This window comes from Pungitius pungitius, chromosome 20, assembly GCF_949316345.1.
Source record: "Pungitius pungitius chromosome 20, fPunPun2.1, whole genome shotgun sequence".
In the NCBI taxonomy this organism is placed as follows: Eukaryota; Metazoa; Chordata; class Actinopteri; order Perciformes; family Gasterosteidae; genus Pungitius; species Pungitius pungitius.
This window is the reverse complement of record NC_084919.1, coordinates 3,392,895-3,530,916: the sequence shown is the minus strand read 5'-3', so window position 1 is coordinate 3,530,916 and position 138,022 is coordinate 3,392,895. Positions and strand designations below refer to the sequence as shown.

Genomic DNA, 138,022 nt, shown 5'->3' with positions numbered 1-138,022 from the left:
GCCACCAGCCCTGGACCAGTAGACCCAGTGTGACGCCTGGCTTGAGTTACCGGAACGATTGGCTTCTGCCCCAACGAATGATTTTGGACCGTCCCGTTCGCCCTAATTGCGGTCGTTGATCCTATTTCCGTCCCTCACCTCGGTTGATGCTCTTGGCTTCCACTGTAACGATTTGTTCTTTTTACATAGATGTGACACTTAGATGGATAGATGTGTTCTTATCTGATTGGAGTCGTTCTGATCCTCACAACCTCACATATCAAAGTTTCAAACCATGTAATCTGTCCCGTTTGTGGATTATTTGACTATTTGTACTAGGCCTTGATTCTGTGGAAATACTCACCTTTCGAGGAAGCGGGGATGTGTCTGAACACACCCCAAATGGGATTCGCAGGAGACGCGGCGCTTGTAATTTAATCGTCCGCCTCGTTGCCCGCTGCCCACTCGCCTAATCCTGCATCAAATCCCAGATTTCTTACCGTCGCGTCAAACCGGCCCCAAATATTCATGTGAAGCCTGCTTTGTTTTGTTGCGACTCCCTCGGGCGTGGGAAGGCAATTTGAATCCAGCAGGGGAACAATGAAAACTGTTGTCTAAAAGAGGTCAAGAATACCAAAATACAGAGAATGGCTTTTGCATGAAAAAGAATAAATAAAACATGAATGAATGATTAGGAGAAAAAAAGTGAGGTTTGATTTCATGGGGTTTTGTGACTTCACGAACCCGTCTCAGGCCGGTTCTCTGGAGAACCGTTTTTTTTTAATAACCCCTAACGCCCATTCATTCCCATGCCACACTGCACTTCCCGGCCCTCTGTGTGTTTGGCTGTAATTGTCCAAACAAAAGGGCCTCGGTCTGGAGTCACATGCTCCATCAGCAGCGGTGATTTCAGCTGCCTGGCGCTCTGCCCCTCTGGCCAACGCAGTGCACCAACAGAAAAAAGAGGGAGGGAGGGAGGGAGGGAGAGTGGGGTGACTTCCCTCCCTGAATACCCCACACAGAAGAGAACACACACAAGGGCGGCCCCTCTGCAGCCCATCCACTCACTCGCACAGACAAACACACTCTCGAGCTTGTGGCTCGGGGGATGTCACCCCATTAGAGCTGGCAGCAGCGGAGGTTGGACGTTTTTGGGAGTTTGGGGAGGCCACCGAGTGACTCACACAGACACACAACCCCCCCCCCCCCCCCCGTTTCCCAATCGGACGGGGAGGGAGGTGTAAGACTCGGCAGCGAGGCGTCCTGTTTCTGTCCCCGGTCCCCGCTGCTCTGGGAAACTCGCCTCCCAGGCGACCGGCGTTGCCACGGCGCTAATCCTGACGGACAAAAGGTGGGAGTGCACGGCGGAGCACGGTGCTGCCAGAGGCTCCCATTGGCTGGCACCGGCCCACGCGATGCCCCCCATTGGCCAGCGCTATGTTTATATACAAATTGGGGCAGTCAAGAGGTCACATCCATCGATCTTGGTGGTGACATGAAGGAAGCCTGACCTCGAAACCTCCGAACTCCAAAATGGGGTTTATTCCTATTTAATACGCACACACACACACGCACACGCACACACATGCATACACGCATGGGGCTGTTCCTTGAGTTCAGTGGCCTGGGAGTGCAGAATCAAGTGAATGCTGAGAGAGAGAGAGAGAGAGAGAGAGAGTGAAGTGACTTAATAATGGTGTCTGTGGTTGCACAAAAGAACACACGACAACAATACCAAGAATGCACCGAGGCCACTGAGTTCAGGGAGCCGCACACCTACATACAAGCGCCGAGCTTTTAGATTAACTCTGGATAAATATTTTGATCCAGAGAAGGGCGTGTTGTGTAAACTCGTAATACGTAACACAGGGCAAAATACTGCTGAGAAACCCGATAAACCAGCAGCAGGTTTTTAGGTGGTGTGGACGGTAACTTACTTAAAAAAAACCAGTATGTCATTGAGATTCGTTTTGTGCTCACATGTTTGGTCCCAGTTCTGTAAAGGGGAGAGTCAGAGATCATCTGCTGAGGACCTCTTTCTTCCGTTCTCGTGTCTGCACCAAATACGAAGCTGTACTGACAATCAGCTCAGCACAAACACAAGCAGCAGGCGCCATCCAAACAATCTATTTAAGGCTGGAGCTTGATATTTAGCCAGCTCTCATCGCCCAGTAATATTTTAACACGTATTCTCTAAATATCCTGTAATTTTTTTTTCTTTTTCCAACAAGCACGCACCAAAACAAACAGTGAAATTTGTTAACATTTATATCCAAACTTGCGGCCAAGTTGAGCTGTTTCTCATTAGAGGGTTTGTGTGTCTAATGGATTCAGCATCGGCGTCTGTGAGAACATCTGGATGAGCCCGTTGCAGGATGCTACAAACCGCTGACAGTTTGCATGTTGTTGGATCAAACTCTTTCACTTCCACACACACACACACACACACACACAAAAGCCCCCCCGCCCAAAAAAACCCACGTGGGCCCGAAAACTGAGCCTGATCATTTGTGCTTCCCAGGCTCCTGCAGCCTTAACCTGCACATTTCTTGCGTCTCTCTGTAGCATCGAGGGCATCGAAGCACACGCGGAGCCCCGTAGACGCCGTATCGGGTGTCCAGCATCATGCGTCTCTTCCCCCCCCAGCTCATCCTTGGAGCCACTTGACGATATCTGTAAGTTGTTAGTGCCCCCCCCCCCCCCCCCCCCAGCTTTCCCATCTGACCGTTATATCCGTTCGGATCTCTCTCCAAGTCTCACGCGGAGCGCGTTTATTGTGGTTATTCGATTTTCATCCCAAAAAAGAAAAAAAAATACAGGAAAAATTGTGGGTTTCGTTATTGCTTTTGACACGCTGGGAATCATTCAGCACTGGGGGCAATGTTTTTTTTTGTTGCTTAATCGCAGACACACACCAACATGAAATAGTTAAGACTTTCTCTTTTGCAATGCTTCATCTTTGTCCGACATTAGGGGTAAAGCACGGTCAATAAACTTCATACAGATGTTATAAAAATCTGAACCAATATTGAAAGGTTTAAGTAAGAGACTTTGTGCCCAGTGACTAAACACAAGAGGGCACATTGGGACTTTGATGTAGAATAACAAAAACTAAAGAGAAAAATGTGTCAGATAGTTGTGGTTAAACAATATAAAGGACTGTTTTGACAGCTAATGTTCCTGATCTTTATTTTTATTTTCGAGAAAGATCCTCATCCAACAGTTTAAACCCGTCTCCGAAACCACGGCTAATAACCGCCATAGGTTAGCTTAGCACTTCATTACCCTTTAAGAAGTAGTCACTACAGGATCCTAAAAGGCCGTACGAGTCGAATAGAGGTTCTTATCAGCTGAGGCGGTTGCCGTGGTGAGAAAGGGGAAAGCAAAGAGGAAGCGAAAGACAAGCGAGACAATGGTGAAAGATCAGGTGAGGAGGCGGCGCCACTGGAATTGTGGCCCAGTAAACTGGCCCATTCCGATGTTAGAATGAGTTAGAAAATCCTCAATGAAACACTGCGTGCATTTGTCCTTTTTTTCCCCCCCTCCCACTTCTGTGGTTTTACAACCTAACTGCAGCTCAACAGCGCCTCCAGCTGGCAAAACACGCTCATGACCGCCAAGTTGTTTCTTTTGAATTTGAAAACTGCACCAATGTTTAAAGTTGACATTTTAGTTGCTGAGGGTTCATCTTAACACATCATATCCGATGACATCGTCCAGCACCGTACAGTTACGAGTTGGTGTTTAGTTCCTAAATGCACAATGCACATTTAAAGAAAGTCTCCAAAAACATAACTTCAGAGGACATTAAATAGAAATAAACAATGAACTGAAACATTGTCTCACCTTAAACAGTATTATAAAATTACAAATCAGGTTAGCAAACACTAAACAGGCATCTCTTGATATAGAAAGTGCATTATGAACATAAGGCAATGTTGATTATTTCCATGGCAGGTTTTGACCTCAAAAAGCATCACAAACATGGCACTGTGAAGAAATCTAGACTAGAACAAAGTGACAGAAAACTCTGCATGTTGGCCTCTTTGGCGTCAGTGTTGCTGGCTTGATTGTTCTGGTAAAACTTGCATAATAAGCTTCAGCATGTGCAAATAATAGATTAGATTACAGTGTTGGAATCCAACATTTTGGCTTGTTTGAAATGGCGAGTTTCATGCAAAAAATAACCCTTGGAGAATTGGCTAGAGACATGTACAGAAAATGACAGACGCATTTCAGATAGAACACATGTGTGTGTGGTGTGCGTAACAAGTGCAAAAAGTGATTAATAAATTAAATAAATTCCTGTCATTCCTGTAAGAGGCGATATTTAACACACTGTCCCCCTGCGGTACTTTTCACTCGTATCTATCCAAAAGCATCAGGCAAGAAAGTCCTGCTTTTTGCTTTTTGAAATGTTATTCTTGATATTGTCGTGTTAAACAATGAGATCAATAGAAAATTTAAAATATGGGTGATATCGTTAGAGCGAATTTATGCATCTACAATCCTATTCAAACAGCATTATGTCCAGTGTCCAGAGCTTTCCAAGCTCATAATTGCTTCGAAATGAATGAAACGACCAACGATTAGTCGCTAGATGTCGGCGGACTAAATGCACGACACCGACGGAAGTCTTCAAACGTGTGTGTTCGCGCCCCCCAAGAGGAAAAGTTCTCCCAACTCACTCGTACCAGCCCCCCGTGGGAGCAGACCGGTGTTTGTGTCGAGCGGCTCTTGCACCGGGCCCTTTGTGAACCGAGCAGACTTGCGGGTCAGGAGTCGTGGGCGCCGCGGCTCCAAAACTCGGCGCTCGACTCAGCCGTCCGTCGCCGTCTCGGGGGGGGCGGCGGCGGCGGCGGCGCGGGTCGGGCTTCCCTCCGTCGAGCCGTAGGCCTGCTGGTGTTTAGGAGCCTGTTCTGTGCTGGCAGGTGATTTGGGATTGAGCACTCTGGGAAGGTAGACCTGTAATTACACCGCACAAAAGGGATGAGTGAACCATTTTGTAGTGAACGATTTTTTTTTTTTTTTGTCCCCTGATGTAACCCCCGACACGTGATGCTTTACTGCGTGGAATGCACAAAGTATGATTCACAAACGAAATAGTGAAGGAACGGCACTCGAGTGCGTTTCGGTGTGAACGATCAGGCCTTCGGCGACGAAACATTGACCTCAAAAGCTCTGCTGTTTTACTTTGTTAATGAATTACAAACCACAAGGGCGACAAATCGGTTTATGGAATTTACAGCAAAAGCTCAGGTGAGTTAACTAAATACTTCCGATCCTCGTGTTCGCACTGTGGACTTTGCATTGGAACAAGTACAGTACCAAGGCGTTCTCTTCCACGGCCTCCACGGCGTCCTCTTCCTCCTCTTTCACCTGCGGAGAGAGAACACAATCCACATGAAGGCCTGAGGGGGGGGGGGGGGGGGGGAAGTGATTGAGGGGGGAGGGAGACTGAAACGAGTAAACCCTGAAACGCTCACCGCGTAGTTGTGCGGACTGAGGTACTTGAAATGGCCGAAGCAGGTGTAGCTGACGCAGATGGCGACGGTGACGCACAGGACCACCAGCGTGAACAGAGACGTGGCGGTCCAGAACCCTGAAACGCGGCGCCCCCAGAGCAGAGCGGAACGGCGGTTAGCGTCATTTACGCGCGAGTCTCGGGACACGTTTGCCCAAACACCTGTTTCCCACCTGCTCTGAGGACGGAGAAGAAGTAGAGCCATATTAGGCAGATGATGGGCGCGGCCACGGCCTGATTGACAGCTCCCAGGTGCACCTGGCGGTCTATGCGCGCAGGCAGGTAGGCAAAGTACAGGTTGTGTTTGTCCACCAGGTGCTTCAGCATCATGTACAGGAGACCTGATGAGAGTCACACACACACGCACACACGCACACACACACACACACACACACACACACAGACCTTCTAAAACCTCCGTGTAGAAGGGACAGGAGGAGACGTGGTGTTTGTATAGAACTGCGTGATAGACACAGAGGCCCCTGCAAAGAGCGACAGATGGATCTACCAACGACGGACGGATTTATTGGTTAAAGAAGACATCTTTTAGATGGAATAAAGTACATTTGATACTCAATATACAAGAAGCAATAAAAGTGTAAAAAAAACACTAAAACAAAGTGGTTGCAATTGATTGTGTGCAGCCTCAAAATGACTCACCGAAAGGCACGATGACGGGACAGATGATGCTGTAAGCCATGATGACAGAGAACACGCAGAGGGACCAGCCATACATGGCTCCGTATTCAAACTCGTACGCCTGATTCTGGAAACACAAGTCAGACGATTAGTTGAGGCTGTAAATTAAAAAAAAAAAAAAAACTCACACACACGCAAAAATGACTACGTTGTTATTTTAAATAGCGTCTCAGAGTGATGCTGCTACTGGTCTCATGGTACCAAGACATTAGGCTTTACACACCTGTTTCACATATTTCCTTTCAGCGGCAGAGCGGGCAAACGCCATCCGAATGATGTAAAGCAGTAACCCTGGCAACCGCAGCAACTCCATCCCAGAGCCCACCAGCGCCGCCGTGATCACATAGTTGACAAAAAATGCTCCTTGGTCAGGTAAGAACACACACCTGGGTGGAAAGGGGGGAAACAAAAAGTCAAATCAATCGAGAAAAAGATTAAAATGATTAAAGCAGGAAAGTTTAATCAGAGGTTTCTCACATATTTTTATGACCGTGTCGGTTTCAACAGATGAGGAAAACTCATATAAGCAATGCAAAGAAACGATTGCATTGCATTATGATTTAGTTTAATCTTGCGTAAATGCAACAATAGCACATGGCGGCTAAATAAATTATGGGGTGAATAAATTAGACGAAAACTGCATGAAACAAGTGGAGAGTAAAACAGATTTTTCTTCTCTTTATTATTAATTAATCAACGTGACAGATTTTTGTATTTATTTATTAAAAAAAGAACGGCAAGAAAGGGATTACTTACTCAAACTTCAGTTTCCCATCGGCGAGAAACTCTTTATCAAACAGCCAGCGGAAAAACACCGCAAGACTGATGAGGGCAACAACAACAAGAGAAATAGAGAAAGTCAAGCTGGGTGCTTCCCCAATCTGAAAGAAGGACTGTTGCTCGTCGAGGGTTACCTGGTGAGTCCCAGCGAGGGGAGGATCAGCACCATGAACAGCAGGAAGAAGTAGAGTTTACGCAGCATGCTCAGCTGCTCACTGGACCTGACACACACACACACACACACACACAGATGGGACCATTATTTCACAGCATTCCTCCCACCGAACGGGAATCAATCGCTTGCATCGCGTGTCTGTCTGTGGGCGCCACCTGCTCCAGTGTGCCTCTCCAATCGTAGAATAGTAAACTATGGTGGGCAGCAACGCAGAAAAGGACCACAGCAGGAGGGTGGGGAAGAACTGGCTGATGATGGGGCTCTGGGGGGGGGAAACAACACATTTTTATTTATTTATTTATTTATTTACAATAATAGCCGCGACGAGTCGGCGTCCGCGAGTCTCACGTTGAGATAGTTGATGGGCATCGTCACGTTGAACTTGTCCATGGTGCTGATGATGATGGAGGGAGTGGTGAGGAAGGTCAGCAGGAAGAAGAGGAAGAAGTTGAGCATCAGGTAGCGCATGAACCAGGTGAAACCTCCCACTGACAGATTGGCCCTGCGCGGAGGGGAGAAAAATTGTTAAATTAAGCTACAAATGACAATTCATCATCTGCATGCGGCACAACGTGTGTTAAGTGTTTCAGGCCTTACCAATACACATTTTTGGGGTGGGGTGCAAAGCTGACGCTCCACTTGTTCACTTTCAGACGGCCACTCTCCTGTGAAGGTTGCGGGAGCCTCCCGCAGCAGCAGCAGCAGCTTGAGCCGCCGCACTCGAGTGCGTTGAAGTCTTTCAGAATGCTGAGGTGAGCAAACGACAGCTGTTGGGGCGACGCACGTTAACCGGCGGGCCTGCTTCCAGCGGAAAGTAAATGTGCCCACGTTATTAAAAAAAAACAAACAAAAAAACAGCGCAGTCAGCCGCCATAACGCTGCTGCTGCCGCTGCTCGGGGGCGAGAGCCGCCCAGCTGCAGGACAAACGCCGGCGCGTCACGCCACGTCCCTGTTACCAAACAAAACACGGCTCCGGAGAGAAGGCGGAAACCGCGGCAAACAAATGGCAAAACAAACAACTGGAACTGAACTCGTCACGGGTCAAATGCCTCCCGTTGCGGCCTGTCAAATTTCTGGTCACGAGCTCTGTTAAATCAATCAATTAACCAGAAGGACACCCCCGAGGGGGGGGGAATAACATCCCGAGGCACGAGAAGTGAAAGTACCGGGTACTTCCTGCTGTTGACTTCTACTACGGCACAGTGACATACGGGACCCAGGGACAGAGCGAAAAAAAGAGCACCCTTGAACTGGAACTCACTACTTGGCCATGGCTTCGGTCTGCAGGGTGACGAAGGCCATCCCCAGGGGGCGCTGGGGCACCAGCTCCGTCTGTTCCCTCACCTGCTCCAGCAGCTCCTTTTCTTTAGCGCTGTAGTACTCGATGGCGTCAACCTGAGGAGACACACACACACACACACACACACACACACACACACACACACACACTCACTCATCAGGTGCGTTACCTGGCGGTACTGTTTGCTCGGACTTCTTGGGGGGGGTTCATCTCACCTCCTGGGATTTGGCGCCGCAGCAGAGTTGACCACACAGGCGGGGGTTGAACTCTTCCCGTTTCCCGGTTTTCCTGAGGGCGCGCTCGTAGTAGCACAGGTTCTTTCCCGCGCGCATCCTGTGGGGGAGGGGGGGGGGGGTGGAGGGTGTAGTTAACCCACAAGCAAACACGTTCGGGTCGGTTTAACTTGGTAAACATGAAGCACGGCTTAATATCCGTCATCGCTTTGAACACACACCCCTGGGCCTGCCTTCTCATGCTGGTGATTGCTGCTTACAAAGTGCACCTTATTTGTGTAAAACTAAAAGACTAAGGCTACAGGATGCTAAAAATAAAAGCTCAGCGGAGCTGCTGAGTTTCGGTGAAATTCTTTATTTTGGTTCGTCACTGCACGCTGAACCTCGACACAAAAAAATATTTAAAAAAGCGAGCATTCATTTGGTTGTTTATCGCTCTGACGTCTTACCTTTCCTTATCAAGGTGCATGAGCTTAGCCACGTTGTAACCCAAGGTCACAGCACACACTCGACAGGAAGGGTACGCCTCTCTGCACAAAAAAAAAAAAGAAAGAGTGGGGGCATCGACGAGGGGATCCAAGGACGCGGCGGTGAGAGGAAAACGCCACTTTATTTCAACGTTACTCACGTGAAATGAGTTTTCACAGCTTCCTCTGTCGCCGATTTAGGGACCGAACACACAAACAGCGTGTTTCTGGTCTGCAAGCAGAGAGAACACACAGAATAGAATCAGACTTACACACTCAGCTCCTCAGATTGGTGTAGTATAAAAAGAGAGAGAGGACGAAACAAATATCCGGAAAGGCCGAGACTCACCGTCTCTCTGCGGATGCCTTTCATTTGTGAGGTGTGGCGTCGCAGCAGAACGAGGGTCAGGATCAGGTACAGAGCCGCAAACACCGTGTGCAGCCACAGCAGGTTGTTGCTAGGGAGAAAAAAAAACAAGAAGCATTTTGTCTCCAGCGACCCCCAACATTATTGTTGTATTTTTAACATCCAGTTTTTACCCGTTTTGAAGATTCCCAATAGTTGTCCTCCCGAAACTCAGCGGATTATTATCTGGAAGAACATACCGTAAGTGTAAATGTTAATAAGAAGAGAGAAGAAAATGAAGTGGAAAAAGGTCAGAATAAAAACAACCTCCCCTCTGGATTTTACAAAAACAAGTGGTCACCATGATAAAAACAAGCCGCTGATGGGGAGGAGGTCAGCGCAGCTTTTGATCGGTTGACTCACATTTAGAACCATTAATACAAGCACAGCTGAGCCGTGAAATAGACATGAAATAGCCCTAGAAGTAAGTAACGGACATCGACGCACCCAGCAGGTCTCCAGACAAGTTGACGGGCAGTATGATGGCGAGGGAGGTGACGCTTATGACCAACAGCAGGGCGATCAGATGCCGCTGGAAAGACAGGTAGTGAACAGCGTCCATGCCACATCTGGCCTTAATCTTTCCTTCACTGAAACACACACACACAAACACACACAAAGACACACTGTTAAAAAGGGGGATGGCGTAAGCGGCAGGTGCACAAACAATGACGAGCGAAGCTCACTCACTCCATTCGGACGATGTACGGCAGCCAAGAGCAGAATCCCTGAACAGAAAGGCAGACGCTTTGATTATTTGGATGTTGAGTGGAGATTTACTGCCTCATGCTGAAACCGATGACAGAGATTTTATCTACACACCAATTCAGTCTCAACGTCGTCCACGCTGGACGACATGCGTCCATAGCGACGACGTGTCGACTCTGTGAACCTGACACACAAAGAACGAATCAGCCCGACGGATAAAGAACCGTCATCCGAGAACGTCACATCGGAAGTCTGCCCGGCGACAACTTGAGATCAAGGAACTGACCCGACGTTGTCCGCAACTAATGCCAGGCGCCCGTAGTCCCAAAACGTCCTCCTGATGAAGGAGAAGACCACCAGCAACACCTGCGGGTGGCATCGGGAGAAGAACCAACAAGCTTTCAGCTCAGGCCACGAAACCACACAAAATAAAGCGGGTGAAATAAATAGTTATTGGTCTATAATGACGCGACACGTACCATAAAGACACAGAAATCGAGCAGCAGCACCACGGGGATTCCTCCGAAGGCGATTCCCTTGAGGACGGTGCTCTGGGTGGAGGTGAAGCAGCCGGAGACGTTGGACCTGTTTGAGGCGAGTAAGGGCCACTCCTCCAACCACGGGGACGACATCACGCAGAGGAACCGGCCGTTGGTCTGCAGAGAGATGGTTGCATTTATTGAAGGAAAAAAAAAAAAGAGCAGTGATTTTACTTTAATTAAAGTCTCTCAAGTGAGAAAAAGCAGGTTCCTAGAAAGCGATGTCTTAGGTGAAGAACGTTTCATCCCTAAACAGCTAAAGGTGAAACCAGACGATGTCAGTGACGTCACTGGTCGCAGTCACATCCGTATCACAGTTAAGTCTGTGGGGTTTTTTGGGGGGGGGGAGGAGGAGGATTTCGTCACGCTGAACCATGACGACGCAGTAAAAGACAAAACAGCTGACACGGGGGGGGGGGGGGGGGAGACTGAGGTTTTCAGCTCTGGACCCCACATCGAGTCCCAGTCGTCACAGAGGTATCAACGACGCTGTGGCCGCTGAGATTTGTTTCCGTCAAAGCACCCCGCCATTAAAACGGAAGCGTCGCCAGGATCCCAACAGAGGAGAGAACCCGGTTTGACGGAGGCCGTTAGTCGGCGGTTCGCTTCCTTATTCTGGATACCCGTGTGGCCCCGAATGCGTTCAATAGTTTACACGGTTTATTCCGTGTTTTTTTTGCTTGTTTTTTTTTAAAGCAGCCCTTACGTGGAAGCACAAGATGGACGTAAGGTTTTCTAACGCTAATGAAGTTAACTTGTTTGCCATCGCCGCACTAACACAACATTCTCCAAACACAACTTTTTATTTAGTCTAGTTTGTTCTTCTCTACGTAGCGTAATCTCTCCTACCTGTAGGCTCGATCGCTGTTGTGTGTGTGTGTTTTTTTGTTGCTGTTGTTTGTTGTTGTATTCCTGCCAGAAGGGAAACTTCTTTCTGCAGTAAATAGTAAAGAAGGAGTAAGCTGCTCCTCTTCCTCTTTGCGTTCCGCGCATGCGCAGACGCTGCGGCGGGCAGGACGCACCTCGCGTCTCCTCGGCTCTTCTCGCGTCTCCTCGGCTCTTCTCGCGTCTCCTCGGCTCTTCTCGCGTCTCCTCGTTTCTGACGTTGCGGTGGGAACAGAGGAGCGAGTAAACAGTGACATTAAAAAATAAAAATAAAACAAATTTTAAGGAAACCCCTCAAGTTCCAGTCATACGTTTTATTCCAAACTCAAAACAAGAAGGGTTTCAATCCTCAAACAATGCATGCTGGGAAGTTTATTTTTAGAACTTAATTTAGAGAGTTGAGTGAAATCTCAGCAGTACATTCATTCAATCTAAGTTCTAAAGTAGTTTGATTTAAATGAGTGAAACACGTGTAGTGACACACAGTAAATGAGCAAAAAATGCAAAGAATTAATGTATGATTCAAATGTTTATAGTCCCTTAAATTGGCGACTTATTTAATGCCATTGTGACTTGTGTGTGGTTGTAATTTTCAGTTTTGCTCTTTTTCTCCTTACAGGACTCCTTCCTCATAATAAACAGGACCCGCATCACAGGTGGCTACTTAAAAGATTTCCTTTATTATGTCCAACCATCGGCCGAATCATCGCCAAGAAGAAAGCCAACCTTTTACTTCACACATCCACTAACTGACGCCTCACTTTAGCTTTTTCCCTGTTTGTAGCCTTTATGCCACGCTAAGCAAAGTTATTGCTATAACATGAACACGGTAAACACAACCCACTCCTCCTGCAGCTCTGCAGACATTCCTCTCACACCAAGAAGTCAGCGAAGCTCTTCTCTTTGCTCTCAATAACATTCCCTTTTCGACTTCTCCCATCTCACCTGATCACTGAGGTGAGATTTGCTTTTGCCGCGGTTTAAACAGGAATTCGGCGTAACTGGGGACACAGCGGAGAATCTGAATTGTTCCACATTCGAGGCATCACAGAAGAAGGTGCTGTTGTGGTTTGTAGGACACAGCGTGGCTAACCAATGTCACAGGCCCACATCAGATGTGCCAGTGGTCAAATTAACAAATCCAATGCAATTAGTCATTCAATTTACTGGGAGATTCTGGGGTTGCTGCGAGTGTTTCTCTCTCTCTCTCTCTCTCTCTCCTCTGGTTTTCCATTATGGGGATTTTTTTCTTCTTCTTCTGTTTATCTGTTGTGGTCTCGACTGTTCATTTCTGCTTCCCATGTCTCTCTGTGTGTATTCGACTCTGTGTGTGTGTGTGAATGTGTGCACACTGCGATGCCCCGCGTTGTCAATGTGTGTTTTTGTGTGTGTGTGTGTGTGTGTGTTTATACGCCAACATCAATCTACGTGTGTGTGTGTGTGTGGTGACTGTTCATGCCTCACTGTGGGACGCGTTGATTAGCGCTCACTGCGGCTCAGCTCCCAGCTGTCCTTGCGGGGCCGGGCTGCTGATTGAAACCAATCAGGCTTGCGATGGCCCCATCGCGGTGACCCCTCACCCCTCCCACCCCCGGCCTAATCACCCGCTGATTGGCCCACGCGGGGCCCACCCCCCCCCTCCTCCCCTCCCCTCCCCTCCCCTCCCCTCCCGTTGGCACGGAAGGTTAATTTGACCGGTGGATGAAGGCTCCAGGAGGGAATAGGAACGTGCGCTGGGTGATATTGCATGGATATAGCCCGCCTGTCAATCACCGCCACTTAAAGATGGAGCGGACGAGGGGAAACACTGACAAGCAGAGAGGGGACCATGTGGAGGGGAAGAAATGGTGATGTCGCCGTTAAAACCCCTTTTCAGCAGAGGTTTGTCTTTGGAAGCAGCTCTGACTCGAGGTCCACCCCACTAGCTGTTTTTTTTCTTGTTGTCTTCCCCATTTAATGGTGTTTGCACGGTAAACTGTGTGAGCAGTTGGAAGTGGTCCTGATGTAATAACCAACTGAAGAACACAGCAGGATGTGGTTAAACGCTCGGGGAAAAGCATGTGGATTATTGGCTTCCAATGTCAAGAATGAACTTTCATGCTCATGGTTTATATTTATTTTGTGTTATTTCCTTTCACTTACCTCCCCCCCCCCCCCCCTGCTGTCCCAATACGTTACTTAAATCATAATTTTGGAAGCAGGTCTGTGTAAACTAAGTATTGTAATTCATTCAATTGAAATATCACAATATTCAGTGAGTATGATCACAAGAAACGTACAAGTTAGCAAAAAAAAAGAAAATACTTACAATGATGTTTTCTTCATGAGTTGCATTGTTATTTTTGCAGGAAGTAAACTTTTTTTAATAGACACCTTATAGACAGATATAAGGATTAAAAACAAAGGATCTCTGGATTCCCTTTTACTGCCTTGCAGCTCTCTGTGTCAGGGTTCATCCAGACGGGGGCAGTGGTGTATTCAATGAGGAAAGCAAAGGGCTATTAATAGTCCACCGCTTTATGGTCAACTTGAATACTTGATGCTGTAGGTCGTTTTTTTTTAGTTTTTTCTTTCTTTTTATTTTTATAGGCTATGTATCTTTAAGCATACAAGTTCGTTTTCGACCTTGACAAAATAGCCGTGCAATGTATGTTAATGAGGTCCATGTCAGCTGACTAGTTAATGCAATGCTCCCACTCTCTTCCTTTTGTGTAAAGTATGTGGAATCATTCTTCTCAGTGCAAAGCACACAGACAATTTAGGCCCAGTGCTAAAAACAAACTAAAGAAACTTTCTCTCGCCGTCAACACCCTCCTCCCCCACATTGGTCTCACCCTCCTCACCCATGTCGGCCAATAGATTTCATCTGATCCCTGCGTGGTGGTGTGTACACTTGTGCGTGAGTGTGTGTGTGTGTTTGCGGCAGGTTGTACGCCCTCCTATGTCTCTGGTGGGCAGAATAATGTTGCCAGATTACCATATTATTACCATATCATTTCCATGTCATTACCACACTTCTGCCTGCGAGGTGTGTGTGTGTGTGTGTGTGTGTGTGTGTGTGTGTGTGTGTGTGTGTGTGTGTGTGTGTGTCCGTGCGCATGTGACTGAACTTTGCATCAGATCTTCAACTGTTTCCCTTTTGTGTTGCCCTCAAACACACATGTTCACACACCCACACACGCGCACACAATCTCCCCCCCCCCCCACCCCCGCGGGAATACACACATCCCTCTGACACGCTCCCTCTGTTTTTCACTGTCACAGACTCCCCATCGCCGCCCTGCACCCGTGTAAGCGCCTCATCGTTCTCAATAATCGGCCTTATTTGTTTTCTGTTAATCTAAATGCCAATTACAGTTAACCTGTTAGGGGAATAGCAACAATTGCTAACGCTTATTTTCATTGAAAGAATATCATTTTGACAGTGCGTATGTTTCTAAAACGTATACTTCCTATTTAATTGTTGATTAGAACTCTCATTAGATTGTTAAAATTCCAGCATTTCAAATTATGATATTGTCAAGACCTAAAATTAAGATGTCAACAGATGTCAGTAGAAGCTTAAAACTTGGCTTTGAGAATTCTCTTCTCAAAAATGTTGTCATGTTATCCAAATGGTCAAAATCATGAAAACGAAGTAAATTGCGGCCCTCGGTCTTATATGGAAAGCACCATCTGGGTTGCGATTACATAGAAATCTGAGATTATAATCCACATTTTCACCACGTTAAATGTCATTTTGTCTTTTGAAGTCCCAACTCGGTAAAACAGGTGTCGGATTGGAAACAAATGTCCAATTCAATTGAACCAGACCCCGCTTTTCCTCAGTCATCCATCCTCACTGTGCTGGAACACTGAACTCACTACTAACACATTTTGGATAAATGACAACCCAAAGTATTTCGTGCACATCCAGAAATGCTGCAGTAATGAAGAACAGGAGCCCTCCCCTGTAATTCAGCCAGTCAGCCATTCTGGCTCCCATCCTCACCCCACAAGGTCAGCCATTTTGGGGGTCTGCAGCTGCCAGAAAGAGCCCATTTAGTGAGGGGAGCATGTTCGGGGTCGCGCCCTTGTTTACATGGGGAGCCAGAACTGATGGTTTTAAAATGGCGTCCAGATGGTGACAGAGGCTTGATTGCGGCAGAGGGGGGGGGGGGCAGGGGGGCTTCTGTGTCCCGCCCCACTCCTGCTGTCCAGCTACTTCAGCTGAAGCCGCGTGCCTCTATCTGCTGCCTCTGTATCATCAAGCCGTTATTGTGCGTTTCCTCTGAGGATGTGACTCCTAGCCTTCGCATTATACTCTGTGCTATCACTGCCATCGCCAACCCCCCCCCCTCCCTCTGCTTCCTTTCTTTGCCCCGTATGCTTCCTCCAGGTTCACTCGTTGTCTCTCTCTCTCTCTCTCTCTCTCTCTCTCTCTCTCTCTCTCTCTCTCTCTCACTCCTCGAAGGAGCGCCACGCACCCGCCTGCAGGTGATGCTCGGCAGCGGTGTGTGTGTGTGTGTGTGTGTGTGTGTGTGCATTGTCCGTGTGATGGATTGGACAAACCGCTGCTGAATTATAGTGCCGCCGCCGCTGCTGCAAGCCCCCCCAGCCCCCTAGCCCACGCCTACAAAAGTACACGCTTAAATAAGAGTGTGCTGTATTAAGATGGAAAGCAGAGAGAGAGAAAAAGAGGAGAGGGGAGATACGCATTTTGATGGAGGGAGATGGAGGGAGAGATGAAGCAAAGGGGGTGTCAGCCTCAAGCTTTCTATCTCCATGTATTACATGTCGGTTTTATCCCTTTCAGAAAGGAAGAAAAAAGGGGGCCCGAGATGAGGAAGAGGGAACACGTATAGAGCATGATGGAAGGAGAGGCAGGAGATTTAGGTGAAAGATGCATGAGGGGGGGTGGGGGGGGGGGGGGGTCTTTTGTGCTTTGGAAGAAAGTGGGGGGGGAGAATGAGTGGGCGGGCTGCATTAGATACAGATGTTGTGATTGTGTTTGTGTCAGTGGGAGATATGATTACTGTTCCTTCTCATTAGGGAGCTGATCACCCTCTCGCCTCACACACACACACACAGACGCACACACCTACACACATACACATACACACACACACAGTGGGAAAGCAAAGGCGCTAAACGGTGAAGCGCGAGCATGTCTGGATGTCTCCACTGTGACCCGCCTGCGTGTTTGCAAGTCGGCATTTTGCACATTTCTGACTTGCGATCCGTGCGTGCACACGTTTGAACAGTCTGTGTGTGCGTGTGATTTATCCCATTCGTGCGTGTCTGTGTGTGTGTGTGTCTGTGCGTCCTCTCCCCCGTCGTGCTTACTGGTAAGTGATTCCACAGGCTGTTGGCGGAGCTCCAGCTTCAGAGAAGAGCAAGGAAAGAGAGGGAGAGAGAAAGAGAGGAGACAAGGATACAAGGATATGAGCAGACAGAAAGAGAGGAGACAAGGATACAAGGATATGAGCAGACAGAAAGAGAGGAGACAAGGATACAAGGATATGAGCAGAGAGAGAGAGAGGGGACAAGGGGACAAGGATACGAGCAGAGAGAGAGAGAGTGGACAAGGGGACAAGGATGCAAGCAGAGAGAGGGAACAAGGGGACAAGGATACGAGCAGAGAGAAAGAAAGAGGGAGAGTGGACAAGGATACAAGCAAAGAGAAAGAGAGGGGACAAGGGGACAAGGATACGAGAGAAGCAGCGACTGTGTAATTAGAAGCAGGTTTCCTCGGCCCTCTACTTGTGTTTAATTAAAAACTCAAAGAGGAAGCAAGGACGGAGAGGGAAAAGTGAAAGCGGGTTTTGCATAGTTATTTATTTAGTTGCCGGGGGGCAGGTGTGCGACTGGCGCTGGGAAAGATGCCCAGCAGCCCCGAGGCGGCTCCCACTAGGCTTTGGGAAGAATAGTTAGAGGGAAGAACCGCACCAACAGTTTGATTCATTCAGAAAGTGAATTCAAAGTGTGTTTTTTTTTTTTCTTCCTCCCTGATCTTCCGTGGTCACGACAACGAGGCCAACCAGCAACAAATGGCGACGATGACGTTATTCGGGCTTCTCCATTTTTTTTTTTTTTACATTTCCTTTTCATCCTGCAGCTGTGTGTCCCCGCCGATGGTGACTCAGCAATATCGGTGGGCGCCGGAGGTGCTGATGGAGAGTTCTCTCACCTGAGGGCACGCGGATCCATATTGCTGAGCACGCGCTTCTGCTCCCAGACACAAACTCCTTTTGTCTCTTGACTCAATCTTATAGGCAACTTTGTTGCTGTCGTTAGTCTCGGGCTTGTTTGGGGGGGGGGAGGGCGGGGATGAACCTATTGTTGACGCAACGGGCCGCAAACCAGCATTTGCACGTTATGAGAGTGTTTTACTTATAGCTGAATGAATTCAGCTGAACAGCGGGGCAGGCTCAGCAGGTTCCACACATGGAGGAGTCAGGTGATACTGTGCATCAGACCCTTCTCTCTCTCTCTCTCTCTCTCTCTCTGTGTGTGTTTACTGTACAGTAAGGGAGCCCATGTGTCTGTGGATGCTGCAGAGGGCTTATTCCACTGACAGAGCCTAAAACCCCCAAAAAGACTTCAGGTTCCCTCTGCTAATCTCCTGTTTCTGCCCCCTGTGCTATACGCTCACTTTCCATCAATACATTTCACTGTCAAACCGGGGGTTTCCTCTTTGTTCCGTACGGCGAGGTCTTCTAATAAAACGTCTCCATGACGAACTCCGCCTCTCCTCTCTCTCTCTCTCTCTCTCTCCTCGCCGTCTCTCTTTCATCTTCAGTCTTTCCATCCCGGGGAGAAAATGAGAGAGATGAACTAAGCTTTTTCGCGGTCAGGATGGAAAGACGGGAGGAAAATATTGATGTGGGAGAGGAAGAGAGGGTAATAAGGAGGGGGGGGGAGTGAGGAGCTGCTGCCAAAGCCAGTCAGGTGGAGGAGAGTGAGGAGTAGTGAGATAAGGAGACAGCCAGAGAGCGGGGAGCTAGCAGGCAACCGAAAGAAAGACACTGATACCCCCTCTCTCCCTCTCCCCCTCTCTCTCCCCCTCTCTCTCCCCCTCTCTCCCTGCACCCAACCTCCTCCTCCTCCTCCTTTCCTCCCTCTACTCCCAGCCTCCTGTCCTCCTTTGTGCAGTGTCTCAGCGGAGCTGCGTTTGAGTGGCAGGCCGTCACAGATCAGCTAGCAGCTAAAGCAGAGGGCTCTCTGCATGTGTGTGTGTGTGTGTGTGTGTGTGTGTTGTGTGTGTGTGTGTGTGTGTGTGTGTCAGCCAAGACAGGGGGCTGCCAGCCCAGAGCGAAGAGATCAGGGTAGAGTCTAAGTGGGTTTATCAGTGCCGCCGAGAGCCAACACACACACACACACACACACACACACACACACTGTAATAAACACAAACGCACAACTGTCGCACACAACAGAAGTAAAGAAACAAAGAAGTCGTGAGTAAGACACACATACGGTCTGATTTTGTCACGCGCACGCATGCAAGTACCCACACACACACACACAGACACACACACACAGAGGGAGAAAGGGGTATTAGACCCAACCAAAGCAAACCTGTGAGCGTGAAAGCGCCTTACTGCCTGCCTGCTAGCAGGAGATGTGACTGGATTCTTAAGCAGCCAGCTAGAGAGTGAGGTCTGTTAAGTACACACACACGCGCACACACACACACACACACACACACACACACACACACACACACACACACACACACACACACACACACACACACACACACACACACACACACACACACACACACACACACACACACACACACACACGAGCCGCTCATATCTCAAGGTTCAGGCGAAGGCTCGTGCCTCGTTCCTCTTGGAGGCCCCAGCTTGATTCCTTCCGTGATTTCCCCCCCAGCTAGCACGTGTTTGTTTTGACCACATTTTATGACTTTTAGGATTTTTAAGGGGCGTAACATTTTTAGTTAACATTTCAGTTCAGACAGACAGACGGATGTTCTTAAGCACTCAAAATCCCATATTTGGAGGTTGAGGAAAACAAAATTAACACATGTAGTTAAATCTGCTACTTTGAACAACAAATACACACATGTTATACCAAAAAAACACCACCAATACAAGCCCAAATGCTGCAACTCCGGGACAACAAAACAGAAGCGATTCTCAACAGACGCGGAGTACGAACGTGATGACAAACAAGCTCCCAAAGGGTTTGTCCATTATCTCCTAATATCTGATGAGTGACTGACACGGAACACCTTGTGTTGTGGGTCCTAATTTGCCTGCGTCTTATTCATTTGCAGCGCACCTCTCTCACGTGACGTTTACGTCGCGATGAAGTTGATTCGTTCGTTTGCGTGCATTTATTTTAAGTTGCGTTCTCCATTGTGAAAACGCAACCCCGCAAAAGCACGTAAAGCCAATAACGACCCATTATGTTTGTTTCCCCATCGGCTTCCATATATGTTAAGTGTGCACAATTAATATGTTAATTAAAACACGCGTGTGTGCGTGTTTTCTTGCCAGTGTGTGAACCTTCTCCCTCCTGGTGCACTGTGTGATATCGCTTTGTGTAGCGATGGAACAGGCAGGCCTAATTACGTCTTTAAGTGTGTAATTAGCAGCGAGCGTAATTGGCGGTTTGCACACACTCCTGGTTGGAAAACACAAATCACGTCTGACACAACGCCTAAACATGGATGTTTTGCTGCGGCGGTGACAGGTGGGCAAACGCATGTTCTGTCTACACCTCCTCACGCGTTCACATACAGGCGCACACGCGCAAATTAAGTGTTGATTGTGCTGTTTGGGGGGGGGTGGGGGGACAGGACATGTTTTAATTTGTCTGAAAGCCTGACTGTCAACACAAACACAACATGTGTGGGGAAAGGCGCACGACAAAAAGCGCTGTGGTTACCAGGATTGTTCAATTTCAGTTATTTTTGTTTTTTATTTTCCGGACATGGTGATACGACCCTGTGACATCATCAGCTTGTTTGGGGCCAAATAAAAAATTCTAACTTACGGATTATATAACACAAACACACACATTAAATGTGTGTTTGTTTCGCTTCACAAACGGCTCAATGGGTGTAGTTTGATCATCCTTTGATCATTGATGACCACATGGTTACCTTCTTTGTGTTACAAAGTAATTCACCCAAAACGTGGGACCTGTGTTAAAACTCGTCGTTTTCAGTCAATTTCGTGGAAAAACCCGTAATGCAACTCTGGCGTGATTCATGAGGGGGAAACGCCGCTGTGTTCTTGATCCCACAATAACAGCATATCTATTTCACAGGAAAAAACACAAAACATTATTCAACTATTCTAATGGGCTGCTGAGTAAACTGATCATTATTCAAAGTTGTTTTTTTAGTCCATCAACCAATCAATTACTTCCACATTAATTTCAGAGCAAATGAACAATGTTTGTGGGCCCGCGACTGACATGGCATATACAATCCACTACACACACACACACACACACTCACACACCTGGAGGAGGTGCAGGAGGAGGAGGACAGAGGGGGGGGGCAGCGCTGGTCTCCTGTCCAATGAAGTGGTGTTTGTTTAGTGGAAATGACACGTGCTGCAGAGGAGGAAATGATCTGCTTGGCCCCATGTAAGATCCTCCCTGGCACCAACACCACTGCGCTCAGCTCTTTATTTTTTTTTTTCTCCTCCAACACTCCCTCACGCACGCACACACACACACACACACACACCCTCCGACCCTTTCTTCCCTTCATCTTCTCAGTTCTCCATCCATCGCTCGTCTGTCACGGCAGGAGTGCAGCCAATCCATCAGGGGTCGGAGGCGAGCCGTTCGGGCGTGTGTGTGAGTTTGTGCGTGTGTGTGTGTGCTGTGTGTTTTGTTTTATGTATCTTGGAACCACTGTAGCCGCCACTGAACACCCTCTGTGCGTGATTCCGCATTATGTTCGTATGCACGCTTTTCACACTCTTTCCACACACACACACATACTCACACCTTTCCACACTCCTTCACCTTTAATAAACAGTGTGACTGGTGTGTGTGTGTGTGTGTGTGTGTTTGGAAGGAAGTGGATTGGCCCTGCTTTCCCTTTGCTCTGCTGACAGATCGTTGGACCGTGGCAGGCTGCAAAGAGCCACCCCATGCTGGGATGGAGACTTATGATGGAATATCAAATTATGTAGCAGAGGATTGTCTGCGTGGGGGCCTGCGCGCACGCACACACACACACACACACACGCACACGGGGCAATTCCTCCTAATCGAACTGTTGCTGTATTCCCCTATAAGTCTCCCACTGAGTCATTATGATCGGGTGGCAGCATTACTGATGGCCTGTTGTTTTATTTACATAATACATCTTCTTTAGGCCCCTGATTTGGTCTCTGTAAAACCACTTTGGATTTATGAGGCCATTTTCACGCTTGTTACCACAGGAAATATGAGTGTCTATCAGCATGTGTTAGAGAGGGAAAGAGTGAGAGAACCGGCTGCAAACAGCAATGACAGCTTCACACACACACACACACACACACACACACACACACACACACACACACACACACACACACACACACAGTTTTCTTGGGACAGTGAATTGTAGCTGTGTGGTAAAAGCAAAATTCAAGCTCATAAAACATACCAGATTTGAAGCATTGTAGGACCCTGTGGGACGTGTGTGTGTGTGTGTGTGTGTGTCTGTGTGTGTGTGCACATGTTGCTGGTTATGTAAAATCACTGTTTTATTGGGTTATGTTATGTCTACCTGAGCTTCTGGGTGCTTTCGCGGGTTAGCCGGGCCTGCTGGAGAGCATCCATCGACACATCACAGCTGTCATGTCGATCACATGTCGCATGCTTCCAATGCAAATGGTGCAAAAAGTGTTTAGAAAATCGAGCAAATCAAACATCCAGCCGGAGTAAAATGAATTTCGAGGTATCAGGTTTGGGTGTGCTGTTGAATTGCATATTACATACTGTATGTAATTAATCCAATGAAATAAATATTCAAAGATCTACAACTGCTAATAGACCTCAAGGGGAAAACTACAATGAACTTTGAAATTAGTTTTGATATTTAATTTGAATAGACACAGATGCTTCATATATATTAAAAATAATAATAATCACTTGTCATTTCCTTTACTAAAGTCAAACGAAATGTGTTTTTTTCCACTCAGCGCCAACAGCGTCATCACAGGAACCTTTTTAATAACTGATTTTAATTATGAAAATGTTTTCTGCGGCTATTTATGAGGCGCAGGATTTATTTGCAAAACCCAAACGATGACGTGAAGACGACTGAAATGACAATCGAATCGGGTTGGTGCCGTTCACCGGGGAAACAAACACACGTAATCAAAAGCAATTTCATTATCGATGGCTCATGTTTCAATAAAAATCAATGGTGCTTGCTGTGTGTCAGAGTGGGTCAAGACTCCAATTCAATTTTCCTCGTGAGGAAGAGCTGCACGGAAAGGGGGTTAGACCGAGGAGGGTGTGTGTGTGTGTGTGTGTGTGTGTGTGTGTGTGAGACTACGTGGGACCTGAGATCACACACAACGTGGACTAATAGCCTCAATAAAACTCCTCCAATCGGCAGAAGGCAACAGTGAGGAACGTGTTTTTTTTTTTTTTGCCATTTTTATTGTCCATAAAAAGACCCGATTTTAAACCACTTCTTCTGACATGAATTGAAGCTCCGAGGTTATTTGGGGTTTTACCAACTTTCAGTAGATCAGTGTTCCTTAGCTTAGTTATTTTACAGTATTAAACCGTTAGTATTTACTTATTTAAGAGGTTTCATCCAAAATTAAGTAAGCCATCAAAGCAGCATCTGACTTCATTTTGTGTGCCATCATGTGTGTTGCAGATAAAGCACCAGTATCAACAATATTTCTCCTCCCAGCGTCTTCACCGATGTCCTGAAAAAGGAGGGTTACCTTTACATCAAGAATTCATTAAGTCTTTTTCTGCTGTTAAAATTGGCACCATTGTGTAGTATTTCTCTGCTTGTCAGTGCTTGAACGCATGAAGGACCTTAGAGGAAGGAAGGAAGCTAGAGTTGAATTTGTGGCGCATTGCCGCTCTTCGTTGAAAATAAAGGTCTCAACGTGGCCAGTGTACAACCTAAGTGTTTGATACAAATGAAGGTGCACTCTCCTTCATACTCAATCATACACTGGCTACGTGCTGATTGGACCCGGCCAGGGGTTTGCGGACAGGACAGGACGGTGACGGGAACTACTCCGAGCGAGAGCTGAGGATTTGGGCCGCGGGCCCTCAGTGCTCTTCGGGTACGAAAACAAGACGAAACGAGACCGGGGGAGGGGGGGAAACACAGACATCCGATGTCTCCATGCCCACACGGAGGAGTGCTGTTGACGGGGGGGGGGGGGGGCGAGTGTCCCCCTTGTGAATCAGAACCCCTCTGGTCACGTTGGGCCTCGAGGTTTACGGATGGGCAGGTGCTTACGAGAAAGAAAAGAGAGCATGGATCACCGACCCCTAACCATCCCATTCCATGCAGATTGTGTTGCTATTTCCCGACTGATCAATGCCATCTGGCTGCGGATCTGAATTTTGGCACCCCACCCCCCCCTCCCCCCCCACACCCCCCTCCCCCCCCACACCCCCACCCATGTGGAATGCCCCGACGCACGGCTCGCCTCGCAGGGAAATGAAGGGAAAATGAAAATGAAATGAGCTGAGCTCCTCTCCTGATCCTGGTCTCAGCTCTGTCCTCTGCTCAATCTCATCCACCCCCCTCCCCCCCCCCCCTCCCTCCCTCCCTCCCTTCCTTCCTTCCCTCCTTCCCCTCGGTATCATCAACCTCCTCCTCCATCCTCTCATCCCCCCCCCCCCCTCCTCCACCCTCCCTCCCGCCACCCCTGGGTAATCAGTGTGCTCTCTCATTCCGTGGCACACGGAGACACATTGATCTGGCAGTGTGCACTGACACACACACACACACACACACATTGATCTGGCCCGCAGGTCAAGTTCAATAGGAACAGCCAAGCGGACCTTTTTTTTTTTTTTTACAGACTGGCTCTGCGGTATACTGCAAGGAGCTCTCTCTCTCTCTTTCTCAATCTCACCCACATTCACACCAGCGCAACACACTCCCCCTCTGGTTCTTTAGCTTTTACACGCAGTACCTGAGGATGACAATGAAAAGATGCACGAATCGAATGAGCTCACATGGAGCTGCGCGCCTCAAGGACGTCCCCCGGCGTCCGTCACCTCCCATTTTAACATTTTCCGTATCAAACAAGTCGGAGAGAAATGACATTTCCTCGTTTCCACCCGTTAGAACTCATTGTGAGGGAGTCTGGGTTGGGTTTTGGGTCCGGGTTTCATTTAGAATCAAAGGAAAAATTAAAAAGACTAATCTGTCTTTGCTCAAATCGTGACGAGAAGCCGCCAAATGTTGTAAATGCACGCATCGTACGAGCGAAGAGACACTCACAGAAAGACAGACAGAATCAGATAAAGACTGACGACACGCTGGAGACAACGTCTCAGTAAGCAAGGGCATGCCGGGATTGTTTGGGGAGGGGGGAGAGGGTCCCACTTGACAAAAATATCTCTTTTCCTCTCCCTCTGTAATTCTTCTCACTCTTTTATGATTCTGGAGTAATTTATCCCTCAGAGAGAGAGAGACAGACGGACACAGAGAGAGATTCTCATTCAGCACTACACTTTGATTTAGCCAAGTAAATTTAATTTTGTTTGCTTTATGCAAAAAAAAAAAAGAAAAAAAGCGGACCCGGCCTCGACTTCTGTTGATTTCCACTGAAGGCAGAGGCGTCGCTAATGGGAGCTAGCGCCGCGCTCGCCACAGCCACAGGGCTACGACACTAACCGAATTAGCCTCGCGCATATATTTAATACAGAGTTCTGCTACACAAATTAGCCGAGCAGTATGTAGCCTAGCACCTCTCCAGCGAGGCTTTGAGATCTGAGCTGCAAATTAATTGGCTAGGTTGCCTCCAAGAGTAGCTCCGCTGTTTTTCCTCCACCCCGAAAATTATGCCCTGCGATTGCCGAAACACATTTGATATGCACGTGGGGGGTAGGAGGGTAGGGGGGAGGGTGGATGGGAGGGGGTTGTAAAGCAACGTTCTTACACGAAAAGCAACGTTTGCTTTTGTGCATCTGCCACTCAGAGCCGTGGTTATATTTGTACGTGTAATTTCCTGAACATAAAGGGGGAAAAAAACAACGAAGAAACACAGCCCCCCGAAAATATGAAATAATCACGCAGAGACACTGCTCTGTCCGTAATTTGTTTCCTCGTACACTCAGTAGCAGTCGCACACATTCCACACGCCGAGAGACACTGTAATTAATTTGAGTAAATGCGCCTGCTGGTTACTGGAGGACGGCAAATACAGAGGCATCTGACAAATGTCATTCCGTGAACACTGTCTGTGCAAAGTACACGGAGGGGTTAAATAAAGGGGGAGAAAGACAGATGTGTCATTTGTGTTTGTGTGAAAACCAGTGAGAGAAGAAGACAGGGATTAGTTTGATTACCCCTCTGAGAACAACCATTATTGCTCCCGAGGTCTCTCCCCCATCCATCTCAGTTCGATCCTTACATCTTGGCTTCGTTTCAAGACGAGACTTTTAAACGTATTTGTGGTAAAAGTAAAGCCTCTCGCCGTTAGAATCTGGTGTGACTCAGCGCGCTTATAATTTTGACCTTGAGCATGACCTTGGAACGTCGTCCTTTTGGGGCGAGGTGGTGGGGTCTTGTGATGATTGGGAGCGTGTTTAAAAGGCTTACACAAAAGTAAGAGGTTTATATAATAAAGGCCTGCCTCTGTCCACATCGTAATATGCATATACATTATTTGAATTTGAGTGAATGTCATTACACATTTAAGTGTATTAAATGAAGCGCATTTTTAAATTAGCCCACGATTCTACTGACAGGAATATGAATACTTGGCTTTACAAATGCCACAATACACATACAATATGTTAAAACAACAGTGTCAGTGAGGTGACCAGCATCAAAGGTTTGACCCCTCCATTAAAGGTGCAACTCTCTCTTCCTCTTTGTGTTTCCCCTCCTACTCCTCTTCTTCATCTTACCCTCTCCCTCCACATCTGTTTTCCCTCGTTGCTATCCGTTCATCTCCAAAACAGGAGAGCTCACCTTAGCTCCCCTTGCTCTCATTTTATAATTGACCAATTTAGTAACTAGCGTTTGCACCTGCGAGTCTTCGCTGTGGCCAATTGATCGCTCCGCTTGGGCAATTCACGATGTACAATGCCTTTCGCACCAACGCGGGAGAGATTCGTTATGAGGATTGTGTTGAATGCTGTAGATTGCGTCGGGGCATTTAACAAAAAAAAAAAAAAGCGGGATTTTGAATCGACATCTGAGTGAAAAGCGGAAAATGTGCCTGTGTCTCTGGAGAACTGTTTGAAACGATGTGTTTTATCACTGTGTTTCAGGTTCAGTGGTTACTGTGCAAACAGCACAGACAAATCATGTATTACGACAATAGTTAATTTATCACTGATCATGCCTATAAAATGAATGTTAGCTTTTTGTCTGAGTTAGATAAGAAAATTGAAAGTTAGCTTAGATTAGCATAGCTTAGCATAGCTAGGCAACAGCTAGCCTGGCTCTATCCAAAAGCAACAAAAATCCGGCTAGCAGCAATACTAAAGCTCAAGTTAAAGCATTGATTAAGCGTTAAAATGATTGCTGTTGTCCCCAGGTACTACTTTTTGTGCTAAGCTAGGCTAACCCACTGCTAGCTGTAGCTCCACATTCAGCGCTACACACGTGAGTGGTTTCGAATCTTCTCGTCCCACCTCTTGGCAAGAAAAGCCAATTAGCTACATCGATTGGTTCCCGGTTATTGATAAGCGGACCTGTGCTTGTATGATCAATCGTAGCTGTGAAGCAGCCGATCGTGCATCTCAGCTCTCTCTCGTCTGTAAGTCGTTTTTCCCCTCGGTTGCTGCCGGGGCCGTTTGTTTCACGTCCTGCTCGTCGACGAGTCCAAATGTTTCTGCCTCGGCCCCCCCCCCCCCCCCCCCCCCCAGCCAGACGCACACTGTACGTTCGCGTGGACACAACTAGATGTGTCGCTGCTGAAAGGCCCGCGCTGCACTCGTTCATATCGACCCGCACTTGCACGGTAACCCATTGTGTGTCCATTTGCATGGATGGCTTCAGATTTATCTGCGCTGTGGGCCGCGGCGCCGACTCGCGCGTGGACATGTATGGAGATTTACTCCCGTTTTTAACCCCGGGGGTTAGCCATCAGTATTGATCGGGAACAGACTTAGGCTGATTCTAATCCCCGCTTGGTCCGAGCCTATCGATCAGGGCGCCGAGCTTTCAAGAGGGTTTAACGACCTACCTGCCCCTCCTCCCGCCCCTCGCTCCCCTGTTTCTAATGTGCTTTTTTTTTCTCTAATTGGGTAGAAAAAAAGGGGAAGAGGTTTGTCATTACACCCCAAAAGAGAAGTGACCAGAGGTGTTAAGCCACGCCGCCCCACCCAACTCCTCCTCCCACGTACCCCCCCTCCACCACCGAGCCATTAACAGTAGGCATGGGGACATCAAGCTGCAGCTAAAATACGACGGCGCCCATGCTTTTCCTGTCTGGGGTTGGATGTTAAAAAAAAACAGGAGATGGGGATGAATCTATGGGGGTCTCTGAAGGCAGTTATATGGGACAACATGGGAAGTCTTCTAGGAGTCCCCGGTACCTTGGGAGTTGGGGAGTGGTTGCGAATTTATAGTTCCCCTTAATGGTCACCACTCTGATTGTTCCAGGGCTGCGGCACTAGAAATAGGGAACCTAAGCTTTTAAAGAGTCTACGTGTGTGCCAGGATTTGGTTGACTCTAATGCAGAGATACAGATTTGAGTACATTTCTGCTTCTGGAAAAATATTCCACTGTGTTTAGTGTGTGTGTGTGTGAGAGAGATTGTGAGGGATGGTTACTGTGCGTGGCGTTTCTCCTCCATTTGTCCTCCCACAGGCAGATCTGGCGAAGGGGAAATAAATTGGAGAAAGAGAATAAATCAATGCTAAACTGAGCACCAGTGAGACCTCATAACCCTGAAACTGTCACACACACACACACACAGAAACGCACACATACGCGTATACAGGGGGGGGGGAAAAGGTAGGTGTGTGTGTCCACGTAACCGTACAAAGCTTAACTCCCACCTACAAGCTGAAAGAGGAGCGATAACAAGGTTGGTTGGGTGTTGCTTCTGTGTGCGTTGCACTTACTTACAATAACACTATTTACAGCGCACACCTTTCAACGATCCCCTCCGCTCAACAGCTCCACAGATGATAAATGAGCTCAGACTCGACACACCGACTGTCACTTTTTACTCTTCAATTGACATGTCGGCTGCTTTTACTGCTAGTATATTTGGACTCACTTGGGGTTTCTTCGGGCTGTGAGTTCTGCTTTCAGAGTTTACCGACAACTCTATCGCATGTACGGCCAGGGCCGGGTCTAGGCAGGGGCAAGAGGGGGCCTGGCCCCCTCAAACTAGGTGCTGGAGCTGGGTGCTGGAGCACAATGCCCCCTCAAGATTTGTGGCTGCCCCCTCATACATGCCTGTCTAGACCCGGCCCTGTGTACGGCTTAGATTTTTTAAATTTTAAAAGTAACTTTCAGCTTCCCAACATCAACTGACACTTCATTCGCAGTCTTCAAATTGCATTGAACGCCTTATTCGCGCTTGTTCTATTTCAATATGAATTCAACATGCTTCATTGGCAGAAGTTTAAGAGCTCTTTTTACTTACATACTTGCTAATAGATCACATTTTACTCAAGCTATCTCTGGCACGCCAAATTCTGAATTTCTGAATTTTTTTTAAAATATCTTTCAAAAAGCTTTTCTCGTTCACACTTAAACTGCTTAATTAAAATTTCAAATGCTTTTTGAAACTTAAATTTCAAATGCAACTACAACTCCTTTAAGTACTGCAACTTAAATTGCAACATCTCACTCAACTTCAAACCCAACAGTGTGTGTGCACCACCTCCTTCTATTCCACTTCTGGCTTTTTCCAGTGTGTTTTTAGGAATGTTTCACACAACTCTCTCTCTCTCTCTCTCTCTCTCTCTCTCTCTCTCTCTCTCTCAAACACACACAGCAACAAACGCCGCAGTGCGCAGAATGTTTGTGAGAAATCAATGTATCGGCGAGGGCACGAGTTGGACGTGTCTCCTGACTGCCACGCGGGGAGACGGAGCACCGCAAGAGGACATCGGGACACACCGCTCTGCGGTGCACTGACTGCACCCGAGCCGAGGCTTCAAAAGTTCCGGCTGCGGATGGAAGCGGCGGTTTTGGTTGCAGAGGGAGCGCATGGATTGGGATTACGGAGGGGGTGGGGGGGGGATGGGGGGCGCATTGGGGAAAAGGCTCTTCACTGGGTTTTCTATTCAACCTCTAAGTCCTCTAAGGCCTCCTCATCTCTTCTGAGAGCAGCAAGCTGAGATCTGATCTAATGCTGAGTGCCACATGCGAGTGTGTTTGGGGGGGGGGGGGGGGGACACATCTCTTTGATGAGATGTGAGTGTGTAAAAGTAATGAACGAGTGCAGAGTGTGTGTGTGTGTGTGTGTGTGTGTGTAGGTGTAATGAAGGAGTTCAGAGTTTATATATTTCTGTGTGTGTGCACACTCCCTCATCCCCAAAGGGCTGTTTGGGGTATTCGGTGCAGGTTTTGCTCAGATGGGGGGGGGGGGGGGGGGGTGAGTTCTTGGGGTCTTGCATTCAGATGTAATTATCCCAGACAATAGTCTGGTTAAAGCTGGAATCCTTCGAGCCCCCTCTCCCTTTGATTGTTTGGGCCAGCTGTGGAGGAATGGCCATTATCTCCCTGTGTCCAGCAGCATAAAGAAGCCCCCCCTGCCCCAGTTACTCCTACGTTGGTGTTCCCACAGGGGGGGTTGGGCGGGGGGGGGGGGGGGGGGGCATGGGCCAGTAACACACTGGTCAGGAGAAAGTGAAAGCCACCACAATACCGGTTTGCTCGCCAAGATGCATTCACACAAACGGCTTCAGCTACTGTTTACACAAGAGAGGAAGAGAAAGTGACTTTTCACGTCGGGACGTGACTTGAATAACGTCTCTGTGCTGCACCAGATGTATAAATCACTTAAAATGAAGAACGCCACAGATGCTCTCATTGTGTGTTTGTTTTTTTGTTCCATCTGTGTGGGTCTCGGCCATAAACATCTCATGCAGAGTTCTGCATGCGCATGGGGACACTTAGGCCCATTAGACTTGGGAAGAAATTGAATCTTTACAGCACTGGGGCCCATATAATTACTGTTAATTTAACGCTCAGATTCTTCATCATTAACTCGCACTCTTGAATACAGAACGGGGGGGACACGGAAACCTCTGCTGGTGTTGACTGCGTACTTGGACTGAATTAACAGCGACCTCTTCGTCTCGTAAGAACAGGATTCGCATCGTTTATGCGTTATTAAGCCTCGTAATTGGGCGGCCGGTAGTTTGCATATTAGTCTATTAGGCTAATATGTTTTGCCTCTCCCAACACACGGCTTGCCAGAGCCCCTGGCGACACATTTGGTAATTCTCAGAATTACACCCCGATCATAATCCGGTGTTCTTTCGATCCCTCAAACGTGCGTCGGTTTACGTCTGTGCATTGATTGCATTCAAAGTATTAATCAATTAACCGATCTCTTCCCCTGCTTTGGTCGTTATCGGCTCTGGCAGGGACCGTAAACTTTGCCCCCGACCAAAACAGAAAAACACACATATTTAATTTGGTGCCTGCAGGGCACCGCTGCTTAAAGGTAAAACTATATATAATGTCTCTTTAGGTTCCTATAACTTTTGAGTCACCGTTATAAAATCACATCTCCTGAATAGCTGACAAAGTAGGTCCAGGGACCTCCCAGGGTTTTTAGGAAGGGGGGGACTAACCCAAATGAGGATTAGTTTAATTTCACTGTTGTCAACAGTGCATGTACAATCAGAATCACACATTTATGGAGCATGTAAAGGTTCTATCTGAAATCCGACTGATTACACCCAACTGTTTGAAAGAGTTGCTTCATATACGATGAAGATGAAACATAAGGCCATCATGTGTGTTGCATTTATCCACTTTATCTGCAACACAATTAGAAAGTAGCACAAAACTTTCTCTATTCTTGTTTATTAGAGGGAATATATTTTGTTCTCCTTAAAAAAAGGAAAAGGAACTCAAGGCCTGTGTCTGTGTCTTAGCAGGTTTGGGACACCCAGCCTCGCGTGCCACTGTGTGTGCATCTGTCTCAAAGTTTACCCAACAAGCAGGTGGACGGGGGTACGCTGGACTCAATTCAGGGCGGGTGGGGGTGGGGGGGGGGGGGGCTAAGGGATCCATTCTTTCAGCCTCCTCTCTTTAGCCCCGAGCTGCCCTCTCCGCTCGCCCCCATTATTTGTCCCGGCGGCCGAGCGCGCGGCCCCAATGAGCCCCTTTGGAACGGAACGAAAAGAAGGAGCGAATTGCAGCTGTGACGTGGGCGTCGTTGTTCCATTCACCGCGTTCGCCATGGCAACGGGGCCGAGGCCCTGGAAGCACGCGGCCCCCTCTCTCTGGACAGCGTCCTAAGGGCAGAGAGGCAGCTGTAAGTTTCTCCCAAGGATCACTGCTCACTAGTTCATTGTTCCAACAACAAACAGAAAAATACCCCAAACTCTGCAATGCATGAAAATGGAATGAGGTCGTGTTTGGGTAGTTTTGAATATTTTGGGGGATGAGAGGTTCATTCTCGAGTGCATGTTTTCAACAAATCATGTGCAAACAATGTATAGCTTTTGCAACTTATACGCAAAGGTTTAACGCACCGCTGAACGTAACCCACTGACCCAGATCAATGTCGGCCAGAAACTTTTTTTTTTTTTAATCTTTTTCCACATGAGCTAGTCGAGTCTTTTCTGTTTACTCCAGACAGCCCGATGCCTCCCTCCGCTTTGCACTCGTGCATGCAGCGAAGGCTGCCGCGACTGTTGGGCAGAGCGATTGGGGTTTTCTGTACAATCTCCCGTGACCAATGAGCGGGGTGCTGTCAGGGGTAACCACATCTGTCAACCGTTCTTGGCCAATAAAGAGCGGAGCGAGGCGGACCACAGGTGCGCGCCTCTGCGTCCCCTTGGCACAGCGCCCGGGAGATGCTGGAGAGAGACGCCTATCTGCCCCGTGGCGCAAAAGAGTTACTGTCAAAGGCAGCCTCCTTTTAACTCCGGCTATCACTCTGGCTCCGATAGTTATGGCGACCGCAACATCCAACCACTACAGCGTCCTCACCACCCCCAGCAGCGCGCCGCCGCCGCACTCGGACTCCGGAAGCATGCAGCAGGCGGCGGCGTACAGGGACGCGCACACCTTGCTCCAGAACGACTACGGCGCGTTACCGGTCGGTGGCCACCCGCTCAGCCACGCGCATCAGTGGATCACGGCGCTGTCTCACGGTGACAGCGGGGCGCCCTGGCCGTCGAGTCCCCTCGGAGAGCAGGACGTGAAGCCCGTGCTGCACGACAGTGACCGAGAGGAGCTGCAGAACTCCAGCAGTCTGCAGCAGCAGCAGCAGCAGCAGCAACAGCGACACCCTCACCTCGCGCACCAGCAGCCACATCACGACGCCAGAGCATGGCGAACCAGCACCGCCACCACGCACATCCCCGGCATGGCGACGTCTGAGGGCCAGAGCCTGGTGTACTCCCAGTCCGGCTTCGGACTGATGCCAGGGGGAGAGCAAGGGGGGATGCACCACCACCCGCTGCGGGACGACGACCACCACAGCCACAGCCCGCACCTCAGTGAACACGGAGGCGGCCCCGGGGCCCACCAGCAGTCGCTCTCGCACCATCACCAGCACGGGGGCCACCAGGACCACTCGGACGAGGACACGCCGACCTCCGACGAGTTGGAGCAGTTTGCCAAACAGTTCAAGCAGCGACGCATCAAGCTGGGCTTCACCCAGGCGGACGTGGGACTGGCTCTCGGGACGCTCTATGGAAACGTTTTTTCTCAGACCACCATTTGCAGGTTCGAGGCGCTTCAGCTCAGCTTCAAAAACATGTGTAAACTCAAGCCCTTGTTGAACAAGTGGCTGGAGGAGGCGGACTCCACCTCGGGGAGTCCGACCAGCCTGGATAAAATCGCGGCGCAGGGCAGGAAAAGGAAAAAGAGGACCTCCATCGAGGTGGGTGTAAAAGGGGCTCTGGAGAGCCATTTTCTCAAATGCCCAAAGCCGGGAGCCGCGGAGATCAACTCCCTGGCGGAGAGCCTGCAGCTGGAGAAGGAGGTGGTGCGGGTTTGGTTTTGTAACAGGCGGCAGAAGGAGAAGAGGATGACGCCCGCTGGGGGACAGCTACCGGGAGGAGAGGACATGTACGGGGACACCCCTCCTCATCACGGAGGACAGACTCCCGTGCAGTGACCTCGGGTGCGCCACCCTGTAGAAAACAGACCCCTCGAGGAGGAATAAAAGCCTCCTTGTGTGTTTGATTCTGCGTGCCGGAGCGCACGGATCTGGACCTCGGCCAGTTTGAACGTTGGACCCACGGACGGACGGACACACACACACACATACACACGCGCGCGCGCGCGCGCACACACACTCACGGTGGGGAAACGCGGCGGCACCCAAGCACTGAAAATACGCATAGCAGAGAGCTGTGTGGAGAGGCTTCATGCCGCGGGTGTGCGTGTTGCATTTTGGGGATACGGCCGGCGCGTGCTAACCAAACCAAACAAAAAAAAATCACAAACACACACAAAAAAACGCGACAATTGATCAGAAAAAAATGCTTTTTCAGCGTCTTCTGCCGAGGCGCCAATGTGTCGTTATGTAACGTGACGTTTAAAGAAAGGCAGAGTGAGATGTGGACACGAGGTGTCTGCGGGGAGGGAGGGAGGGAGGGAGGGAGGGAGGGAGGAGGGGGGGGGGTATAGAAACCAGCTTCAGGCTCGATAATAAGTCGCAGTCGGTGTGGGTAAATAAACGCCATCTTTCCATCAAAACAAAAGCAACAGGGGCGAGAGGGGTGGGAGGGAGGGAGGGAGGGAGATAGAGAGAGAGAGAGAGGGCCGAGGTGGAAGACACCTGCTGTACCACGTCCACAGTTCCTGCTACCAGCCGACTTCTTTCTATATTATCATTATTATTATGAGCTGAATTGATTGCAGCGTCAGCTAAAAATACATAATAATAATAATAATGATAATAAACATTCTTATTATAATAATGATGATGAGAACAGACTATTGGGAGGATCGATGCTTTTCTTTCCGTGCAGACATCTCTGCGCGCCTGTTTACAGTGTGTTTTACCTGTTATTTCTGTCCTTTTCCAAAATGCTGTGAAGAGAAAGACCGAGACTGTCCGGCTGGAACACTCAAAGCAACCCAGCCCCCTTTTTGCCTTCCTTTTACTAAGAAGAAGAAGAAGAAGAAGAAAACTGATTATATAGCGGTACCAGCTCTGGCCGCAGTGGCTGTACTACTACCACTACTACTACTACTACTACTACAACTACTGCTACTAGCACTACTACTGTAAGACTCATTCATCCACCGACTAGTTGTGGGATGTATCTCCAATCGTTTTTTTGTATGGCTTCGTTTGTTTGTTCGTTCGTGTGTGTTTGTTTGTTTGTTTGTTTGTTTGCTCGGTTTTTTTTGTTCTCTCTCTCTGTCATTCTGTGCCAAAGCACAAACACAGACACGTGTTCTTGTGCCACTTAAATCCTGTGATTAATAACCTGATCAGATTAGGTTATGGGTTATTAGGGGGAAATCCACGAGTGAGTTGGGGATGATTTCTTTAAAATCTAAAAGAAAAAAAGAAGAAAAAAAAAATACAACATTGAGAAACAAAAAAATCCAACTGAAGGATTTAGATGACCAGGGAGAAAATGTAATATTTTGATAACATAAAGCGTGGACAATTTCCACGACGCGTTTTGCATCTGAGAAGCTGAATGTATTCGACCCAGTTTACAATGTCAACGACGCTTTTTTTTGAATAATTCATTGCCAATCATTAAAGATGAAGCATAGCAATACGTACACGCAGTGTTTTGTAATTCGCCCAGCAGTGCATTTTCCTTATTAAGGGTACACCTAATAATTCACCTTTATTTATATGTTTTCCAAAATGTATAAATCCAAAAATTATATTGTATTTATGACTACATCAAAAAGTAGGCTAATCCTTCAGCTGAATTTGAGTTTCTGAGGTGAACAAAAAAAAAAAATCAAGTCAAAACCAAAACAAAATAGCATCGACCTGAAATCTGTGATCAAACGAAGAGGGAAAAAAAGGAAATCAACGATTGCACAATTTCTATATGCTTTTTTGTCATTAAATCGTATTTGTTTTCTACAGCTCTGCAGTCTCTGCACGTTTATTACGCCTCAGGGAAATTCACAGCTCTGCCAACAAGCCTTTTATTTTAATTTAATATTTTTTTTTTTCCTTCGTCGTGGCCCTGTGTTCATAATTATGGATTTTTTATCAATCCGTCTCGCTTTGCCATAAATTCGTCCTTCAGCTGTTTTGGGTGAGGTGTGCACCGCCGATCCGCTCACGTGTTGTTGTTAGCCGTAAAGATGACGCCCGGTGACCTGAAACCTGAAACCTGAAACGCACCGCGACGTTGGGTCCATTTTATTCATCGGGACGAATGTGAAAACTAATTGACAATTATGACGAGATGTAATTTACGAGATGAAAACAAACGACGCGTTTCTATTTGCTGTGGAAATACCTGCACGACAAGGTGGCCTCACTGCAGGTGCAAGTTATTTCATTATGAACTATAGTTATATATATATGCCTTCAATACACATACAGGAAGAAAAAAAAACTATGAACAAATGTGGGTGATTTTGATGTGAAATCATTTCAATAATCGAAAAATGCTAAAGATCAAGAAGCATTCTGAAATATTGAGTGGAAATTAGAATAGACAAGCTGACATAGTTGCAGGAATATTTTAGTTTGAGTTCAAATTTGGACATTTTTCTGTATTTTGCTACTGTGGGTGTTCTGGTCCAGGGTTCGGGCTCCTCAGCTTCTCTTCTTCGTGGTCCTCATGTTTGCTTTCACCAATCGCTTCCTACGTTCTGCATGTGTGGGCTGATTGGAGGGCGAATCAGAAGCAGCCCGCTGCCGCCACCCAGCGGCTGTCCGCGGTACAGGACGCGCATCTGCTGGATGGAGACTTCATCAGCAATGCACCTTGTTCTTTTTTCTTCATTCTAAATTACAGCCGGCTGTGGCTGTACACTGAAGAGTCTGAGTCATACCTTCTGCATATTATTCTGAGACCACATGATATGGATCGTATCTTTCCATCACAGAGCTTCATTAATCTGGTGCTAATCAACGGGAGAATAGAAAGTATCTTTAGATCTGTTTAGAGTTCAGTCAGTTGTGTTGAATTGACAAGCAGTTTGTAGACTTTTGGAAGAACTTCTAACTAAGTTTAAAATATACAAATGATAAATGATCATCTCTATAAGACTTGTGGCTGTTGTACTATAGAAGTAAAGTATTTGTTATTTATACAACATGACAAAAAACACATTTGGTTCAGGGGCTTTACAAGTTGTAGATAATAATAATAATTATAATAATAATAGCGATAATATTAAAGTCATTAAGGAATAATGGAAACAACATCTACACCAAAGTTGATGAAAAAATGCCTCCTCTATGTTTTTAAAATATTGTTATTTCTAGAAGGAAATCAAGCAATGACAGACTTCAATTCCCCTGTTTACAACCATAACTTTAGCTTATCACTTACAGTGCAGGCTTCTATATATTATTATTATTATTATAGCCAGATGACTTATTATAATTAGGAAACAAAATGGGTGATTTAAGTGAATATATATTTAGAAACATTAATATTCGTCGGCCGTGTGAGTGTATCCGTGTGTGTGAGTGTGTGTTGCAGGTCTAAACCAGCTCTCTGGAGGACCCTGTTGCCTGGATTCAGTCCCATCAGCCAGCGACCATCTGCCCTCCTCGCGGCCCTCGCGCTCCTACAGGCATCCTTTGCATTATTCATATTTTTACACACACACACACACACACACACACACACACACACACACACACACACACACACACACACACACACACACACACACGCTAACAAAGACACATTCAGGCTCCCTGAACACAATGTGCCACCTCACACACACACACGCAGACACACACACACACACACAGCTGCTACCTCTGACACTGTAAGCCATCTCTGATTCACCAGAGAGGATTTATACGCTGGTGTCATTGTCCGTCCTGAATTGTCTCCTCTGTCTCGTGAAGGAGGACAATCTCTCCCCGGGACTCTGCACAATGGCCCGCATGTGAGCCAGAATCACGAAAAAAAAAACACCATCCGGCCGCTTGTCTCCCTCTCTTTTCGTGCCCTTTCCTCACCCGGATCACATCCGAGTCTCTGCAGCCCCCCCCCCCCCCCCCCCCCCCACGACTTTTATCCACAGCTCCAGCAGGCGCACAAAGAAAAGGGCAGGAGGCTAATTCTTCAACATGGTTGGGTAGGATTTATAGAACATGATAGTAGGTGAAGCGGGACGGGGATTATGAGCCAGATGTGTACCCACCTCCAAGGTGTCTACATGGAGCACAGCTTTTCTCACGGTTCCAACTCAAATTTCCAATTTTTTTTTTTGCAAACTCAGACCTGATTAAGATGACTGTAAGCGCGTATCGATGTTCCTTCAGTCTAATGTTCCTGGGATCAGAACCTGCAGGGTCGCCACACCACGCACCAAATGAAAAATGCTCGAAAACCCCACTTTTCTGTTGTTGTCTTTGAAACAATATACAAAGCAAAGCCATGGCTGAATGTTTCAGAAATGATACAAATTCATGGTCTTTGCAGATTTTAAATTAACAGCGGGAACAGTTAAAAGTCTGGTTACCTTTTCACAAAGTAATTACGTCTAAAGGTCAATGCGAATGTCATTGACCTGTTATGATACGCCATAAACGTGGGATGAGAATTGTCATTAAACAAGTCCTCATATAGTAGGCAATAGAAAATAGTAAAGACACAAAGTATGAGATTAACGAAATGAATGCAATGTAATAGTGTAATAAAGCCTTTGAAAGGTAAGACGAATAATAATAGAATAAAGTAGGTGAAAAAAAGTTATAGTTTAGTATGTGCAAAGTCCTTACACATCAGCATGATGATTAAACACATCAATATATCTTTGTAATTTTATTTTTTAAATGTCCAAAAAGCCATTCAAAAGTATTTCTGTAGTGTGTCAAACAGCCATGAATAAGTTCTGGTACAGCATGTTGATAGAATCACACAGTGAGAATGTTGAAAAATCCCACAAAAAGTAATGAAAAATGTCATAATGAGCCATTGGTGTAATGCGGCAAAAAGAAATCCCAGAATGTCAAAAAGTTTGTAGATCTATAATAAATATAGTATTGTCTGCCTTCCCAATCTGTTTATATGATCCATTTATTTCTAGAAATTCTGAATATAGACAAAGTCTGTAAAAACATGACTAAAATAAACTTCACTGTATACGAATGTAGGTTTTAAATATGGATTTTCATGCAGATTTTGTGAATAAACACAAAAACGGAAGCAAAACAAGAGAAAAATACCACAGCTATATTTAATGAGATAATATGACTAATCCATTGTGATACAGCTTTTTATCTCTATGCATGATACATTCAGAAGTATCTTTTTTTTTTAATGAATACAGAGCAAATTTCTTTTGGATCATATTGGCATATTAATTCAACTGCCCGCCCCCCCCCCCCCCCCCCAGGCTCTCTTATTTACACTTTAATGAGTGTCTCATCACAGACGATGCGGCTGCTACGGTCTACAAGCAGAAATCTCCACAGACGGCGGCGCACACTGACCCCTGACCTCTGACCTCTGAGGAACACCCGGTAAAACGTTGTACTTCTGACGGTATAATCGGCAGCGGAGGGACCGTAATATTCTAACACAATGACATCGATATTTATGACATGAGTACGACATTTAGCACATGACTTCTCAACTACTACGGCGATGACTGGCAACGTGGGAATATGCAGTTTGTCCAGTGGAGGTTTTGCACCCGAATACACAGGAGAATTGCAAAAGAAGTAACGACGTTGTTGATTTTAAGAATTTTAAATCAAATCCACCATCAAAATTAATAAATATAAACAATATGAAATAAATAAGCTATAATGTATTAACATGACATATAAAAAAAACAACCACAAGTTATATACTGGCACTGATAGAAAGTAAACAGTTTAAGGAGTCAGTTTCATAATCTGACTAATGATGAGAGAAGGCAACGACATGCAAACAAGGAGTTTTAAGACACAGGATGAGCTTTTTTTCACACGGTATTATTGTACTTAAACGTATCTGTGGCACACACACACACACACACACACGCACAAAGGCTTCCCCATCTCCCTGCAGGAGGCTCTGAATGTAGGCCCAATGTACATCATGTCGCGTACTAAAGGCCTTGAAATCAAGTGGAAGAGGATATTAATTGTTATGTTTTTCAGCATCACGCCGCTGTCTTCAACATCGTTGCTGCTACATTATACTGCTACTATTTCTATATTATACATTTACTCTCCTGTAGCATCTTAACAAGGCAATATTTGGGCCGATATCATTTAAAAAAGGAATTCTTTAATTTGGTAATAAAATAATTGCAAGGTGTTTGTTGAGCGTGAAGTGAACGGATGAGCGCCCTCTAGTGGACGAACGATGTAATGCAGACGCTGTTTCCCCCCCCATCCGTACACAGTGCGCACTCAATGCTTGCGTCCATATTATAGCCTCTGCACACCATGTGTTGGTATGTGCACATAGTGACATTAACCTGGGTCTGCTAGATTATAACGATTTAGGAGAAACCCATGATTCAGAATCTTTACAAAAAGTACAGAAAAGAAGAAAAAAAATGACCTTTTTGTTCAGGAGAAATCGGTTCCATTTTTTTTTATGGTTGATTGGTTCAGAAGCACTGAAAATGTTCTGCACCAAAGTGCATCGTAAAATAAATACTGTGAAGTGCAGCGCGAGTATTTCATTCCCACACACCAGCCATGCACATTCCCGTTACGCTACACATCTATTTCATCTATTTCTACATGATTGTTTACCTTAATGCTCGAATGCAAGTCAAATGTCTCTTGGACCTAAACCCGCTGTCCCCCAGGGACCATGCAAGTCTCCACATTATGCTTCTAACGTTGGGAAATGAAACAAGTGGCCAAAATGATTGTCTTAATAAGACAAACATAGTCTCAAGGTGCTGATGGCAGATTGCAGCTCACAATCCGCTACATGAATCACACGCACACGTTTGAGTTGCCATGGCGACGCGGCAGCAGGTAGAAGTTGTGAGGATGAAGATGTCGTTCGCGTGGAGGAGTTCCTCCCCCTGCCCCCTCTTTCCTCCCCCCCCCCCCCGCAGTGTGCAACCTGGATCCTGAACCTCTCCACTGACGCAGGAGTCACCCGACAGGACGACCCAGTTGTTTTCTGCTCACAGAGGTCGGGGGGGCTCGGGTAGGGTTGTGATGCACCCCCCCCCCCCCCCCCCACCCCTCCCCCTCCCTCCCTACATACGCACGTGGTGAGGAGCCTGCTACACCTGCATGCTTTTCGTCAACACTTGCTGTGGTCCATCTCGGAGCACTCCGTGTCCATGTCGGAGTCGTACAGCGAGTGGCCCGTGGGGTCGCTGTCGGGCGACAGAGGGTCCTTCGGCGTGTGCGAGCTGTGCGTGTGCGTGGCGTCCCGGAACGTGTCCGTGCGGGAGTAGAGGCCGAGGTCGCGCAGTTTGCGGTCGCTGTCCTCTGCGGTGTCGCTGTAGCAGAAGTCCTCCAGGTCCACGAACCACTCGGGCCAGAAGCGCCGGCGGATGCGCTCGCAGTACATGGCCAGGTTGATGAGCTCCCCTGGGAGGGAGGGGGGGGTGGGGGGGGACACGCTAAATCATGGCTCATCGGGGTCACAAGTAGTCAAGATTTTTTTTTGTTGGCGTTTGCGGAGTCTCAAAATGAACAAATACAGCGATACGCTTTCTTCTTTGGGCCATTTTTTTTCCTACTTGTCTCTTCTAAAATGTTTATTAACATAAAACATTGATTTGTAGATATGGATACAGAAGAACATTGTTGCAATGCTTCATTTTTGTATCATTTCTGTTGTGAATGGTCGCCAATGCAAACGTTCTCTTCTCTAGTAACTATTACGGTAAAATAGTCCTTGTCGAGTACCAGAGTTCCAGTTTTAATGATGTTGACCCAACAGAACTCTTTTTGGTAAACCCACCTTTGATGAGCTGCTCAGGCCGCGTCCCGGGTAGAGTCCACATAGCAGGAGCCAGGTGACTAAACACGGCGGCGTCTACCGACGAAGGCTTCGCGCCCATCAGGTACTTCTTGTCACCTTTACATGGCACACAGAAAATAAGAAAAAAAGTCAAGAAACGCCACGACATGAAAAAAAAAAAAAAAAAACAGCGACTGGTTAGCCTAGCTTAGCATAAATACTGGAGACGGGAAACGGCTAATATCAACAAATGGTGGTCGTTGGTAATGTTTCAAAGCTGCAATGCCAACCCCTCACCACAGGGGGGGGCGCTGCTTCCACTGAAAACAAACTCCACGGACACATGTTTGGCGGGTTCCTCACCCAGCAAGGTGGCCAGCGTGCGCATGTCCTTCTCCATCAGGGCGTACACCTCGTCCTCGGAGAAGCGCCCGATCCCGTGCCCGTACATCTCCCGCTTGACGATCCCGCCGGTCAGCTGACTCAGGATCCACTTGAGCAGGTCGCTCAGCGGCCCGCTCACCGGCAGCATCTTCTGGGTCTCCTCCAGGTTGTCCACCCACTGACAGTAGGCTATGGTCCTGCAAAACGGAAGCACGACGGGAACATTTGATGGCATCCGTTGCTTGAAAAATAACAAAAAGGAAAAACTAACGCGGTTCCTCACCAGTAGAAATGCTCCTCCACCATCTTGGTGATGGCGCGCGACATGGCCCTCTCCTGCGGCGTCAGGCCGGCGTTGAGGCTCGCGCCCAGCCTCTCCTCCAGGAAGTCGACGATGAACTCCGTGCCGAACACCTGCTCCTTGTTGTACTCGATCCACGGCATCTTGCCCTGCGGCGAGAGCCTCCCGTCAAAGTAGTTCTGCGAGGAAAGGTGTGCGGGAGAGAAGAGGCGGATGGAGAGGAAAAAGCAGTTGGCGTCCCAGTAACTTTAAGGTGGGATTCAAACGTCCGACGCAGCAGCGCAGCTGTACCTTGTAGGGCAGGTCCACCATACGGAGGTAGGTCTCCATCTTAAGGCAGAAAGGGGACAGGGAAGGGACGCCAGTCTCGGGCCTGGAGAACTGGTGGAGTATGATGGCATCTTTGGAGTCGAGCTCTTCCTCTTTTCTGTGTGGAGGAGAGAATGACGGAGCTGCGCGTCACGCAGAAGGTTTGGTGTGTGTGTGTGTGTGTTTCTGGTGGAAACATTCTTTTTGGTCACATGATTGAAGGTTAGGTTTTGAGATATTCATACGCGACTGCAGGGATTTCTTTTTGTTATTATTGATATTCCAATTAATGTCTCCATCAATCGAGGAAGGAAACAACAAGTAGCCATGTGTGTGTGTTTGTGTGTGTGTGTGTGTGTGTGGGGAGGGGGGGGGTCGGCGGAGGTTTGGGCTGTTAGTATCAAATCACTGAGTAAATCAAATAATCCGCAACCAAGGTCCTTCAACCTGCCCAGTGCTTGTAATGTACAGTATATATCAGCAGTGAAAGAAGAATAAAAACTGCAATGTTGCATGTGGTGCATTCAAGGACACGCTGCAGAATTTAAAGAGAGCTGAAACAAAAACAAAAGCATCAGCGTGAAAGAGCCGTCTGTTTCAGAGGGAGACTCAACTGAGCGGTAAGATTTAACTGCATGAAAATAAAATAAATGTCGGTCAGGATGACCTCCATCCAAAAAAAAGAGCAAAAATCACTTCACCAAATTAAATACGCAAACGATGCTTTTATTTTGATAGTGACGCGGATGGGGCTTTGGCGTTAAACTATTTACTTTGAAGGGTTTTTTCCCCCCTTTTCCTGCACAGAACTGCAGTGCTTTGATTGTAACCACACACCGGGGGAGGGGGGCGTCATCAACACAAGATGAACCTCAGGGCTCCATGTCACCTCGTCCTTGAAACGCAGTCAAATGAAAGTGACCCGCTGTCAAAATCCATAAAACAAATGCATCCGACAACAGCGCTGTATGGGGGGGGGGGGGGGGGAACCCACTGTGACAAACATTATAAATGAGCCATTATTGCCCCTTTTTGAACCACTCTGTGAACAACGACCCCAGCTGCCCCGTCACCTTTCATCATTATCATTCATCCACATGCGATACGCGAATAAAGATAAACGCCCCAGTGCGCGTTGGTCAGGATGGAGTTGGGGGTGGTGGAGGGTCCTTGTTACGTCACGATCCTCCCACTCACGATTCTCCACTTCCCCCCCCCCCCCCCCCGACAAGCTTAAGTAACATGAAACCACAGAGAAAAATAAATAAGACATGCAGATATTCGTAGTGGAAAACATGCACAGATAAACAGTGGGTTTTTTGGGGGGGGGGGGGGGTCATGTCCCAGGAGCAGCATCCCTGCGGCTCCTGCAGGGGACGCTTCCGACGGCCTCCGTGCGTTGTTTGTGTACCTGATGGAGAGCAGTTCGTGTAGCAAATAGGCGGCGGCGGCGAGCAGAGCCCCTCCGGTCAAATAGAGCGTCTTCCGCCACCACGAGTCCGAGCCCAGCGCCGACATCACCGGGCCGTGGCCCCGCAGAGGGCAGGCGACGACGTACCCGGAAAACGAGAGCCGCTCCTCGGAGCCCAGCAGGCCGGAGGAGACGCTCCGGTTCTGGCTGAGGTCGACCACACACGACCGCGTCCAGGCGAACCCGACGCGCCAGTACATGCTCTCCGCCTCGCACCGGCAGCTCGGGGCCTCATCGGCGGGGGCTTCATGGGTGCAGGGAGCCGCGGGAGGGGGGCCACTGGGCGAGGAACAGCCGACTGGAGGACGGGGGGGTCCGACCCGGAGCTGGTCCCCGCAGCGGGGTCGACATCCTCCGCAGCCCTGCACGGAGCTCGCTGGCCCTCAAGTGTCGATTCGGAGGGGAGGGGGGGGGGCGCTTCCGGTTAGCTTTCAAAAATAAAAGTCTATTGATGGCTGCGTCGCACTTAATCATTTTTAGGCCTTTAAAAATACACAAAACACAACAATGCACCTACTTTGAGGTCTGCAAGTGAATGCTATCCTTAAAATGTAGCCACCCCTATTACATCTATTACATCCACAATTCAACCCAAGATTCAATGAGGATAATTAATTTATGATAATTATTGAGATCTGCTACTTTATCTTGTCATCTAAAGCAACGACAACAAAAACATCTCATGGTTTTATTTTGAAGGGGAAATGATGCGGTTTTGCCATGTTTCAGTCAAGTGACGTCACGGGTACCAACAGTACCCTTCGGGCCCATCTCCCAGAGGCAAATACATCCTACCATTTCACTTAGTGAAGTAACTCACATCCTCTAAAGCACAAACAGGGAAAACATGGACAATATCTCGTGCATACTCTGCCAAATCCAACCTCTTATGGTATTATTTTCTGTTGCCACTAGAGATTTCCTGTAAAAAAGAAAAAAACCCAGCTTGAATAAGACCAGTGAACCACTTTGTTATGCACATCAAACGTTTTTATTACCATAAATGATAGACAAAGACTTTCAAGTAATAAAACCCTTATGGAAATTGGTTTCTACCAGAAGTAATAGGATTATTTAGGCCTGTGAAGCCCTTTATATTTTCAAACCCAGTGATGTGCAGTCATTGGACAGAGGGAGGCTGCTGGAGCAAAGCATAACAACCCGCCTCAGTGCCTCCGTCCTACTCGTCTCTTTAACTCCCCGTGTGGAGGGCTAGTGGCATTTAACACCATGTGTTCGTACCTTTTCAGTTGGTTTCCAACAGGGGCACCGAGGACATTCAAGGGAGCCAACCACCTTAAAAATGCATTTAGTGAGTGGGACAATATGTTCTCATGAAGGGTGTTCGCTCTGAAACCATGTGAAAGGCTCTCAAGCACCTTGTTTTGAATACAGCCACACAGCCCCACCGTATTACATCCCAAAAATATACACATCTACAGTCATATGCACAGATGTATTGCCAGGATGAAGCAATTGAATAGATGGCAGACGCAGATGAAGAATAATAAAACGTACAACCCGAAAGGTTGCAACAAATCTAGAACGATTATAGTTTTCGTTTTGTCCATTTGTGACAAATTTTACAAAGTATAGCTTTAGACAACTCAGCGTACAACCAAGAGCATGATAAATTAAACAATCAGGACTAAATGAAGAAGCTTTGCTGCGGACCAATAAAATCCGGATGGAAAACAAACAAGGGCCCTTTAATTTTGATGCACTAGCACAAAGATAAACTAGCTCATGATTTCATTTACAATTCCTTAATAAAAGGCAAAACATGATCAAAATTGAGTTACACGGCTATTTACAAGGGAGGGGATGGACACGGTGGCATTTTCATGATTCAAAACAGTAAATTATTGTAATAAAAAAAATATTTTCTACCATAGCGGAGAACCCACGGCTCATGGTCAGCCAGCAGAGATCGGACAGGGCAGGGGTATCCATAACAACACAGCTTCACACGGTGGTATCCAATCACATCGCAGCGTAAACGCGGTGGTATCCAATCACATCCGACCAGCATCCAAGCATTTTTACAGAGAAGAAAGACTACTAAAGTCCCTGAGGAATGAAAACCCACCCAGACCGGCCACTCACATTGTGTACACACACACACACACAGACACACACACACACACAGTACTTGTGATCAAGTTTTCTCGAATCCCACGGAGGACATGAAAGGATTTGCTCCTCGGGGCTGTTCAAGATTGTCAGGATCATCAAAATGACAAAAGCAGGTTTCCTCCAAACCATCACATCTGGTTTATCATTTCCTCGCCATATTCACAGCTCACCCCCCCGAGAGCCCCCTCGCATGTTCCTCAGTTTTAAGTTGACTTCAAGTCCGGAGCCGAGTACAGAGGCTCATTCAGATATTTCAGTGGCTACTCGCCCAAACCAGAAACCACCATGACCAGAGGAGGGAAGAGTGAATACGTGGCTCTCGGTGTTGGTCAAAGACAAAGGGGCATCTTGGTGGGCTGAAATGTGGTTGGGTTTTTTTTGGGGGGGGGAGGAGGGAAGGAGGGGAGGAGGGGGTTCAGCTAACGTCACAAAGGTAGGCCTGTGCGACATTCAAAAGATTCCCCCTTCTCTACGTGGCTAGGACTGGCTGTAGGAGTTGCTTTGGTTCCCGTTGGAGCTCTGGTCACTCTCACTGTGAAACAGAGAAGAAAAGGTCACACACTGCTCATTGAGATGTACAGTAGACCTGCAGTGTGCGCTGCAGCAGAGCGCAATGTGGTAGTAAGATACTCTTGCACCAAGTGAACGCAGTGGATTTAATCATTTATTAGAAATCAAAACAGCTCAACAACTCAGTCAAAAGCCCCTTTTGAAAGCAAGCTAAACGGCAGAAAGCTACATGTGAGAAACCTTTGCAATCAAGAAGGAGATTATGTTGTCAAAATGTGCCGAGAGTTACTGAAGGAGGCCGCTGCCGCCAAAATCCAGTCGCTACTACAATACAGAAGACATATTTGGGTCATTAGGGCTCACAGGGAGATCGTGCTATTTTTTGTCCTTGTTTATCTTGGGACGGTTTTTTCTTAGATTTTAACAATCACGAGTGGACCTTAACTTACGAAATAAGACGAGAGCGAGTGCTGCTCAGAGGCAGGTTTACCTGTTCGGGGGGGGTTTGGGCTTAGGCATCTTGTTCAGCACAGCAGCGATTTCCTTTCTGTCATCAAAATTCTTCCACTGGTCATAAAGCTTTAGAATGACACGGATGATCTCCAGGATCTTGACGGAAGAACAAAAAAATTGAAGTGAACCCATGTGGAGTCACAGCTGTCACAATAGTCCCAAAATGAAGGATTCCCACCGAGTATTTATTGTACGTTAAAAACTGGGTTTCTTTCAAATAAACAATTATTTCTGGTGAACATGAATTTGTTGGTTTCTAAATTGGTTCAGATTCTAAAAATATTGTATATATTCTTACTTTGTCCATGTCCACTGAGAGCTCTGCAAACCACTGTCTGGCATCTTTCTGCTGCACCACGCACGCAACGTGCAGACAGGCTGTGAAGGGAAACATCAGGTTACGCCTAACAACATTACGTTAAGCCTGCAACTGCATTAAGTGGCCGCATTGAGAAACGCACGGGGACAAATCTTACCCAAGGCAATCATGAAGGGAGGGTAGAGCAGGCACAGGTCCGTCCTGTATGTGTCGTTCACTATTCGCCTGGTTGAGACAGGTGGATGATTAGATAAGACGACACACACAGACTCGCGCACAGGGCGCCGGGTAGATGTAGCGTCAAAGGAGACGGGCGGCGTCGTACCAGGCCAGGGGCAGCAGCATGTCTTCCTGTCCCATGTCCTGCACATACTGCAGCAGCGGTCTGTACGGGTGGTACACAATCAGGCAGCAGTCCTAACAAACAGAAAGCAGTGAGTAGTCCGTCCCAGCCGGGCGCTACGGTGACGACAGCGCAGAGGTCTCTTCACTCACCATCAACTCCAGGAGGTAGAACTCACATTCTAATATCTGTAAAAGACGCAGATTTAAATTGTATTTAACACACCGTGCTGGTTAATCAGAAACCTGGTGTCACAACACACAAAAAAAAAAAAATACAACGCAGATTGACACCTTCATAAGTCTATATAAAGAACAGGGTTGGTAGTGACCTATTATGATCATGTGATACTAGTCTCATATTTGGTTTTTCTGCCTACAGGGGAAATGCAGCCTTGTGGAATCACAAATTATTATTTTTTTTTTTATATTTCTCCGTTTGTCCCCAGGCTTCAATCCCTTTTACCACAAGCTGCGTCTCGTACATTAATAACTACTTGTAGGAGCTGTCGGGACGCCGCCAACTCACTCCCTGCTCCGTGAACCACTCACTTCTCTTATCACACTGCTGTGACACACTAGAAATATTAGTCAACGCAGCGCTCGGACAGGGACCCCAGTGACGTCCCGGCACCTGGATGTATAAAATACTGATGGTGGATACCACTGGGCACTGAGAAATGCTGCTCTCTCTCTTTTCTCTATAGAGTTGAAACACATCTAATAAGTCACATGTCTTTGACACTGTGTTATTAGATTGCTGAAAGAGTTACGAATGTGCTTGATCCCATTACTATTTAACCACTTTTACTTCTAATGGTATGTTATTTGTTGCACTCAGGGTAAGTAGTTCTGCATAACGGCATCCAAATGCCTCAAATGTCACACCAGCACTTTACTTACATGATTCATTCTGTAAGGGAACTCCTTTGGAAAGGCATAGGAAAATCTAGTTTTCACTGTTTGAGAAAACATACACATGATTACACCACATCCACTGCAGAACAACAACAATCAAAAGAGTGAATAATACCGAAATATTGATTTAAAAAATGTGACTTACACACAGATGTTGCCGCGGAGATTAGCCTGGTATTGGACACAACCCCAAATTCCTGAGGGGGCATTTACATTTGAGCACAGAACTCATATACAGAGCAAAGATTTTTTTTTTTTTTTTTTTAAACGCAACTACTTCACTCGTGTCAAATTCTTTGTTCAGTGAATTTTCCATACCTCAACTTTAGAAGCCAAGAAAACACAGGTAGGAGCCATGAGCACCGGGTCAATACTCTTCAAGGAATACCTGCAAACAGAAAGAAATAAAGACGTATAAAGCAGAAACGCCTGCCTGGTTCTAATGAATAATAGGATATATCTTAAATGTACTTAAAGTACTGTAAACACGGAAGTTAAGTTCGAATATCACATAAGATGATACCTGGCATAGAAGCGCTTGAAGTACACGGTTGCAGTCGCTATAACCTGCTGCCGAAGCTTCAGGTGTTCCCCTAAAGCCTGGATCACTGAAGGTAAAGTAAGAGGACCACATTGTGTAGTTATAGCACCATCTTTGGGATGAGAATAATGCAATAGTCATCAATAGAAAGTAGAGAATACGATTTTAAGTTCAAATTATTGGGTTTCCGTGTTGCACATTGTAAAAACTCAACACTACGAGATGCTGTCTAACAAATTGAACAAAAATACCGTTGGCAAAGAAAATCTGCAGCTTCCAGTACTCCTCCTCCGAGAGAAACTTCAGGTCCTTCTGGCGCTCTTTCATGAGGTCCTGCTTGTCCAGAACCCACTGCAGACTTTAACGAACCGAAACCACAAAACATGAACTGCACGAAACTCACGGTTACGTCTCACTACAAACACACACGTTTAGCCTTCCGGTGAACATTCGGCCTTAATAAGAACATGGTGTGTGTTTTTTTTTTAATGTGTTGGCCTTTCGGTTATGATAAATAATATCGGTCTGTAACAGTTAGCGGTACGCGTCCCATAAGCCGCACAGGTGACGCTAGGCCGCACAACACAGACGGGCGTTTGCGGGAATAAAGAAGTAACAGTTATAATAAATAAAAAATGAGACTTACTAATGAGAACTTTGCCAGAAGTTCCCCGCCATTTAGTGGGTATGGAGGTAGAGAAGGAGGCGTTTTAAATGATACAACTTGGCTACAAAGAGGCAAGACAGCAGAGCCAATGTTGTTGTGCTTAGCAGGCACTGGAGTCACATCAAAAACCTCCCGGAGAAGCCCAGAGAACTCCGTTAGAACGGTTCCGGGATTTGAGTTCCGCCTTTAAAACGTCAAATACATATATTGAAATAAAAAATAAATATATATATAAATGGGGGGTCACATGACCAGGTGAGTTACCTCCAGGGGGAGATCACATGTTTTAATTAAGTAGCGTTAGCATTGCTATTAAAGTGCCACAAGTAAGTAATGAGTAGAACGGTCCATTTCAGAATAATGCATTTCTTTCAAAAATGAGTATCACTACATATTATTTTGTTCTATTTCATTTATATTTCCGGGATGCTTTTGAATTTTCCCAAGGTGTCAATGTGGTACCCAACCCAAGTTACACTCTTCTGAGTGAATAGTCAAATAAATCCCTCTGAAAAACAGTAATACGCCAAGAACAAAGCCAAGAACAACTATACTTCAAAATTGAGTTAAATCACAATACTTGAGTACATTTATATAATTGGTAGCAAAATCAAATAACATTAATCTAAACTCTCAATGTATGAAGTTGAGTTGGTGCAGATATCTGAACAGATGAGGAGTCGATACTGTGTGCTATGCAACAATATTCTATGTTATTATGTTATTCGTATATTCTAGAAAAACTCCTTTAAAGGGATTGATTTGATCAGCCCTGGCTTGATATTAAGGACGCACACTCTCACCCGGCTTTTCTGCTCATTTAATCCCCCTGTGTGTCACAAATGTGCTCCTTAAAGTTACAAAATAAACAGCACGCCATCATAGTTGTGGTTTTCATTTAAATAAAAAGAGACACTTACACAGACATTACATTTTTTTGTTTGCATTGTTTACTTAAACAAAAGTAGCGACGGCTTTCCAGCGGACAAGACCAATTGCTACAACTCCCCCCTATAAACATGTGATTTTTAATAAATGACATACATCAACCGGTAAAAATATTCCATTTAGTAGAAACAAATCAAATTAAGACTTTCTTAATTTGTTTGGGTTGATAATGTATGTTTTAATTACGGTATTTATGTAGAGAAGTTGCTTATTTACATTACATAGCGACCCATAATTTACACGCACATAGCAGCCGGTTTTAACACAAAATGACAAGTATTACTTAAAGCACCAATTAAAACCCATCATTGTCTCCCTCTGTTTGGACCAAATAGCAATGACGACAGATGAATACCAAGAAATAGTGAACTAGATTAAAGTACCAAGTGCAATTAACAGTAAAAAATGATTAGGAAGAAGAAATTGGGATGAATTGTGAATGAATAACGTAAGAAAATAATGTCTACTGGGTTTGCATTTGAGAAACATTGATTAATCAGTGTCGTATGAGTGTGCTTCGGTGTTTCTAGTGCAACGGTTCGGGTTCACCCCCCACTCCTCCGGCGAGACGATACACAGCGAGGCTGACTTCATGTGCGAGGGCATCGGCGCTCTCCTAAAACACAGACACAATACCTGTGATGCATCACAGAACAGATAAAAAAAAGTCAAAAAGAACCCCCCCCCCCCTCGAAAGAAAATCTCACCTGCGTTTCAGCCTCGGCGTAAACTCTCACCACGTCCTCGGTGCCAGAGGGTCTCACAAAGGAGCGCGCCTCCCGGTACTTCCTCACCAGGCTGTCGATGGCCTCCTGAAGCCCCTCTGGGCTCACTGCGCGTCTCTCTGCGTCCGCCGTGTCTATCACCCTGCGGTCCGCCACCTGCATGAGAGGAAATCCAAGCCCCAAAATATGGATGGCAGGTGGAGGATGCACCGATGGGAGGATTATGTAGAAAACAGCAACGAGGGGTCAACTTAAAATAACTCAAAATAATAAAGGTTGGAAATTGGTCAAATTTGAGGTGTCATAACAAGTGTTTTGGTGAGGCCTAATTTCATGCTCATGAACTCGTTAAGTCAAGAAATCCCAACAAAGCCGTATTTTTTAAACTGCGAAACAATATCCACCAGAAGCAGCTCTTCAAAGATGTGAAGTATGAGGGCGCACAGAGAGAACTGAGACATCATTTTTAATTGAGGTGGAATATTAAAAAAAGCGACACGTTTTCCCATGAAATCGAAGGACTTTCCAAGCCGGTCATGATAATACATGAATGCAGGAGTACCTTGACTTTGAGCTGCCGGTTTGGCAGGTCACTGTAGATGGCGTCCCACTGCTGGATGGTCATACCCTTAATGGCCAAAATGGCTTCGATCAGCAGCATGTCGGAAATGGCATCGCCCACAGTCTTTAGGAGGATAAAAAGAAACCCGAGCAGGACGTCAGAAATGGGAGTGACTTGCTGCTGGTTTGCGTGGCTGGTGTTTGTGTGCGTGTGCGTCCACCTGGTTGATGACGGGGATCGTGCTCCGCAGCAAGAGAGCCGCTCTCTTCCTCTCGCTGGCGACGCTGGAGTCCGCAGCTAGCCGCCGGATCTTCTCTTCAGCCGCTTTACTGAACAGCACCTGAAGATCACGTCGGGATTCATCTGATTAAAGACCGCCCAGATATGTACTAAAGCATTGACATGATTGTGCTAGCTAAGTGAATTATTTAGAGCGTGCCTGATCGACTCACAGTTCCATGACCGTTGGCCTCGAAGTAGACTCCGATATCAAACTCCTGGGCGGCGTGGTGAAGGTGCTTCACTCCAGTTTTAGTACACCTCACAATCACCTAAATCACAAGGAAACGAGTGAACCTTTCCATTAAAAGAAAGAAAGAAAAAAAACTAAATTCTCACTAGTTTCTTCTCACCTTCATTGTGTCTTCCAAATAGTTTGTTGAGCTCCCATTGGCATAAGCAGTTTGCACCACTGCCATCTCCAAGTCAAGACCAGCCTGTATGCAAAGAAAATATCTATTTGAGGTTTGTGTACTTATGCTTTTTTTTATTGAAGACTGGTTTTCTACTTGTGAGTTTACCTGTGTGAGCAGCTCTTTGAGAAAAGTGCTGATGAGAGTAGCGACTTTGTCTCCATCCAGCAGGTGAAAGTGTCCTTCGGAGTCAGTGTAGTAGTAAACTATTCGATCAGCATCGCCGTCGAAGGAACAGCAACGTTCCCCCGAGTTCATCTTCATGTCTTTAGAGAGAGAGAGAGAGAGAGAGAGAGAGAAGCAATATGGAAGCGGGGAAAATAAAAGTATGTTCATTTGGCATCCTCTAACAAAAGCTTATATATATATAGTCTCCGTCTTGTGCTCACATCTTGCATCTATAATATTATATATGTATAATATATTCTATTTCTGTTGTTCCAAGTATATGAAAGGCATCCTCCTTGTAGGCCAAATTATTTGAGTCTTCATCACAATCTACATTGCTTCCTGTGAGCACAGTCGCACCTGTGGGAGGTTTCTGCTGCACTTTGACAAAGTCGGCCCCGCACTGGTGGTTAAGCTTTCCGCTGCTGCCGTCGTTGAAGAGCGAGATGTGCAGCTCCTTCTTCAGGTGACGCTCCAGCTCACGCACCTTAAGCGCCCCGATGCCATTGGCGCCGTCCACAGAGAGGTGCTTCTGGTCGTCTGTGCAGTTGGACGCCTGCCAGAGAGGAACAAGACGGGAGTGAAGGAGAAATGGCTGATTCCTCCACACATCAGAATGTGCAGGGTTAGGAATGATGTCACAAGAACACGTGACTCAAACGAATGTTTTCTTACATTCTTTGTGAGCTGAATGAAGGCTTGGCAGAGTTTCGTGTAGTATCCCTCCACCGTGGCCTCTCCATATTCACCCTGCGTGTTCTGACAGCAAACCATGTAGTGGAGCTGCGGAGTGGTCACCAAACCGTAGTCTGATGGTACCGGATGGGAGAGTCAGAGGGCGGATCGAGAGCAAGAGGAACGCATATAATAATAAAAAAAAAGTGAACAAATTAGATCAATACAGGTACAAACAAGCCTTATCAAAGAGACACCTTTGCTGTGGCCGGCGAGTGCAGACACCCCATCCAGTACTGCCTTTGATAAGCTCCCACTGCTGCTTCTATAGGTGGATGACACATTCATTTTAGTGGAGTTAAATAACATTAAATGGCATAAAAATACATGAAAATGTTGGTTAGTTGCACTGTTACTCGCATGGCCTGGATGTACCGTATACCTTGTGTCTTTTCCCACAAACACGTTAGCCTCCTGGCTCATGTTTATGGACTCCTTCTCTATGATGTCCTTCAGAGAAGCGAGCAAGTCTTCCTGCTCGGCGTTGGCCAGCTGGGTGGCGTAGACCTCCCATGTCGGTGTCACCATCTCCCCCATGGGGTCAACCAGCTTCACCCCGTTGTCCTCCTACACAAGGGCGGGTGTGAAGAGAGAGGCAGGAGGAAGTCAGAAGAGAGGATTCTGATTCTGGTGCGTTTATAGGATTGTTTATCACGGTTTGATCACAGGAAATTAGTCGAGGGAAAGAGAGACGCTGAACCTGACAATGTGTTATTAAGAATTAGAAAAAGAAGACATGATTGTGGGGTCAAATACAACAAAGTAATGATTGGAATATAAAGCCAATAATCTGAAATAATGTGAATGTTTTTCTCACCTCAGGGTTGTGTGATGCAGTGACCATGACTCCAATGGTGGCTTTGGTATTTTTTGAGCGTAAGGTGGCCAATAGTCCCATTCTGAACATGACGTGGTCCAGCAGTTTCGCATTGGTCCTAAAACCAGCGGTGCCATACTGCAAAACCAACCCTGCAGGTTTAGGGTGCAGACCCGACTGCTTGGTTACTTCCTGGAACTGTGCCATCCCTGAGACACATTTTAAAGACATAAACAGGTCAATGGTCCAATGGAGCAAAGCAAAAACAACACCAATCAAATGCTTGGTTACAGTAAAGAGGTGTTGTATAGCAGAATGATCCTTTATCTCTTCATATTCGAGATTTATTGTCACTTTATAATAATATTATTACTGTATGAAGAAGCAATTTGATGTTATGGCTGGTTGGGCGGGATCAACTTTTGTTCATATAATGAGAAATCTATTTTTTTTTTACGTTAAAGGCATACATGACTATAAAACAACGTATGCAACCACCGCCAACACTACACTTTTATACAACATGCCGCAGGACAGGAGGAGCGCAAAGGTCGCAGTAATTTACTTTACAGCGGTAACACGTAGACGATGAACTGAATGAACACAATCATAACAAGTGAATGAGGGACATTGTTACCGGGCTTGAAAAACCCGGGAATAAACACTGGTGCTGAACGCAAGAGACAACAGGAAGTTATAAATAAAACTGCATCATGTTGTTTTTTTCATCCACTTACTGTTTAGTTTAGTTAGTTGAATGTCCTGAGTTTAGTCCAGTACTATGAAACTCTTCCTGCTTTTCCGTCTGATGACGTGGCTACAGTTCCGCGTACGTCACATGACGCATTCACGTAAGGCCCGCCTTTTTCTTCAAGCCCTCCCTTTACTCTAATGCAGAGACTCCATGAACACCACAACCAAGCATAATCTCGACATTAAATCTTTTTTCATTATTAAAAAAATAAAAGACAAGCTAATTTATTTTAGTGCCTTTCCGGTTATAAACACGTTGGCCAAAATAATTTACCAGAATGTTATAGATAGGCACATATAGAGCAATTAAGGGATATTAACTCCTGTATTCACATGACCGTGTTCCAAATGAAACGCCGGATATATAGGCACCTTAGAACATTTGAGCAGTTATATTGTCCTAACGACACCATCCGTCGCTTTGCACCTTGTTCGTGATCAATCAAGAAGCAGCAAAGAAGCCCGAGTCAAGCTGGTGCATTAACCCTTTGGTGTGTGCGACTCCCCCTTTGAGAGACGTGGGATTCGACGTGTGTCCTCCAACCCTGTCCAACAAGCTGCTGGTGGAGTTACGTCTAGGTGGATGTATAGATAGGCCAAAAACATCAACGAACGACCGGGGGTGAGAAAAAAGGAAATTCCCTTCTTTCGTTTCCTCTTCACGAACATCTCGCACTGCGCAGTGTTGTGCGCATTTTCTGTCGTTCTCACAGTGGCATTTCTGAGCCAAACCGGAAAGAAACAGCGCAATCTGAAAACCAAAGAGAAAAGACCGGTCCTTCTCTTATTTTGAAAGCTCTTTTTCAATGCGGTGACAAGGGAGGAAAGAAAATCAAACCTTGATGCCCCCCCCCCTCTCCAAACGGGATATTTGACCGACCTACGGAGTGTTGATACCGTAATTTCCCAATAATATTTTTTTGGACCCTCCGAGCAGCCTCGCTCGCTCCGCGTTTTCTATTGGCCTATTTTTTTTTTTGTATTATTCCTGCGGGTTGAGAAAATAGCTTTCATTGCCACTAGAGTGTTACGTAACCGAGTGGCATTAGCTGTCCAAGGTGCTGAACTGCACGGTCGGAGCCTACACCGGGACGAGCCGAGGGGGGATTCACAACCTTGCGTAAGTCTGCTCGCATCACCGAGCACATCATCAACGTGACCGCATTATTCGGTGCAAAAGAATGTTTATTTAGTGGGAGGGTCGTGAGCTCATTTTTCTTCTTCTTCTTCTCTCGCCCACACAGAAGGTCACAGGCCTGCAGCTGAACGGGGAAAAGAGGGACGCACGGGATTCGATCGCCGAGCCACCGGGAAGCCGCCGGGTTACGTTCTGATCATTTTTTCTTCCTCTTCTTTTCCAATCGTCCCCGGGTGACATACGTTCTCGAGGTGGTCGCTTCGACGGGAGAGAAAATGTCGGGGCAAACGCTCACGGATCGCATCGCCGCTGCGCAATACCAGCTAACGGGATCGGATATGGCCCGGGCTGTCTGCAAAGCCACCACTCACGAAGTGATGGCGCCCAAGAAAAAGCACCTGGAGTGTAAGTGTACTCTCTTCTTGGTCTTCCCCACACTGCACCGGCCGGCCATATAGGGCCTGTAGCACACCGCACCCAACTAGAGCACTTGTAACCACAGGTATATCATTATGGCACAGTCATTTCTGAATTGTCTTACCTTAAATGGGTGTGGTGCCGTGAGGAATTGATGCAGCCATGGTGGTTACCCCTCCGGTGACCTATTGTGTCGGCCTCCAGTAAAGGTGATGGAAACCCACGGTTATATTTTAAGGCAGAATGACAAGGTGTCCTCCGAACAAGACCATTTTAATTTCCATTCGTTGCGCTCCTGCACAACCGCTTCCCTTAACCTCCCATTAAAGCTTTATTCTCCCAGCACTGCTTAAGACCTGCAGGTCTGCATAATGAAGGAAGCGCATGTGTTACACGCACTAAATACAAATATGAATTCCAAGGTAATGCTGTCTGAAAATGGAATGAGACCTACTTGTGTTTCATAGTCTATCGGGGAGGTTTATGCCATAGAGTCTCAGCTGCATAACATTATCAAACCTCACAGCTTTATTGACACGTCTCCAGATGACAGCGGGGAACACCTTATGACAGTTGGTGAATAATCCCTGTCATCTACCATAAATAGTGAGCCAGACCGAAGCAGTGGCGTGGCTCTGCATGCGGATGACGGGTGGTCTGAGCGGTTCTCCGTGTCGGTTCTTTGGACACGTCTGGTCCTGTGTCTTGGGCCAGGGACCTTATATCTTGTGATCCGCTCCCCTGCTGAATAATTCAATAATCAGCCAATGACTGCCTTGCATTATTTACACAGCCAAAGGTGAAAATGCTAGCAATGCACACAAGACAATTGCTTCATCGCTCTCTTCCCCGTGTCCCGTGTATTTGTTTAATTGCGTATTTGTCTTTAAATTGTGACTGCAAAGACAGATCAGCAAACTGTCTCAAGCCATGGCCTCTTTGTCCAAACTACAGCGGGCCGCCGAAACTCCAAACACTCCAGACAGGTTTTAAATATTCTTGTAGACAATAGAGCTACAAATAAATTATACATACATGGGTTTTTAGTCTGTGACGTTATGTACTTTATCCAATTCTAGAGCAATTAGACAAACACACACACACACATGCACACACAGACCGACACGCATACAAAAGCCAATAGTTCAAGCTTGGAGGTGAAATAAATGTATCTGTCACAAGGGACAGTTACTGACCCTTGGGGTGGGCGCGTGTATGCTGGTGCATTGATGTTGCCGTGGCAACATAGATTGATAGGGTTAAGAAATGGCACTGTAATGGCAGCGGGCAATTGTGAGAAGGAAGAAGACAAATGGCCTGTCATGTGTATCTCGGAGAGACAATTACAATGAGTGTATATTTGCTTTGACTAGAACCAACACAGTGATTGTATTTGTTATAGTCTCTCCGTATGGGTGAACATTTACGTACTTTTTGAGGAGGATATACGGCCATTCTCTCTTCTGATCGTACGTAGCAAAATGTGAACAACGAAGGGCCTGATGTGGATGACGTGAACGTGACAGAAAGGTAATATCTATACGGACAAACATCTTTTTGGGGGCTTTGAAGCCGGCTTTTAATATCTTGCAAAATGGGTTCCACTGTGCATGAAAGGAAACTGCGTGTCACAGGTGCGTTATTTCTCGCTTTTGAAAGTTATGTTCCTGTTTATTTATGTATGTACTGTATACAGTACATACAGACCGCAGCGATCTGATGGTGAAAAGAACCCTGGCGGGTGTGTGTTACACATTCCTGGAGAACGTGCGGTCCATGCAAGGTCAACAAAGCAGAGTTCACTCAACACCAAAGGCGACAGGTTTAAATGAATCTGGGGTCATGTGCAGAAGTACCTATTTAGAGGAGCGGGATTAGTGTACCACATGTACACGCGTAGTTCGATTGTGGGGTTTGTGGGAGACCCGGCTTATTTCTGGATGTTTAGTCGAATTTAATTCATTGTACTTAGTAATTGCGCTAAAAGGTATAGTTTATCTTTCAACTCTTTATTGCGAGATAAGAAGCACACACCACTCCCCTGTCTCGTTTACCGACAGCAGCCTGATTAGCCTTAGCTTAGCTTAGCTTAGCATTAAGACAGGAAGACAGTTAGCTCGGCTCTGTCGCCAACCAGCGCGTTGCATCTCAGGCTGTTCCTTGATGCGTAAGCAGGTACGAATGCTGATGTCTTCAGACTTTTTGGTGTTCGCTGATGTGGTGACTGTCACCGAGTGAGGCTCGTTTTAACTGGAATATTCTGGGTCACACCAGAGTGGTCTGTTGTGGAACTATAAGAAAATGATTAGCGCAGACACACACACACACACACACACAGACACACACACACTGGCACAGTGTGAGGCCTCGGTTCATTCTTAGAGCTCTCCTGTTGGCCGTGGATTACAGTCTCCAGTCTTTATTTAGCTCAGCCAATCCTCATTAGACACCCTCGCATGTCCATATGTGTTTGTTTTAGCTATTGATACATAACAGATAGCGGTGAACAGTTATAATCAAATGCATGCGTTGCTATTTGGGGTATTATGGGCTGGCTGTCTGAGAATGGCAGCGGAGAGCGCTGTGTTCCTCATGCTAGGTTGAATATTAGCTGTGCCAGGGACATGCTAATGTTACATAACCACATATCTGCCATTGTGGACCATGTCTGTATGTGTGTCATTTGAAAAGGCTGCAGGGAGATGTCATCTTTAGCTATTTCACAGGGGAAGTTAAGCTAAATGAGGGGAAAATAGGCTAGAACTAGGTCGAAATTAGAGTAGTAAAATATTGCCTACTACATTTTGTGCTAGGTAGATAAATAACTAAATCTGACACTGATTGACAGCCTATGTGACAATTAGCTGAGGCGTGTTGGGGGGGGGGGGGCGTTGTGTGAAACAGGTGGTGCCCCATGTGCTGTAGGGGGGATGGGCAGTGAGACAGCAACCATAGAAGACCCGAAGCAGTGATTAGTAACAATCTGTTTTCGCCCCCCCCCCCCCCCCCCCCCTTACCAACTCCTAACCCCTCCGTCCAACCTGCCACCGCTTCATGACCTTGAACAGCCTGACACCGATCCGACTCTTCCTCTCTGACACGTCGTACCCTGGATCTCCTCAGCAGACCTCGCGCCGTTCTCTCGAACATCTCGCCGTTTGTCTTCTTTCTTGCCCCCCATCCCCCCCCCCCTCGCTTTGCGTCTACTTAAGGCAGAGCCACATCAATATCAATATCACGGCCTTCCCCAGCTTCTATTATAAGAGGTGCCTGCCAATATCTGCTGCATTCCTCTGTGGCACTCAGTGCGGATGGACGCAGGCCCTGCCCTTGTGGCTCAGCTGTCGATGCCAGGGGGGTGGACAAGAAAAAACACACTGTGCTATTTCTTTTTTTTTTCTGCTACAACTGTGCTGTCAAAAATGCAATATGTGGCCCTGTGTTTATTTTTGTCAGGCACATCAAACCTGTTTCAGGGCCTCTGGTAGTGCTGCATGATCGGCAAGCGTTCGGCAAGAAACCTCATTAGTGAAATATCGTCAATTGTTGTTCTTCCTAGTGTTACCTCCTCTGTCTGAGCAAATCCTGTCGTTCTCTTTGTATCTGCACGGCTTTTTCTGGGGCCATCTGTCTGCTTGTTGCTCTCCATCTCTCTCACAGAAGAAACTCCCACACAAATAATAAATATAATATTAGATGTGATGATAATCTATTGAAGTCGGGGCCTTGTTCGCATGCGGATTGCAATTTTTGCAGCACAATGTTGAAGAGATACATCTTTTCTTTTTGTTAGGATTTATGTGTAAAGTTAAGAGAATCAAAATAAAATGACCAAATCTCTTATAGAGGCTTGTGTGTTACACATTGAGGACATTAAACCGTTTACTGTAGAATTGGACTTGAAAAATTCAGTTGAGTTTGCTTCAACAATGGCAAATCAGCTGAATTCACCTAACATTGGCATTTAGGCACCAATATAAATTCACATATACTGACATCTCAAAATATATTTTGTATATACATTTACATATTACATACAATTTTAGGAAAAGGAGGGCCAATCAGAATCAGTTTTGAGAAAGAGAGTTTGTCAGAAATGACTTAAATGCCACTTTGCACTGACGCGCTGGTCTCTGCATGTCTGGATCCATTGGAGGAGGGCTGACAAAGCATTATTCTGCCATTATGCGTTGTCACTGTGCGCATCCTTGCATACATATGAATATATTTGCGTGTGTGTGTGGGCTCTTGCACCAACTTCATTTAGCAGAGACGAGTCTTTCTCCAGGCTTGAGATTCTCATGGGTGTCTGGAGTGCAGTGAACACTGAGCCTGTTAACTTAATCAAAGTTTAATCAGAGCACTTTAAATTAGGTTGGCATTTGCCTAAGACCAAACCACCAGTGGCTCTCCTCCTACGTGCCACCTCGTACAAAATTTCCACCCTCTAGAAAACGACTCCATGTCATCAGACCTCCCAATTCTCACAAAGATCTCAATGGTGTGGTTTCTCTGGCACTGTGCTGCAGACTTGGTGTCGGCGACCAACACCACCAACGTGAACATCCCTCAGATGGCCGACACGCTGTTTGAGCGAGCCACCAATGCCAGCTGGGTGGTCGTCTTCAAGGCCCTCGTCACCAGTCACCACATGTGTATCTACGGAAATGAGGTCAGAACCCGGGTAGACCGCTAACATTTAAACACAAAGAATTGTTGTTTTTCTTGTAAATAAATGACTGAATGTATTTGCAGATTCATCACCCAGTTTAAATGGATTAGGAATGTCTTAATAATTAACTTATGATGTTACCACTTTGGAGATTTGAGGGTTGTGTGTGGTGCTGAGGCAAGGTACATCATTATTGGCTTTGACGACGATGTTTAGTTTGAACTTTTTAATGTTTATGTTTTATTTTTCTTCCTCAGAGGTTCATTCAGTACTTGGCCTCCAGGACATCCCTGTTTAACCTGAGCAACTTTATCGACAAAACCGGCTCTCACGGTAATAGAATATCAAAATATCTGACAAATTACATATCGAATAATCATATGCAAACAACAGAAACATAATATTTTAATATAAAAAAACAACCCTGTCTGCTTTCCGACATTCCTTTCCTATCCAGGCTATGACATGTCTACATTCATCAGACGGTACGGACGATACCTGAACGAGAAAGCCTTCGCCTACCGCCAGATGGCTTTTGACTTCACCAGAGTCAAGAAAGGGTAAGTCACACGAGGTGTTCGGAGAGCTCGGAGGAGCGCCCTCGGCCTCGGGCTTACTCCACACCCTGCTGTGTTCCTTCAGTGCCGAGGGTGTGATGAGGACCATGACCACCGAGAAGCTGTTGAAAGGCATGCCTGTTCTGCAGACGCAGATTGACACGCTCCTGGAGTTTGATGTGAGTCAGGGTCTAGGGGTTAGGGTTTGGTGCGGAACCTTCCGGTTTCACACAGGCTCTCTTCTCTTTTTCTCAGGTTCATCCCAAGGAGCTTAACAACGGGATCATCAACGCTTCCTTCCTGCTGCTCTTCAAGGACCTGGTCAAACTGTTTGCGTCCTACAACGACGGAGTCATCAACCTATTAGGTCAGTGGTGCATGGTTTTTATTTCTTTCGCTTGGCGTTTCAGAGTTGAAAACGTGCGAAGACGGAACGTGAACGTGCAAAACTTTCGTTTTGCAGAGAAATACTTCAAGATGAAGAAGAGTGACTGCAAGGAGGCCCTGGAGATCTACAAGAGGTTCCTGACCAGGGTGACAAAGATTGGGGAATTCGTGAAGCTGGCCGAGGTAAGAGGCCCTCCGGACCACACCACAAAGCAGCGTGGGGAAGTGTCGTAATGAAGATTTAAAAATCCCTCTTCCTCCCACAGACAATCGGAGTCGAGAAAAACGACATTCCCGACATCAACTACGTAAGTTGAAAAAAAAGAGTCTATTTTTCTCTTTTTTTTCCCCTGGTAGGATCGTCATGCACATGAATACGACTCATCCCACCCCGACACACACAGAAACACCCACGACTCACCCACCATAAATCTCCCCACCCCAGTGTCTCCACCCGGGGGTAGTGGTGGATCTAGCAGACTCAGACGAAGAAGACTGTCCTTTTACGCCCCTCGAGGACCCGGTAACCACAGTAACACCGGGTGCCCTGGCCGAGTGCCTGTTTGCAGGATGAACTGTCGGCATGGTGATCCTGATGGAATTTTGTGTGTGTTTGTGCATTGCAGTGAGATTTGTCACTCTCTCTTGTTTTTAATACACTTTCTTTTTTTTTTTTAAACTTGGAATCGCAGAGCCTGACACCACCATATAGGAAACAGGATGTATTGATTATACTATTTTTTTTTTTTCACTTCAGGCCCCCAGCAGTATACTGGAAAGTCTGGAAACACACATGAACGGTTTGGAAGATGTAAAGGGTGGAAAGAAGGGGTAAGAAGAAGAATTCAAACAACCAACCTCATCCAACCAGATCTGAGAAACTCCCTCCTTGTTCTTTATTTCCATAAAATGAAATGTGCGGGCCAAAAACTATTTATTTCCTTTAACCCTTCGCTCTCTTTTATCCCCCTTTGTGTTCATTTTGGAATCAACAGTGAAGGGTGAGCATATAACTGTGTGTTTTGTTTGGAGTTTACTAACTTAACTTAGAAAACCTCTTCATTGAAGTTCATTCATTTCCCCCACCGGTTAAACTTACATATTATTCACATGTAAATCGCAGTAGGAAGGTGATCTTCATGTGAATACAAACATAACTACACCGCCAATCACTAGTTTGTGGCAACGTGTCCATTGATGTGATGTGAGAACCACATGTTTGGATAGACAGAAACCTCATGTGTTTTGATCATTGATTATTTGCAAAAAACGTGAGTATTTAGACAATTTGACATAAATAGCTCTGGAAATGAATTCTTCACATGATGACATACTATGCAACGTTTCCTACATACTTGTGTACATTTTTTTCACCTAAATACCCAATAAATCGTGTTCAAAATAACTTATCACCTCCTTCTCATCTCTCACCCTCTCAGGTCTCCAACCAAGGTGAGCTGCACATTCAAAACCAGTCCATATCTCCATTGGTCACTCCCAGTCTGATGCACCGCTCGAAAACGGGGCTTCTCCGTCCTCTTTCAGGGGTCTCCGACGAACAACGTGTCCCCGACATCCACTCCAGCCAAATCTTCAAACGCCGTTCCAGCGCTGCAGCCGCCTCCCGGGGAGAACGCCGCCGCCGCCGCTGCTGCCGCCGCCGAGCCGGCTGAGGAGTGAGTGCCCGTGAACTGTGTGACCTTCTTCTCCTCCCGTAGCAGTAACATTGACTTCATCCTGCAAAGAGCACATTTAAACGAATAAACCTTTTGCAACGAACAATGGACTTGATTTAATTTGCTCTCCGTTTTTTTTTTTTAAATCTTCTTCTCCAGTTCCTTGTTGGACCTGGATCCTCTGTCCTCCTCGGGTCCCTCGGGACAATCAGCTGCCCCCACGTCTTGGGGAGGTAAGTCTCCCTGGTTCTTCTACAATGTCAAAATCTTTTTTTAGCTCGGCTATGAATGAACGTGTATTTCCTCTTGTTTTCTTTTTCTGCCTCCATAGACCTTCTTGGTTCAGGTGAGTGTCTACTCTTCACCTCCAGACTCATGTCTAGACCAGCGTAGTCCTTCATCTGTCTCCGGGACGCCTCAGTGTAATTGAATATTCTTTCAACAAACTCAAATTGAGGTGACCCGGAGACATTGTTGATGTTTTAATTCAAATAAAACACCTAAAGACAGACTATTGTTGTACAAATGTCACATGGTTTCCTCCCTGTTTGTTTCCTCAAGCTGTTTTCTTTAGTCTGAGATGTCTCTTTGTTTCTCTCTGCCTTCTTTTCCCCTTTCCTCCACATACTCCATTGTCTGTTTTGGTTTACAACGGGGGCTTTTTTGGTTGGTTGGTTTTTTTAATTTGTTGGTTATGACTGGATGGTGTGGGATAATTTAACTTTAATTTGGTTAACATTTGGATTTTACTTTGCTTGGTCAACGCAACAAAAAAAAAAAAACGTAATTGGCTTTATTTGAATTGGATCTTTGTTTTGGATGCTTTTTGTTCACTCGGTTGTTTTGGTTGCCGTTTTTGGGGGGTTTATTTTTGGTATCTTTCTTTGGGGATTTCGAACACCCCGTTGGAACTCGCAGAAATGGGCGATTCCTTGGTAACTGAACCCACCCTCGCGGCAGAGCCCGCCCCCTCCTCTGCAGCAGCCACGCCCACTCTTGCAGCGGCAGAACCCGGAGCCTCTCTAGCTCCTCCCACTAGCGCAGCAGCTGCCTCCTCCCCTGCCGCCGCCAATACGGATCTGTTGGGAGGTCAGTGGGCTTCCAGAAAATTCTCTACGAAAGAATCACTCTGGGAAGCTCAACCCTAAAAACCATCACACAAATATGATAACACAAAGACAACCGCATGCTCAACCGCGCACCGTACGTAGACAGAAATGTACCACTCACAGTGTCTGTAGTCCGCTAATTAGGTTGCATCATCGAAACAGGATCGGGATGCAATGTTGCACACCATTTTTATGCCTACAAAATTATTGAATGTCAAATACATAAATCAGTGTGAAATATATTCAACAAATGGATATTTGTGTAAAATAAACACAATTAATTTCATAATGAGGTGTTGAAGTTATAAACCTGCCGCCCAAAGCTAATTACATACCTCCATTCCAAACAGCAATCTTTTTCTAAACCTAATCAAGTATTATTGTGGCGTAATTGAGTTTCCTTTGAAAAGTTAAGTTCAAGAGGAAATTATAATTCAGTGGGAAATCAACGGGCAATTGGTAAAAAAATAGCTTTATGAAAGTCAAACTAATTTTAAAAGCATTAATGTAGCAAACAATGTATTTCTTAAAAATGACGTTGTCGTTTTGTTGTGTAATCTATTTTATGTCATAAATCACGGTTCCGTTTACTAGTTTTATGTAAAATGTATTCATCTGAATATTGTATTCTATAATGACTCTTTATCCATTAATTACCACTTTTGGGCCCACACTCACACAAACACACACAACACTGCACAAATGCTCCGCTGTGGCTCCGGCTTGCACGTGAACACGTACCACTGCACATGTCATGTCATTCTCCACATGCGTCCTGTTTGATAGGCAGGCGTGCTTTCCTTCGATCTCAGTGGAAAGCGCGCCCATCAAACCCTGTCACGCGGCCACGGTGGCTACAGATGGCCGCTGTAACACACTAGGTCCCAGGCTTAGTCGATTAACCCTCGCTGTAGTGCCTCCTGTCTGTATTCCCATTCGTCCATTCACCTGTCAGTCATTGACGTCCTATACCAAAGCGGGCGAGCGACCACGTTTCACCCGTCGAAAAACTTTAAGTGTCACGACAACTGCTGATGATGCTCAAAGCGCACCTTTTTGTTCTCCTCGTGCACCCCCAGCTTCGTCCCCCCGGGTGCTTCTTGACTTCTGATCTTTTTTTCCTCTTTTCACCTCTTAACCTCCTCGTCCGTCTCGTCTCGGGTCTCCGTGCTCTTCCGGGTGTTTGTGTGAACCCGCCAGATGCCTTTTCAACACCCGTCCCCTCCGCCGAGGCCTCTGCAGCGGCCGCCGAGGGCGGGGCCGCCGCCGCCGCCGCCACGTCTGCCCCCAACGCCGGAGCTGGTGGGTGACAGAAAGCCCGGGTGTCTGTGTGCGTGAGTGAGCTCGAGTCAGTCGAGTTGTTTTGAGAGTAAACACAGAAGCTGCAATTAATGTGCTCCTCACGGCTGTTTCTTTAGTTCCATATTTTCTATATAAAGATAATGTGAAATTAACATGGTACCCAAGTGTACCCAATATAATCGATTAATAGACCTCATCACAGATCAAAATCAGAGGATAATCACTACAATGTATTGAATGTCACATGGTTTTAAGGATATTATGTAAGTAACACAATTTGTTTTGTTTTAATGTGAAATTATTTTTATTTTTAAGTAAGCCATACAAACTATTGTTTCAGGTGAAAAATCGAAACCTATTATATATTCAGTTTCTGGCCATGAATCCCTACAAGCTGATCTTTAAAACAAAGGACCGCAAACCACTGGTTTGAGTCATGACTGGATGTGCAGATGTTTAACAACCAACAGGCCCCGTTTACACCGCCGCGTATCTTCGGACCTTCCGCTTGGTTTTTCGAGTTTCAATCGGGGCTTTGAAACTCTTTGTGTGGGAACAGCCGGTTGCACGGATTCGTCTGGGGAGTGTTGTTGTTGTTGTTGTTGGTGTTGCCATGGCGATCGAGGACAACACGCCTCTGATTTGCTGCCTTTTTTTCCGTTGTAGCGGAGGCTCCCCGAGGTAGCCCTTTGGTTTGAGGCGTCAGTAAGTTGCGTTTGTTCCTATGGCGGACACACCGTGAAGATGTTTCATACTCACGTCATTTGTTTCCATCACAGATTTGGAGTGTGTTGGAGCTCTGAGCATTCTCTCCTATAACTTCTCTCAGATCATTTGTTCAGATGTCCATGTCTACAGCAATATCTTCATCATTACTGTGCTGTATTAAAGTCACCTACTAACATCCTCCCTCCCTGTTCACGTGTTACATTTCTCCCCCCCCCCCCCCCCCTCCCTCCCTCACCCTCCTCCTCTTCCCCCAAAAAGACCCCTTTGCTCCCACGGACGGCAGCACCGACGCAGCGTCTTCAGGTCTAGACCTTTTCGGCATGATGAGAGTGGAGAATAATAGTCTGGATGCCTGTTTTAGCTCTGCGGTTCCCCAGCCTTCCCCTTCACCTTCACCGCTCTTCACCTCCGCGTCCTCCTCCACCACCACCACCACCACCACCACCATTTCAGCTCCCAGCGCCGCCAACCCGGCGGCCGACCTTTTCGGCGGTAACAGTCAGATATTTCGTGTGATCCGGTGTTGATCTCCCCCTCTCGCATGTCACCGTTGGTGTGATCGGGACGCCGCGTTGCGTGAGTCCGAGCCCTCCTCGCCCCCCCCGCCCCTCCCCCCCTGCGTTTGATAACGTTTCCTGTCTCTGGGCGCCGCGTGTGTTTCTAGATCTCTTTGGTTCCATGCCAGACACCAGCACCCCCAAAGCAGACGCCGCTGCTGCGAGCGTCGACTTGTTTGCGGCAGGTAAAACCCTCCTGCGCGCCACTCCCTCTCACATCCTGTCCTCTGCGTGTTTTTTTTTTCTTCTTGCTTTTTGTCCTTTTGGCTTTTGATCAGAAAAAAAAGGCCAAGAAAAGGAAAATGAGATTGAGCCTGTCGGGAGAATGCGTTGCACTCCTTCCTCCTTTCCCCCCCCCCCCGCTCCAGCATGTCCTGCGTGCGCTTGCGGTTGCAGTGGGTGAACGGTGCATTGTGACGGCGTTTCTCGGGCCCAGCGTTTGTGCGGATTTGTGACTGCGTGAGAGTGTGCTTGTGCTCTAAACACCGTCTCCACCTCCCCAGCGGACGTGTTCAGCTCCCCCGCCCCCGTCCTCTCCTCACCCGCACCCACGGGAGGCGTCATGAACCTGTTTGGTGGTGGGTAACTGACGCGACTGCCTGACCTCACTCCTGACCCCCACCCCACACCTTGTTCACGATTGCATCATCAGAGGAGTAGAATGTGGGGAAGATTTAAGAAGTATTATTGTTATTAGGCTGCATCAGTGGTCAAAAATACGTGAAATTAATGCAGCTTATCTTGTTGCATATTATACACTTGTGGGTCACTTGAAGCTTAATCATGCTGAAATTGTTAAATTGCAAATCTTGTGTTTGTTTTTACTCTGTTTTTTTTCCCGGCCCGTTTGAAAATGCACATGGACTCGCTGTTAAACGAGTATGGCGTTATGCGAGACGCGTTCCTGCTGCTGTGTGTGTTTCCTGGTTCATTCAAATATAAACGCATTGTGTCTTCAGCCTTCCCATCTGACTCTAAGCCCTTGTTTTGGCATCACCAGCGCGAAGCCGAAGGCTGACTATTACCCCTTCTTTGCCCTCATGCTGCGATGGGAATGGCTCATCAATCCGCCTTCACCTGGTTTGGTATGTTCTGATTGGACCTGCCAGAGTCCACAGGAGGAGATGCCACAGCCGCCGCCCCCGCTGCCCCCGGCGCTGAGCTCATGTCAGGTAAAGGAGACAATCGATGTCTGATGCAGTGAAGGGAATACAGTGGTACTACAGACATGCGACAGAACGTTGGTGTTCCCTCACACGTTGTGCTCCAGCCATGGATGGATTTACAGAGCCAAAGAGTCATGGGGGGGGGGGGGGGGTGACTTGAGTTCAGCTGGTGTTTTTTTTAAATTTTTATTCAGAACCTGAGAGCTCACCTGCAGAATGTTGTTGAAAGGAGCACAACTTTGTTTAGGCCCGTTGGCTCATAATCCAACCATGACTGAAGCTACTGTTAATCCACTTGTCAATGCATGATTGCATTGTTGTTGTCTTCACAATGTTTTGTGTTTTTTTTTTTCCTTTTGACTGATCACAACAGGATGTCGGCCAGTCACTGTTTCTATTGACTCTGGTAATGGTTGATGAAATGGTTTGCTCCGAGCTAATCTGCTTTTGTTTATATCATTTCGTTAGGACTTTTTATGACATTTAATTGAACTGAAATCGATATTCAGTCAAAAGTTTGGGTGTGATTCATTTTTTGCAGAGCCGCTCCTGAATTCTAGAAATCCAAACTATGTGCGTTATGTTATGTTCAACGTCGTCATCGCCTCGTCCCATTTGTAAATCACTACCATGGTCCGGGCGGGACTCCCTGCGATCTTTGCCACCTTTCGTGGCCGTACAGAGGCAGAGACTGTTACCATGGCAACATGAACCCTTTTCACCTGGTTCCCAGTCATTTCCTGTCCTCTTCCATTGGTCATGTGGTATAACCGACGGTCTGCAATACTACTGCTTTGAAGCTTAACTCCTTTTCCCCTTCTCTTTCTATCATTTATGCAATAAACTGGTTTCACTGTCACCCGCTCCTTTGAAACCTCTTTTTTTTCTCTCTCTCTCTCTCTCTCTCTTTGGCATCTGTGCATTTTACTTTCCTCTATCTTTTTCTCTCTTTCTGTTTCCCTCCCTCTCCCTCTCCATCTGGCTCTTGGGCTGGCTCATTGCTTGCTTCCTGCCATTTGATTGGGTGAGTTTACTTGCTCTTTAACACGCTAATTTCCCACAGTGCACTGCTGCATTGCAGTGGTGAGATGCCAGGCACGCTCAGCTGCACTGTCCCTTCCACCACGAGATGCTTGACGGTTACAGTGCAAAGTAACAGTATTATTTAGTGCTTTTTCCCTTCTTCTCTTGTAATTTCCTCCCTGCAGTAATCACACACATACAGTAGATGCCTTGAGATGGAAATGTCATTGTGACATGTTGTTTGGACCGCACAGTGTACTACTCCGTCACATACGTGAACACATAGACATACATATTTCTTTTTTCCTGCACAAAACTACATATGTTCAAAGTATTCAGCAAAAGACCTAAGAAATGTCTCCTTTAGCAGATTGTAAACAAGCAAACAGATGACAAACTATTCGTCATCATCTTAATCCATTGAAATTGTTAATGTATTATTTGCTGATTGTATTAACCTGCTCTGCGGTTCACATTCCAATGCCTTTTCACCGTTGTCATGGAGACATCTATCGGTCGTCATGGTAATCCCCAGGCCGCTAGTGTGAGAATCCCTTTGCATTGAAGGATACTGATATTTCCCTACTTCTCCCCTCTTTCAAAACCCCCTCTCCCCTTCCCTTCTGTAGTATTTGATGGACTAGGGGACGTAATGAAGCCCACTATGACCCCTCAGGCGGGGGATGTTGACACCTCCATGGCCAACATGGCAAGTAGTAAGTAGTCCTTTTAGATGCTGATTTAAATACGCTCATCATTCGTGAGAGTTGCATGAGAGTCTGTTCTCTGGATTTAAATGCTTGGCCTGGAAATTGATGATTGTGGTTGTTATAATGCCTTCAAATGAAAACAGTGACTTAGCAGTACCTCTCTCTCTCTCTCTCTCTCTCAGATCTCTCCATGGGAAACCCAGCGGCACCTCAGGTAGCTCCCCCCTGTTGGGGTGCTCCCATGGTAAATGTTGTCTTGTGTCTTGTAGCATGGAGTGGAGCCGCATGGAAGCAACAGTCAGGGCTTAGCAGCAATCACGGCCTTCATCTGGCTCTCCAGGTTCCAGGTCCAATCCTAGAGCGAGGACACTGAAAAGGAAGCAAGACTTAGGGCACACTATAAGTTACTGGTGGATTTCACCTCTAGGAGAACACAAGATGATTTTTCTGGAATAACTACTGGAGAGCAATGAAGTGGCCAATTGTAGTCCCAAATAAGGACGCTGTTGCTTGGAAACGGCTTCTTCTTCTCTTAAAGTTTCTTTTCGGGGCTGTTAAAGTCGAGGCAAGTCAACCGGTTCTCCCCCTCAAAGCTTTGGGTTACTTAACGTAACCTTGGTTCTTTGATAACAGAGTGAGGTGTTTCACTATGGGAATCGTCTCGGCGTGACCAACTAAGGAAGCTCCAATGACACCACGTCTGTCAGTGACAGACAGGTCGAACTGTGCAGGGGCCCAGCCCCCTCATGTTACCACAGTCGACCGCCCCTCGCAAATCATTCTAGAACGATTTCTTTCTGTGTTAATGCAAGGATCTGTGTTAATGCAAGGAGGGATGTGTGGTGAAACACCTCACTCTGTTATCAAAGAACCAAGGTTACGTTAAGTAACCCAAAGTTCTTTTTCTAACTTCGTTCGGTGTTTCACTATGGGAGATATAGACCGCTCCCGTATTGCATGCCGTTCCCGAAGCCACAATTTGTTTAGTCCGGTAATGACCATCACAGGGACTCTGGCGCGCTGGCCTCTAGCACAGCGTGTGCTAAGGACAGCCCTGAGACATCTAGCCTGTAAAACCTTACAAAAGTGTGAGGTGTAGGCCAGCTTGCTGCTGCACAAATCTCCTGCACTGGGATCCCCCTGAACAGGGCCCATGAGGTGGCCATACTCCTTGTGGAATGAGCCCTCAAACCCTGGGGGGGCTGCAAACCCCTACAACTATAGGCTAGAGATATGGCCTCCACAATCCAGTGGGACAGCCTCTGGCGTGACAATGGCTTTCCTTTGTGAGAATTGGCCCAGGACACGAACAGCTGATCTGCTTTTCTGAAACCTGCTGATCTACTCACATACAAATTTAGTGCTCGTACCGGACACAACGTGTTAAGTCTTTGTTCCTCTGAGGAGGAAAAAGGAGGAGGGTGAAAAGCTGAAAGCTCCACCGTGGGACACTTGTACGTTGCCTCCACCACCTTAGGCACAAACGCCGGGTTGGGCCGCATACAGACCCTCGTGAGCCCTGGAGCAAACTGTAAGCAGGAAGGGCGAACGGATAAAGCCTGTAAGTCGCTCACACGCTTTGCTGTGGTTAAAGCCAAGAGCAAGGCTGTCTTAAGTGAAATAAATTTCATCTCCGCTGCCTCCATTGGCTCGAACGGGTGTTGAGAGAGGGCCTCCAACACCACCAATAGATCCCACAGAGGAACCAGGGACCTGGCGACGGGGAGCTTGCGGCGAGCACCTTTCATGAAACGACATACTAAAAGGTGCTGCCCCACCGTCCTTTCACCAAAGCCCAAATGACAGGCTGAGATAGCCGCCAAATATACTTTGATAGTAGAAAAAGCTTTGCCCTTGTCTACTAAATCCTGCAGAAAGCATAGCAGGTTGACCACCGAACACTGGAAAGGAATGATGTGCCTAAGACGGCACCATTCCTCAAAAACCCGCCATTTACCACTGTAAAGGGAGCGTGTGGAGGCGGCTCTTGCACTCTGAATGGTGTCAATGACCCGTTCAGGCAGGCCTGTTGCGTTCAGGTTCCACCTCTCACCGGCCAGGCCCAGAGCGCTATTCGGTCTGGGTGAGGGTGGTAGATCTCCCCGCCAGCCTGGGACAGAATGTCCCTGCGTATGGGCAGAGGCCACGGCTCGTCTGTCAAGAGCTGTATTATTTCTGCCACCCAATGTTTGGACGGCCACCGTGGAGCTATCAGGATTAGCGTCAAACCCTGCTCTCGTACCCTGTCTAGAGTGGGGGAGATCAGGCTGAGCGGGGGGAATGCATAGAGCAGCACGTTTGGCCACGAGTGGGCCAGCGCTTCCATCCCCAGTGGAGCGTTCGCGTCTGCCAGGGGGAAAAACAGTGGACATTGGGTGTTTTCCCGCGAGGCGAAGAGATCTACGTCTGCTTGGCCGTATTTCTGCCAGACTTGCTTCATCACTTGAGGGTGAAGAGCCCACTCTCCGTACAGAGGGTTCCCTCGGGACAGAAGATCTGCGCCTCTGTTCAGCACCCCTGGAACGTGTGTGGCTCGAAGAGACAGGAGCTTGGTGCTGCTCCACAGGATTAGCTTTTGAGCTAACTTGTGCAACTGCAGTGAGCGAGTGCCGCCTTGGCGGTTGATGTACGCCACGACGGTGGTGTTGTCTGTTTTTACCAGGACGTGGCGTCCCTGGAGAAATGTCAGAAAATGTTTTAGTGCATAAAACACCGCCCAGAGTTCCAAGATGTTTATGTGACTCTGAGCCAGCCCCGGGTCCCAGGTTCCATTCACCGTCCTGCCCAACATGGTTGCTCCCCACCCTGATAGGGAAGCATCCGTTGTCAAGGTTACCCTGGATGACACCGCCCCCAGCGGGACACCTGACTCGAGAGCTGTCACGTCCTCCCACGGGCGGAGCGCAGCCACGCACGACGGTAGCACTTTCACTCTGCGGTTGAGGTGACGGCGCGGGCACAGGCGTAATGCCGCGACCCAGCGCTGAAAGTCCCTCATCCGTAGAAGCCCCAAATGTACCACAGATATCACTGACGCCATCAAGCCGAGTAGGCGAAGGCATAGTCTGAACGGCACCGCTCTCCCAAGCCGGAAGAGGGAGAGGCACTGCGTGAGGGACGCTACTCTCGCCTCCGTCAGCGTGACGCGATAGGAGACGGAGTTCATGTTGAGACCCAAGTAATCTGTACACTGCGCCGGTTCGACTCGACTCTTTGTCCAGTTTATATTGAACCCCAGATCCGTGAGATGATTTATCACCGTAGCGGAATCTTTGACCGCCTGCTCCCGTGACTGGGAGCATATCAGATAATCGTCTATGTACGCGAAAATCCTGATGCCGCTGCTCCGTAACGGAGCCAAAGCGGCTTCCACACACCTGCTGAACACCCGCGGGGCTAATGAGAGCCCGAATGGGATGGCTTGGTACTCGTAGGCTTTGCCCTGATAAGCAAACCTGAGAAACCTCCGGTATGCTGGATAAATGGCGATATGAAAATAAGCGTCCGAAAGATCGATCGTTACAAACCAATCCCCCGGACGGATTGAACGACAGAGCCCCTTGTGTGTTAACATCCTGAACGTGTACTTGCGTAAGTGCCTGTTTAACACACGGAGATCTAAAATGGGACGGAGGGAAGTACTCCCCTTTTTTGGGATCAGGAAGTAGCGGGAGTAAAAACCCCGCTGCGCTTCCTCGCTCGGGACAGCTCTGATCGCCTGTTTGTTCAACAGCGATGTTATCTCGTCCTCTAGGACTCGAGCTGAATCGCCCTTGGCTACTGAAGCTAACACCCCGTTGAATCTGGGTGGCTTCATAGCGAATTGTAGTCTGTACCCCTGAGAAATAGTGGATAAGACCCACGGATGTACTGCGCATGCGCGCCACCGTTCTGCCCGTCGAGTGAGTGGGCTGGACGCACCGTACGGTGATGTCACTTCCCTCACCTGGAGGACGCGGCCTCCCCTCGGTGGAGCGTGAGCTCCCCCTGGGGGGATTATGGGGCCATGACATTGATTTGTTTTTATAATGTTTTTCGCCCTCGGCCTTCGGCCTGGCTGCGAAAACACAAACTTTATTTCTTTGTTTGAGGTGGGTAGAAGTGCTTGGTGACACTGTGTTACCTGCTGCCCCCGATATTCCCTCCCTTGAACGTGAGGGGGGAGAAACATCAAAGATCCTCTGGAGAACAGTAACCCACCAGGGAATTTGGAACACAAACTCGGGGGGTTTGTCCCACCTCGACCTCCCTTCTTTTCTTTGAAGGTGGAGGGGAGGGAAAAGCAAAGCCGGTTAGGACGTGCGCTTCTTCTTCCCTTCCCCGGGGTGGGAGGGGCGGTTCTTTGCTGCTGTGGCTGCAAAGGAGTGTTTGCCCCATGGTTTGGGGTTTTCCACTCGAGGCTGCTGGACCGTCTGCTGACTCGCTGCCTGTCTGTGCGGTCTGGCGCCTCTCCGTGCCCCACTCACAGCTGCGGCTGCGGCTGCAAACCCACCCCTGGGCACCTGCGGGGTGCGAGGGACGTGCTTTCGGGGCAAACAGAGGTCGAAGGCTTCGCCCTCTTGTTTCCTGAGGGTGCTGGCCTCCCGCATCTTTTCAAGTGCAGGGCCAAACAAACCCTTAGCTGGGTCATAAGCAGCATCCATTACCTCTGCCTTCTGGACATCGCTGAGGCCGGAAAGATTCAGCCATAGGGCTCTCTCACCTGAGACCGCAAGGCCCATTACACGGCCGCAGCCCTGCACCGCCCCTCGTGATGAGCGGAGGATGAGGTCGTTCACCACGCAAATCTCATCCCACAGGGCCGGGTTCGGTGCCCCAGAGTCCAGTTGTCTGCCCATCTCCTCTAAGATCTCTCCCTGATACGCCGACAGCAAAGTCACCGCGTTTAGCGAACACACTGACTGTGCCGCATAGCGGTACATTCTCTGTAAAACAGAGGCGGTGAGGCGCTCTGTTTTATTAGGCAGGGTGATGTTAGAGGAAGCTGAGAGAGAGCGGCGGTTTGGGTGGAGGTGGTAAGCCACTGAAGGTTCTACCTCTGGTGGGCCCGCTAGGCCCAGCTCTCCCATCCCATCAACTTCCAGTTTTGAGTAGCCCTTGGTGGGGAGCTTACTCTTAAACGGGCTGGACCAGTACCTGCCCATCTCCTTCATGCAGATGGGGACGGCTGGCAGAAGTTGTTTAGACGGCGGTAGGGTAGGCGGCAGCCTTTTACCGTCGTATAGGTCTCTTTCCCCCCCTGTAGCATCCTGGGCTGCTGGCCATTGTATGCCCAACTTTGACGCGGCCCGTTTGCAGACCTCATACAGATTGTTGTCCACAGGGGGGACAACATCAGATGCACTGGGGGGTCTGGGTGGTTCGACAGGAAAGGTGGAGTCATCCTCCTCCTCTTCCATGTCGTCCACGTCAAGGAGGTCAGAGTTGGCATCGCCCTCTGCGTCCTCATCACCCGGCTCCAGTTCGAGCAGTTCCACAAAAAGTGGAGGCATTTCCGGGGACTCAGCATCCATCATGTCCGCCCAGCTCAAAGAAGCTCGCGGCAGGCGGGTGCTGGTTGAGGCTTTTGGGGCAGTTCCAGACAGGCACGGGTCCTGCTTTGAGGATGCCGCCACTCTCAGCCTCCTCTCCCGAACCTTCTCCGGCATTGGCGCACAGTGCAGACACGACTGCGGGTCCGCCAAAGCCGCCTGGGCGTGTTTAGCGCCCATGCAAGCTATGCACATCGGATGAGGGTCCCTGCCCGAGATGGATGCCCCGCATGACGCAGGGCACGGGCGGGATGCAGCCTCTTTGGCCTTCGGCTCTGACCCTTTGGCGGGGGTAGTGGCCGACATAGCAACTGAGAAGAGAGAGGGGTACACACCAATTAGTCGAGCCTAGCGTTAGCTTAGCTTGACGGTAAATTGCTTCGGTAACCGGGGGTTTATCCCGTTAACCGCGCACCGTAACCGTTTGCTCGCAGTGACACGTTAGCAAAACAACGGTTACTCGGCTCGGCTAGCAAACTAATGCTACCCGAGACCCGGCAGGCTCGCCGTAACGCGTTAGCCCGGGAAAGTTGATATACACAGTCCCCCAAAAGCACCGGTAACTAAATACCGAGCCGTCGGGAGAACAGTTCGCCTTGACGCGGACACTGTCTGTGTAGTAACCAAATACACTTCTATGAAGTAACTTACCCAGCAAATCCGGACTAAAAACCAGGAACTGCGTTCGGCGACGTGTCCTAAAAAGGGTCGTCTGTGAACCGTTAAGCAGCAATCCAAGCTAGCCAAGATAAGCTGAGGGAGCTATAGTTCTTCACGGGAAGAAAACGAGAATGATTTGCGAGGGGCGGTCGACTGTGGTAACATGAGGGGGCGGGGCCCCCGCACAGTTCGACCTGTCTGTCACTGACAGACGTGGTGTCATTGGAGCTTCCTTAGTTGGTCACGCCGAGACGATTCCCATAGTGAAACACCGAACGAAGTTAGAAAAAGAACCCGAACCGCTTGATGCACACGTTTGCTTCTTCTGGATGTTTCAGTTGTCTATTTGGCAACAACACATCCAAAGGCCACCAGCGAAAAGCTTTGTCTCTGCTCTCTAAATCATGGTGCATGTGGAAATCAAGAACTATCATTAAGTATTTGGTTAAGTAGGGGCTCTTGTTGTGTTGTTTTGTCCGTCTCATCCATCATCGTACAGTATTGTTAGACTTCCTTTGTGCATTTGCGTTTTTTTTTGTCATGTGTTGTTTTGCACATTGTGTTGGCGTGTGCGTGTGTGCGTCGGTCTTAAATGTAGTGTCGTAACGTCCCTACACCTCCTCTCCCCTCCACACTTTTAGACCGTACCCATGGGTGTTCCTCCTTTTATGGGGACTTACCCCAGCTTCAGCATGGTAAGACCACCAGTCCAGTAAGGGTCCAGTAATGCCCCTGGACAAGCCGGGACATTACTGGACATTTATGGACATTTCCCTCCTTCGGTGGCCCTCACACCCAGCACATGGCCACCATTGCGTCTCGCTTACTCGTTTTCCTTCCGTCTTTCCCCCCGCGTAAGGCCGGAGGTCCCATGATGCCGATGGCGAGGCAAAGCTTCCCTGCCACCGGGGCAACTCCTGGAGCGCCGGTAACCCCACTCACTCCGAACGGGGATTATACACACTCCTAACACATCAACGCTACAGATGCTCTGACCAAAAGGGGTTTTAAGCGCTAAATTGTGTCTGCAGATGTCTCCCGGAGCGGCCCAGAGCCCCAGAAAGCCCCCACCGCCGAGGAACGCTCTGGACGACCTCAACATTAAGGACTTCATGTAGACAAACTGGCCTGTAGAAGGTATTAACTACACTTAAAGAACTACACTCAACATGTGTTTGATTTCGGTTGTGCATGCAAAAGTTGGGGTGCAGAGTCCTCCGCTGCATCAGCCAGCATGCCCCCCCCCCCCCCCCCCATGTCAGTATTGACTAACTATAATGCACCCTGAATGTGTTCAAAGATCTGAAATCTCTTTGGGTCTTTTAGAAATATGCAGATGAAATCACATCAGAAGGAAAAATACTATAAAAACAGACGTCCTCTTGTTGTAAAGGATACAATGTAGGGACAGTTTATTGTCATGAGGAATACTCACCTGAGCCTTTCTTTTCTCCTGCCTCCTCTGCAGGTTTGTCGTTGTGTCTTGGAACTCTGTGGATGTGGATGGCTGCACCCGCCCCCCCCCCCCTCCCACTGCCTTCCCCTCGGTTACGCCCCAGCCCCTACAGCCAACCAGCCATTTACACCTATACGATCTTTGCCCTCTGACCTCGCACCAGCCGCGACCCATAAACCCCGCCACCCCCTGCCCTCCTCCCTCCTTATCTAATGTTGTAGCACAACCGTGAATGTGAACCCTAGTTACCGAAAAACAAAAACTCTGTTTATGTGTGTGTGGGTGTGTGTGTAACTCAGTGTTAACCTTTACTTAATATACTACGGAAAAAAATAACAAAAAAAAATAGTAAATGTGTATTTAGATTCATTCTGTTTTTTCGCATATCAGCTGACTTGGAATGGTGGATAAATGTTGGTTGCTTTGCGCATCTCTCAGACGAGGACTGTGTTGTTCAATGTGGACTGTGTTCGGTGTGCGTATCTTCACTGGCCAATCCCCGCCCTCCTGCCCCCGTCGTCCAAACTAATACTGAGTTTTGTTATTGTCATCGAAATCTTGGTTGTACCAATATCTGCTTGGCCATTCATTCCGCCCACCTGTTGACTTTTAAAATATCTAAATATCTAACAACAACTTGCACCGGGAATCTGGACTTATCATCATTTTTTTATCCTTTCTTTTTCCTTGTTTTTTTAGGGATTTTATGAAACATGCAAAAATTTGTGAACTGTGTTCAAATTTAATTATGCATATTAGACTGTTTTAAATCATAGATATTACATATTTTCTTTAACCTTTATTTTGAGACAAAAATGAAATCATTTATTTTTCGTTATGTCAAATAATACAGTTGAAAAAACGCAAGTAGACAAAAAAAAAGAGATCCCGCCTTCTTTGTATATACCTCTCAATCTGTGATCAGGTGCAGTATTGAATGGAGACGTCGCCCCTGTAGTGCCCTCAGCTGGTGTGGAGTGATACTGCATCAGGAGGCATCCTAATACTCTGAGAGCTCCTTTCCTCGCCTCTGGCCGTGTTTGGGTGGAAATCAAAGGGACAAGGAGGCACCTGTGTACGTGATTGGTATGTGGCCTCGGTCCTCTTTGAGCCAGGCAGCAGCGGGCCGCTGGAAGTCTTGAGGACTCTCACTGTAAAGCACTCAAGTATACGCTGGATGTTTTGTGTGTTGTTTATTTCCAAAAGTGACTGTATCTTAATCCTTTGTGGCATTGACAAAGTGTTGAAAGAAAAAGTGAAAAATGACTATGACACATAGAAAAACAAAAAGAACATGTTTGCTAAGTATTCAAATGAAGGCTGTGTTGTTTTTTTTGGAGGTTATTTCGGAGGGCATCGTTATTTCTCCCTCATTCCCACCTGCATGTGAGTCCAAATGAGATGCAATAAAAGACAAATACACTGATCCAAACTACCCTCACGTTTCATCACTTATCTCTGTTGTTTATTTTGTTGACTTGTTTGAAAATGTAACCTTTTTATTTGATTTCACTATATATATTCATTTTGACAAGAAAATGTGTTGGTGGCACACACATTCAGTATCAGACACGATACTAATACAAGATAGCATAAACATCCCGATATGGTATGTTGTGTTGAGTAGACTTAGTATTTCTTTAATGGTAGTCGGCGGACACCGAGCGCGTGGAGCTGCTGCCGTGAACCCATCCTTGGGGGACTCAAGGACCGCTTGCCGGGCTCAGCACTACGTGGTACACGGGTGATGCTCTTCGGTTTCCCTGCTGCTCTTCCTCCCTTGAGGCCTCCCACACTCCCATGACCGCCCCCCCCCCCTTTCTCCCCTGCGCCTCCTGCTGTTGCCTCCCTCTCTCCCCGTCAGTGCATCTCCATCCAGGCTATTCCGCTTATCCCTTCCTGCTCCTCAGCTCTCTGCCCTGCTTCTTCTGCCTCCCTCCTCTTCTCTCTGGGAAGTCTTGCCAGGAGAGAGCAAGCATGAATGAAGGTTTTAATTATGTCATGACATAGCATTTTTGGGCAAACGTACAGCCTTGTGGAGATCCTTTCTAAATTCTAATAATACAGAGAAAAACAGTTTTTTTCTGCAGAAAATGTAGTGATATTCCTCTATTAAAGGGTTTCATCATTATACTACAGGAAAAATCTGAAAAATAAATGTGTTTCTCCGTAAAATTGTTAAGGAAAATTCCTGGAAATTAATGTATTTTCTCACTTCATTTGAATTAAATTAAATTTACCTTAATTTTACAGATTTTGTTTGGCAGCCACTGCTGCCAGTCATTTGACCTTCTTCCTTTTTTTAACAGTGCAATTCACCAGAAGGTTTGATTAATGTCTATATGTGAGGTTAATTTATTATTCCTTCCTCTTTAACACATCAAAGTGGGACTTCTTGTTCCTCTGACAGACTAGCACAGTTTCCACTCACAACTCATTCAGAGGACAGTATAACAGAGACCAGATACCAGCGAGTTTGCAGCATGGAAGGACTCAACTCCTCTGTCATCCCGTCTAACATCTCCTCTGATGGAGATCCACCTCTTGCCACCTGGTTCTGCATCAGGCTGATCCCTGCGTTGGTGCTGTCCCTCTGCTTCCTGCTCGGAGTACCTGGAAACATCGCTGTGATCATCCTCAGACCAAACTGGCAGCACCTGTCCAGTCTGAGCCAGAGTTTGATGCTGAATTTGGCCATATCAGATCTGCTCTGCCTGGTCACCCTGCCCCTGTGGATTTACACTTTGCTGTACAGCTGGACCTTGGGCCTGGTGACCTGTAAGCTCCTGACATATGTGGTGTACTGCAGCCTTTATGGCAGCGTGCTGACCGTGACGGCGCTGAGTGTCCAGCGCTACCTACAGGTGGTGAAGCTGCAGAAAATCTTCAGCCAGGTTGGAAGGAAGAGGATGCTGGTCCTCCTGTGGCTGACTGCGATGATCCTGTCCGTCCCTGCTTTAGTGATTCGAGAGCTGACCACTGAATACCACTGGACCAGCTGCAGTTCTCACTACTCCTCCACGGACCAGCTGGTGGCTGTGCTGCTGATAGAGTCTCTGCCGGGGTTTGTTTCAATAATTGTTGTGGTATTTTCATACATCAGCCTCCACATAAAAGTGAACGAGGCAGCGCTCTTCAACAACCCACAGACGACCCGTCTGGTCACAAGTATCATCGTGACCTTTTTTGTGCTATGGATGCCGTATCACATCACAAATATGCTCATGGTTGCAGCTATTTCACGCAACGATGACAACATGTTGAAGTCTTGCACGTACAGCCGGACAATAAGTAGAGCACTTGTATTTGTGAATAGCTTTATGAATCCACTCCTTTATGCATTTGCTTCTAGAAAAATCTCCAATGCGTGCAAAACAAGGGGAACTTAGATACTTTGGGCGGAAGACTGCCGTTCAAGGAAATCTAATATTATTAAATACAAATACTAGTGAGGTCATTGGCTTGATATTTTGAGAAACAACATAATTTTTTTTTTTTTTGGGATCTATAACAAAAAGCAATATGAAGTTTATTCATTTTTTACATTATCCATCATCTTTCCTCAAATCAACTGTGAGCTGACCACAACTGTTCGTTGGACAGAGCTGTTAAAACAGAGCTGTTAAAACAGATGTTTTGTAAACAAAATTAATCAAGGAAATGTACAGACTTTGCAAGTAAATACTTTTTTTGGTCATAATTTAGGTCTAATTTTCTTATACTTCATCATACATATACTGTTTGTGTATTAGATTGTCCACAAGATTTTCAGTCAGATGAAACAAGAGTTTGTAGCATAAATACCAGACCCGTTGGGACGCAGCTGGTAAGGCTGTCAAAGAGCTATAAAAAAGTACTGAAGAAAACGTAATCCTCAGCTAATAATTATTTGTTGAGCACAAGTATTATGGCAAGTAGTAGGCAAAATGCATATAGTAGGAATATTTTAAGAAGCTCATTATATGTTTTTTATGTAATTAACAACTGTCCAAATAAATGTAGTGTGGTAAAATGTTTAATATTCTCATAGTAATTGAAATACAGCAAAGATGAAGTTGTGTGAATCGAAAAAAACTCAAATAATAAACAAATGTATTCCATTTTTTCTAAAGGTCCGTATTAAACACATGCCACAGTGTATTTTACCTCTGTGTGATCGGATTCTGCAGTGGTGGCTGGTGGATTTTTATTTTCGATAGGACCAGCCAATCAGTTTCAGAAAACATCCTTGAATGATTTAATGCAAAAGAGGTATCAAACAAGCATTATTACTTTACAGTTAAATATTTAACATTTATTCCAACAGTTTAACATAATAAAGACATTTTAATCAAACCATTCAGTGTATATATATACGCAATGGAGTTTATCGCAGCGGTCAACCAGCCTCCACTTCCAAACACAGTCAGGCCCAAAACACGGCTTTAGCACGTAGCTAACTAGCTAGTTAAACCTCGCGGTGTAACATCTCTACAGTGTTGTATGTTTTCCTCTTTCATGACGGCCCGTTGTCTAATTGTGAGATCCGGCTGATCTGGGTCCAGCTGTTTTACCTTTAGTTTCTCCAGCAAAGTTCTTCTCTCGCACCCGAGTTCGGGTCGGGTCTTCTTGAAAGGACACTGCCGGTGGTCGCTGCTGTTGTTTAAACGGCACGTCAGAATCTCGCCCTGATGAGAGCGCAAGGTAGCGCGAGCCCAAACCTCAATGTATTTTAGGACGCTAAAATGATAATGTCACTCATTGACTTTATCAGTGATTGGCTAACTGCTTCTTAGACCCGCCGCTTTGGGACCTGGCCTGAGCCCATGAGACATGCGGAGAGGACGTGCAAGAAAAGCATATATTTTGCGCAGATGTTATTTCACAAATATTACTCAGACTATTCCATGTTTTAAAAAACACAGACGATTTTCAAAATGTATTGTTAATATAATAAAAAAATATATTTTCTTTTTTTGTGGCTCAAGTTGGGGCCACTCCCCATGGCCCTCTAGGGACCAGCCACAACGGCTGCAATTAGCATAATTCCTATGACTCACATCTAGTATTATGAATTACTGTTCAACTTAGCATTAGATTCTAGTCCCTCAAATTCCACCATGATGACTATGGGGCGCCGTTTGTAAAATGTTGCACGTTCTAAAATCCTGTGCAGTTTTCGTACATTTAGCGTTATCACATGAATAAAAAAAGCAGGAAAATATTCACATGTCACTTTTTCAAACATTTAGAGACAAAATCTTGTATATACATGCAACAACTTTTCCAAGTACAATGTTTGGCAGTAACACAAAGTTGTTAAATCATGAATGTTAAATGTAAATGTACATGTTAAATATAAATGTTAAATATAAATGTTAAATCTAAATGTAATTGTTAAATCTAAATGTAAATGTTAAAAATAAATCTAGTGTGTGGACATGCAGTTAGTGCAGGAAGCGTTTCTTCGTTGCCGGCGGCGTTGTTGATGAGTATTTGTGTGTGTCTTTCACTACCCTTATCATGCGAGCGCTCATCTTGGACAGCTTTTATATGATCGCCTTTGTTTTGTAAACAAAAATTCCAAAAATCTTTGTTATTGCATAGTTGCACGTAATTCTATAGAAAAATGTTTTTTTTTTAAAGAAAGAAATATCAAACAAACTCAGTATTTGCATAGTTGCATGTCATTTTATAAGAAAATGGCAATACATTTTTATTTTGAAAAATTTGTAATCAATATTTCACGATTTTTTTTGCACACAGGGCTCATTCACTGTACTAATGTTTTTATAAGCCCTCTGAGGCAAATTTGTAATTTTCAATTTTGGGCTATACAAAATGAAATGAATGGAATAATGAGAGATGATGTTCATGGAAAGCAAGATATATTAAAGTTACTCCCCGGAAGGTTTCAATGGTGAATAAACAACAAATTTTGAAATTTAAAGTTGATAGTTGGCTCTGAGAACAGCATTCTTGAAGCGTCACATTATGTTCATCAATTGATGATGTTCGCCAAGTCTTGTGTAAGCTGTTGTTTTGAAGGTCAAACATGAACTCCGAATCTCAAACTTCCGAGGCAAAATAGACATTCTTTTAAAGTGTGGGTGTTGTTTTTACTTTGAAATTCTGTCTGAGAAGGAGACTGTACTTCCCCTTGAGTTGATGTTGTGACAGCTCTGTATGCAATGCCTCGGATGATATGGCACTATGTGCAATACCAAAATAGAGCTTGGTATCTTGTTTCTCTAAAAGACTGGCACAGGTTCCTCAATCACTCGCTCAGTGTACAGTATTCGGGTTTCCTGCCAGCAAGTCTGCAGCATGGAAGGACTCAACTCCTCTGTCGTCCCGTCTAACATCTCCTCTGATGGACATCCACCTCTTGCCACCTGGGTCTCCACTAGGCTGATCCCTGCATTGGTGCTGTCCCTCTGCTTCCTGCTCGGAGTACCTGGAAACATCGCTGTGATCATCCTCAGACCAAACTGGCAGCACCTGTCCAGTCTGAGCCAGAGTTTGATGCTGAATTTGGCCATATCAGATCTGCTCTGCCTGGTCACCCTGCCCCTGTGGATTTACACTTTGCTGTACAACTGGACCTTGGGCCTGGTGACCTGTAAGCTCTTGACATATGTGATGTACTGCAGCCTTTATGGCAGCCTGCTGACGGTGACGGCGCTGAGTGTCCAGCGCTACCTACAGGTGGTGAAGCTGCAGAAAATCTTCAGTCAGGTTGGAAGGAAGAGGATGCTGGTCCTCCTGTGGCTGACTGCGATGATCCTGTCCGTCCCTTCTTTAGTGATTCGACAGCTGATCACCGAAGACCACTTGATCACCTGTGGTCCTCACTACTCCTCCCCGGGCCAGCAGGTGGCTGTGCTGCTGATAGAGTCTCTGCCGGGGTTTGTTTCAATAATTGTTGTGGGATTTTCATACATCAGCCTCCACATAAAAGTAAACGAGGCAGCGCTCTTCAACAACCCACAGACGACCCGTCTGGTCACAAGTATCATCGTGACCTTTTTTGTGCTATGGATGCCGTATCACATCACAAATATGCTCATTGTTGGAGCTATTTCACGCAACGATGACAACATGTTGAAGTCTGGTATGTACATCCAAAGCATTGTTGGAGCACTTGTTTTTGTAAATAGCTTCATGAATCCACTCCTTTATGCATTTGCTTCTGGAAACATGTGCACTGTGTGCAAAAAAAGGGAACATGGATACTGTTGTTAATAAAGAAGCTCCCATGTTGTAAGTCTTATTGCAGAATAAACTACAGGAAAGAGTGCAGAACTTTGATGACGATAGTGAAGATTGAGAAATTTTTGAATTGTGTGTATCCGCTTACCTTAACAACATTGGGGGAACCGCACATGCCCATCTCGAACAAACTAAAACCTTTGTATTATTTGCTACTCTGCAATTTAAATGATGAAATCCAAAAGGTGCAGAAAGTTTTACTGAAATACTTTCAGATCCTTTAAATATACTAAAGACGTGTTTCTTCACTCCTCTTTGTGTTTTGTCGTTCTGTATTATCAGTGATGAAAATAAATTCCGACTTGCAACCTTTATCACTCACGTGATCGAGTTCCTTTTAATTCCGTGTCATTGTGGCTCGTGGAGGTGAAGTATGAGTTGGGCGTTGATTGTGTGGTGCGGTCCTAGATCGTAAATTGTCGTTGGTAATTTGACAAATCTCATGTGCAGCCTGCAAAGTTATTCTGTGTGTATTTTTCTGACTTTTTCACAAACTAATAATAAAAGGTATTGAGAAAAACAATCCCTTGTGTGCTGGTTGGTCCTCAGCTAGATGAAATAAATAGGCAAACAGTCAAAAGATCAACTTGTAACCTGCACACACTTTAATAAAAGGCTCAATCACCGTATTACTGGTGTCATGCTGAGAGATAATGTTCGTGGAAAGCAAGATCAATTAGTTAGTAAGTTATTCACCAACAGGTTTCTATTGTAAACAAACAACGCAATTTGATTTTAGCATTAAAGCTTTTCATGATATTCATCAGTATATGAAGTATGCCAAGTCCATGCCATGTGCAAAACAAAGAAAGAATCACCATGAATTTACTTAATTTGTTCCTCTTTTGACACTTTAAAAGGTTTACATCCTGTTCCATTAAACAAATACACAGTTCCCCTTGTAGCTCGTTCAGTGCGCAGTACAACAGATACCAGATGCCAGCAAGTCTGCAGAATGAACTCAACTCTTCTTTTCCCTCTAACATCTCTTCCTCGAGTGGAGATCCACCTCTTACTACCTGGTTCTGCACTAGTCTGATCCCCGCGTTGGTGCTGTCCCTCTGCTTCCTGCTCGGAGTACCTGGAAACATCGCTGTGATCATCCTCAGACCAAACTGGCAGCACCTGTCCAGTCTGAGCCAGAGTTTGATGCTGAATTTGGCCATATCAGATCTGCTCTGCCTGATCACCCTGCCCCTGTGGATTTACATGTTGCTGTACAGCTGGACCTTCGGCCTGGTGACCTGTAAGCTCCTGACATATGTGGTGTACTGCAGCCTTTATGGCAGCGTGCTGACCGTGACGGCGCTGAGTGTCCAGCGCTACCTACAGGTGGTGAAGCTGCAGAAAATCTTCAGCCAGGTTGGAAGGAAGAGGATGCTGGTCCTCCTGTGGCTGACTGCGATGATCCTGTCCGTCCCTCCTTCAGTGTTTCGGCAGCTGACCACTGAAGACCACTTGACCACCTGCAGTTCTCACTTCTCCTCCACGGACCAGCAGGTGGCTGTGCTGCTGATAGATTCTCTGCTGGGGTTTGTTTCAATAATTGTTGTGGTATTTTCATACATCAGCGTGCACAGAAAAGTGAACGAGGCAGCGCTCTTCAACAACCCACAGACGACCCGACTGGTCATAAGTATCATTGTGACCTTTTTTGTGCTATGGATGCCGTATCTCATCACAAATATGCTCATTGTTGCAGCTCGTCCACGCAACGATGACAACATGTTGAAGTCTGGCACGTACAGCAGGAGAATAAGTAGAACACTTGTATTTGTAAATAGCTTCATGAATCCACTCCTTTATGCATTTGCTTCCAGAAACATCTGCACTGTGTGCAAAAAAAGTGGAACTTAGATACTTAGGTTAATGTAGAAGCTTGCCGTTTAGTATATACCAAAAAACAAATATATGTGATGTCATTGACTTGTTTATGATCAGAGATTTTTTGAACTATAATGAAATACATTTTGAATTTCAATAATTTATATATTTTTTACATCCAATATCTTTCCTCAAATCAACTGTGAGCTGACCAAAACTTGTCTTTGGACAGAGATGTTGAACAGATGTTTAAAAAAAATACATATTGTTTTTTTGGAGGTTATTACTGAGGGCATCGTTCTTTCTCCCTCATTCCCTCCTGCATGTGAGTCCAAATGAATCACAATAAAAGACAAATACACTGATCAAAACTACCCTCACGTTTCATCACTTATCTCTATTCTGATTTTGTCGACTTGCTGTTTGAAAATTCAACATTCTTATTTGTTTTCACTATACATCATTCATTTCAACGAGAAATTGTAGAATTCAACATTTTTATTTGTTTATACTCATTTTGACAACAAAATGGGTTGGTGGCATACAGATTTCTATTCATCATCAGACACAATAATAATACAAGATTGTATGAACATCCCGTATATGACAACACGTATATGGTGTGTTGTGTAGAGTAGATTTAGTATTTCTTTAACATGAAGTAAAATGAAGAAAATTAAAGTTGGTTTTACTCATTTTTATTGGAGCAATAATTGTCTTATCCTTCACATAATTGCAATGTTAGTTTAATTATGTGTTTTGCTCTTGTTGTACATTTAAGAATAAGAGCTGGGGTCTTAAAACTATAGTAAGGTGTGACTTGCCAGAGGCAGTGGGTAAACACTTTAAATCTTGGTTGACATTTTATGTTGTAAATTAAATTAAGTCCTTATGTCCACACCCTTATAATATGTAAATAAAATTGCATAATCCCTCGTCCCGTAGCATTGATGTTGGTTTTAAAGCCAGCAGAAGGCGCAGGGGCTCCGTTTCCAAACAATAAACCACTCAACAGTGAGGATTTTATACTTTAAATCAGGGGTCTCAGACTCAAAGGACCTGGGGGCCGCTGGAGGCAGCATCTGGGTGAGGCTGGGCCGCATCAGGTGTTCAAAGTTCAGTTCACAAATTTTAAAATGAACTGGTTCAGTTCATAGTTCAAACAAAATATTTGAACTAAGTTCACAGTTCAGTTCTTTTTTTCCATATGTTGCTGCAAGCTATTATTTTTCTAAATTATTGCCACAGCCCATATAGATTCACAGACAGCACTTATTTTCTCAGTTTTAACACTGAAGCTATGCATCAGATTAAATCTTCATATCCAATTTTGAATCCTTATCCAACCAGGGTTTACATTAGCATTGAGGGGACAGCATTTGAGACCAAAAATATGCGTAAAATAATAAATACTTCGTACCCAAAGTATTTAGTCACTTCTTGCATATTTTTCATCAACAAGCCGACGACGGTCAGCAGCAGTTCCTGCACATGAGGACATGTCTCCCTGAGATGATTCTGTGAGTGACGGCTGCCTGTTGCATGTGAGACCTGGTAGCCCCGCCCACCCAGTCAATGCGTGCAAGCAGGCGGAACACTGAGTGCGCTTTTTTAATAAAACGTTTTAAATAAGGAATAAAAACACGACAGTTATCATTAAGGTGCAAATGTTTGCAAAGAAAGGTCAGATTCCTCCCATCATCACCGACCTTGTCAGTAACTTCATAAAACTCATTTAAATTATTATACGCCGCCTCTTTGCTACACGCAGCTGTCGCCTTCTTTTTTTTTGATGACGCATGCGCGGTGCGACGCTGGTGGCTGGTGTTGCCAGATCGGGTGTTTGTTCCGCTACTTATTAAGGCGCGTTTACCGTGTGTTTTCTATAGAAATCTGGCATCCTATTTGAACAACGTTAACCTGAAAGAACGCGCCGTTCATAGACACCAGAATGAACGAGTTCACAGTGACGTTCATCGGGCGTTAATACAGTACGTTCAGTTCACGTTCGCCCAAAATATGAACGAGTTCATGAACTATTGTTGAATGAACGCGTTCAGGCACAACACTGAGCCTAAATAAGTCCCACTGCATTGTAAGTGGCACGTGTGCGCTGTTTTTTGTGTGTTTTGTTTTTATATGCGCTGTCACATGTATTTAGCGTTCCGGCACCTTGTGATTTACAAATGAAGCACTGGAAACATCATGACCTGCGCGAAAGAGGGCGGAAAACTATGAATTACAACCTCCTGCTCTCTCTCTCTTTCTCTCTCTCTCTCTCTCTCTCTCTCACAAACACACATACACAACCCCGCCCCCCATGCCACTCACATGCATGCCGCATTCACCGGGCAGGCACACAGTAGGAAACCAGACCATCATAACGTTGTCCCACACAGCAGCTAACAGCGGGGTTGCTACAATACAAAACTCGCGGGCCGCACCAACATTAAACTTTCAAAATCAAGGTGAGGGCCACAAAATATCTTCCAGAGGGCCGCAATTGGCCCGCAGGCATCGAGTTTGAGACCCCTGCTTTGAAATCAACAGTCTGCAATTTAATTAATTCAATATACAGTTAACATCGTTATTACAACATAGATCAATTCTTGTAAAAAATAAGATCAAAATCATTAATTGAAATAAAAGACAAAGTCACACAAAAAGCATAAGATTTTTAAATGATACAGAGAGCAAATTTTTCACTTTAGTTTAAAAAGAATTGGCAAGCAAAACAAATATCTCTTCCTACCTTACAACCATAAAAAAAACATCCACAAATCTTCCTGTAAATGTTTTATATGACATCAATAGAAGTTCGCCGAGTCTTCTGTCAGCTGCTCTTTTGAAAGTGGAAAGTGAATTATTTTAAGAAGTATTTTAAAATGTAGGTGTTGCTTTTCTCAGAAATTAGGAGTCTTGGCTGATTCACTCAAGCGGATGTGGTTGCACCTCTGCTTGCAGAACAAAAATGTGTGAAAATGTCATAGATAATGGCGCTATTTGAGGTTAATTTTATTAGTTTAGCTTTTAACACATAAAAGGGGGACTTCTTGTTCCTCTGACAGACTAGCACAGTTTCCACTCACAACTCGTTCAGAGGACAGTATAACAGAGACCAGATACCAGCGAGTCTGCAGAATGGAAGAGTTCAACTCCTTTGTTGTCCCGCCTAACATCTCCTCATCTGATAAACATCCACTTTTTGTCGCCTGGGTCTCCATCAGGCTGATCCCTGCGTTGGTGCTGTCCCTCTGCTTCCTGCTCGGAGTACCTGGAAACATCGCTGTGATCATCCTCAGACCAAACTGGCAGCACCTGTCCAGTGTGAGCCAGAGTTTGATGCTGAATTTGGCCATATCAGATCTGCTCTGCCTGGTCACCCTGCCCCTGTGGATTTACATGTTGCGAGGCAGCGCTCTTCAACAACCCACAGACGACCCGTCTGGTCACGAGTATCATCGTGACCTTTTTTGTGCTATGGATGCCGTATCTCATCACAAATATGCTCATGGTTGCAGCTATTTCACGCAACAACGACATGTGGGACTCTCTCATGTACAGCCAAAGCATTGTGAGAGCACTTGTTTTTGTAAATAGCTTCATGAACCCCCTCCTTTATGCATTTGCTTCTGGAAACATGTGCACTGTGTGCAAAAAAAGGGAACATGGATACTGTTGTTAATAAAGAAGCTCCCATGTTGAAAGTCATACCATAGATCAACGTATTATTGACAGAATACCAGAAAAGAGCAAAGAGAACTTTGATGACGGTAGTTTCAAACTTGAATGCTGAAATCCAAAATGAGTCGAGAGTTTTACGGATATTCTTTCAGATCTTTTAAATATACTTAAGACCTGTTTCTCCACTCTTGTTTGTCTTTTGTCTTTCCGTGTTATCAGTGATGAATAAAAATCCTGACTTCCAACCTTCACCCTTTGTCACTCCTGGGGCCGAGTTCCTTTTTATTCTGTGTAATTGTGGTGCGTGGAGGTGAAGTATGAGATGGGCTTTGTGTGTGTTAGACGGTCCTAGATGGTAGCTTGTCATTGGTAATTTGCAAAATTTTAATTTGCGGCCTGCAAATGTATTGTTTGTGTATTTTGTTGATTGTTTCAAAGTCAATAAAGGTATTCTTGAGGAAAATAATCCCTTGCGTGCTGGTTGGTTCTCAGCTAGATGTGTAGAAAAGTGATTTAAAAAAGTCAAGCAAAGAGTCAAAAGATTGACTTGTGAATAATAGATGCACACACTTTAATCAAAGGCTCAATCACCGTATTACTGTTATCATGCTGAGAGATGATGATGGAATACAGGATTAATCAATTTACACAAAAGGTTTAATTTGTAATTAAACAACACTTCAGGTGATATTCATAAGTATATGAAGTTTACAGATTCTTCCGTCAGCTGCTGTTTTCACAGTTAAAAGTGAACTCAGAATCTTAAACATTCTTTTAAGGTGCGGGTGGTGCAAAATCAGTTGTGGCATACAGATTTCTGTTCATCATCAAACACAATAATAATACAAGATTGTATGAACATCCCATATATGACAACACATATATGGTGTGTTGTGTAGAGTACACTTAGTATTTCTTTAACATGAAGTAATAAAGAAAAGTAAAGTTTGTTTTACTAATTTTTAATAGAGCAATCATTTTCTTATCCTTCTCATTATTACAGTGTTAGTTTAATTAAGTGTTTTGCTCTTGTTGTTACAGTTAAGAATAACAGCTGGTGTGTTAAAACATTAGCAAGGTGTGACTTGCCAGAGGCAGTGGGTAAACAGTTTTAATTTTGGGGACATTTTATTTGTAATGTCCTTATAATATGTGAAGAAAAAAAAGTTCTATTACAAACAATGGGAGCGCGACAGATGCCTCAACATAACACAAAATTGTCAACACATTCTGATTTCAGATTGCCAAAATATCCCAAACAGCACAACATTCATGTTTTTTTGCAGCCAAGACGCATAACCTCTCGAGAAGGGTTATTGGCTGTTTAAGTGCATTGAGGAAGTGAACTTTGTATGGACATGACTACGACCGCAGTCGGCACTCACACCTGTACTCTGCACGCACACTTGCTTTTTTCCATTAAGCTTCTGGGTCCTTTTTTCTACCAAAGAACTTTCAACTTTCAAAAAGTTGAGAACTGCTCCTAATACTCTTTAGTTATACACACAGGCCCAGACGGGCCCCCAAAGAGCAGTCAAACCTCTTCACAGAGCTCTGGATCTCCATGGATCCAGTGACAGATCTGCGCATATTTGGCTGGGGTGATCCTCACTGCGACGTTGAAGTCCCTCCGCCCACCTCCCTCCGCCTCCACCCAGCGGTGGCCTGAAAACACCCCAACCACCCTCCGCTGCCACTTCCCTTTCCCGCCGCCCTTTCCCACTTCCTGCCTCAGGCGCAGGTAAACACCTGCACCTGCGGCGCCCGGCTGAGCGTCACAGCGCTGGTACATCAAGTGGTCCGACTGGTCGGACACCGAACAAAACCGGTAAACCACCTTCTCGTCGCCGCTCCCATCCGGCGGGCTTTTGTCAGCGTCATAGCCCGAGAAGTGGACCCGTGCAGGGGGGCCTTCAGAGGGGGCCACTCCGAGCACCATGTGCTTTTTCCCGAGGGGCCGCTTGAGCTCCAGGAGAGCGTAATCGTAGTCGGCGGACACCGAGCGCGTGGAGCTGCTGCCGTGGATCCATCCTTGAGGGACTCTAGTCCGTCTGACCCGGGCCCAACGGAAGGCGGGCCGCTTCCCGGGCTCAGCACTACGCGGCACACGGGTGGTGCTTTTCGGTTTCCCTGCTGCTCCTTCTCCCTTGAGGCCTCCAGCGCTACCACGACCGGCTTCATCCTCCCCCTCGTGGTTCCCTCCCCCGCGCCTCCTGCCTTTGCCTCCCCGTCTCCCCGTCAGCGCATCTCCATCCAGGCTATTCGGCTCCTCCCTTTCCTCCTGGATCCGTTCCTCAGCTCTCTGCCCTGCTTCTTTCCTGCCGCCCTTCCGCCTCCCTCCTCTCCTCCCACCCGTCGTCCTCAGCTGCATCACCCCTACTCTGAGGCTTCTGGTACCCTCCAGGTAGTCCCTCCCATTGTGGATGCAGTGTGCCGCTGTCAGCACGTGTTTGGGGGATATTAGGACTCCGGAGCAGCCCGTGGAGAGGCGCACGGCGGTAGAGAAAGGGTAGTTTGTGATGAAACGCGAATCAGAGATGACAAATCGCCCATCCGCCCCATAAACCTGTCGTCTTGTGCGGACGCGAGCTGGCGAACGGGCCGGCGGCCCCGCAGAGGTCTTGTTAAAGCCTTGCAAACTGACATCCGTGCGAGTGCGCGCGCCGTTGGCGTGCATGGTCTCATATCCCAGAGTCCTCTCTTGCTCGCTGCGGTCCAGGGGCGGCAGGCTGCTTTGGCACTCTATACCGCAGAGTGTCTCTGGCCAGCTTCTCTCCTCCTCCTCCTCCTGCCGGCTGAACCCAGGCGTCCCCAGAGGCTCTGTGTGCGTGTCCAGCAGCACCGGGAGGCGCTGCCTGGTCCACCTGTGCACCCGGCTGTCCTCATCTTCACCCGAAGCTCCGGAGAGGGTCAGGGCTGCTGCACAGAGCAGCACACACGGAGAGAGATTGAATTGCATCCTACTGAGAAGAACAAAGAGAACCCAAGATGAAAATAAAATATCATCTAATGACATCTATTTGTTTACCAGGTGGAGAAAGACATTCTATGCATGTTCCCACGCAGGGCCGGGTCTAGGCAGGGGCAAGAGGGGGCCTGGCCCCCTCAAATAAATGTTGTACCCCCTCAAACTAAATTTGTCAATTAGACATGGTAAAAGGTGCTGGAGCACAATGCCCCCTCAAGATTTGTGGCTGCCACCCTCATACATGCCTGTCTAGACCCGGCCCTGTTCCCACGTCTCAAACTTGTAGCATTGATGCTGGTTTTAAAGCCAGCAGAGGGCGCAGAAACTCAGTTTCCAAACAATAAGCCAAATGAACTGCAATTTAATTCATTAAATATACAGTTCAAAAAGCTGGCAATGCTTTTATTACAACATAGATCAGTTCTTTTAAAACATAAGGTTTTCTGATCTTATTGTTCCCACCCAAAATCATTAGTTGTGACCATAACATAAAATAAGCAAACATTTTGAAAGAATACAGAGAGCTAATATTTCACTTTAGTTTGAGAAGAATTGACAAGCAAAACAGATGTCTATTCCTACCTCACAACAATTAAAAAAAACATCCCCAAAACTTCCAGAGAATTTGACATCAATAAAAAAAACTCTACATACAAAAACGGCTCCCAGCTGCAGTGCGAGGAGCAGCTTTGTGCAGGATCCTCATAGAGCTCCACATCCCACTCTGATGCAGGAAGAAGCAACGAGGACACCAGCACAAAGGGGAAGTCCACCAGGAGGGGGCAAGCATGAATGAAGGTTTTAATTATGTGATGACAAAGCATTTTTGGGCCAACGTGCAGCCTGGTGGAGAGAGTTTAAAGTGTTCTTTGCCGTTTCTGCAATCATTGTTGAAACAGTGATGTTTAGAAGGTTATGCATTTATATTGAGTTATTTACAAAGAGATTTACCAACAAAACCCTTTCTTCAAGAGTGTCTATCTGGGGCTTTGATTTAAAGAATCAAAGAGCTAAAATCCTAGGACGTCAGATCATTCGCGATGGAGTTTGAGAGGTCTGGCCTTTTATCATTAAACAGGATCTTTGTATCTCGTTCCTGTTTGGATTTATCAAAAGTGAACATCCTGTTCCTTAAATGCACAGTTTCCCCTCATAACTCTGAGGACAGTTTAACAGATACCAGCGAGTCTGCAGAATGGAAGAACTCAACTCCTCTTTTGTCCCGTCTAACATCTCCTCATCTGATAAACATCCACTTTTTGTCGCCTGGGTCCCCATCAGGCTGATCCCTGCGTTGGTGCTGTCCCTCTGCTTCCTGCTCGGAGTACCTGGAAACATCGCTGTGATCATCCTCAGACCAAACTGGCAGCACATGTCCAGTCTGAGCCAGAGTTTGATGCTGAATTTGGCCATATCGGATCTGCTCTGCCTGATCACCCTGCCCCTGTGGATTTACACTTTGCTGTACAGCTGGACCTTGGGCCTGGTGACCTGTAAGCTCCTGACATATGTGGTGTACTGCAGCCTTTATGGCAGCGTGCTGACCGTGACGGCGCTGAGTGTCCAGCGCTACCTACAGGTGGTGAAGCTGCAGAAAATATTCAGTCAGTTTGGAAGGAAGAGGATGCTGGTCCTCCTGTGGCTGACTGCGATGATCCTGTCCGTCCCTTCTTCAGTGTTTCGACGGCTGACCGCTGAAGACCAGTGGACCACCTGCGATCATGACTACTCCTCGGACCAGCAGATGGCTGTGCTGCTGACGGAGTCTCTGTCGGGGTTGGTTTCAATAATTATTGTGGGATTTTCATACATCAGCCTCCACATAAAAGTGAACGAGGCAGCCTTCTTCAACAACCCACAGACGACCCGTCTGGTCACGAGTATCATCGTGACATTTTTTGTGCTATGGATGCCGTATCTCATCACAAATATGCTCATGGTTGCAGCTATTTCACGCAACAACGAGATTTGGGACTCTCTCATGTACAGCCAAAGCATTGTGAGAGCACTTGTTTTTGTAAATAGCTTCATGAACCCCCTCCTTTATGCATTTGCTTCTGGAAACATGTGCACTGTGTGCAAAAAAAGGGAACATGGATACTGTTGTTAATAAAGAAGCTTCCATGTTGAAAGTCTTACCATAGATACACGTATTAGTACCAAAAAAGGGCAAAGAGAACGTTGATGACTGTTGTGAAGATTGAGAAATAAATTAATTGTGTGTATCTGCTTACGTTAAACTACATTGGAGGAACCGCACATTCCCGTCTAGACTAAACTAAAACCTCAATACGATTTGCTACACAGTTTCTAACTTGAATGCTGAAATCCAAAATGTGTAGAGTTTTACGGAAATACTTTCAGATCCTTTAAACATACTTAAGACCTGTTTCTCCACTCTTGTTTGCATTTGTTTTTCCGTGTTATCAGTGATGAATAAAAATCCTGACATCCAACCTTCACCCTTTGTCACTCCTGGGGCCGAGTTCCTTTTTATTCTGTGAGTCTTCCGTCAGCTGCTGTTTTCAAGGTTAAAAGTGAACTCAGAATCTTAAACATTCTTTTCAGGTGCGGGGTGGTGCTTTTACTTTGAAATTCATTCAGAAAATTAGTCTAAACTTCCCTTGAGTTGATGATGTGACAGGTCTGTATTTAGGAAAATACTATGTTAAATATCTCAGATGATGATATTTGTTGACTGTTTCAAAGTCAATAAAGGTATTCTTGAGGAAAATAATCCCTTGTGTGCTGGTTGGTTCTCAGCTAGAGAACCAAATAGCTTATGAAACCAAAATGGAGGTTATGAAACTGGGGTAAAATGTTAGTTCCTTAGCAGCAAAAAGTTAATTTGTACCTCGTTCCTGTTTGGGTACAACAAAGGTGAACCTCCTGTTCCTCAGTTTCCCTCATAACTCGTTCAGAGGACAGTATAACAGATACAGGCGAGTCTGCAGAATGGAAGAACTCAACTCCTCTGTCGTCCCGTCTAACATCTCCTCTGATGGAGATCCACCTCTTGCCACCTGGTTCTGCATCAGGCTGATCCCTGCGTTGGTGCTGTCCCTCTGCTTCCTGCTCGGAGTACCTGGAAACATCGCTGTGATCATCCTCAGACCAAACTGGCAGCACATGTCCAGTCTGAGCCAGAGTTTGATGCTGAATTTGGCCATATCAGATCTGCTCTGCCTGGTCACCCTGCCCCTGTGGATTTACACTTTGCTGTACAGCTGGACCTTGGGCCTGGTGACCTGTAAGCTCCTGACATATGTGGTGTACTGCAGCCTTTATGGCAGCGTGCTGACCGTGACGGCGCTGAGTGTCCAGCGCTACCTACAGGTGGTGAAGCTGCAGAAAATATTCAGCCAGGTTGGAAGGAAGAGGATGCTGGTCCTCCTGTGGCTGACTGCGATGATCCTGTCCGTCCCTGCTTTAGTGATTCGAGAGCTGACCACTGAATACCACTGGACCAGCTGCAGTTCTCACTACTCCTCCACGGACCAGCTGGTGGCTGTGCTGCTGATAGAGTCTCTGCCGGGGTTTGTTTCAATAATTATTGTGGTATTTTCATACATCAGCGTGCACAGAAAAGTGAACGAGGCAGCGTTCTTCAACAATCCACAGACGACCTGACTGGTCACAAGTATCATCGTGACCTTTTTTGTGCTATGGATGCCGTATCACATCACAAATATGCTCATGGTTGCAGCTATTTCACGCAACGATGACAACATGTTGAAGTCTTGCACGTACAGCCGGACAATAAGTAGAGCACTTGTATTTGTGAATAGCTTTATGAATCCACTCCTTTATGCATTTGCTTCTAGAAAAATCTCCAATGCGTGCAAAACAAGGGGAACTTAGATACTTTGGGCGGAAGACTGCCGTTCAAGGAAATCTAATATTATTAAATACAAATACTAGTGAGGTCATTGGCTTGATATTTTGAGAAACAACATAATTTTTTTTTTTTTTGGGATCTATAACAAAAAGCAATATGAAGTTTATTCATTTTTTACATTATCCATCATCTTTCCTCAAATCAACTGTGAGCTGACCACAACTGTTCGTTGGACAGAGCTGTTAAAACAGAGCTGTTAAAACAGATGTTTTGTAAACAAAATTAATCAAGGAAATGTACAGACTTTGCAAGTAAATACTTTTTTTGGTCATAATTTAGGTCTAATTTTCTTATACTTCATCATACATATACTGTTTGTGTATTAGATTGTCCACAAGATTTTCAGTCAGATGAAACAAGAGTTTGTAGCATAAATACCAGACCCGTTGGGACGCAGCTGGTAAGGCTGTCAAAGAGCTATAAAAAAGTACTGAAGAAAACGTAATCCTCAGCTAATAATTATTTGTTGAGCACAAGTATTATGGCAAGTAGTAGGCAAAATGCATATAGTAGGAATATTTTAAGAAGCTCATTATATGTTTTTTATGTAATTAACAACTGTCCAAATAAATGTAGTGTGGTAAAATGTTTAATATTCTCATAGTAATTGAAATACAGCAAAGATGAAGTTGTGTGAATCGAAAAAAACTCAAATAATAAACAAATGTATTCCATTTTTTCTAAAGGTCCGTATTAAACACATGCCACAGTGGATTTTACCTCTGTGTGATCGGATTCTGCAGTGGTGGCTGGTGGATTTTTATTTTCGATAGGACCAGCCAATCAGTTTCAGAAAACATCCTTGAATGATTTAATGCAAAAGAGGTATCAAACAAGCATTATTACTTTACAGTTAAATATTTAACATTTATTCCAACAGTTTAACATAATAAAGACATTTTAATCAAACCATTCAGTGTATATATATACGCAATGGAGTTTATCGCAGCGGTCAACCAGCCTCCACTTCCAAACACAGTCAGGCCCAAAACACGGCTTTAGCACGTAGCTAACTAGCTAGTTAAACCTCGCGGTGTAACATCTCTACAGTGTTGTATGTTTTCCTCTTTCATGACGGCCCGTTGTCTAATTGTGAGATCCGGCTGATCTGGGTCCAGCTGTTTTACCTTTAGTTTCTCCAGCAAAGTTCTTCTCTCGCACCCGAGTTCGGGTCGGGTCTTCTTGAAAGGACACTGCCGGTGGTCGCTGCTGTTGTTTAAACGGCACGTCAGAATCTCGCCCTGATGAGAGCGCAAGGTAGCGCGAGCCCAAACCTCAATGTATTTTAGGACGCTAAAATGATAATGTCACTCATTGACTTTATCAGTGATTGGCTAACTGCTTCTTAGACCCGCCGCTTTGGGACCTGGCCTGAGCCCATGAGACATGCGGAGAGGACGTGCAAGAAAAGCATATATTTTGCGCAGATGTTATTTCACAAATATTACTCAGACTATTCCATGTTTTAAAAAACACAGACGATTTTCAAAATGTATTGTTAATATAATAAAAAAATATATTTTCTTTTTTTGTGGCTCAAGTTGGGGCCACTCCCCATGGCCCTCTAGGGACCAGCCACAACGGGTGCAATTAGCATAATTCCTATGACTCACATCTAGTATTATGAATTATTGTTCAACTTAGCATTAGATTCTAGTCCCTCAAATTCCACCATGATGACTATGGGGCGCCGTTTGTAAAATGTTGCACGTTCTAAAATCCTGTGCAGTTTTCGTACATTTAGCGTTATTACATGAATTAAAAAAGCAGGAAAATATTCACATGTCACTTTTTCAAACATTTAGAGACAAAATCTTGTAAATACATGCAACAACTTTTCCAAGTACAATGTTTGGCAGTAACACAAAGTTGTTAAATAATAAATGTTAAATGTAAATGTACATGTTAAATATAAATGTTAAATATAAAATGTTAAATATAAATGTAATTGTTAAATCTAAATGTAAATGTTAAAAATAAATCTAGTGTGTGGACATGCAGTTAGTGCAGGAAGCGTTTCTTCGTTGCCGGCGGCGTTGTTGATGTGTGTTTGTGTGTGTCTTTCACTACCCTTATCATGCGAGCGCTCAGCTTGGACAGCTTTTATATGATCGCCTTTGTTTTGTAAACAAAAATTCCAAAAATCTTTGTTATTGCATAGTTGCACATAATTCTATAGAAAAATGTTTTTTTAAAGAAAGAAATATCAAACAAACTCAGTATTTGCATAGTTTTATGTCATTTTATAAGAAAATGGCAATACATTTTTATTTTGAAAAATTTGTAATCAATATTTCATTTCACACAATGAAAAACGATTTTTTTTGCACACAAGGCGCATTCACTGTACTAATGTTTTTATAAGCCCTCTGAGGCAAATTTGTAATTTTCAATTTTGGGCTATACAAAATGAAATGAATGGAATAATGAGAGATGATGTTCATGGAAAGCAAGATGTATTAAAGTTACTCCCCGGAAGGTTTCAATGGTGAATAAACAACAAATTTTGAAATTCAAAGTTCATAGTTGGCTCTGAGAACAGCATTCTTGAAGCGTCACATGATGTTCATCAATTGATGATGTTCGCCAAGTCTTGTGTAAGCTGTTGTTTTGAAGGTAAAACATGGACTCCGAATCTCAAACTTCCGAGGCAAAATAGACATTCTTTTAAAGTGTGGGTGTTGTTTTTACTCTGAAATTCTGTCTGAGAAGAAGACTGTACTTCCCCTTGAGTTGATGTGACACCTCTGTATGCAATGCCTCGGATACCAAAATAGAGCTTGACATCTTGTTTCTCTAAAAGACTGGCACAGGTTCCTCAATCACTCGCTCAGTGTACAGTATTCGGGTTTCCTGCCAGCGAGTCTGCAGAATGGAAGAACTCAACTCCTCTGTCGTCCCGTCTAACATCTCCTCTGATGGACATCCACCTCTTGCCACCTGGGTCTCCACTAGTCTGATCCCTGCGTTGGTGCTGTCCCTCTGCTTCCTGCTCGGAGTACCTGGAAACATTGCTGTGATCATCCTCAGACCAAACTGGCAGCACCTGTCCAGTGTGAGCCAGAGTTTGATGCTGAATTTGGCCATATCAGATCTGCTCTGCCTGGTCACCCTGCCCCTGTGGATTTACACTTTGCTGTACAGCTGGACCTTGGGCCTGGTGACCTGTAAGCTCCTGACATATGTGGTGTACTGCAGCCTTTATGGCAGCCTGCTGACGGTGACGGCGCTGAGTGTCCAGCGCTACCTACAGGTGGTGAAGCTGCAGAAAATCTTCAGTCAGGTTGGAAGGAAGAGGATGCTGGTCCTCCTGTGGCTGACTGCGATGATCCTGTCCGTCCCTTCTTTAGTGATTCGACAGCTGATCACCGAAGACCACTTGATCACCTGTGGTCCTCACTACTCCTCCCCGGGCCAGCAGGTGGCTGTGCTGCTGATAGAGTCTCTGCCGGGGTTTGTTTCAATAATTGTTGTGGGATTTTCATACATCAGCCTCCACATAAAAGTAAACGAGGCAGCGCTCTTCAACAACCCACAGACGACCCGTCTGGTCACAAGTATCATCGTGACCTTTTTTGTGCTATGGATGCCGTATCACATCACAAATATGCTCATTGTTGGAGCTATTTCACGCAACGATGACAACATGTTGAAGTCTGGTATGTACATCCAAAGCATTGTTGGAGCACTTGTTTTTGTAAATAGCTTCATGAATCCACTCCTTTATGCATTTGCTTCTGGAAACATGTGCACTGTGTGCAAAAAAAGGGAACATGGATACTGTTGTTAATAAAGAAGCTCCCATGTTGTAAGTCTTATTGCAGAATAAACTACAGGAAAGAGTGCAGAACTTTGATGACGATAGTGAAGATTGAGAAATTTTTGAATTGTGTGTATCCGCTTACCTTAACAACATTGGGGGAACCGCACATGCCCATCTCGAACAAACTAAAACCTTTGTATTATTTGCTACTCTGCAATTTAAATGATGAAATCCAAAAGGTGCAGAAAGTTTTACTGAAATACTTTCAGATCCTTTAAATATACTAAAGACGTGTTTCTTCACTCCTCTTTGTGTTTTGTCGTTCTGTATTATCAGTGATGAAAATAAATTCCGACTTGCAACCTTTATCACTCACGTGATCGAGTTCCTTTTAATTCCGTGTCATTGTGGCTCGTGGAGGTGAAGTATGAGTTGGGCGTTGATTGTGTGGTGCGGTCCTAGATCGTAAATTGTCGTTGGTAATTTGACAAATCTCATGTGCAGCCTGCAAAGTTATTCTGTGTGTATTTTTCTGACTTTTTCACAAACTAATAATAAAAGGTATTGAGAAAAACAATCCCTTGTGTGCTGGTTGGTCCTCAGCTAGATGAAATAAATAGGCAAACAGTCAAAAGATCAACTTGTAACCTGCACACACTTTAATAAAAGGCTCAATCACCGTATTACTGGTGTCATGCTGAGAGATAATGTTCGTGGAAAGCAAGATCAATTAGTTAGTAAGTTATTCACCAACAGGTTTCTATTGTAAACAAACAACGCAATTTGATTTTAGCATTAAAGCTTTTCATGATATTCATCAGTATATGAAGTATGCCAAGTCCATGCCATGTGCAAAACAAAGAAAGAATCACCATGAATTTACTTAATTTGTTCCTCTTTTGACACTTTAAAAGGTTTACATCCTGTTCCATTAAACAAATACACAGTTCCCCTTGTAGCTCGTTCAGTGCGCAGTACAACAGATACCAGATGCCAGCAAGTCTGCAGAATGAACTCAACTCTTCTTTTCCCTCTAACATCTCTTCCTCGAGTGGAGATCCACCTCTTACTACCTGGTTCTGCACTAGTCTGATCCCCGCGTTGGTGCTGTCCCTCTGCTTCCTGCTCGGAGTACCTGGAAACATCGCTGTGATCATCCTCAGACCAAACTGGCAGCACCTGTCCAGTCTGAGCCAGAGTTTGATGCTGAATTTGGCCATATCAGATCTGCTCTGCCTGGTCACGCTGCCCCTGTGGATTTACACTTTGCTGTACAGCTGGACCTTGGGCCTGATGACTTGTAAGCTCCTGACATATGTGGTGTACTGCAGCCTTTATGGCAGCGTGCTGACCGTGACAGCGCTGAGTGTCCAGCGCTACCTACAGGTGGTGAAGCTGCAGAAAATCTTCAGCCAGGTTGGAAGGAAGAGGATGCTGGTCCTCCTGTGGCTAACTGCGATGATCCTGTCCGTCCCTCCTTCAGTGTTTCGGCAGCTGACCACTGAAGACCACTTGACCACCTGCAGTTCTCAATACTCCTCCACGGACCAGCAGGTGGCTGTGCTGCTGATAGATTCTCTGCTGGGGTTTGTTTCAATAATTGTTGTGGTATTTTCATACATCAGCGTGCACAGAAAAGTGAACGAGGCAGCGCTCTTCAACAACCCACAGACGACCCGACTGGTCATAAGTGTCATTGTGACCTTTTTTGTGCTATGGATGCCGTATCTCATCACAAATATGCTCATTGTTGCAGCTCGTCCACGCAACGATGACAACATGTTGAAGTCTGGCACGTACAGCAGGAGAATAAGTAGAACACTTGTATTTGTAAATAGCTTCATGAATCCACTCCTTTATGCATTTGCTTCCAGAAACATCTGCACTGTGTGCAAAAAAAGTGGAACTTAGATACTTAGGTTAATGTAGAAGCTTGCCGTTTAGTATATACCAAAAAACAAATATATGTGATGTCATTGACTTGTTTATGATCAGAGATTTTTTGAACTATAATGAAATACATTTTGAATTTCAATAATTTATATATTTTTTACATCCAATATCTTTCCTCAAATCAACTGTGAGCTGACCAAAACTTGTCTTTGGACAGAGATGTTGAACAGATGTTTAAAAAAAATACATATTGTTTTTTTGGAGGTTATTACTGAGGGCATCGTTCTTTCTCCCTCATTCCCTCCTGCATGTGAGTCCAAATGAATCACAATAAAAGACAAATACACTGATCAAAACTACCCTCACGTTTCATCACTTATCTCTATTCTGATTTTGTCGACTTGCTGTTTGAAAATTCAACATTCTTATTTGTTTTCACTATACATCATTCATTTCAACGAGAAATTGTAGAATTCAACATTTTTATTTGTTTATACTCATTTTGACAACAAAATGGGTTGGTGGCATACAGATTTCTATTCATCATCAGACACAATAATAATACAAGATTGTATGAACATCCCGTATATGACAACACGTATATGGTGTGTTGTGTAGAGTAGATTTAGTATTTCTTTAACATGAAGTAAAATGAAGAAAATTAAAGTTGGTTTTACTCATTTTTATTGGAGCAATAATTGTCTTATCCTTCACATAATTGCAATGTTAGTTTAATTATGTGTTTTGCTCTTGTTGTACATTTAAGAATAAGAGCTGGGGTCTTAAAACTATAGTAAGGTGTGACTTGCCAGAGGCAGTGGGTAAACACTTTAAATCTTGGTTGACATTTTATGTTGTAAATTAAATTAAGTCCTTATGTCCACACCCTTATAATATGTAAATAAAATTGCATAATCCCTCGTCCCGTAGCATTGATGTTGGTTTTAAAGCCAGCAGAAGGCGCAGGGGCTCCGTTTCCAAACAATAAACCACTCAACAGTGAGGATTTTATACTTTAAATCAGGGGTCTCAGACTCAAAGGACCTGGGGGCCGCTGGAGGCAGCATCTGGGTGAGGCTGGGCCGCATCAGGTGTTCAAAGTTCAGTTCACAAATTTTAAAATGAACTGGTTCAGTTCATAGTTCAAACAAAATATTTGAACTAAGTTCACAGTTCAGTTCTTTTTTTCCATATGTTGCTGCAAGCTATTATTTTTCTAAATTATTGCCACAGCCCATATAGATTCACAGACAGCACTTATTTTCTCAGTTTTAACACTGAAGCTATGCATCAGATTAAATCTTCATATCCAATTTTGAATCCTTATCCAACCAGGGTTTACATTAGCATTGAGGGGACAGCATTTGAGACCAAAAATATGCGTAAAATAATAAATACTTCGTACCCAAAGTATTTAGTCACTTCTTGCATATTTTTCATCAACAAGCCGACGACGGTCAGCAGCAGTTCCTGCACATGAGGACATGTCTCCCTGAGATGATTCTGTGAGTGACGGCTGCCTGTTGCATGTGAGACCTGGTAGCCCCGCCCACCCAGTCAATGCGTGCAAGCAGGCGGAACACTGAGTGCGCTTTTTTAATAAAACGTTTTAAATAAGGAATAAAAACACGACAGTTATCATTAAGGTGCAAATGTTTGCAAAGAAAGGTCAGATTCCTCCCATCATCACCGACCTTGTCAGTAACTTCATAAAACTCATTTAAATTATTATACGCCGCCTCTTTGCTACACGCAGCTGTCGCCTTCTTTTTTTTTGATGACGCATGCGCGGTGCGACGCTGGTGGCTGGTGTTGCCAGATCGGGTGTTTGTTCCGCTACTTATTAAGGCGCGTTTACCGTGTGTTTTCTATAGAAATCTGGCATCCTATTTGAACAACGTTAACCTGAAAGAACGCGCCGTTCATAGACACCAGAATGAACGAGTTCACAGTGACGTTCATCGGGCGTTAATACAGTACGTTCAGTTCACGTTCGCCCAAAATATGAACGAGTTCATGAACTATTGTTGAATGAACGCGTTCAGGCACAACACTGAGCCTAAATAAGTCCCACTGCATTGTAAGTGGCACGTGTGCGCTGTTTTTTGTGTGTTTTGTTTTTATATGCGCTGTCACATGTATTTAGCGTTCCGGCACCTTGTGATTTACAAATGAAGCACTGGAAACATCATGACCTGCGCGAAAGAGGGCGGAAAACTATGAATTACAACCTCCTGCTCTCTCTCTCTTTCTCTCTCTCTCTCTCTCTCTCTCTCACAAACACACATACACAACCCCGCCCCCCATGCCACTCACATGCATGCCGCATTCACCGGGCAGGCACACAGTAGGAAACCAGACCATCATAACGTTGTCCCACACAGCAGCTAACAGCGGGGTTGCTACAATACAAAACTCGCGGGCCGCACCAACATTAAACTTTCAAAATCAAGGTGAGGGCCACAAAATATCTTCCAGAGGGCCGCAATTGGCCCGCAGGCATCGAGTTTGAGACCCCTGCTTTGAAATCAACAGTCTGCAATTTAATTAATTCAATATACAGTTAACATCGTTATTACAACATAGATCAATTCTTGTAAAAAATAAGATCAAAATCATTAATTGAAATAAAAGACAAAGTCACACAAAAAGCATAAGATTTTTAAATGATACAGAGAGCAAATTTTTCACTTTAGTTTAAAAAGAATTGGCAAGCAAAACAAATATCTCTTCCTACCTTACAACCATAAAAAAAACATCCACAAATCTTCCTGTAAATGTTTTATATGACATCAATAGAAGTTCGCCGAGTCTTCTGTCAGCTGCTCTTTTGAAAGTGGAAAGTGAATTATTTTAAGAAGTATTTTAAAATGTAGGTGTTGCTTTTCTCAGAAATTAGGAGTCTTGGCTGATTCACTCAAGCGGATGTGGTTGCACCTCTGCTTGCAGAACAAAAATGTGTGAAAATGTCATAGATAATGGCGCTATTTGAGGTTAATTTTATTAGTTTAGCTTTTAACACATAAAAGGGGGACTTCTTGTTCCTCTGACAGACTAGCACAGTTTCCACTCACAACTCGTTCAGAGGACAGTATAACAGAGACCAGATACCAGCGAGTCTGCAGAATGGAAGAGTTCAACTCCTTTGTTGTCCCGCCTAACATCTCCTCATCTGATAAACATCCACTTTTTGTCGCCTGGGTCTCCATCAGGCTGATCCCTGCGTTGGTGCTGTCCCTCTGCTTCCTGCTCGGAGTACCTGGAAACATCGCTGTGATCATCCTCAGACCAAACTGGCAGCACCTGTCCAGTGTGAGCCAGAGTTTGATGCTGAATTTGGCCATATCAGATCTGCTCTGCCTGGTCACCCTGCCCCTGTGGATTTACATGTTGCGAGGCAGCGCTCTTCAACAACCCACAGACGACCCGTCTGGTCACGAGTATCATCGTGACCTTTTTTGTGCTATGGATGCCGTATCTCATCACAAATATGCTCATGGTTGCAGCTATTTCACGCAACAACGACATGTGGGACTCTCTCATGTACAGCCAAAGCATTGTGAGAGCACTTGTTTTTGTAAATAGCTTCATGAACCCCCTCCTTTATGCATTTGCTTCTGGAAACATGTGCACTGTGTGCAAAAAAAGGGAACATGGATACTGTTGTTAATAAAGAAGCTCCCATGTTGAAAGTCATACCATAGATCAACGTATTATTGACAGAATACCAGAAAAGAGCAAAGAGAACTTTGATGACGGTAGTTTCAAACTTGAATGCTGAAATCCAAAATGAGTCGAGAGTTTTACGGATATTCTTTCAGATCTTTTAAATATACTTAAGACCTGTTTCTCCACTCTTGTTTGTCTTTTGTCTTTCCGTGTTATCAGTGATGAATAAAAATCCTGACTTCCAACCTTCACCCTTTGTCACTCCTGGGGCCGAGTTCCTTTTTATTCTGTGTAATTGTGGTGCGTGGAGGTGAAGTATGAGATGGGCTTTGTGTGTGTTAGACGGTCCTAGATGGTAGCTTGTCATTGGTAATTTGCAAAATTTTAATTTGCGGCCTGCAAATGTATTGTTTGTGTATTTTGTTGATTGTTTCAAAGTCAATAAAGGTATTCTTGAGGAAAATAATCCCTTGCGTGCTGGTTGGTTCTCAGCTAGATGTGTAGAAAAGTGATTTAAAAAAGTCAAGCAAAGAGTCAAAAGATTGACTTGTGAATAATAGATGCACACACTTTAATCAAAGGCTCAATCACCGTATTACTGTTATCATGCTGAGAGATGATGATGGAATACAGGATTAATCAATTTACACAAAAGGTTTAATTTGTAATTAAACAACACTTCAGGTGATATTCATAAGTATATGAAGTTTACAGATTCTTCCGTCAGCTGCTGTTTTCACAGTTAAAAGTGAACTCAGAATCTTAAACATTCTTTTAAGGTGCGGGTGGTGCAAAATCAGTTGTGGCATACAGATTTCTGTTCATCATCAAACACAATAATAATACAAGATTGTATGAACATCCCATATATGACAACACATATATGGTGTGTTGTGTAGAGTACACTTAGTATTTCTTTAACATGAAGTAATAAAGAAAAGTAAAGTTTGTTTTACTAATTTTTAATAGAGCAATCATTTTCTTATCCTTCTCATTATTACAGTGTTAGTTTAATTAAGTGTTTTGCTCTTGTTGTTACAGTTAAGAATAACAGCTGGTGTGTTAAAACATTAGCAAGGTGTGACTTGCCAGAGGCAGTGGGTAAACAGTTTTAATTTTGGGGACATTTTATTTGTAATGTCCTTATAATATGTGAAGAAAAAAAAGTTCTATTACAAACAATGGGAGCGCGACAGATGCCTCAACATAACACAAAATTGTCAACACATTCTGATTTCAGATTGCCAAAATATCCCAAACAGCACAACATTCATGTTTTTTTGCAGCCAAGACGCATAACCTTTCGAGAAGGGTTATTGGCTGTTTAAGTGCATTGAGGAAGTGAACTTTGTATGGACATGACTACGACCGCAGTCGGCACTCACACCTGTACTCTGCACGCACACTTGCTTTTTTCCATTAAGCTTCTGGGTCCTTTTTTCTACCAAAGAACTTTCAACTTTCAAAAAGTTGAGAACTGCTCCTAATACTCTTTAGTTATACACACAGGCCCAGACGGGCCCCCAAAGAGCAGTCAAACCTCTTCACAGAGCTCTGGATCTCCATGGATCCAGTGACAGATCTGCGCATATTTGGCTGGGGTGATCCTCACTGCGACGTTGAAGTCCCTCCGCCCACCTCCCTCCGCCTCCACCCAGCGGTGGCCTGAAAACACCCCAACCACCCTCCGCTGCCACTTCCCTTTCCCGCCGCCCTTTCCCACTTCCTGCCTCAGGCGCAGGTAAACACCTGCACCTGCGGCGCCCGGCTGAGCGTCACAGCGCTGGTACATCAAGTGGTCCGACTGGTCGGACACCGAACAAAACCGGTAAACCACCTTCTCGTCGCCGCTCCCATCCGGCGGGCTTTTGTCAGCGTCATAGCCCGAGAAGTGGACCCGTGCAGGGGGGCCTTCAGAGGGGGCCACTCCGAGCACCATGTGCTTTTTCCCGAGGGGCCGCTTGAGCTCCAGGAGAGCGTAATCGTAGTCGGCGGACACCGAGCGCGTGGAGCTGCTGCCGTGGATCCATCCTTGAGGGACTCTAGTCCGTCTGACCCGGGCCCAACGGAAGGCGGGCCGCTTCCCGGGCTCAGCACTACGCGGCACACGGGTGGTGCTTTTCGGTTTCCCTGCTGCTCCTTCTCCCTTGAGGCCTCCAGCGCTACCACGACCGGCTTCATCCTCCCCCTCGTGGTTCCCTCCCCCGCGCCTCCTGCCTTTGCCTCCCCGTCTCCCCGTCAGCGCATCTCCATCCAGGCTATTCGGCTCCTCCCTTTCCTCCTGGATCCGCTCCTCAGCTCTCTGCCCTGCTTCTTTCCTGCCGCCCTTCCGCCTCCCTCCTCTCCTCCCACCCGTCGTCCTCAGCTGCATCACCCCTACTCTGAGGCTTCTGGTACCCTCCAGGTAGTCCCTCCCATTGTGGATGCAGTGTGCCGCTGTCAGCATGTGTTTGGGGGATATTAGGACTCCGGAGCAGCCCGTGGAGAGGCGCACGGCGGTAGAGAAAGGGTAGTTTGTGATGAAACGCGAATCAGAGATGACAAATCGCCCATCCGCCCCATAAACCTGTCGTCTCGTGCGGACGCGAGCTGGCGCACGGGCCGGCGGCCCCGCAGAGGTCTCGTTAAAGCCCTGCAAACTGACATCCGTGCGAGTGCGCGCGCCGTTGGCGTGCATGGTCTCATATCCCAGAATCCTCTCTTGCTCGCTGCGGTCCAGGGGCGGCAGGCTGCTTTGGCACTCTATACCGCAGAGTGTCTCTGGCCAGCTTCTCTCCTCCTCCTCCTCCTGCCGGCTGAACCCAGGCGTCCCCAGAGGCTCTGTGTGCGTGTCCAGCAGCACCGGGAGGCGCTGCCTGGTCCACCTGTGCACCCGGCTGTCCTCATCTTCACCCGAAGCTCCGGAGAGGGTCAGGGCTGCTGCACAGAGCAGCACACACGGAGAGAGATTGAATCGCATCCTACTGAGAAGAACAAAGAGAACCCAAGATGAAAATAAAATATCATCTAATGACATCTATTTGTTCACCAGGTGGAGAAAGACATTCTATGCATGTTCCCACGCAGGGCCGGGTCTAGGCAGGGGCAAGAGGGGGCCTGGCCCCCTCAAATAAATGTTGTGCCCCCTCAAACTAAATTTGTCAATTAGACATGGTAAAAGGTGCTGGAGCACAATGCCCCCTCAAGATTTGTGGCTGCCCCCTCATACATGCCTGTCTAGACCCGGCCCTGTTCCCACGTCTCAAACTTGTAGCATTGATGCTGGTTTTAAAGCCAGCAGAGGGCGCAGAAGCTCAGTTTCCAAACAATAAGCCAAATTAACTGCAATTTAATTCATTAAATATACAGTTCAAAAAGCTGGCAATGCTTTTATTACAACATAGATCAGTTCTTTTAAAACATAAGGTTTTCTGATCTTATTGTTCCCACCCGAAATCATTAGTTGTGACATAACATAAAATAAGCAAACATTTTGAAACAATACAGAGAGCTAATATTTCACTTTAGTTTGAGAAGAATTGACAAGCAAAACAGATGTCTATTCCTACCTCACAACAATTTAAAAAAACATCCCCAAAACTTCCAGAGAATTTGACATCAATAAAAAAAACTCTACGTACAAAAACGGCTCCCAGCTGCAGTGCGAGGAGCAGCTTTGTGCAGGATCCTCATAGAGCTCCACATCCCACTCTGATGCAGGAAGAAGCAACGAGGACACCAGCACAAAGGGGAAGTCCACCAGGAGGGGGCAAGCATGAATGAAGGTTTTAATTATGTGATGACAAAGCATTTTTGGGCCAACGTGCAGCCTGGTGGAGAGAGTTTAAAGTGTTTTTTGCCGTTTCTGCAATCATTGTTGAAACAGTGATGTTTAGAAGGATATGCATTTATATTGAGTTATTTACAAAGAGATTTACCAACAAAACCCTTTCTTCAAGAGTGTCTATCTGGGGCTTTGATTTAAAGAATCAAAGAGATAAAATCCTAGGACTTCAGATCATTCGCGATGGAGTTTGAGAGGTCTGGCCTTTTATCATTAAACAGGATCTTTGTATCTCGTTCCTGTTTGGATTTATCAAAAGTGAACATCCTGTTCCTTAAATGCACAGTTTCCCCTCATAACTCTGAGGACAGTTTAACAGATACCAGATACCAGCGAGTCTGCAGAATGGAAGAACTCAACTCCTCTGTTGTCCCGTCTAACATCTCCTCATCTGATAAACATCCACTTTTTGTCGCCTGGGTCGCCATCAGGCTGATCCCTGCGTTGGTGCTGTCCCTCTGCTTCCTGCTCGGAGTACCTGGAAACATCGCTGTGATCATCCTCAGACCAAACTGGCAGCACATGTCCAGTCTGAGCCAGAGTTTGATGCTGAATTTGGCCATATCGGATCTGCTCTGCCTGATCACCCTGCCCCTGTGGATTTACATGTTGCTGTACAGCTGGACCTTCGGCCTGGTGACCTGTAAGCTCATTGCATATGTGGTGTACTGCAGCCTTTATGGCAGCGTGCTGACCGTGACGGCGCTGAGTGTCCAGCGCTACCTACAGGTGGTGAAGCTGCAGAAAATCTTCAGTCAGGTTGGAAGGAAGAGGATGCTGGTCCTCCTGTGGCTGACTGCGATGATCCTGTCCGTCCCTTATTCAGTGTTTCGACAGCTGTCCAATGAAGACCACTGGACCACCTGCATTCCTCACTACTCCACACCGGACCAGCAGATGGCTGTGCTGCTGACGGAGTCTCTGTCGGGGTTGGTTTCAATAATTGTTGTGGGATTTTCATACATCAGCCTCCACATAAAAGTGAACGAGGCAGCGTTCTTCAACAACCCACAGACGACCCGTCTGGTCACGAGTATCATCGTGACCTTTTTTGTGCTATGGATGCCGTATCTCATCACAAATATGCTCATGGTTGCAGCTATTTCACGCAACAACGAGATTTGGGACTCTCTCATGTACAGCCAAAGCATTGTGAGAGCTCTTGTTTTTGTAAATAGCTTCATGAATCCACTCCTTTATGCATTTGCTTCTGGAAACATGTGCACTGTGTGCAAAAAAAGGGAACATGGATACTGTTGTTAATAAAGAAGCTCCCATGTTGAAAGTCTCACCATAGATACACGTATTAATACCAAAAAAGGGCAAAGAGAACTTTGATGACGGTAGTGAAGATTGAGAAATAAATTAATTGTGTGTATCTGCTTACGTTAAACTACATTGGAGGAACCGCACATTCCCGTCTTGACTAAACTAAAACCTTAATACGATTTGCTACAGTTTCTAACTTGAATGCTGAAATCCAAAATGTGTCGAGAGTTTTACGGAAATACTTTCAGATCCTTTAAATATACTTAAGACCTGTTTCTCCACTCTTGTTTGTATTTATTTTTCCGTGCTATCAGTGATGAATAAAAATCCTGACTTCCAACCTTCACCCTTTGTCACTCCTGGGGCCGAGTTCCTTTTTATTGTGTGAGTCTTCCGTCAGCTGCTGTTTTCAAGGTTAAAAGTGAACTCTGAATCTTAAACATTCTTTTAAGGTGCGGGGTGGTGCTTTTACTTTGAAATTCGTTCAGAGAATTAGTCTGAACTTCCCTTGAGTTGATGATGTGACAGGTCTGTATCCAGGAAAATACTATGTTAAAATATCTGAGATGATGATATTTGTTGACTGTTTCAAAGTCAATAAAGGTATTCTTGAGGAAAATAATCCCTTGTGTGCTGGTTGGTTCTCAGCTAGATAACCAAATAGAGCTTATTAAACCAAAATGGAGCTTATGAAACTGGGGTAAAATTTTAGTTCCTTAGCAGCAAAAAGTTATTTGTACCTCGTTCCTGTTTGGGTACAACAAAGGTGAACCTCCTGTTCCTCTAAATTAAGTACATTTTTCCTCATAACTCGTTCAGAGGACAGTATAACAGATACCAGCGAGTCTGCAGAATGGAAGAACTCAACCCCTCTGTCATCCCGTCTAACATTTCCTCCTCTGATGGAGATCCACCTCTTGCCACCTGGGTCTCCATCAGGCTGATCCCTGCGTTGGTGCTGTCCCTCTGCTTCCTGCTCGGAGTACCTGGAAACATCGCTGTGATCATCCTCAGACCAAACTGGCAGCACCTGTCCAGTCTGAGCCAGAGTTTGATGCTGAATTTGGCCATATCAGATCTGCTCTGCCTGATCACCCTGCCCCTGTGGATTTACACTTTTCTGTACAGCTGGACCTTCGGCCTGGTGACCTGTAAGCTCATTGCATATCAAGTTTACTGCAGTGTTTATGGCAGCCTGCTGACGGTGACGGCGCTGAGTGTCCAGCGCTACCTACAGGTGGTAAAGCTGCAGAAGATCTTCAGTCAGGTTGGAAGGAAGAGGATGCTGGTCCTCCTGTGGCTGACTGCGATGATCCTGTCCGTCCCTGCTTTAGCGTTTCGGCAGCCGACCACCGAAGACCACTTGACCAGCTGCATTTCTCACTACTCCTCCACGGACCAGCAGGTGGCTGTGCTGCTGACGGAGTCTCTGCCGGGGTTTGTTTCAATAACTATTGTAGTATTTTCATACATCAGCGTGCACAGAAAAGTGAACGAGGCAGCGCTCTTCAACAACCCACAGACGACCCGTCTGGTCACAAGTATCATTGTGACCTTTTTTGTGCTATGGATGCCGTTTCACATCACAAATATGCTGATGGTTGCAGCTCTTTCACGCAACGATGACAACATGTTGAAGTCTTGCACGTACAGCCGGAGAATAAGTAGAGCGCTTGTATTTGTAAATAGTTTCATGAATCCACTCCTTTATGCATTTGCTTCTAGAAAAATCTCCAATGCGTGCAAAAAAAGGGGAACTTAGATACTTTGGGCGGAAGACTGCCGTTTAAGGAAATCTAATAATATTAAATACAAATACCAGTGAAGTCATTGGCTTGATATTTAGAAAAACAACACAATTGTTTTTTCTTTTGGATCTATAACAAAAAGCAATATGAAGTTTATTCATTTTTTTAGATTATCCATCATCTTTCCTCAAATCAACTGTGAGCTGACCACAACTGTTCCTTGGACAGAGCTGTTAAAACAGATGTTTCGTAAACAAAATTAATCAAGGAAATGTACAGACTTTGCAAGTAAACACTTTTTTTGGTCATAATTTGGTTCTAATTTTCTTATACTTCATCATACATATACTGTCTGTGTATTAGATTGTCCACAAGATTTTCAGTCAGATGAAACAACAGTTTTTATACAATTGCTTTTGTTTGCAATTAGAAAGAAACATCTTAACAAACATTTTTGTTGCATAGTTACTTGTAATTTTTTAGAAAACTATTGAAATACAATAATTTTAAAATAAAGATGTAATCAATATTTTATTATACATAATGAAAAGTGCTTTTGCAATTTTATGGCCAAACGTTATATTCTCAGCAATAGTGCCTAACTGAAAAAGTGAATGTACGGTATGTGAAGTGAAGACAACCAGCAGCTGGCTAACTTAGCTTAGCATAAATACCAGACCCATTGGGACGCAGCTGGTAAGACTGTCAAAGAGCTATAAAAAAGTACTGTAGAAAACGTAAACCTCAGCTAATAATTATATGTTGAGCACAAGTATTATGGCAAGTAGTAGGCAAAATGCACATTGTGGGAATATTTTAAGAAGCTCATTATATGTTTTGTATGTAATTAACAACTGTCCAAATAAAAGTAGTGTGGTAAAATGTTTAATATTCTCATAGTAATTGAAATACAGCAAAGATATGAAGTTGTGTGAAATGGAAAAAACTCAAATAATGAACAAATTTATTCAATTTTTTCTTAAGGTCCGTATTAAATACATGCCACAGTGTATTTTACCTCTGTTTGATCGTATTCTGCAGTGGTGGCTGGTGGATTTTATTTTCGGTAGGACCAGCCAATCAGTTTCAGAAAACATCCTTGTATGATTTAATGCAAAAGAGGTATTAAACAAGCATTATTACTTTACAGTTAAATATTTAACATTTATTCCAACAGTTTAACATAATAAAGACATTTTAATCAAACCATTCAGTGTATATATATATATATATATATATATATACATATATATATATATACGCAATGGAGTTTATCGCAGCGGTCAACCAGCCTCCACTTCCAAACACAGTCAGGCCCAAAACACGGCTTTAGCACGTAGCTAACTAGCTAGCTAAACCTGGCGGTGTAACATCTCTACAGTGTTGTATGTTTTCCTCTTTCATGACGGCCCGTTGTCTGATTGTGAGATCAGGCTGATCTGGGTCCAGCTGTTTTACCTTTAGTTTCTCCAGCAAAGTTCTTCTCTCGCACCTGAGTTCGGGTCGGGTCTTCTTGAAAGGACACTGCCGGTGGTCGCTGCTGTTGTTTAAACGGCACGTCAGAATCTCGCCCTGATGAGAGCGCAAGGTAGCGCGAGCCCAAACCTCAATGTATTTTAGGACGCTAAAATTATAATGTCACTCATTGACTTTATCAGTGATTGGCTAACTGCTTCTTAGACCCGCCGCTTTGGGACATGGCCTGAGCCCATGAGACATGCGGAGAGGACGTGCAAGAAAAGCATATATTTTGCGCAGATGTTATTTCACAAATATTACTCAGGCTATTCCATGTTTTGAAAAACACAGACGATTTTCAAAATGTATTGTTAATATAGTAAAAAAATATATTTTCTTTTTTTGTGGCTCAAAGTGGGGCCACTCCCCATGGCCCTCTAGGGACCAGCCACAACGGCTGCAATTAGCATAATTCCTATGACTCACATCTAGTATTATGAATTACTGTTCAACTTAGCATTAGATTCTAGTCCCTCAAATTCCACCATGATGACTATGGGGCGCCGTTTGTAAAATGTTGCACGTTCTAAAATCCTGTGCAGTTTTCGTACATTTAGCGTTATCACATTAATAAAAATAGCAGGACAACATTCACATGTCACTTTTTCAAACATTTAGAGACAAAATCATGTAAATACATGCAACAACTTTTCCAAGTACAATGTTTGGCAGTAACACAAAGTTGTTAAATAATAAATGTTAAATGTAAATGTACATGTTAAATATAAATGTTAAATCTAAATGTAATTGTTAAATCTAAATCTAAATGTTAAAAAAAAATCTAGTGTGTGGACATGCAGTTAGTGCAGGAAGCGTTTCTTCGTTGCCGGCGGCGTTGTTGATGTGTGTTTGTGTGTGTCTTTCACTACCCTTATCATGCGAGCGCTCAGCTTGGACAGCTTTTATATGATCGCCTTTGTTTTGTAAACAAAAATTCCAAAAATCTTTGTTATTGCATAGTTGCACGTAATTCGATAGAAAAATGTTTTTTTAAAGAAAATATCAAATAAACTCAGTATTTGCATAGTTTCATGTCATTTTATAAGAAATTGGCAATACATTACATTTTTATTTTGAAAAATGTGTAATCAATATTTCATTTCACACAATGAAAAACGATTTATTTTGCACACAAGGCTCATTCACTGTATGTTTTTATAAGCCCTCTAAAGGCAAATTTGTAATTTGCAATTTTGGGCTATACAAAAGGAAATTAGGTTTCCATGGTGAATAAACAACAAAATTTCAAATTTAAAGTTGATAGTTGGCTCTGAGAACTGCATTGAAGCCTCACATGATGTTCATCAATTGATGATGTTCGCCAATACTTCTGTCAGCTGTTGTTTTGAAGGTCAAACCTGAACTCCGAATCTCAAACTTCCGAGGCAACATAGACATTCTTTTAAGGTGTGGGTGTTGTTTTTCCTTTGAAATTCTGTCTGAGAAGGAGACTGTACTTCCCCTTGAGTTGATATTGCGTTGATGTGACAGCTCTGTATGCAATACCTCGGATGAAATGGCACTATGTGCAAAACCAAAATAGAGCTTGTTTGCATAGCTGAAAGACTGGAACAGGTTCCTCACTCACTCGCTGAGTGTACAGTATTCGGGTTTCCTGCCAGCAAGTCTGCAGCATGGAAGGACTCAACTCCTCTGTTGTCCCGTCTAACATCTCCTCTGATGGACATCCACCTTTTGCCGCCTGGGTCTCCATCAGGCTGATCCCTGTGTTGGTGCTGTCCCTCTGCTTCCTGCTCGGAGTACCTGGAAACATCGCTGTGATCATCCTCAGACCAAACTGGCAGCACCTGTCCAGTGTGAGCCAGAGTTTGATGCTGAATTTGGCCATATCAGATCTGCTCTGCCTGGTCACCCTGCCCCTGTGGATTTACACTTTGCTGTACAACTGGACCTTGGGCCTGGTGACCTGTAAGCTCTTGACATATGTGATGTACTGCAGCCTTTATGGCAGCCTGCTGACGGTGACGGCGCTGAGTGTCCAGCGCTACCTACAGGTGGTGAAGCTGCAGAAAATCTTCAGTCAGGTTGGAAGGAAGAGGATGCTGGTCCTCCTGTGGCTGACTGCGATGATCCTGTCCGTCCCTTCTTTAGTGATTCGACAGCTGATCACCGAAGACCACTTGATCACCTGTGGTCCTCACTACTCCTCCCCGGGCCAGCAGGTGGCTGTGCTGCTGATAGAGTCTCTGCCGGGGTTTGTTTCAATAATTGTTGTGGGATTTTCATACATCAGCCTCCACATAAAAGTAAACGAGGCAGCGCTCTTCAACAACCCACAGACGACCCGTCTGGTCACAAGTATCATCGTGACCTTTTTTGTGCTATGGATGCCGTATCACATCACAAATATGCTCATTGTTGGAGCTATTTCACGCAACGATGACAACATGTTGAAGTCTGGTATGTACATCCAAAGCATTGTTGGAGCACTTGTTTTTGTAAATAGCTTCATGAATCCACTCCTTTATGCATTTGCTTCTGGAAACATGTGCACTGTGTGCAAAAAAAGGGAACATGGATACTGTTGTTAATAAAGAAGCTTCCATGTTGTAAGTCTTATTGCAGAATAAACTACAGGAAAGAGTGCAGAACTTTGATGACGGTAGTGAAGATTGAGAAATTATTGAATTGTGTGTATCCGCTTACATTTACAACATTGGGGGAACCGCTCATGCCCATCTTGACCAAACTAAAACCTTAATATTATTTGCTACTCTGTAATTTAAAGGAGGAAATCCAAAAGGTGCAGAAAGTTTTACTGAAATACTTTCAGATCCTTTAAATATACTAAAGACGTGTTTCTTCACTCCTCTTTGTGTTTTGTCGTTCTGTATTATCAGTGATGAAAATAAATTCCGACTTACAACCTTTATCAGTCACATGACCGAGTTCCTTTTAATTCCGTGTCATTGTGGATCGTGGAGGTGAAGTTTGAGTTGGGCGTTGATTGTGTGGTGCGGTCCTAGATCGTAGATTGTCGTTGGTAATTTGACAAACCTCATATGTGGCTTGCAAATTCTGTGTGTATTTTTCTGACTTTTTCACAAACTAATAAAAGGTATTGAGAAAAACAATCCCTTGTGTGCTGGTTGGTCCTCAGCTAGAGGAAATAAATCAGGCAAACAGTCAAAAGATCAACTTGTAACCTGCGCACACTTTAATAAAAGGCTCAATCACCGTATTACTGGTGTCATGCTGAGAGATGATGTTCGTGGAAAGCAAGATCAATTAAAGTTATTCACCAAAAGGTTTATATTGTAAACAAACAACGCAATTTGAAATTTTTTAAAGCTTTTCATGATATTCATCAGTATATGAAGTATGCCAAGTCAATGCCATGTGCAAAACGAAGAAAGAACCACCATGAATTTAGTTAATTTGTTCCTCTTTTGACACTTTAAAAGGTTTACATCCTGTTCCATTAAACAAATACACAGTTCCCCTTGTAGCTCGTTCAGTGCGCAGTACAACAGATACCAGATGCCAGCAAGTCTGCAGAATGAACTCAACTCTTCTTTTCCCTCTAACATCTCTTCCTCGAGTGGAGATCCACCTCTTACTACCTGGTTCTGCACTAGTCGGATCCCTGCGTTGGTGCTGTCCCTCTGCTTCCTGCTCAGAGTACCTGAAACATCGCTGTGATCATCCTCAGACCAAACTGACCGCACCTGTCATTGGGACCTTCATTGTGCTATGGATGCCGTATCTCATCACAAATAGGCTCATTGTTGCAGCTATTTCACGCAACTATGACATGTGGAAGAGTGTCGTGTACAGCCGGAGAAGAGCTATAGCACTTATATTTGTTAATGCCTCCATAAATACACTTCTTTATGCATCTGCTTCTAGAAACATGTGCACTGTGTGCACATAAAGGTGACCTTAGATACTTTGGTTAATGCGGAAGCTTGCTGTTCAAAGAAATCTAATGTCATATACAACAACAACAACAACAACAAAAATACCAGTGAGGTCATTGACTTGATGGTGATCTTTTTTGGATCTAATGAAAGTAAGAGACATTTTAAAGTTTAATTATTTTTTTGGATTAACTCACATTTTCTCTCAAATCAACTGTGAGTGGAATTTAAAGAAAAGAAAATGTAAAGAATTTGAAAGTAATATTTCTTAGGTGATAATTTGGGTCTAATTTTCTTTTTCCTCATCATACATTATTTAAATGTTGTTTAGTGTGCGTCTAGTTGGTCTGTTGCAGACTGTCTACAAGCTTTTCAGTCAGATGAAAAATTAAATGTTTGTGTTGGAGTGCATCCAATGCAATGAATATTTAGCTGCAGACATACAGATTAGTGGAATGTTAAATAGGGAGAGGGAGAGTATGATGCACAAAATAAGCAGATGTACACACTTAACTTACTATTGCACCTCTTATAAAATGTTTCACTTAAGTACTTTTATGGCCAAACTGTGAAAGGTTTTGTTTTGAAGATGTTATGTCATGGGAAGTTAAAGTGAAGATTCAACCAACAATTGGTATTTGTAGAGCGGTATTAGCAGCATTCAGCAAGCAAGCAAAACGCACTTAGTGTGAATATTCTAAGCTCATTATATTTTTTGTATGTAATTTACAACTGTAAAGTGAAATGTTCAACATTCTCATAGCATTTCAAATACAGCAAATGTTATGAAGTGGCGTTAAATGAAAAAACTCAATTAAATGAACAAATATATCGCATGTGTTATTAAGGTCAGTATTGAGTACATGCTGCGGTGTTTATTATGTCCGTCTTCGTGTGATCGTAAATGAACAGTAGCCCCCCACAGCAGCATGCGTTTCCAAAGATAACTTCCAGATTATTTCTGTTATTATTCAATGTTTCAATTAATTTTCCATTCAGCCCTTTTTGACTTTGCTCAGTCAATGTTTAAAATTTTTCAAAAAAGCCTCTCTCCAGCCTTCTGTGCTTTCTTTTTAATCCATTTTCTTTTCCAATTTCATTCATTTCCGAAGGTACTGGAAGTGACGCTTTGATTATTTGGTGAACAAAGTCCAAGGGGGTCTTCCCTTGCGTGAGTGGCTTGTTCTTTTTAAGCCGTGTCCTCGGAGGCTTAGGAGACAACCTTTTTTGTGCTGATCTCTGTCTAGACACCAATTTTAATGAAAAACAAAACAGCCCATCCAAAGGTTCAGGGTTGTTGTGGGAGATACTTTGTGGATGTGCTTTTGGTGACTCAGTATTTCCCTCAGCAGCTCCTTTGGGCTCAGACAAGGTTTTCTCTCACCAGTTCTTAGTAAAGAAAGAATCCCTTTCCCATGGAAGGACGACTTACCCTCGAAAGTCAGTGTGTGTACTGCAGCCAAGACGTTTCATGATCGGTAACACGTTTTTGTGTCGTACGCCTGGTGCAGGTGGAGCCAGGACTCAGACGCAGAGTTCCAGACCCTAAGCATTCTTTAATAACTAAAAAAAAGGCAAAAAGACACTGCAAGGGACATTCACCAACGACACATAACATGCACACAGTCAAACAATGACGCGACAAATTGTTTGTGAGCATGACATTTTCTTTCTCTGTCAATGCGCATTCAGTAATGATGGTGTAATTAGTGTGATGCCTATGAATCACATCCAGTACTTAAAATAACTGTTCAAATTACCTGGTTTTACTCAAAAGTTGAATTAATAGTTCTAAATTTCGGAAACTCCCTAATTCCCTTTTTTGCCCATGGTCGGATGAGAAGATTGATACCACACTCAGGTTTGCTATGGAAGATCAGGGGCTTCAGCTAGGACACATGTGTCAAACCCCTTCAAACCAAGCCGAACCGCTGGCCCGCGTTCGTTCGAACTGGGCAGTATCTGGCCCGAACCGGAAATAAGTTTGACACCCCTGAGCTAGGAGATAGTTAGCTTAGCTTTGCACAAAGAAGCTAGCAGTTTGCACAAAGAAGCAACAGTTTGCACAAAGAAGCTAGCAGTTTGCACAAAGAAGCTAGCAGTTTGTACAAATAAGCTGGCAGTTTTGACTGACAGATGTAACTCGTCCTGGTCAAGAAATCTTGTTTTTTCCGATGTTCTGATTTTACACTTGAATTTTGTCCCTTTCTGAAGGAGTCAGGTTAGCCATTGACCCACTGTTTACAGTCTCTATGCTAAGCTAAGCTAACACTTTCTTACAGTGTAACTTCATATTTACAACACTGTTAGTTAGTGGTATAAATCTTGACATTTACTAACTAGGTAACCAGGCCTTTTCTCAAAATCTTAAATTACTCTTACTAAACTGGACATTTATGTGTATAAAAAATAAATAATTGTAGTTTAATTTAAAAGCATACCACCAACAGAATGAATGAGTTAAATGAAATAAAAATGTTATCCTAGGGGATTAAATAACTTAAGCTGTGGGAAGCAAGCAATGCGAACAAGCTGACATAATAGGATTGTTGGGTCAAGTCTGTGGAGGACTAGTGAAGTCACATTAGTGCTCTGGGATGGTAGATGACTCATTGTTGCCTGCCCATTCCTTTTTTTCTCATGAATCTAAGATTTACTGTTGTTTTCCCCTTTCCTAAATATTGGTTGAAACACAATTGCAACATTGCTGCATATCATCCGTCTGGCAGCTTCTGAAAAGGCCCGCAGGGATCGGTGGAGGATGTTCGGCTTCGTCATTGTTTACTTTACAGGGTTTGAAGGATATGTCTAAAAAAAATAACTTTTTTTTAATTAAGCTTTTCATGAGAAGTGGGGCAATGTTTGATGTATGTAATTGCACGAAACAGGAACAAAAAAGGGAAGAGATTATGCCTGGTTTCCCCTCTGTGACTGTGAAATTATCCAGAAAACAGAAGAGTGTACCATGGTTTCCTAGAAACTTGTTTTCATTTGAATGGGATTTGAAATGTTACAAAGTACAAGGGGATATTTCCATAGCTGCTTATAGACGCCTGCGTTGCAGAAAAATTTGGCTTCACCCCCCCCCCCCCCCCCCAACAGCAGGAAGTTCGGTTGTTCTATTAATGGAAATCGAAACAGATGCATGTGCATCAGTGGAGGCGGGTGTTTGGACGCTGTTGGTACTTTTGTTGGTGTGTTTCTCTTTGTCTTGTGTGGTCCACAGTTTCTGTTTATAGACGCTCTGTCGTAATAAGGGTCGATGGTTTGTGCTGCTGTTTTATTTACTCTCTGTTATCACTCAGCGCTGCGCATCTCATTTCTAGATGTTCAGCAGTGCAGCAGATGTGAAGACCTCCTTCCATAAACCTTGAAACTGACGCGTGGCGAGACTGGCCAGACCTTACTCGGGTTTGAATCTGGTCTCCTTGAATAACCCTTTGACTAAACCTAAAGAGTTTATTGAGACTTCCCAATCCCTACCAATCTTCTTGGCTTGTCACCCTTTAGCAGCAGAGTGAGGCCCACTCACTATCCCTCCCTAAATTGGAGGAACGCAGGGGGCATTCCGATAAAAAAGGAAGCTGCTATAGCAGTCTATTTCTGCTCATAGTTTTTGGTTATTTGTCTAATCATTACTTCGCTGCCAAATAATAAGTTTACTGACGTCATTGTGATGAATGAGGACCGGAGCTCGTGAGTTCTCGTAATCACAACATCTGACATCTTGGAAAGAAAAATAACTGTATTGTATTGATAGCATATGCAGAAAATGTAAAATTTGTGTATATATTATTTTTGTATTATTATATGTATTGTGTATATTTGTGTAATATATGCCAATATTTCTCTGGGACGTACGGTATACTTTGGATAAACTTTTGGTATACTGCCGTTATTCTCAGGCTATTCACAGTTGTCGTTAGCATGATTGGGAGGCTTTAATAAGCCACAGTGACACTGTTAGCTTGTATCTGTGCAATTTAAAGGTCACTAACTAGTGAGGCGCTCGGATTGGGAAGTGCTTTTTGCAGAAGATGTCTACAACTATTCATAGTTCAAGAACATGTCGTTTCTGTTTTAACTCTGACAAAGAGAAATTATGAGAAGTTGAAAGTAGACAATTTTCAACTTCTCTGGAAACTTTACAGCTCAGTTTTTATTCAAAGGTTTTAATCCAATCCACATGTCTCTTTTATGCATTATTAAAAATTGCTGGGTTGCACGTGCAATGGTAACTTTGTGATGTGTTTACCGGCAAAATGCATATTGGATCTTGAAGATATTCCCTATTGTGTAATTTCATGACACTTCTTACTACACACGGACAACAATCAACTGTCAAGTTTCCGCTGAGCTCCAAACAGGAAAAGGCTCTCATTGTAAACACAAAGCAAATATTTACGAAGCAACAGCAAACAATTTAGTCCAATAAATGCTTTTCCTGAAAACACAGTCCAGGAATGTCAGTTGAGTTCAAATGATCACTGAAGCCGGTTGATGGTCTCATGTTGCATTTCATTGGAAGAAACATAAAATTCAAATCGTTGAGTCACAAAAAAACAGAAACATGCACACAAACTTTCAAATGATAAATGATTCAGCTGGCATGAGAAGTTGCAGAACCTGGACAAGACATTAGCTCCAGTATGTAAAGTCCTTGGGATTTGATTGGACCGGAAAAAGTGGGCGGGCTTAGAATCTGGCGGCAACACACACACCCGTTGTCATTGGATCAAACAGATCGATTGATGGTTGGACGTCCTTTTATTATCATTTGAAATCAGTCGACATTAACTCTGTTTCACTAGTCTGATGGATTGAATTGGTTGATAAACAATGTTAAATTAGCAAGTTGTGACCATTTTACCACCTCTGCTCCTAATGTTGTGTTTTTGCTTCATCCTCGCTGTATACCTCCTTCACTTTATTATTTCACTCTCCTGTCTCTTCATCCCGGACCTGAAGTATGCACAGGAGACTGCTTTTATTGTTTAAATACCCTGAGCACCTCCCCATTGCCCAACGCTGCTCTACTCGGCAGGAAGTACAGAACGCCTCACCATGAATCACTCTTCACCGAGGTTCCAACTCCCAAAGACCTCGGAGGAGTGGAGCCCCACAGTTAAACCTTTCACAATAAGAGCCAAAGGTCTCTTCAATCACTGCCACATCACCTGGAGCTGCACCATCAAGAACATCTTAACACATGTCCACAAAGCCCATCCATCACGCGATCTGTCACGTGATGATCCTACGAGCTGTCTGTCAGCAGGAGGGTGTGACTGCACATGTGTGTTTGATGTGCTTTTATTTTCCTGTGCCATTTCAGCCTATTCTATGGCTGAGGATGCTCGTGCTGTCAGCAAACAGGCTGCAGATGCAAAAGCACAGTGGACATGGACATGTGCACGTGAACAAAGTCAATAATCAGGATCCATTACAACGGTCTCAGAAATGTGCACACACAGCTTTGATGATCCCTCAAAGGCATTTCTTTTAACTTTTTGGCATAAGCATAAATCATTCTGCGGGTTCAAAACAATGCTCGTTGTGTTGTGAGGTGTCACTGTGGCAACATCCTAATAAAGCTTAATTACACAGGTCGAAAAGAATTATGTTGAGATAACTATAATATCTGTAATGTCAATAATCAATAAATACCTTCAGTTGAAGGTATGAATTAATGTTGTCATGGTTGCGGCTGCTTTTCATTGGTGCACATTTGCCACATTAAAGGATGAAATCACCTAACTTGGCTCCTAGATGACACGGTTTACTCAACACAGCTGTAGCACAGACATTCAGTGCAGTCTGTGTTGTGAGAAAGAGAATTAGTGATCGTGAAAGATGGGACGAGGGCGCCGCCTGGCGAGATGTCAGAGTGAGCATGTCTGCACTCAATACTGGTTGTTTCCCAACATCCAGCAGGTGGCCCTGTGGTGCCTTCGTGCACTGTGACCTTAGACCATTCAGGGGATTTCCTGTCTCCTCATGGACCTGGAAGAAAAAATAAGTACATTTCTGATCTCTTGGAGTAGCAATACAAGCATCTGCAATGAATTCTTGCAGATCATTTAGATTTTTAGCATGAGGCCATATTTGCTGAAGGGTGAATTAATTGATCTAAAATGCATTGTACTAGGAATTCGAGTGAACAAATACATCTTTTTGAAAGATTTTTACATAGGAAATATTCTTTGAATTTGTACTATTTTTATAAAAAACTAAAACAATTTACTGTATATATGCAGGATTTTTATTTAATCCGCACAACAATTTCAATTTGAGTACCTGCCACTGGTAGTCCAGCCACGAATATATTCAATATATCCATCATTACCAGTTCAAGTCTTTATTTTTTACTGCTTTGTGATCTTTTACCCTTCACAGGACAACTATCTCACAAATTAAATTTGCCCCTGGGGGGAGGGGGGGGTCCCAGAATCCTCGGGTTGCAATGCTTTGGTTAACAAACTGCTTATTAAATAGCCTGTTTGGTCCCAGCTGAGAGACATTTAATGATGCAAGTTTACATGAGACAGTAGTGTCAGTGGGGACTTGACATCTCCAACCACAGTATCATACAGGAAGCTAAGTCACAGATATTGCGATTCACTTCCTGTTTATTTTAGCGCAGCAGCTTGCTGCCCTCAGTCATGGCAGGTCAGGAAAGCAGAACTATCTTAATGCCAAACATTGGATGTATGTCTGATGCACGGTGTGGACCGCTGCATCAAAACACTGAGTTGAGATCAGCTCGCAGGATAATACGTACAATGGGATATTTTAATGATCCTGAAACCTTTTTTTCAAGCAGTCTGCAAGCAGTCTGCACATCTTGAACATGTGCTTAGTCCAATGAGGTCAGACACTTATGTAACTGATGATAAAACCCAACATCGCGTTCAAGTTCAATTTAAAGACGGAACCGATTACAAAAACGGTTGTTGTCCTGTAACTCTGATGTTTTTTAGAAATGAGATAACAAGATAAAATAAGATAGTTATTAACGTAATATGCGACCAGTCGTTTAGCTCAATCATTTCCTTTTCTTTTTAATCAGTAATTTACATTTGACATGTCTCACGGGCATAGTGGCACGCGGAGCAGCTTCTTGGAGCGCTGCAGGATGGCTTACAGCGCGGGGCACGTCAGCGAATCTCATTAGTGGCTGTTGAAGAGTTTAGTGGGGGCTTACACTACTACTCAGCAAAGTTCTCTACTGAGGTCAGGGTTAAAACTGATTGGAAATACCGTTGGGGTTTGTCTTTGCGTGCGTACGGTGTCATCAGCTACATCAGCGAGTGTGTCTTTTACATCAGGACCACTTTGGGCGTGTGTGAAAGTGAAATGTGAGAATTCAAACGCGACGCGTCGAAGCAGGAACAGGAAAGTCCGTTGCTCTTTGCATGATCAATCATTTATCTGTGCTAGAGTAGAAGGCAGCAGCTCCGACAGTTACTGTGAGGAAATCAGCATCAACCGGTATGAGCAAGGTGCAATTATTTCTGCCAACCCTAATATAGAGACTGCATTACACAAAATAGATGAGAAATGTTGGTTCGCAACTTAATACACAACCCCAAAGATGATAATAAAATACTATAACCCAAGAATATTTTATCATACATGCATGCAACGAATGAGGCAAGGTAGAGCTCAGCTACCCTCTCCAGAAAACATTTTTCACATCTTAAATGTCTGTGAGTCCGTGTCAGAGTGACGCCGCTGATGTAAAGCAATGCGCTGCAAGGCCACAATCAACATTCCTCTGGAGTCTTGTGGACTATAAAAATGCAAATTGGAGAGAAGTACTTATTACATGGCCCAAGTAGAGGGTGAGACTGTCTTCTCCACTAATGGAAATCCAGACGCACAGATGAAAAAAAGTAGAGGGTGTTGAAGAAGTGGACGAAGGAGAGTGGAGGCGCGTTCGGGCTAACGGGCTCACTGTAATCTCTTAATTAACTTCTACGTGTGGGAACGGTGGAATGGGGAACAAGCTAAAAAGAGGAAGAGTGGGTTAGGCCGGACTCGTTCGGGGGGGAGAGGTTAAGAGATTTAAAGCATAAGACGGGTCCAAAGGGTGAAGGTGATGCTTCAGAAGTGATCAGAAAGCAGGCCGCCAAAGATCTAAAGGCACGTTCACATTGTCTGACTTTTTGAATGAAGCTCTTGGAGTATAAAGGGGGTGTGGTCAATGTGTATGCACCATCAAAAATCCCCTCTCCAATCCTCTGATGTCATCACACATTGGAAACCAAGCCAGTGTCATCCACTTGACAAGTCAGAGGTCAGTTAAGTAGCAGCTTCATGTTAAGCATCCCCAGCAGGAAGCCTCACTTTGAGCTCTCAGTCAATGGGGAAAGTGCAGAGAGCCAATGACCCGCCGGAAATGTTTTGACTTAACGAACACCTCAGTTTACGCGGTGGGATTCAGACAAAAACCCAGACCAAGAAGTGAAAACAGCTCGCAAACACATTACTGAATAAACAAACATAACTGAAACTTCGATTGGTTACAGGGAATTTCCCCTAAATGCTATATTGTTAAATGATAACCATGTAAAACATTGCATGTGCCATCTGTGCCTTAAGGCCTCAAGTGCTTAACAGAGGAGAACAAGTATCTACAACTGTATGTGAAATATGCAGTAAAATGCATTTTTTAATGTTTTACAAATAGTGCATGCAGTGGAAAAATACCTTGAAGTACAGCACATGCATGGCATCACCTGCATGCCAGACGAGTGTGTATGCATGTATGTGCATGCATACGTGCATTTATGGGCATGCATACGTGTACATGCATGTGTCTGCCTCTGCGAATGCGAGGCCCTGCGCATACAGGTTAATCTTCGTTAAGCTGGTTTATGGATCCCGTCTGCAGTGACGCAGATATCCATGCCAAGCTCTGCACTGATGGATTCTTCATGACAACTAACCTGCAGACTATGTGGCCCATAACCTACATGTTGACGGACGGCTCACATCGCACACATCCGAGGTGGTCATCAGAGACAAAGTGCAAATACAGCTATTTATGTTGATTACAGCGACTTGGGGTTGATATGATTTACATTTGTGAAGCTAGAGTAAATATACACGTTTGGAGTGCAAACAAATCAATTCAAGGCTAATTTTGGTGAGGTCTGCCTCCTTTCCTTCTCCCATAACTCCTATTCTCCAGACACGCCCCCTTATCTTCAGCCTTGCAGCCACACAAAGTAACTATGAGAAGCGCAGGCAGCTATTAGTGGGTGTGGGCTGTCAGTCAAACCGACCCGCCCCAACTTCTCTCAGACGGGAAGCACTTTGGTCACAACTTCTCCAGCAGCTGTGGAGTGGGACCTCTGGGGCACCACGCAGTACCAACGAGCAACAATCGGCCAAAATGTAAAGGAAAAGACGCCTTACACCACTTTCTGAAAGTAGGTGTGTTGTGGGAAAGTGTTGCGGTGACTTTAAACGAGTGCGTAAAGTTGACGTTACGCAGCAGGGACGCGCAATAACCTGTGCGTAAAAGTCAGTCAAAGTGGACAGAAGTTACATTTGACAGATGCAACCTCTCCGCTGGCGGCGATGGACGGGTCGTTGAGCCTCCGTGACGTTTCGACGAGCTGACGCAGTGAGGAACAATCGTTTCGACGCGCACGGTCCATGTCTGGAGTTTGGCGACCGCGCAGCAGCGGAGTGGAGCGCGCAGCGGGGCAGCGGCTGCTTGGCAGCGACGAAGCCTGACGCCTGGGAAGCTAATAAATACAATTTGTCTGGACCGCAGCCTGTGTGTTAGAAGTAGTACAAGCAAACTAGTTCTTCCGCGTCCCGCACATTGTTGTAATGACAGACGTCGGCTCCGAGCGTTCAATTCTTCACAAAGTCGCAGCTGGCTGAGTTCGTGAAACGTTTTTTTTTACGCCGTTCCGTCTACCTCCTCGCAACATGGACGGGAGTGCAGACAGCTGCCCGGACGGGGAGAGCATCAACCTCAGCGTGCTCAACTGGGAGCAAGTGCAGCGGCTGGACGCCATCCTCACCGGCTCCATCCCCATCCACGGCCGCTGGAGCTTCCCCACGCTGGAGGTGAAGCCCAGAGACATCGTCAACGTGGTCCGCAGCCGCATGGAGGAGAAGCGGATACACGTCCGCGAGGTGCGACTGAACGGCTCCGCCGCCAGCTACGTGCTGCATGAGGACAGCGGGCTGGGGTGGAAAGATCTGGACTTGATATTCTGCGCCGATCTCAAAGGAGAGATGGAGTTTCAGATCGTCAAAGACATCGTTCTGGACTCGCTTCTGGACTTCTTGCCAGAGGGGGTGAACAAGGAGAAGATCACGCCGGTCACCTTAAAGGTAGTGTATGGTAGTGTCCACCCTGACAGAGATCTCAATGCACTTCAAATGTACATAGGTCCAACACTGCTTGTTGCTTTTTGGCATTGTATTCGTGTCTTTACTTTGCATGACACCGAGCGGCATCGAACCAGAACAACAAGTGCAATCAAAACGTTTTAATGCAATTAAAAACTATTTTTGATTAAAGATGTATTAACTCATGCGAATGCAAACGTTTTGCTTGGCGGTGAATCTCGTGGGAGGGACTCCGGCTGTGTGTAAGACGGGTATCTATTGGCTAAGCTCGACCACAGTGACAGCAAGATGTAACATTGAAGTTGTAATGTACACAGTCAGGGTGGTGCAAGACTCCATGTTACGAGTTTATTTCACAATTCTGTCTGTCAATGGTTTGTTTCAAAGCAAGCTTTTTGCTTTCGTAATAAAGACCTCAAAGTGCCATATCATCACTTCCCTAAATATCTTCAACCAGCACATATATAAGCATTTATATAGTGAAAAAAGGTTGGTTTCCAATACAACGAGGGTTCTGCATAATCCAATTGCCATCGGATCCACATTTTTAAAATCAGCATTGTTACCTGCATACCTGGTAAAACATCAAAACATCACTACTTACAGACCCAATCCAAGGTTATTATCCGGTGCAAGTCGCATTGATGCTCAGTAGATCTAGTAGTAGTAGTAGATCTCTTTGCAAAACCCACAGTGCAATCACTCTCAAGCATCAACAGCAGGGCGCGTGTGGTTTTCAGAAGAACAAAAACAAACAAAACCTGTTTGATGCACTTGTGCACAAACCCCAGCTGTGAAGGGAACAAGAGGACAAATTGGTTAACAGCCACAACGAAGACACTGAGAAAATCTCACATCTCAATCATCACTGTGGACGACCGGCTGATTAGCGGCAATTTAAAGTTGAAACACACGGTCAAATATTTCTAGGATGGTTTAGGTTAACTTAAGGCCTGTGTCCTGTGGTTCATGTGATTCCTCTGTCAACAAAAAGACTCAAACCATGACTTGCATTGTTGCACTTCTGTTTTCAGACAGTTACTCAAAACTCGCAGGGTTGCATTAGCCTGCGATGTCGCCTAACGTTTCACCTGTGTATGTTTTAGGAGGCTTACGTGCAAAAGATGGTGAAAGTGTGCAACGACTCGGACCGCTGGAGCCTCATCTCCCTCTCCAACAACCGCGGCAAGAACGTGGAGCTCAAGTTCGTGGACTCCCTCCGCCGCCAGTTTGAGTTCAGCGTGGACTCCTTCCAGATCCGCCTGGACTCGCTCCTGCTCTTCTACGATTGCTCGGAGCACCCCATGGCCGCCACCTTCCACCCCACCATCCTCGGGGAGAGCGTCTACGGCGACTTCCCCACCGCCCTCGACCACCTGCGCAAGCGGCTCATCTGCACCAGGAGCCCCGAGGAGATCCGAGGCGGGGGTCTGCTGAAGTACTGCCACCTGCTGGTGCGGGGCTTCCGCGCGGCCTCCGACGCCGAGATGAAGCTGCTGCAGCGCTACATGTGCTCGCGCTTCTTCATCGACTTCCCCGACGTGAGCGAGCAGCGGCGGAAGCTGGAGTCCTACCTGCAGAACCACTTTGTGGACCTGGAGGACCGGAAGTACGACTACCTGGCCACGCTGTACGAGGTGGTGCAGGAGAGCACGGTGTGCCTGATGGGCCACGAGAGGCGCCAGACGCTTGGCCTCATCTCCTCGCTGGCGCTGCGGGTCTTGGCCGAGCAGAACGCCATCCCCAACGCCGCCAACGTCACCTGCTTCTACCAGCCGGCTCCTTATGTCTCGGACGGGAACTTCAGCAACTATTACGTGGCGCAGGTTCAGCCCATCTACCCATTTCCTCCCTCCTTTCCCCAGCATTACATCCCTCCTCATCACCATCCCATGTACGGCACCTGGTTACCCTGTAACTAAGCTCGCTATGCTTTTGGGTAAACGGTGGAATCTTTATTTAAAAAAAAAAAAAAACGGATGGATGGCGATCCTCGCATCTTGATCCGGTAAATCGAGGGAAACGAGATGAGCAAAAATTGGACAGACAAAAGAAGAGAACGGGAAGGGGAGGGAAATGGAGGGGCGAGGGATCTGGATCGAAGGCGGCGAGCCAGAGAGAGGCTTTCGCAGGGGTTAGGGTGCCAACGGCAGGAGGAGCTAAGCCCACTGGGAGAGCCGCCAGCAATGGAGGCCCCCCCCCCCCGACCCATCACTTTTGGGGGGAGTTCTCTCCTCGATTGGGTAGACCGGCAGCAGCCTGCGCGTGATGCTTTTGTTCCTCTCGCACCGTCGCGAGAAACGAAAAACAGACTCACACGCGGCCCGCAGAGGCGGAGGCGTCGCCCTCGTGGTCGAACCTGCGGCGGAGCTTCCGAACCTCGCCGGCGCGCGCAGACAATGCGAAAGCGAGGAATTGGGTACCGTTTACGAAGCCCAAAGATTCACGTTGGATTTTCAACTTTATCCGAATTCTGCGACTCACAAAACAACAAAACAATGCACGCTTTATTTCTTTTAAGTGCCTGAGTTGAAGCCTGAAAGGGAAGAGATATTTTGGTGATTCTTTATCTGTTGGGCTGCCTAATTGCTTTTCATGGAGGGAATGAATGTACAGCAGAACAAGAGAGGTCTCCTTCGCAGAGGCAGGTTTTTAGATCAACAGATTTTTAGATGTTTAGCCAAAGACTCCGCTCTTATCTGCAATCCCGCTCGAAGAACACACATCCTGATTACCAAAGAGGAAGCCGCGACGTAATCTCATCATCTGTAGAGAAAGGGGGGAGGGGGAGGGGGGGGATGTTGGATCAAAAATGCTTATAAGATGGTAATCGTGAGAGAGATATATGAAGGACTACTTCATTTCAAAACGTTGTCATGTGCAATCTATTTCAAAATGGTCTTGTAAAACTCTGATGCATTTTAATCTGAAATCTACAACTCACACTAACTTAAAGGTGCCCTGTGAAGTTTTGATTTAAAAAAAAAAAAAAAAAGGTTTGTTTACATTTTGTATCACCTAAACGCATTGTGCGTTTCGTTTAATACTTTTAATACTACAAAAGTGTAAAGTGCACTTTCCTCCCCTTGCAAAGCCGACTCTTGGACTATTTCAAACGTAGTTGGCTTCTTCTTCACTGCCTTTTATGACAGTATGAGTCATCCATTAAATACTGTAAAATGGATGGGAGGATATAAATAGTTCAAAAAATATATCTAGATTATTTCTTTTTTTTTGGAATTGCTCCGTAAGCGCTAATAGTGGCCAAAAACTTTGCAGGGCTACTTTAACTTTTAAACACATGAAGAAAAAAGAAGCAGTGTGTTTGAAATGCATTCTGAAAGTCTTTACTCAAATCACACTGGAACATCATCAACCATTTTTCAACATAATTTGTACGCAGTTAATGAAATACGGCCACACGCTGTCTGCACATGTAAACGCATGTACACTTTGCAGAGTTAGAGATCTGAGAATCATTTTACAGAAAGTGTGCTGCGTGAAGACTAAATAGTTTCAATAAAATTGAATAATTTAGAACGTGTGTAAATTTGGGCTGCACGAGCAAATCTTGGCTGTTGAACTGTCATTTCAGTTATTTCTTTTTTTTTTTAAATGTACATAACTGTAACTAACAATGAGGGAAGAATGCAGAAAACGGATAAAGATCACCACATGGATGTTTGAAGGGCCCGAGCGTGGAAGCAAACAGGTTTATACACAAGTGCAAGACTTCCAGCGAGCGCTCCCCAACGTCCTCAGATGTCCTATTTTTCTACCAATCTCTATTTTTGTACAGTTTTCTCTTTTCGCTGATGTAGCAGGGCAGATTCGAAAAGGTGTGTAGCCGAGTGTTTTGTGACGTCTGTGTCGGCAAATTTGTGATTTACTCTGGCTGCTAAAAGGGGGGGCGGCGCGGGTGGACACGGCGGCTACGCTGAGATGCTTGTGTTCAGGGCCGGGTCTAGACAGGCATGTATGAGGGGTCAGCCACAAATCTTGAGGGGGCATTGTGCGGGATTTAGTTAGCGTGGGATTTAGTTTGAGGGGGCACAACATTTATTTGAGGGGGCCAGGCCCCCTCTTGCCCCTGCCTAGACCCGGCCCTGCTTGTGTTCATTGTGTGCGTGCGCCGAGCTGTTTCCAATGGGTTTCATGTTGCTCCAAAGAGATTGTTTCACTGTTGTACTTGTTTTTAACCGCTTGTCCCATTTGGACAGTGAAAATAATGATCTGATCAATTGTGTCAAACTTGAGAATTAAAAAAGGTAAAAAAAAAAAAAAAACACCAAGCAGACCAAGAGTTGTTTCGTTTGATTTTTTGTTTTGTTTTCACTCTCACACACACAAGGACCACTTGCTAAATCCATCTGCGTGACATTTTGTTAGACATTTTACCTTATTGAACATCGGTCTAGCCGAGTTTTGACGGACAGAGGAAAAAATCTTCATCGGGTCAATGACCCGAGCAGCCGCCACGCCAAGTGTCAGCTGAAGCTAACCCCGTTAGCTGAGCGTGTTTGCAGCAGCAGGAAGATGCCACGCACAATGCACGGACCCTATTTCCAGCAGAGCCTCGCTCCCCAGTGACATGTGGCAACTGGTTGAGTAGATCCGCTCCGGGTCTGCGTCACTCTAAAGCCTTCAGATGAAAAATATGTCCCTTTGTCTCTCTTCGATGCTTATTGTCTGTTATATTGCCTCTTCTTATGATTTATACGTACTTCAACTCAGTGACAGGTTTATGACTGCCCTGGTCCGGGCCTCCCCCCGATGAACTTAAGCAGAGCGAGATGAGCTATGGAAAGGAGAACAGAGCCAATGCGATCTCCCGTTAAGAGGGAGAGTGGACACTAAATATAGCCCCCCCCCCTCTCTCAGCCACTGTAAGGACATTAGCCCATCTACAGAAAGCTGATTAGCTTCCCAGCATAAGCATGCGCTCAGTGCTTCGGTGTGGACCCTTCTCCCGCCGTCTTTTAGGTCCCTCTCGCCGCTCAGGTGCTATAAAACAAACAATCCACTCCCTTATCAAGGGCTTGATGGGACTTATTGAGGCGTTTAGTGTGTTGCACAAAGAGGAAAAGTATATAAATCATATAAATAACTGTACACATTAACATCCTGTCATGATGTGATGTTAAAACCTGGGTACGGAAGATAATTGCCGTCCTGTATGGATTTCTCCCAACTTTCTCCCCAAAAAGGGTTTTTTTGGGGAGTTTTTTCTCCTGTCAGGTATTAGATGAGCAACTGGATGCAAGACAGCCGAGTGAGTCAAATATCTCGAGTTTTGCGCCACATCAACTGTGTTAAACAATGAAGAACGGAGATCTTATATGTTGTGTTATAAAATGACGACATCTACGTTTGCTGTGTTGTATTCACTAATTGAGCCAAATGTTTCTACACAGAGTGCATTGGAATGTGAGGGAGAGATAAGACGGAGAGGTTTCAGGTTACTGCAGCAGATTCACACCTGGATGTGGAGAGGATGAACCAGGAGGAGACACTTTGGAGGAGAAGCCAATGACATTCAAATGCACCCGAGACACCAACCCCTCTAGATGTACTTGTTGGGGGTATCTGGTTACTTTTGGATGGCCTGGACAAAGACAAGCTAGCTGTTTTTCTCTCTGAAAAAAAGCGACGGCGCGTTTCACAAAATCTCCAACAATTGTTCTAAGAGGTGGTAACTCACTGCGATGGCCTTCATGAACGTAGAACATCTGCTAGAAAGACGCAAAGAAGCCATGAATCAGCCTTCAAAGATGAATCATAGAAAAATACCACAGCTATACAACTTTAAGCGGAGCCATCAAAGAAATACCACCAAAAAAAACGGATTGGAAAACGAAGTGTTTCATCTCAATAATCGCTAACTTCTGTTTCTTCTTACAGTCCAGGAAGATCACATCTGTCTGATTTATTTGAAGCTTTTCAGGCCTTTCAAACAGATTAAAACAATGGAGCGGCGCGATGATAGATCTGTTGATGCAGACTATTCTAATTCTACTAGAATGATGGGTGCTAAGATCTGGTTGTGAAAACAAGAGAGCCAAAGTGTTAGTAGCAATATTTGATTTTGTTAATTACATGGTCATCTCCAGTGTGAATGAAACCTAGTTATTCCCTAAGGATTAAATTTGGTTATTTTCTTTGCAGGTACACAAAGACAACTTCATTTAAGACGTATTTTGGACGCACAATCCAACTAACACGCGTGCTTCTGCACCGCCGAGGGCCAAACACATTGATGGCATGTGACGTGCATTCATGCAAACACACAAACACACAGCAGAATCCTTTGGAGATCCATTCGGAGCAGATATCAGGACCAAGGGTCCATCGAGCTCAAGGGGTCAAAGGCCACCGAGTAAATCAAACAAAAGCGAGGCCAGACTGTGAGAAGCAACGTTGTGTGTGAGAGCGCAAAAAAGAGATGTCGGAGAAACAATGCGCGTCCGCATTTGTGTATTTGTTCACGTTTGCGTGTTTGTGTTTGTTTAGTTGTCTAGTGGAGCTGCTTTTAGAGATTATGAGTCAAGCAGCCACAAGCAAAACCGCTCCTGTCATCTAAGACACAGCAATGAAAATGAAAATGTTTTCTCAGGAAAAAAAGTAATAATTAAGTAATAGATTCACAACCTGCAACGTCTCTCTGCATAGTTGCACGTACGCAGCAGCCCAAAAACATTTCGGTTTAATTCTGTTAAGCGTAATAAAGTTCAACTTAGAATCTGTCACAACAATACAAATAATACACTTAGGGGTAAAAAGAACAGATTTAGTAGTGTTAAATGTTAATGTGTTAATAAGTGCTAGCTAAAAGGACAAAGCATTTGTAAGCCTGACAGCAGCAAAGCTGTTCATCTTAATTAGCTTCTTAGTGATATAAATCACATTAGTAAAATATGTTTTACTCAAGCTTTTGACTAAAACATACAAACCCTTCATAAAAGTGGTTCCACTTTGAAAATCACACGTTCCTCGACGGCTGTTTTCAGTGTTTTTCAAAACTGGGCCTGAGAAGCTGGTTCCTTCTCTCCTGCTAAATAACATCTGGTATTTATCTCTCTAGCACACAGACACACACGTGCAAAGACACACAAAACACAACAACCGGCACTTCGAGGAGCAGTTAGCTAGTGTCGTCAGAGAAAGACGCCAAAGATGGTACGAACTCTTCAAGAATCAAAGAGTCAGCAACACCCACCATTTGTCGCATTTATCAAGAACACTTTGGATTCATTCTCTAAATATCACTTCCCCAGAGTGACCGCAGTACAACGATTTGTTTTCAAACTTGTGAAATGGGCTTTTATTTTGACATTTTGCTGGTCTTTATTCTTCTTCGGGATTGAAGAAGAACCACTATTAGGCTTAATGTTGGTGATGCGGTAAATTAAATTAACGAATTAGAGTGTAATGAGGTGCACATGCACACACATCTGTCTGTTTTCATTTACGA

General features: G+C 45.4%; 18 protein-coding genes and 1 pseudogene across 24 annotated transcripts; 13 read left to right on the top strand and 6 right to left on the bottom strand.

The window, feature by feature from the left end:
- Positions 1-4,064: 4,064 nt before the first annotated feature.
- On the bottom strand, positions 4,065-11,818 carry tmem63a (transmembrane protein 63A). Its single transcript, XM_037449808.2, has 23 exons — positions 11,661-11,818; positions 10,752-10,928; positions 10,559-10,638; positions 10,387-10,456; positions 10,255-10,292; positions 10,012-10,154; positions 9,699-9,750; positions 9,508-9,616; positions 9,320-9,390; positions 9,141-9,221; positions 8,674-8,791; positions 8,420-8,553; positions 7,755-7,904; positions 7,506-7,659; positions 7,313-7,419; positions 7,117-7,203; positions 6,959-7,024; positions 6,426-6,588; positions 6,164-6,269; positions 5,677-5,844; positions 5,466-5,581; positions 5,308-5,358; positions 4,065-4,944 (listed from the first exon to the last, which is right to left on the bottom strand). The coding sequence occupies exons 1-23, from the start codon at positions 11,802-11,804 to the stop codon at positions 4,798-4,800; spliced, it is 2,532 nt and encodes an 843-aa protein (XP_037305705.2). The 5' UTR covers positions 11,805-11,818; the 3' UTR covers positions 4,065-4,797.
- A 20,788-nt stretch (positions 11,819-32,606) lies between these two features.
- pou3f2a (POU class 3 homeobox 2a) lies at positions 32,607-34,617 on the top strand. The gene has a single exon (XM_037450150.2). It carries the CDS (start codon positions 32,763-32,765, stop codon positions 34,149-34,151), a length of 1,389 nt encoding a protein of 462 aa, XP_037306047.1. The 5' UTR covers positions 32,607-32,762; the 3' UTR covers positions 34,152-34,617.
- A 4,927-nt stretch (positions 34,618-39,544) lies between these two features.
- On the bottom strand, positions 39,545-44,945 carry faxca (failed axon connections homolog, metaxin like GST domain containing a). 2 transcript variants are annotated; one of them, XM_037449867.2, is made up of 6 exons: positions 44,493-44,945; positions 43,064-43,199; positions 42,755-42,951; positions 42,451-42,668; positions 42,088-42,204; positions 39,545-41,711 (listed from the first exon to the last, which is right to left on the bottom strand). In XM_037449867.2, the coding sequence occupies exons 1-6, from the start codon at positions 44,750-44,752 to the stop codon at positions 41,419-41,421; spliced, it is 1,221 nt and encodes a 406-aa protein (XP_037305764.2). In that variant the 5' UTR covers positions 44,753-44,945; the 3' UTR covers positions 39,545-41,418. The 2 variants fall into 2 exon arrangements, with proteins under 2 accessions (XP_037305764.2, XP_037305765.2); XM_037449868.2 differs by having other exon boundaries at positions 42,755-42,921.
- A 323-nt stretch (positions 44,946-45,268) lies between these two features.
- Positions 45,269-50,638, bottom strand: ccnc (cyclin C). Its single transcript, XM_037449934.2, has 12 exons — positions 50,478-50,638; positions 50,083-50,189; positions 49,814-49,898; positions 49,609-49,678; positions 49,436-49,487; positions 49,276-49,331; positions 48,526-48,561; positions 48,356-48,447; positions 48,188-48,255; positions 48,010-48,089; positions 47,689-47,807; positions 45,269-47,220 (listed from the first exon to the last, which is right to left on the bottom strand). Exons 1-12 carry the CDS (start codon positions 50,507-50,509, stop codon positions 47,166-47,168), a joined length of 852 nt encoding a protein of 283 aa, XP_037305831.1. The 5' UTR covers positions 50,510-50,638; the 3' UTR covers positions 45,269-47,165.
- A 664-nt stretch (positions 50,639-51,302) lies between these two features.
- On the bottom strand, positions 51,303-56,041 carry pgm3 (phosphoglucomutase 3). Its single transcript, XM_037448911.2, has 13 exons — positions 55,883-56,041; positions 55,146-55,354; positions 54,711-54,895; positions 54,526-54,593; positions 54,269-54,402; positions 53,954-54,149; positions 53,534-53,691; positions 53,366-53,449; positions 53,186-53,284; positions 52,954-53,073; positions 52,734-52,856; positions 52,154-52,327; positions 51,303-52,062 (listed from the first exon to the last, which is right to left on the bottom strand). Exons 2-13 carry the CDS (start codon positions 55,350-55,352, stop codon positions 51,973-51,975), a joined length of 1,638 nt encoding a protein of 545 aa, XP_037304808.2. The 5' UTR covers positions 55,353-55,354; positions 55,883-56,041; the 3' UTR covers positions 51,303-51,972.
- Positions 56,042-56,409: 368 nt separating this feature from the next.
- On the top strand, positions 56,410-78,662 carry snap91b (synaptosome associated protein 91b). Of its 6 annotated transcripts, none has more exons than XM_037448904.2 (22): positions 56,410-57,018; positions 57,143-57,441; positions 61,983-62,125; positions 62,383-62,458; positions 62,583-62,685; positions 62,768-62,861; positions 62,938-63,049; positions 63,146-63,252; positions 63,336-63,377; positions 63,827-63,900; positions 64,509-64,521; positions 64,615-64,745; positions 64,905-64,978; positions 65,077-65,091; positions 65,664-65,834; positions 67,055-67,156; positions 69,552-69,614; positions 71,261-71,347; positions 71,524-71,585; positions 78,174-78,227; positions 78,392-78,460; positions 78,564-78,662. In XM_037448904.2, the coding sequence occupies exons 2-22, from the start codon at positions 57,312-57,314 to the stop codon at positions 78,648-78,650; spliced, it is 1,809 nt and encodes a 602-aa protein (XP_037304801.2). In that variant the 5' UTR covers positions 56,410-57,018; positions 57,143-57,311; the 3' UTR covers positions 78,651-78,662. The 6 variants fall into 6 exon arrangements, with proteins under 6 accessions (XP_037304801.2, XP_062415711.1, XP_062415712.1 ...); XM_062559727.1 differs by having other exon boundaries at positions 56,411-57,018; positions 71,276-71,347; XM_062559728.1 differs by lacking the exon at positions 78,174-78,227 and having other exon boundaries at positions 56,411-57,018.
- A 2,303-nt stretch (positions 78,663-80,965) lies between these two features.
- LOC134107849 (leukotriene B4 receptor 1-like) lies at positions 80,966-82,377 on the top strand. The gene is made up of 2 exons (XM_062559782.1): positions 80,966-80,975; positions 81,431-82,377. The coding sequence occupies exons 1-2, from the start codon at positions 80,966-80,968 to the stop codon at positions 82,375-82,377; spliced, it is 957 nt and encodes a 318-aa protein (XP_062415766.1).
- Positions 82,378-85,180: 2,803 nt separating this feature from the next.
- LOC119195298 (leukotriene B4 receptor 1-like) lies at positions 85,181-86,587 on the top strand. The gene is made up of 2 exons (XM_062559781.1): positions 85,181-85,205; positions 85,257-86,587. Exons 1-2 carry the CDS (start codon positions 85,181-85,183, stop codon positions 86,210-86,212), a joined length of 981 nt encoding a protein of 326 aa, XP_062415765.1. The 3' UTR covers positions 86,213-86,587.
- Positions 86,588-87,175: 588 nt separating this feature from the next.
- Positions 87,176-88,096, top strand: LOC119195297 (leukotriene B4 receptor 1-like). The gene has a single exon (XM_037450131.2). The coding sequence runs from the start codon at positions 87,176-87,178 to the stop codon at positions 88,094-88,096; it is 921 nt and encodes a 306-aa protein (XP_037306028.2).
- Positions 88,097-92,533: 4,437 nt separating this feature from the next.
- On the bottom strand, positions 92,534-94,706 carry LOC119195295 (serine protease 23-like). Its single transcript, XM_062559780.1, has one exon. It carries the CDS (start codon positions 94,704-94,706, stop codon positions 93,282-93,284), a length of 1,425 nt encoding a protein of 474 aa, XP_062415764.1. The 3' UTR covers positions 92,534-93,281.
- A 1,049-nt stretch (positions 94,707-95,755) lies between these two features.
- LOC134107848 (leukotriene B4 receptor 1-like) lies at positions 95,756-96,825 on the top strand. Its single transcript, XM_062559779.1, has 2 exons — positions 95,756-95,769; positions 95,892-96,825. Exons 1-2 carry the CDS (start codon positions 95,756-95,758, stop codon positions 96,823-96,825), a joined length of 948 nt encoding a protein of 315 aa, XP_062415763.1.
- Positions 96,826-97,670: 845 nt separating this feature from the next.
- On the top strand, positions 97,671-98,576 carry LOC134107847 (leukotriene B4 receptor 1-like; annotated as a pseudogene).
- A 2,616-nt stretch (positions 98,577-101,192) lies between these two features.
- On the top strand, positions 101,193-102,672 carry LOC134107846 (leukotriene B4 receptor 1-like). Its single transcript, XM_062559778.1, has 2 exons — positions 101,193-101,210; positions 101,417-102,672. Exons 1-2 carry the CDS (start codon positions 101,193-101,195, stop codon positions 102,401-102,403), a joined length of 1,005 nt encoding a protein of 334 aa, XP_062415762.1. The 3' UTR covers positions 102,404-102,672.
- Positions 102,673-103,366: 694 nt separating this feature from the next.
- LOC134107845 (leukotriene B4 receptor 1-like) lies at positions 103,367-104,287 on the top strand. Its single transcript, XM_062559777.1, has one exon. It carries the CDS (start codon positions 103,367-103,369, stop codon positions 104,285-104,287), a length of 921 nt encoding a protein of 306 aa, XP_062415761.1.
- A 4,437-nt stretch (positions 104,288-108,724) lies between these two features.
- Positions 108,725-111,611, bottom strand: LOC134107821 (serine protease 23-like). The gene is made up of 2 exons (XM_062559646.1): positions 111,487-111,611; positions 108,725-110,901 (listed from the first exon to the last, which is right to left on the bottom strand). Exon 2 carries the CDS (start codon positions 110,895-110,897, stop codon positions 109,473-109,475), a length of 1,425 nt encoding a protein of 474 aa, XP_062415630.1. The 5' UTR covers positions 110,898-110,901; positions 111,487-111,611; the 3' UTR covers positions 108,725-109,472.
- Positions 111,612-111,944: 333 nt separating this feature from the next.
- Positions 111,945-113,024, top strand: LOC134107844 (leukotriene B4 receptor 1-like). The gene is made up of 2 exons (XM_062559776.1): positions 111,945-111,958; positions 112,073-113,024. Exons 1-2 carry the CDS (start codon positions 111,945-111,947, stop codon positions 113,022-113,024), a joined length of 966 nt encoding a protein of 321 aa, XP_062415760.1.
- Positions 113,025-113,710: 686 nt separating this feature from the next.
- Positions 113,711-114,792, top strand: LOC134107843 (leukotriene B4 receptor 1-like). The gene is made up of 2 exons (XM_062559775.1): positions 113,711-113,730; positions 113,850-114,792. The coding sequence occupies exons 1-2, from the start codon at positions 113,711-113,713 to the stop codon at positions 114,790-114,792; spliced, it is 963 nt and encodes a 320-aa protein (XP_062415759.1).
- A 1,561-nt stretch (positions 114,793-116,353) lies between these two features.
- Positions 116,354-119,044, top strand: LOC119195292 (leukotriene B4 receptor 1-like). Its single transcript, XM_037450128.2, has 2 exons — positions 116,354-116,366; positions 117,893-119,044. Exons 1-2 carry the CDS (start codon positions 116,354-116,356, stop codon positions 118,846-118,848), a joined length of 969 nt encoding a protein of 322 aa, XP_037306025.1. The 3' UTR covers positions 118,849-119,044.
- A 10,473-nt stretch (positions 119,045-129,517) lies between these two features.
- Positions 129,518-134,837, top strand: LOC119195337 (terminal nucleotidyltransferase 5A-like). Its single transcript, XM_037450177.2, has 2 exons — positions 129,518-130,533; positions 131,658-134,837. The coding sequence occupies exons 1-2, from the start codon at positions 130,123-130,125 to the stop codon at positions 132,471-132,473; spliced, it is 1,227 nt and encodes a 408-aa protein (XP_037306074.1). The 5' UTR covers positions 129,518-130,122; the 3' UTR covers positions 132,474-134,837.
- Positions 134,838-138,022: the final 3,185 nt, after the last annotated feature.

What these genes read in the sequence shown, in the direction of transcription:
- faxca (XM_037449867.2), bottom strand. Translation starts at nt 44,752, where the DNA reads ATGTACTGGCGCGTCGGGTTCGCCTGGACGCGGTCGTGTGTGGTCGAC. An exon ending in CACGAACTGCTCTCCATCAG is followed by an intron (nt 43,200 to 44,492) that starts GTACACAAACAA and finishes TCCTCCACACAG; the next exon opens with AAAAGAGGAAGAGCTCGACT. An exon ending in CACGCTGGCCACCTTGCTGG is followed by an intron (nt 42,205 to 42,450) that starts GTGAGGAACCCG and finishes TGCCATGTAAAG; the next exon opens with GTGACAAGAAGTACCTGATG.
- pou3f2a (XM_037450150.2), top strand. Translation starts at nt 32,763, where the DNA reads ATGAGCGGGGTGCTGTCAGGGGTAACCACATCTGTCAACCGTTCTTGG.
- snap91b (XM_037448904.2), top strand. Translation starts at nt 57,312, where the DNA reads ATGTCGGGGCAAACGCTCACGGATCGCATCGCCGCTGCGCAATACCAG. An exon ending in ACACGCTCCTGGAGTTTGAT is followed by an intron (nt 62,862 to 62,937) that starts GTGAGTCAGGGT and finishes TCTTTTTCTCAG; the next exon opens with GTTCATCCCAAGGAGCTTAA. An exon ending in CGGAGTCATCAACCTATTAG is followed by an intron (nt 63,050 to 63,145) that starts GTCAGTGGTGCA and finishes TTCGTTTTGCAG; the next exon opens with AGAAATACTTCAAGATGAAG.
- LOC134107845 (XM_062559777.1), top strand. Translation starts at nt 103,367, where the DNA reads ATGCCAGCAAGTCTGCAGAATGAACTCAACTCTTCTTTTCCCTCTAAC.
- LOC134107821 (XM_062559646.1), bottom strand. Translation starts at nt 110,897, where the DNA reads ATGCGATTCAATCTCTCTCCGTGTGTGCTGCTCTGTGCAGCAGCCCTG.
- pgm3 (XM_037448911.2), bottom strand. Translation starts at nt 55,352, where the DNA reads ATGGCACAGTTCCAGGAAGTAACCAAGCAGTCGGGTCTGCACCCTAAA. An exon ending in ACCGGCAGCTCAAAGTCAAG is followed by an intron (nt 52,328 to 52,733) that starts GTACTCCTGCAT and finishes CCTCTCATGCAG; the next exon opens with GTGGCGGACCGCAGGGTGAT. An exon ending in ACGCCGAGGCTGAAACGCAG is followed by an intron (nt 52,063 to 52,153) that starts GTGAGATTTTCT and finishes TCTGTGTTTTAG; the next exon opens with GAGAGCGCCGATGCCCTCGC.
- LOC119195298 (XM_062559781.1), top strand. Translation starts at nt 85,181, where the DNA reads ATGTGCAATACCAAAATAGAGCTTG. An exon ending in CAATACCAAAATAGAGCTTG is followed by an intron (nt 85,206 to 85,256) that starts GTATCTTGTTTC and finishes TCACTCGCTCAG; the next exon opens with TGTACAGTATTCGGGTTTCC.
- LOC119195297 (XM_037450131.2), top strand. Translation starts at nt 87,176, where the DNA reads ATGCCAGCAAGTCTGCAGAATGAACTCAACTCTTCTTTTCCCTCTAAC.
- tmem63a (XM_037449808.2), bottom strand. Translation starts at nt 11,804, where the DNA reads ATGCGCGGAACGCAAAGAGGAAGAGGAGCAGCTTACTCCTTCTTTACT. An exon ending in GCGGCGCCAAATCCCAGGAG is followed by an intron (nt 8,554 to 8,673) that starts GTGAGATGAACC and finishes GTGTCTCCTCAG; the next exon opens with GTTGACGCCATCGAGTACTA. An exon ending in GATGGGAAACTGAAGTTTGA is followed by an intron (nt 6,589 to 6,958) that starts GTAAGTAATCCC and finishes CTTTCCACCCAG; the next exon opens with GTGTGTGTTCTTACCTGACC.
- ccnc (XM_037449934.2), bottom strand. Translation starts at nt 50,509, where the DNA reads ATGGCGGGGAACTTCTGGCAAAGTTCTCATTA. An exon ending in TCTTGGCTTCTAAAGTTGAG is followed by an intron (nt 49,488 to 49,608) that starts GTATGGAAAATT and finishes ATGCCCCCTCAG; the next exon opens with GAATTTGGGGTTGTGTCCAA. An exon ending in TCCCTTACAGAATGAATCAT is followed by an intron (nt 48,562 to 49,275) that starts GTAAGTAAAGTG and finishes CGTCTTTTACAG; the next exon opens with ATATTAGAATGTGAGTTCTA.
- LOC119195337 (XM_037450177.2), top strand. Translation starts at nt 130,123, where the DNA reads ATGGACGGGAGTGCAGACAGCTGCCCGGACGGGGAGAGCATCAACCTC. An exon ending in TCACGCCGGTCACCTTAAAG is followed by an intron (nt 130,534 to 131,657) that starts GTAGTGTATGGT and finishes TGTATGTTTTAG; the next exon opens with GAGGCTTACGTGCAAAAGAT.
- LOC134107843 (XM_062559775.1), top strand. Translation starts at nt 113,711, where the DNA reads ATGGAGCTTATGAAACTGGG. An exon ending in ATGGAGCTTATGAAACTGGG is followed by an intron (nt 113,731 to 113,849) that starts GTAAAATTTTAG and finishes TAACTCGTTCAG; the next exon opens with AGGACAGTATAACAGATACC.
- LOC119195295 (XM_062559780.1), bottom strand. Translation starts at nt 94,706, where the DNA reads ATGCAATTCAATCTCTCTCCGTGTGTGCTGCTCTGTGCAGCAGCCCTG.